Source organism: Eschscholzia californica, unplaced genomic scaffold (assembly GCF_041429995.1).
Source record: "Eschscholzia californica isolate CP2 unplaced genomic scaffold, dmEscCali1.0.p SCAF_3, whole genome shotgun sequence".
Taxonomy (NCBI): Eukaryota; Viridiplantae; Streptophyta; class Magnoliopsida; order Ranunculales; family Papaveraceae; genus Eschscholzia; species Eschscholzia californica.
The window spans coordinates 64,411,467-64,524,006 of record NW_028238420.1 but is presented as its reverse complement, the minus strand read 5'-3'; the positions used below and the strand labels follow the sequence as shown (position 1 = coordinate 64,524,006).

The following is a 112,540-nucleotide window of genomic DNA, read 5'->3' as shown; positions in this document are numbered from 1 at the left end:
CCCCCCACTAGTACAATAGTCCAATAGACTTGGAGAGGCAAAAGAAAAAGAAGAGGAGGGTAAATTATGAAAAAAAAAAACATGGAATATAATGAATTACTTAATGCCACCAAATAGTTGGCAGAGTGGTAGCTCGGCTAGTTCTAACTTAGGTTAGTTCTCTAATATGACTATTTGAATCACTTTTTGACAACTGGAGATCGATGCAACCACCTTGTGGATGCTTTTTTTTAACCAAGGTAGCTAGTAACCACTGGATGAAGGACCACCAATAAGGCAGCAACCATTAAACTAAAGAATCACAAATGGTGAGACCAAAACCTAACTTATTGTTATCTTAACTAAAATTAACAACTAAAATGTTTTAATATGGGAATTGAACTCCCACCTCTAATATCTATATAAAGCCCACAAACACAATCAAAACTTCCTCCTCCTCATTCTACCTTGTCTTATAATCCTTTCCGCATCTGAAATTCAGATTCTTCAAGTGTTAGTTTTTTTTCGAAGACCGAATGAAATTCTTTTGGCAAGAAGCCATCCATGGGTCTTGAAGAAAACTTGAGATTAGGAGTAATGGGGAGCTTCAACCTTCACTCCAAATTCATTAGTTTGCTAATTTTAGCCCAAATCTCACTCTACTAATCTTCATGAATGTTGTGAAATATAGAAGAGCAAGTTTTGGACTAACAATGTAGTAGCAAACCGGCAAGTCACAATTAGTGGCAATGGGGACTTAAGTCTATCTAGTTCTTTGGCTATTGTTTGTCTTTGCTTTTAGTTCTTGTGTTTCATTCCTCATCACTATGAATGTAATTCCTCCATGATCAATAATTGTTTGTTTTCTTGTTAATGGGGATCTTTCTAACTTTCTCTCTCTAAACTCTTTCTTTCATGCTTACTCCATTCTAGAATCTGAAAAGAATAATAATGTTTCTCATCCTAACAAAATATGGAAGACTTGAAGGGTAGAGTTGTTCTTTTTTCTGTATGTAAATCTGACTCTTGACTACAAACATTCAATAATATAGTTCGAGCCAATTCAGATCACCAGTTAGATCTCAAATCTGACTGAGAAAAAAACACACACTTGAACTAAAGAGGTCGAAACCCCGATAACAACTTTGAAGTCTTGCAGTGTTTACTTTGTTTAGCACTTTATAACAAGCTAGAACTGTATAGTGATAATTAAGAACAAACTAGTGAAACTATTAAGCAATGAACTAGTATTAAATTAACTTAATGTACCTCTAATCGCAAAATTTTCCTACAAAAATACTCTCAAGGAGAAGTTAATTGCATTCTTATCGCCCACACATCATATTCTCCCAATCTGGTTTTGTCTCCTGTTCAAACTTCTTAAAACCCAAGACACCGACAGCTTCTACTGTGACAATACTTGATGGCTACATAAATAATGCCAATGATCGGCCGTCGTGGTGAGTAGCTCAAGATTCTTCTTTGCCTGTCATTTCATGAAGGTTTTGGTAAGTATAATTAGATTAGAGAATTTCAGATGTGAATTTTTTTTTTAGAAAAGAAAATGAGAATTTAAGAAGGCCAAGATTGAGGAATACCATTGGAAGTATTAGGCGTTTTATCTTCTCGTGGCTTCTTCACCATCTGTTTAGCTTTCTCAGCTGTTTTCGAGTTCACAACAATTTGGGATGAGATCAGGAATGTTCATTAAACTCTAAAAACCCTAATATCGCTAAATAGTGTAATAAGGTTAATGGTTGCCCGAGAAAAAAAAAACCATCCAAAATAGCATTAATAGAACACAACCAGACTTGTTACCTCTGAACTTCCTTTTCTTGTTAGCTCGCCTTCGCTTCCTATCAGCTTGTGTTAGCTCTGCTTCTTCTTTAATATCTCCATCACCAGCAAATACTTCCTGAGGTGCGAGCATAGTCGCATCAGACACTACCACAGGTGCAATCTGCCAAGACAAATGAAACCATTTTTAGTAATTTACTATGATCAATACTTCGTGATTAAAAAACTGAGATTAAAATTGTAGCGAGGTCTCTTTCTTGTTCCTTTTACTTGTAGGCAGGTGGAATCAGGAGTGGGATTTTTACCTCTTCCATTGCTAAAGCAGGAACATTTGCTTGTATCGACATATCTTCAATAACCTATTAAGATTAAATAAACTAGAATAAGGATCAAGAAAATAACGGTAGAAGACATCAGGTCTTGCCGAAAAAGGAAAAACATCAAATTTTAGAGCATTACCGGCTTTGGAGTGAAGTGGAAATGTGAGAGAGCGTCCAACTTCAAACAGATTTGTTGGAAAAGACTATTTGCCTGCACATAATTCAAGTCGACAAGGTTTGACAAAAAGATTGAGTAAGAACTCAGAGCAGAAATGGTTTATTCTGTTTTTGAAGCAACTGGATTACATGAGTACAGTAGACAATCATACATATTACATCGTACATCAATTGGCTCGGATACATCATTGAATGGAATATGCTAGTAAACTGCCATGAGGCTATCCTAAAGACACTCATAAACCCCAAAGGTAATAAAAGGTAGAAACTTCCCTAAAGGCCATAATAAATACCCTAATAACACAAAATCAACAAATGAAGGATTTCCACCTCCACCTATTTTTATCTCTGACGTCTGTATTTTCGGAGTGGATGAGGGACAACCAACTGAGGAAAAAAATTGTTGACCGAAGGATATGATTGAAAAAACTCACAGAAATGTGGAACTCATTTTTTGAGTGGATTGATTCAACAAAATATTAAGTCCACTTACAATCTCTTTGACATTATTAATTCTCTGTAGTTGATGATAACACTATAGAGTTATCACCGTCAAATATGAGACTACCTATGAATGTGAATAATGTGCAGATAAACAAATAGAAACTAGTGTATCATAACAAAATGAGTCGAAATCTGCAACATGAGGAAATATATCTAGATGAGAGATAGTTGATTATACCTCTTTCTTCTGTTCATCTGAGAAACTCAGAGGAACAGAAGCCAGGCCTGCCTTTTGCTCATAATATTTCTGCAATAAAGGACACAAAATATTGAGTTATTTACTAGTTAACAACATAACTACTGTAAGCAATAAGAAACATTCAACTATAAGCGACCATAAGTAGGAACAATTAACCATGCAAGTTCCCAGCTTGGCATCTCAGAATTTAGCCGTCTGGCACCTCCTAGATGGGAAAAAAAGACTTACCTCGTAAAGCTCACCAATGCCTTTCTCGCTCTTGTTTTCATCCTGCAAAAGTTTTTATAAAATCAGCATGAGCAATTTGTTTTACAAAAAATTTGACTATCACAGAAGATAAGCCTCTTATGCAATGCTTACTATCTCTTTCAATTGTCTAGGAGCTTTGGACGGCAAGCTAGGTGCCTTTTGAACATCATCAAACCGCCCCTGAAACATCAGTGTAATTTGTTAATGAAAATCAATCTAGACACTGCAAATTAAGAAAATTAAGGACTTTGGAAAAGCTTGCACATACAAACGTCCATGGTTTTAACTTATAATCCTAAGTTCCTATAAGGGATTGCCATTACCTCAAGAATCCTTTTCTTTATTATATCTTCAAGGGATGCTGTGATCTCCTCTGTAATTACTGGAGCAGGTCCAGCGTTGTGGTCGAAATCAAGATCAACTTCTAATGCACTGTTTTTTGGCCTTTTTGAAGCAGTTACCTGTGATCAGACGGGAATTGAGATTAACTTTAAACACGAAGGTAGCAAATAAACTAAACTACGTAAGTTAAATCATGTGGACTGGGAGCAAAGTTTACCTCTCCCCCCATTGTCCAAATCTTAGGATCCATGTTTGCTTTCTCATACTTCTTGATTTCAGATTGGCGCTTCTGAGTTTCTTTTTCATGAGTTGAGAGATTTTTTCCTTTCTGTTAACAGACGTGAAGTTAGTAATCAATTGTATTAGAAACGACGCATAGCATACGAGACAGAACAAGAACTTGAGCTAGGGTACTAGGCTACTGGCATACATTATATCAACACTGCTCGTAGAATATGCACATTGTAAGAAATAGCATACCTCGTCATCAAAGACATCATCTCTTTGCACATCACCTTCTTGCTCATCATCTTCTTCCTCATCATCTTCTTCCTCCTCATCTTCTTGCTCGTCATCTTCTTGCTCATCATCTGTGTCCAATTTGTTTGGTCGACGAAGAGAAGCTGAGTTTCTTTTTGAACTCTTTTTGTTATTTCCACCAAAGAAGTCATCATATCTGCATAATAGGTTTCCAAAGCTAAGACTTGCCCCCGAATATAGAGCGGGATTTGTGAACAAGACACGATAAAAGTTAAAAAGAACCTTACAATGAAAATATTGCATAACTTCTTGAAGACTATAATGCTTTAACATATTGAAAGGATTTATCGAAACCTTTGGTTGTTTGGTTCAACAACTTCGATCCCATTTTATGTATGTGTATACACATGTACAATTAACAATCATATGTGATATATATACATAAATTATTATCAATATAATCGAGACTCAATTTCATGCAAAATTTATAATTAAAAATCTAATTTTCCTTCTACTAATACGGTCTTTTTCCTATGAAAAGATTAGTAATTTAACATACACAAACAAGCATACGAAATAGGAAGCTAACAGTTGGCAAAAACAACAGAGGGAAGAAAGACCTCGCGTTTCCCAACTCGTCGTCCTCTTCATCACTACCGATATCAAAGCCAATCTGAAAAAGAAAACCACATCGTGAACAAACAAAAATGATTCTACCAACAAAAACAAAATGATGAATTTAACATATAATCACGAAATCATAAATATGAATTCGGCTAACCCATATAATCACGAATTCTTTCTTCAACAAATGTTACAAAGGGAAAAACTAAATCTCACCTCATCATCATCATCATCATCTTCATCCTCCTCGTCGTTCTCATCCTCAGTAGCACGTCGTTTTTGTATCTGTTTTGGTTTCTTCTTTGGAATTCCATACTCTTTAGCCTCATTCTCCTCTAAATACTCTTCTAATTCATTAATCTTCAAGAATCTATCTTCGATTCCCTCGTCGCCATCACCACCCGCCTCCTCCTTCTCTTCTTCCTCCTCCTCCTCATCTTCATCGTCCTCTTCCTCCACGTCATCATCTTCATCAGAACCTCCAATATCTTCATCATCATCAAACTCCTCATCATCTTCATCTTCCTCCTCCAAAACTTCACTTTTCTTACTCCCACTATCTCCACCACCAAAAAGCTTAGAAATTTCTTGGGGATTATTCTCAAACCTCTTCAGTTCTCTTCGTAAATTAGACAAAAGAGGCTTTGATTGAAGATCAATTTGTTGCCATATCTGTTCAGCATCAAAACCTTCTAATAGTAAAGAATCGAATGGAGCTTTAGGGCAAAATGGACGAAGAGAAGAAAAGATATACTGAGAAGCAGAACGCGCAGCTTCAGAGAGTTCAGGAGATGGAGATAGATACAATGGAGGATCCACCGTCTTCAGTCGTTGTAAAGCTGCTACACCACCTCCTCTATCACTATTAGGGTTCGCCATGTTTGTTGGTTCGTTTAAAACTGAAGGAGGAAGAAGACGAACTGCTAAATAAAACCTAATGTTTTAAGAAAGAGTTAATTCCTATATGGCCCCCTACTTTGTGACCAGCTTCCTTTATGGCCCCCAAATTTCTGTAAATTCAAATATGGCCCCCTATTTTCATTGAAATGTCATAACTACCCTTCCCATTAATATATTTTCAAAATCTATTATTCTATTATATAAAACAGAAGGGAAAACGATGACTGGGACAAACATCCTTATTTAATTATGCATATTGTCTAGAAGCCCTTCTAAAAATTTAAAATATAGTCCTTCGTAGATATAAAGTTACCTATTTAAAAAACAATAATTTTTTCCTTCTTAAAAATAAAATAACTAATTTAAGAAAAAAAGAAACAAAATAAATTTCAATCATAATCTATATAATAAAATAGAAGGGAAAACGATGACTGGGACAAACATTTTTTTTTTAATAAAGGATATTGTCTAGAAGTCCTTCTCAAAATTTAAAATATAGTTATTCGTAGAAATAAAATTACCTATTTAAAAAATAATAATCGTTTCCTTCTTAGAAATAAAAATCTTTTTTTAATAAAAGATATTGTCTAGAAGCCCTTCTCAAAATTTAAAACATAGTCCTTCGTAGAAATAAAGTTACCTATTTAAAAAATAATAATTCTTTCTTTCTCAAAAATAAAAATTCTAATTTAAGAAAAAAAGAAACAAAATAAATTTCAATGGTTAAAAAGAAATTAAAATATCTCTCTCAATAATATAATAACTAATTTAATAGAAAAGAAACAAAAAAAATAATAACTAATAAAAAAATTTCTCTCTCAATAAAATATAACAATAAATTTCGTAACATTTGATTGATACAAGTGTCCGTGCCCTAGGGCACGGGATATACCCTAGTAAAATTAAAAACAAAAACCTAAATTCCACCTCACTTCCCTCTCCACCACTCATCTCTCTCCACGTCACCTCTCTCTCTCTCTCTCCAAGTCAGCACTCTCATGAAGGTCGCCGGCCGGGAAATTTCCGGCCGGCGACCTTCATACTTAAAAAAAAAAAATTTCACTCACCTCTCTCTCCAATCAGCATTCTCATGAAGGTCGCCGGCCTTCATACTTAAAAATTTTTTTATTTTTTTTTTTATCACTCATCTCTCTCTCTCTCTCTCTCTAAAAATTCCGGCGAAGGGGGTTTCCCTTCGCCGGAATCTGGTCTGTTCTTCAACAGACCAGAATAGGTCTGTTGAAATTATTAGTTCTAAACCCACTTTTCTTCAAAAATTTCTTCAAAATTTTGTTCTAAACCCACTTTTTAAAATCATGTTAGGGAAATCAACTAGGAGACCAGTGATCGGAAAGATCATAAAACCAGATAATTCCGGTCACCGGAATTTATATTCTGATGAAATTATTAGTAGTCCAAAAAGCCCATTAGATTTCAAGATGAGATCACCAAGAGGGATGAAAAATTCTGATATGGGTGGTGTTGGATTAGGTATTGTTGCTGCTTTAGAGAAATCCGGTGGTGGTAGTGGTGTTGAAATTCCGATGAAATTGATTCTGGGTAGTTTGAATTTAAACATGAATTTGAATAAATCATCAGTACCAATTCCAATTGGTTCTTCATATGCAACTAGGAATTGCGGAGAAGAAAAAGTAGTAGAAGAAGATGAAGAAGAATCAGAGAGTTATACTTATGTGACTTGCCATAATGGGCCTAATAAGAAATCAGTCACTAGGGTTTACTGTGATCATGGAGGTATTGTGGAAAATAAATTATTTGAGAATCAGTCACTCTCTCTCTTTACTCTCTCATTACTCTTTCTACGTTTTATAATATAACTTGAAGTTTTCTCTTTCTCCATTCGAAGGAGGAGAGAGAAATGGAGAGAACCATGGCATTCTTCCCCATTTTAACACTTCTGCTCTCTTTCTTCATTATCGGAACAAGATCTAATGGATCTGATCATCGTTATAAGCCTAAAGACCTAGTTCCTTTATATGCTAACAAGGTCGGTCCCTTTCACAATCCCAGGTATTTTTTGTTCAACTCACTCTCTCTCTCTCTCTATCTCTAGGGTTTATTTTTTGTTTCTTAATTTGGTTATATCTCCTTAGATCTCTAGGGTTTACTGTTCTTCAACAGACCAGATTCCGGCGAAGGAAAACCCCCTTCGCCGGAATTTTTAGAGAGAGAGAGAGAGATGAGTGATAAAAAAAAAATTTAAGTATGAAAGTCTTCGGCCGGAAAATTTCCGGGCGGCGACCTTCATGAGAGTGCTGATTGGAGAGAGAGAGAGAGGTGAGTGAAATTTTTTATTTTTTTATTTTTTTTTTTAAGTATGAAGGTCGCCGACCGGAAAATTTTCCGGCCGGCGACCTTCATGAGAGTGCTGATTGGAGAGAGAGAGAGAGAGGTGAGTGAAAAAAAATATATATATTTTTTTTTAAGTTTGAAGGTCGCCGGCCGGAAAATTTTCCGGCCGGCGACCTTCATGAGAGTGCTGACTTGGAGAGAGAGAGAGGTGAGTTGGAGAGAGGTGACGTGGAGAGAGATGAGTGGTGGAGAGGGAAGTGAGGTGGAATTTAGGTTTTTGTTTTTAATTTTATTTTGAAAATATATTAATGGGAAGGGTAGTTATGACATTTCTATGAAAATAGGGGGTCATATTTGAATTTACAGAAATTTGGGGGTCATAAAGGAAGTTGGTCACAAAGTAGGGGGCCATATAGGAATTAACTCTTTTTTTTTTAAGTTTGAAGGTCGCCGGCCGGAAAATTTTCCGGCCGGCGACCTTCATGAGAGTGCTGACTTGGAGAGAGAGAGAGAGAGAGGTGAGTTGGAGAGAGGTGACGTGGAGAGAGATGAGTGGTGGAGAAGGAAGTGAGGTGGAATTTAGGTTTTTGTTTTTTATTTTATTTTGAAAATATATTAATGGGAAGGGTAGTTATGACATTTCCATGAAAATAGGGGGCCATATTTGAATTTACAGAAATTTGGGGATCATAAAGGAAGCTGGTCACAAAGTAGGGGGCCATATAGGAATTAACTCTTTAAGAAACCTAATACGGAGTAATTGTTTACATGAACAAGGGCAATGTCGTAATTTTAGTTATAATTTTTTTTTTAAAGTTGGAAAATGGACTTTCTTACAAAAATGGAATTTCCCAGCCTATTTTCCTATGTATCAAACAGACCCTAAAGTCCGTTAGGTTGGAGAGGATTGGGAGATAGCCGATCAGAACAGTAGGGAAAGGGGGGAAACGAATCAAAGAAGAAACCCAAAGGAAACCCTAGCTGAACAAATCAACTCTTTATTCTTCAAGAATCAAAATACAAGTTAAAGGTTAGTAATTTTCTGCAAAATAAAACCCAGTTTTCATTGATTTGAACCATAGTTTGATGTGATGCAATTGCATTCGTTTTTTGTGTTTAGGGGTTTTAGTTTTTCTTTGATGGGTACATTCTTCACATTTCATTGTGTTATTTGATCTAATCGTATAGCTTGAAACGAATATCTAGGGTAGAAACCCTAGTTTTCAGTTCTTCTCAGTTTGTTTAGATCTGAATTATATCTCTCAATTTTACAATAATTCGTACTTCATTTCTTAATAATTCCCTCTAGGCCTGTAATTTTTTAATCCCTGGAATATCTTGAAACTCCTATACTTGTTGAATTTGAAGAGGAAGTGGGCAGACATTCAAACGTGAATTATATAGGGGAAGTTCGAAGTCTAGGGTTTGGTGGAACCAAATGTCTATGCCAATTTATTGATTGTCAATTGTGTGTTGGATTTGTGAGTCTTCATTTTCAAATGTTGCTAAAAGATTATTTTTTTTATTATGTATTTTGTCTATCCAATTAACTCAGCTATATATTTAACTAGTTCTTGACTTAAATTTCATGAATTTTTGAAGATAAGGAAGAATGGAAGAGATTGAACAGTCGATTAGACAGTGGGTAAACGAATTGCAACCATGGCTGCGGAAAGCCGAGCTTCGTTTGCAAGAGATTCCTATAGTACAGGTTTATGTTGCTGTTGCTGTCTTAGTTTCGACAATGGTTCTGTTTTTCCTAAGTAAGATCATTTCTTCTCTTTTCCGTGTTCTTCTATTGAGTTAATTGGCAATCCAACAGAAAATTTAGAAATTAGATGCTATTCAAGAAAGTGAAATTAGTATTTCGGAAGATAAGTAATACTAAAGCATGAAGGTAAAACTAGATTCATGGTTTTCTTACATATTTTCTGCCGACTTTCATAGAAGTCATAGTTTAGTGAAATAAATTTGCATCTACCAGTTTACGATTTTTTGGTGTAATACTTCTCTTGTTAGCTTTATTAATGTTTCTTACCAGTTTAATCCAATTTCCAACCATATGTACATTGTATGACATGACATATATCAATGAAAAGGAGGAGATGGATGTAGAAAATAGCTAGGCATTAACTTTCTACCCTATGTCTCTTTGTTGCAGTTCGCTTGTTTAAGCGTACAAAATCTGATACTATTCTTCTCGCCGGGCTAAGTGGTGGCGGGAAAACTGTTATGTTTTACCAGGTATTCTATTGCTATTTGAAGTTGCATTAATAATAGTTATGAAATTGACCTGTATACTTTGTGGATATCGTGCCAATTGATATTTCTACTCTTCGTGTGTAAGCTTCGAGATGGCTCTTCACATCAGGGTACTGTTACATCCATGGATCCAAATGAGGGCAGATTTATTTTACATTCTGAGACCGATAAGGTATCATACACTGCTTTTTAGACTTCGAATAGAGTTCTAATATATTTGTGAACAACCTTCTTATCGACAATCTCATGTCTCAAAGGAGCTCCATTACCAATTCCTTCATATTTTTGTCTTTTCTTGAGGTTCTGCTAGATGTTGATTCATTATCTCTCTAGACCGGTTTTGTTTAGACGTTGTTGCAACAAAAGAAAAGTATCTAAGACGACCAGTTTCACTTTTGTTACGACCTAAAAGTAAATAGAATCAAAATGTTTTTTCTCTTTTCAGTTTTTATTCCACAGGAGAGGCTCATTCAAAAATTAAAACGACACTCCCCTAAGAAAAGAGCCACTACGGAAGATTTCAGATAGTTTAAGGCATTCCTTAAAATTGTGCCATATAAGGGCAGCCAGTGTCCGATTTTCCATATAGTTCCGGCCTAAAATTTGTAGTGCTCTATTTTATGAAGTTAGAGATTCCTGGTTGTATTGAAACCAATCTGTGCTATTCTGTTGGTTTTCATTCAGCATATGCATGTAATCAATTGACCATGAGACACTAATATCTTTTCCGTCTTGTAACAGAAAGGAAAGATTAAGCCTGTTCATGTAGTTGATGTTCCAGGGCACTCTCGACTTCGACCAAAGCTCGATGAATACTTGCCCCAAGCTGCAGGAGTTGTTTTTGTTGTTGATGCTCTAGACTTCTTACCCAACTGTCGTTCAGCTGCCGAGTACGTCCCATCTACATACTCGTCTTGGTTTTATTTCTAAGTATGTATATACATGTTTATATGAGTCATAGTTGATGAAGTCGTGTAATTTTTATTGTTGAAGGTACCTCTATGAAATCTTGACCAAGACAAGTATCGTTAAGAAGAAGATTCCACTACTTATATTGTGCAACAAAACTGACAAAGTGACTGCACACACAAAGGAATTCATCAGGAAACAACTTGAAAAGGAAATGTAAGATTATAACTTCTCTTATCATCTTTTTATTAAATTTTACACTTAAGTTTCTACTTTCTACTCTCGATTTATTTACGCTTTCTTAAACTCGGGTTTATTAGAAAAAAAATTAAGAGAGATTGTCGTTTCTCATATCAATCAGTAAACCTAATTGGTATATGCTTTTCCCTGTTATTTTGCAGAGACAAGCTACGAACATCAAGAACTGCAATATCTGCTGCAGATATATCAAGTGAAATCGCACTTGGAGTTGAAGGAGAACCATTTGCTTTTGCTCAGTGCCGCAACAAGGTAACTGTTGGAGAATCATCCGGACTTAAAGGGGAGATATCTCAGCTCGAGCAGTTCATTCGGGAACATGTGAAGCCTTAAAATTACAAATCTCCATTATTCAGTTAAAAAATCACAACGAGGGCGATATCCCGTGTTCATATATGGGTTCATCTTCCTTTGCAACCTTACCTTACATTTAACAGATCGGAATTCAGCAAAAGGCAGAAACTTGTGAGTTCTTAATTAAACTATGATTTGAATTTTCTGGGTAGATCGACGATGTGTTCATTTGAAAGTTGTTTCTAAGATCTTTGGGGAAGATACTAAGTTACGTTTTAAATCTAAAATTAAATTGAATCTTCAAGCTTCAACCACTTGATATCGAATTTGCTATTTGCATTGACAAATAGGTACTATTTTCTGTATGTTCAATCTAGACATTCAAACAAGTCACCTACTGAAGATGTGCTCATAGCCCCCAGGTTTTGTTGTGGCGTCTCCAGCCACGGTGGATCTGTCTGGGCCATTCCCTCTGGCTGAATGGCTGTGTCCAGGCTATGTGATGAAAAACTCATGTGTAAGGCAGTTAGTCCCACATCGCTTAAGAGGACCTTTTTGACGTGGGTTATAGCATAACACCTTGTCTTACAAATCGGTAGGCTTTTGGATGGGTATGGCGCCTAAGATTGGCGAGGTGGGTAAGTCTTTACTATGGGGCAAACCCTCGATTCTAGAATAAGACAGCCCGTTTCTGAGTCGGCAATGCGTGGCCAACACGAAAGGGATGGTGTTTGGCCGACACGAAAAAGTATCAAAATATTATAAACTTATATTTACAAACTCTTTTTCCAAGGGAAAAAATGTTTTAATCCATGAGACAATGTCTGCAACTATTTGCTTTGATTTACACATTATGTTTTAAGAAAGAAAAAGAAGGAATAAAGTAGATGCCAATTGATCTATATCCATTTGCCTTTGTTACTTTCAAAATCATCTCTAAAAGCATACTCATAATTAAGTATTAAAGTTACAATTAAGAGTATAAGCACAAAGCACTGATTTGATTGACCAAATTGTCGGTCTACTTGACCGCAGTTGACTTTGGTTGTTTTTCGCTTCTCTTTTCCTTTTGTACCATAAGACCTAAATATCGGGAAAAAATAGGTTGGAAATGAATAATTTGTATCCGGAGCCTGATATAAATAGAAAATAACAACAACAAAAAAAAAGGAAAACCGAAAACACAACTTTCATTATTTGTATTTATCACTTAACAATTTAAAGTGCTATTAGGATTCAAATAAAACATAAAGAAGATAAAAAAAAAAATTGTATATTAGGTAAAATTCTTATCCAACACAATGTGTATGAATGAACAACTTGAGTAATATATTTCATCGACTAACTATTTATATTTCCTTACAAGAAAAAAAAAAGAATCATAAATCTTTGTTTCTTTTTGTATGATAGTAATGTTTATTTGTATTTGAAGAAAACTTTGATCTTCTTTCACCTTTTGAATATCTTCTGTGCATATTCACAATAGGGACCATCTTTGGGTAGTTCTTTGTTCACCATCAATGGAAAATTTAATCGCAGATGTTGCAATGTCATTAAGATCGGTAAGCGCTCTGTTCCTACCCATTTACCTTGAATACTGATAAGACTCGGAAAACCATCTCGATAACAAGAAATGCTTCATCCTTATTAACAAAACGAAAGCTCCGTAACATGGGATATGCATCAACCCAACGGCGAAATACCTGCAAATTGTTGGGAGCAACATAACCTTTTTAGCTTAAGCTTTTGGTGATCTCCATCTTCGAAATGTAATGTTGAATATGAAGACACTATGAAATCTGACTGGAGATTCAAATTCCTCGAGTCAGATTTCACAATGTTTGTCTTTCATCTACTCATGGATTCTAAATCAATTTGAGCCAAGTGTAGAATAAATTAGGCGCTCCCTATCCGGGGAAAGACCTGAAACGGCTATTGTGCCCTTGAGAGAACAACTAAGACTCAGACGACTTAGATTCAGACAAGACAGAATCAAGTGAGTCACATTCGACCAAAGAAAAAACCCAATCTTAGGTTCTTATGATTATTGATTATATAAGAAGGAAGTAGGAATATATGAAGGTGTACCACATCGGAGCATAAGAGGATGATAAGTCAAGAAACGGATACGGCCACCTAGATAAAGAAAATCGTTATTGTGAGAACCGAAAACTTAATTTGTTCTTAACTATAAGCAAACAAAAGGGTTGCACCAAATTACTTACCAAAGTGAAACACAAGCATGAACAACCCACTGGAAGATGACATAGATTGCTGTCCATAATATGAAATATGCAGATCGAAACCATGGGAATCGCTGAACAAGGAAAGAATTATCACGAATTCGATAGATTTTACGAAGTAATCCATCAGTAAAAGGCACGTTAAGAAGAACTTACCAAGCTGTTTATAGTCGCATCAGAGAGGAGGAAGATAGCATTGACAGAATGCATAGAAATCAATAACTGCAACGAAAAGGGGGAGAACTTCGGTTAAGAAGAAAAGCTAATGGTAGATTAGGATTGAAATGTACACTCGAAGAGGTTACATACAAAAGTTAGATTGTAGTCTTTGATGGTGAGAAAAGGAACAATGATGAACCAAAATACGGCGTCTGTTAGCATCACCGCTCCAGCACTCATCTGTCGATATATGTTTAACGATGTTCAACATTTATCCCGAATATCTCTTTTCAAGAAGACGACATTTTAGTATATTGTATATCTTGATTTTACCTGAAAAATAATTTGAAAAATGTACTCTGGAATTCCAGCCGGTTGTCTATGAGAAGTTTGTTCTTGGGCAAAGGAGGCTTTCGTGACATTCACTCCATCTCTGTGGGCCAAGTAGTTGCCTTGTTCAGTGTCTAACCCAACACGGTCACCACGAACTCTGTTACGATGTTTATAACATCCTTGAATGGAGAGAACAGAGCCAAGCTGAAATATAAGCACAAGAAAGGGTTAAACAGAGTACAAAAGAAACTAAAATCCTTAAACCGTTACACACGAAAGACGACATTTGGAGGGAAGATTCAAGTGGAGAAAAGCGTACCAAGAAATAAATCGCAACAAGCGTAAACGTCCACCTATAAAGAACCCGCAAATCACCAAACAGAGTTAAACCTAATGATGTTCTAACATAATCAAAATGAAAGCTCAAATAGGGAACTCTAAAGTCTCTTTTCGATGTAAGGTTGTCATAAATAAGGTTCAAAGAATAAAACGAACAAGATAACACGAAAATAATGTACTTACTGAGTATAGTAGAAAAATATACCACCTCCATCAACAACAACATTGGCAACAAGCAATGACACAAGAATAACGAAACCAATAATACGAAAAGCGAGCAACCAAGCAGGATGCACGCCTTTCAGACAAGGTCGCCAAGCTTCGTCTTTATACAACGAAACTAAATTTCCTTGTTCTTGGGTTTCTTCTATTCTATCAGATCTTGTATTTTTAGAACCTTCATATCTCCATATCAAATATGATGCTAAAACTATTGAAAATGAGATCCAAATTGAAATAAGCAAAACTCTCCAATTTAACCAGTAAGAAGATACTGTTGTATTTGCAGTCATGGCTGGTTGCCAAGTATTTTTTGATGATCCTGTTAAAAAATCCATGGGGTTTAATTCCTGTAAATTATTTTATATAGTGAAATTTGTTACCAAATCTGGGTAAACCAATAACGATCAAATCTGGGTAAAAGTTAAAAGTATGAAGATAGTGGGTAAATGTACTCAAATATTGTATGAGAAAATGATTAGGTTTTGATGATGTCCCCAAGAAAGGTGGAACAACTCGACTAATCTAATCTAGAGATGGGTTTTGGAAATTATCAGAGTTCAGAAGAAATCACAATGAGAAAAACCCATTTCTCAAATGATCATAAGAACACCAAAAAAAGTCTGAAAAATGCAAATTTTTGAGGGTTTTGGAGATCATTTATGTCTGGGTATTTGAGATAAAGAAGAAAAACCCTCCAAAGAAATGCTGGCATTGACAAATGATGATATAAACACCCAAAACCCAGCAAGGATTTGAGGTGATAAATGAAAGAAATTGAAGAGAGATTCTTAACTTTAGTTGGGTTTTGGGAGAGAAAGGTATAAGAAACTATTAGCTTAGCTAGCATGAAAACAATGTAAAAGAAGGAGTTGAATTCTATGGAAAGGAAAGTCGAGATACTTACAAGGCAAAAGCAGAAGAAGAAGAGACTGTGGAGGTGGAGGTGGTGGTGGTGTGTGTAGATTTAGATGCTTTGCTTCATTGCTTTTAAACTATAAAGGGTAGAGAGAGAAAGAGAGTGAAAGAGAATAGAGAGAGAGAGAGAGAGAGGGTTTGTAGGCTTTGAGCATAAGCTTCTGTCTTTCTTCTTTTCAGAGATGATATAAAGCATATTAACTCATGCAATTAAAGAATATAAATATAACTTTATATAATATGATGTTCACAATCAGCCACCTTTTTCCACATCCAACAATATATATATATATATATATATATATATATATATATATATATATAGAGAGAGAGAGAGAGAGAGAGAGATTAGATTGGTTTCAACAAGAAAAAGACCAGATCTCTTATATAGAAAAAAAAAAACTAGATTGTTCTCATATTGTCCAACACTAATGTAACTCTGGCACACTGTCAAACTCGTTATTCCACCCCGACAAGCCGAACATGCCAACTCAGCTCGCTAGTCGATTGGTCAAGCAGAGATGTCGATATGATATTGGCTTGTATCACTCTTTTGTATTTTTATCTTTTCACACTTCTCATCTCACGGGTGTGTGAAAAGATCAACATACACAAATTTCCATTGTCATATTGACCACGTAAACTTGTCGTGTACAAGGGAGTGATTTAGCGGGTCAACATACCAACATTTCCATTGTCTTATTGACCACGTAAACTAGTCAGAATTCCATGTCACAATATCTCAGACATTTTATCAAACACCTTCGTTGCACTACCAACAACACCACAAGAACAATAGAGATGAATCAGAGTATGACCAACATGGACACCAGATTCAAGCCCAGTTGTAAACCATGGATATGGATTTGTTTTCGTGAAGAAAAAATGAAGGGAGAGGAAGTCGTGTCCTAGCTGAGATGAGGAAAGAAAGTCGAGTGAAATTCTAAGGGGTTTTATTCTTGTTTTACAAAAAGCCCTACTTTGTAATTATAAGAATTTTGAGGGACTATACGTGAAATTTATCCAATTCCATTTCTACTGAAAACACGTCGGATGCTATGCCCGGTTGGCGGGCCATGTCAGCGTGTCGGGATTAGGGCCGGGATTCCCACCGGGCATAGCATCATTTTTGGATCTCATCATACTGTCAAACTCGTTATTCCACCCCGACAAGCCGAACGTGCCAACTCAGCTCGCTAGTCGATTGGTCAAGCAGAGATGTTGATATGATATCGGCTTGTATCACTCTTTTGTATCTTTATCTTTTCACACTTCTCACGAACATACCAAAATTTCCATTGTCTTATTGACCACGTAAACTTGTCGTGTACAAGGGAGTGATTTAGCGGGTAAACATACCAAAATTTCTATGGTCAATAAAGATCAACATACCAAAATTTCCATAACGTGTCGTGTACAAGGGAGTGATTTAGCGGGACAACATACCAACATTTCCATTGTCTTATTGACCACGTAAACTAGTGGTGTACAAGGGAGTGATTAGCGGGGTACTTCATCATTTTTCTATCATCATTGATCTAAAAGTAAGTGTTCCTTTTCTCATTATAAACTATCCAAATCAAGACCCCAAAGATTAAAGCGAAAAATATACATAGGAACTCTTGTGAACTCTGAAATCTTGATCGATTATTTTAATGTTGTCGAAATTGTAATTTTTTGTGGAGAAAGTACCACCTTTTGCAAGTGCCCACATAGGGATTTATATGTTGGGTTACTCTTTTTTTTTTGGTTATTCTTGAGGCTTAATGTTGGAAGTTTTTATAGTTGTTGTTGTGGCTCATAAAGCATGACCCAACCAAATCAACAAAAAAAAAAATCATTTGTTGATTGGGGTAGGGTTCAATTTGAAGAAGACTTATCTTGTTATACTTTCTTTCTTATTTTTTCAATTACACTCCAAAAGTACTACAATACAACAAAATTTGGAACCCTTACCTAATATATACTGTATTTCTTTCTTCTTTTTCTAATCGGTATTCTTTTAGAAAAGTGAAGGTAATCTTGTAGTGATAAAAGTTGATTTTGTTCAAGTATATGTACTTGTTGAGACAAAAAATTTGGCAAGATTTTCTGTGATTTCTTTATCATTAAAATAAAAATATCAGAAACTATCTGGTCGTATCAAAATATAATCAAAAAGTTATGTAGATAAGCGTGGGTCATCAATCAGATACCCTAAAAGTCCAACTTGTAATCTACCATTGACAAATAAAAGTTGTTTGGACAAGACAATTCTCAGAAGAAAAAAAAAATCAACTAATCTGATCATACTCTAGAATACAAATGAAGAGGGAGAAAAAGAGTGTTACCCAAAAGATGGAAGATATAGAGAGATTATTGCCTATCATTGTCACTTTCAAAATACAGTATGGGTGAAAGGGAGACTAATAAGTTTGATTGCCACATAAGGCACCATCACAAGAGTAAAAAAAGAGATAGAAAACTTGACTTATATGGCTCCAATTTGGGTTGGTAGTTCTTTCACTACCTTGAAATTGTCTGTGATTACTTGTGGTGTGTGAAGTGTGAAACTTGGGGAAACACCAAAAGATTGTTTTGTTGTGCACAACTACTTGTTAGTTTCATGTCAATTACCTCATCTACACTTAAGAGATAGAGAGAAACACATTTTGATTGGGTATATGTTGCTTTCTATTGGTGAGAGTAATTTTAATATTTGGAGGTGAAGTTTTTAGTCCTCTTCCAAAATCACCAAGTAAACATCCGCTTCTTAGGTACTTGTACAATTTATCGAGGCCTATCAGTAGTCTACTAAAACAGACGAAAAATTACATATCATGTTGATACTATTATAGTTCAACGTTATGAAGTATATGATTCGCCTCCAGCTCAACTTAGAAAGAAGATATTTTTTCCCTTTTATGTCCTACTTAGAAAACAAACACTTTCTCTCAAAAAATCTGGTCCGACCACGTACCCAGGTTGGGATCAAGCTGGAATAGTGGTCGGACATAGAGTCATTTCTGAACTGAAAAAACACTACAAAATCAAGTTCAGAGAGATGGACATGGGCTTGGAAATCTAGATATTGGTTTGGTTGTTAGATGTTAGACCATTAAAGCCAATATCATCAAGATTGGGTCGGACTCATTTATATTCTCACAAAACAGCCCATTCTCCTGGAGAGAGCGATGTGCATGGACCAGGTGACTAGGGATGCAACTTCGTGGACAGCTCGTCGGGCCTGATAGGTGGTGGTATCACACCCTTCTCAAAGGAACCGTACGTGACACTCGCGTCATACGACTCCGGGCCGGAATCAGGACCTCCCCTTTCCTTTGACCAACGGGTCCTCAAACCAACCTGTCCTTGCATGGAGGTTCCTTTTCCTTCTTTGATTTCAAGATAGCTTTAGCTTGCTTCCAAGTCCAAGCGCTAGCGGTAGAAGCTAGTCGCCAGAAGCGAACTTCCGGGCCAGGAAGTTGGGAAAACAATAACCCTAGAAGTTGAATCCTCTGATACAATCGACAATGTGAAAGCTAAGATCCAAAAAAAGGAAGGAATCCTACCAGATCAACAACGATCAACAACGATTGATCTTCGCCGGTAAACAACATGAAGATGGAAAAACCCTAGCTGATTACAATATTAAAAAAGAATCAACACTTCATTTTGTTCTTCGTCTTCGCGGAGGAGCTAAAAAGACGAAGAAGAAGAAGACATACACAAAACCTAAAAAGATCAAACATAAGCATAAGAAAGTAAACTTGCTCTTTTTCAGTTTTATAAGGTTTGATGATTCAGGAAAAGTTCAGAGGTTGAGGAAAGAATGCCCTAATGCTGAGTGTGGAGCTGGAACTTTCATGGCTAATCATTTTGATTGACATTATTGTGGGAAATGTGGATTAACTTATGTTTATCAAAATTCTGAACCAATAATTCAGAAACCTACCTAATGGGTTGGTCATTCTTGTCTGTTAGATAAATGAACTGCCACTGGCACGAATTAGAGGAAGATAAACCAAAATCTATATATCAAGTGAAATATGTAAGAAGAGAGTATGATAAAGTAAATGAAAACCAACTTATAACTACGTCATGTTTTTCTTAAGTACACCAAGTCTAAGTGCTAGTTCAAAACTTCCTAAAACACAAAAAACAGACACTGATTTGAAGAAGTATATGAGCAAATGTGGTGTCACCATCCCTTTGTATATCAAACCAGACCGGCATTACATCAAGCATACTTCTCTTAATTGGGTTCAGATTTCTCCAGAGCTGACAGATATAATAACAATGTGTTTGAAAAAAGCATAAGAAAAAACCTTAATGTGTGAAGAGAGAGAGAGAGAGAGAGAGAGAGAGAGAGAGAGAGAGAGAGAATACTGTTGTAGTTGAGGAGCTTCTCAATGAGGTCAACATGGGTCATGAGCATCCTTCTGCAGCAGTATCTGACCAACCCCAATGCATCAAGCGCGTCACTGGAAACCAATTAGCATATTTATATCAATTACTTTAGCCTTACGGTTTCATTCACTTCAATCGAGAATTACGAAATAGTCCAATCAAATTAGTATCTGCACTTCTAATATATGTATGCAGTACAAAACATTGGAGCGAACCAGAAGTGATGTGCAAAATCAAACTTTGACTAGCGTTAGAATAACTATGGTATCTAAGTACGATGGTGATTAACTAAATCCTATATGATAGATGAAAGAAAGACAAGATCATCAGTGTTTGCCTAGGTCATCTCTTCCATTATTTCATGGAAGGTCCAGTTATAGCAAAAGGGTCGATTTCCCTCCTTGGGGATTAAGGATATGGATCAATGTCATGGGAAACTTTCGAACTGTCTTCCTATCGAGCCGCCTCCTCGAATTCCAATTCAGAGGAAGTATGTGAAGATGAACCTCAGAAGGCAGCAAGTATTGGCCACAGACCCTTCCACTGGAAATGTGATCCTTTATTGTCCGGGATAATAAACTCAACACAGTAGATATAAAGTTCATATTTATACAATTGTAATAGAGCTGGAGATAGAAACCTTAAGATTACAAGTTAATTTTCACCACAACGAAAAATGAACAAAAAGAAACTACTCCTAATGTCGAACATCGATAGATCGGTTCTGCCAATTCCCTACATATACTAGTTATCATCTACAGATATGTGATTCAATTGTGACCTACCAACCAATCACAATGCATCTTCTTCAAAATTCACCATGAAATTACATATGCAATTCCGAATAAACTTGAGAAGAAACAGATCAATGAAACTCAAAGAGAAATTAGTAAAGGTTGGTCGAAAGGATGAACTGAAGAAAAACATTGGTATGAATGTTGGAATCAACCTATAAGATCTTACATATACCTATTCAACTAGTTCCAATACAGTCTTTTCTGAAATATTCAAAGTAAGCATCAAATTGCATACAAGAAACAAATATTGCTGTATCCACTTTTTTCAACCTAGAAATTAAATCCTTGTGTCATAAATCAAACCCAAAAGACTTAAGCAACCATCAATAACCATAACCAATATAGCTCAGACAGAAACATTCAGTACTAAACCCTAGAAATATGACTAAATCAAACACAAAGTAGAGGAAATGATAAGATAGTCAATGAAGTTATTTTGCTTACCCTTCAGTGTAATCAGCTTGGAGAAGATCAAGGTACGTATCCCATTTGTTTCCGATAACCTTTAACAACAATACCAGTAAGAAGAATCAAAACTAGCCCTAATTCATGTATGCTAGGAAAGAAACACTTGTCACGGAGCGTAACCCTAGAAATCGAACTCTTGGGGAATAGAGGGATAGAGAGAGATTACCTTGCCGCAGGTGAAGCAACGCACAGGGATGATCATCTTGCCCTAATTTTCCTCTTTCTCTGCTTCTTCTTCTTCTCCTGCTTTTTCTATCTTTAACAATCTTCCTATTAAGTAGTACTATTTACAGACGAAAAGTTTAGCGGCAAATCGTTCGAAATGACAAAAAGAACCTCTGTTTTATATTTAATAACACTTGGTTATAACTAGCATACGTGGAAGTTATTCATAAAAGATGGGGGTATTTTCGTAAAGACATAAAACCAGTGAAACCTTAGAAATATGAAGGTGGTGTCTTTTTCTAGGTGATGTATGAAGTGGTTGATATGGATGATTTTAGGTCCATCTGAGTTCTTTTTTTTTTTTTTTTTTTTTTTTTTGTTGAGCTCCATTTGAGTTCAATGATCTACCTTCAACAAAAAAAAAAAAAAAAAAAAAAAAGAGTTCAATGATCTAAAACTATATCTATCTTAAAAAAACAAACAAAATAGAATTTTAGATGGAAGAAAATAACATAACCAGAACCATGGCGAATATTCTTGTTAAATTATTCATTTCGGATTCAGTCACAAAACCATTTAGGACTAAGATATTAAGCTAGTTCACTTATTTTTGTGTCTCGTTATCATTATTTCCCAGTAACTTTGTATTCTCTTGAATGATTAATGCGGATTTCATTAGGATATGGATATTGGAAGGGCGTTGCCGCTTTGGTCTCTCCGATGTGGCTGGGGAAGGAAAACGGTTAGGCTTAGATGCTAACAGATAGTTTCACTTCGGGCTCAGACAGAGCGGGCCTTTATCTTAGTGATCGTTAAAATTAGCGGGCGGCCTCGAGGGGCAAATTTTGAGATTTTGTTGCCCGTGACACCACTCGAGCCCGTTAATAATCCTCGGGCTATCGGACTTCGGGCACTCGGTCACCTTCGGGTCATGGACTTCCGAACCGTTTTCCCAACTCTAGAACGTGGCTAGAGTTTATGTTTTCTCTAGTGGAGGATACGGTAGAGGCTCTCTTCACGCTTCAATTGCAAACTAGCTAATAGTGTATGATATAAAATACATTCTAATATGAAATAACATACACTATTATTTGAGGTATTATAATAATGTAGAATTGATTATTTTACTAATCTAATGCTTTGGAGTGGAATTGTGTACTATTAATTCACCAATATCCTCCTCCTACCTTCTTTTCTTAGAGCAACTCTAACGCAGGCCGAGCGTAGATCAAAATTTTGAATTTTTGGCCTGCGTCCGGCCCTCCAACGGCAGTCGGCTGGGGCGGAGCCCCAGTCGATTGCTTCAGTCGCACCTAACATTAGGGACGATCGAAATAGTCCCCAAATGACCGTTGGGGACCCAACGGTAAAATAAAAATAACTAAAAAATTAAAAATAACTTAAAAAATAAAAATAACTTAAAAATTAAAACCAACATTAATAATAAAAATATATTAATACAAACCGACTTTTGCATTAATAATCCAACGATCAAAACACATTACTAATAATCTAACGATCCAAAACACATTACTAATAATCGAATGATCAAAATCTATTCATTGTCATCGTTAGATCTCGTATTCCATAAGTGTTCAAAGAATCCATGGCAGAAAAAGACGAATATGAAGTTTGATGAGTTTGTAGAGAAAGGGAGATGTATTTATAGAGAAATATGAGATATTTAATATGGTGGTTGGATGGTTAGCAAAGAGGGAAATTCAAATTTTCGGCCCTTAGGGAGGCTGAGGCTGGAACTGAATTTTGAGGTTGAGCTGAGACTAGGGGTGTACTCGAGTCGAGCCGAGCCGAGTAGTAAGATGTTCAAGTTCGGTTCGTGTATTTGACTGTCGAGCTCGAGCTCGTTCGAGTAATTGTCCACTTGTTCAAGCTCGGTTCGTATAAGTTTGAAAGAGCTCGAGCTCGCATTGTTTTAAGCTCGTTTATCAAAATACTTCAAATTAAAACTTTCTAAATCATCAAAATACTTCAATGATCATTTGTCACACACAGTAATAATGATTAATGATTCATATTCCAATAATTTTTTAATGATTGATATTTCATGTACAAGTTTCAATACTAATACGTAATTATGTACTATACTATTATAAGAGTATGTTAAACGAGCTGTTCACGAGTAGCTCGTGATACACTAAAGAATGTTCAAGCTCGACTCCTTTATGTAAACGAGCTTGATTTTGAGCTCGTGTTAAGCTCGGGCTCGTTAATATTCGAGTCGAGCACGAGCAATAGTCGAGCCGAGCTCGAGCAACTCGTTAAGAGTTCGGCTCGTGTACACCCCTAACTGAGACCAAAAATTTTAGGTGAAAAAATGATTTTATTGACTTAAGACAGACTGCCATTGAACTTGCTCTTAATAACGTCAGGTTCTTCTCCTCTACTTATTTTTTCGGGTTAATTCCATTTTGGCCCCCTAAAGATGACCAACTGACCAAAATGACCCCCTAAAGATGACCAGCTTCCAATATAGCCCCCTTTTTCGTTTTTCCGTCTTTCGCTCCGTTAGACGTTGGTGAGCTGACAGTTTCTTACCAGATTTACCCCTGCCCGTATCTACCAATATCTTTGATGACCCACAAAAAATATTTATGGTCCCAAGATTGTCAAATCAAGTTTACTTTTTTACTCCCTTCAACTATGTAGTCCATTCTTTCTCTCTCTCTCTAGCTTTGGATGATGATGAATGTTGAACCTAAAATCAAGTCTTCTGCTATCTCTGCTCTCGGATCTCTCTTGAAGCTCACTCAAATTTCTCTCCAGTAACCTCTTTCTCACCCTTACTCAAAACTAGGGCAAAAAAGATTACAACAGAGAAATTAGAATCTTATGTTCTATAATAACTTATCATTGAAGTGATTTTTGTTTAACAGGGATGATGTTGTTAATCATGGGTTGGATATTTCTTCTTGGTTGCTCATTATGATTGTTCATCAGAGCTGATAGTAAGTTGGGCAAAAAATAGTGGAAATTTACTTTTTCAGATTTTTGTTTTCAACATAAATTCTTCTTGATTCATTGAAATTGCATAAATGTCTATACACAAAACATCTTTCATCAGTTCTAATACTTATGTATTACTTTGTTTGTTTTCAACATAAATTCTTCTTCATTCATTGAAATTTGACCTCTTATTATCTTTCATCAGTTCTAATGCTTATGTATTACTTTGTTTGCCAAAAAATCCCTTGTTTGATAGGCTTGTATTCATTCTTATGCATTATAGATAAGAACTACGACGATGAAAGGTAAAAGAAAGGGTAGCGACATTAAACCTATATCAGCTTAAGGAAGAGGAAGTGGTAGAAGCCTCTAGCGTGAGTCGCGAAGAAGTTGCTGTACCGATAAATTCTCAAGAAATACCAGATGGTTTTCCAGATTCTCCAATGCAGGACTTCGACAAACATCATTCGGAAGAGTGTTCGGAGTGCTTATCTACTATAATTTCCAGTGGGATTGATGATATCATGTCCAAAGATCATTAATGACTGTGTACCTGATGATATCATGTCCAAAGATCATATGGAAAATTGGAAATTCGTAGGTGTAGAACTAATTTAGATGCTGAAAATTATCTATGTGATTCCAACAGTAATGATCATTTAGATGAAGAACCTTCCAACTCCATAACTGAACGTGTTTTAGTAGATCAGGTATAGGAAGTGCCAAGTGTCGTGACAAATTGTTCTGATCATAACATGTTACCTGACAGTGTTGTTTCAAACGGTAATGCAGTTATTTAATGGAGATTAATTATAAATTGGTTACATATTTAATTAATCTTGTTTATATGTAGTAAGTACAAACTTTAGGGTTCTAGATAATTTTAGCTATGAGTACTATTTAATATACTAAAATTAATATGGTTATGTTTTAGTTATGTGGTGAGTAGTTGAACTTCAAGGGGATATCGATGGTGATATTTTGGGGTATCAAAATTGAAAAGTAAATTTGATTTGACAACTGTGGGACCATAGAAATTACCTGTGGGTCATCAAAGATATGGGTAGATATGGGCAGGGGTAAATCTGGCAAGAAACTGCCAGCTTATTAACGTCTAACGGAGCAAAAGACGGAAAAACGAAAAAGGGGGCTATTTTGGAAGCTGGTAATCTTTAGGGGGGTCATTTTAGTCAGTTGGTCATATTTAGGGGGCCAAAATGGAATTAACCCTCCCTAATACTTTATCTGGCGCCTTGGTGATGGTGGGCCTCCAAATACGACTAATGAATTTTCCTTTTTCTCCTGATAAGGACCTAAGGATACTTCTTTTTCTTTGTTGAACAATTGACCTAAGGATACTTGCACAAAAAAGAAATTTGTCCCCTTGCCCCCTGAGAAACCTGTCCACATTGTTTCAACAAAAAAAAAAAAAAAAAAAAGAAACCTGTCCACATTAAATAATATAAGAGAAAATAAAATTAATAACAGAAATGCTTCACGTCTCTTCCATTGACACTGTGTGGGAACCGAAGTGCTATCTGTTCATAGCTCTCGTCCATCTTCCACAATCCACGATGTGATATCATTGAGGAAACGATTGTAATTGAATTTGTCAGATGATTGTGTTGTCAGTTTGTCACAGAGATTCTGTTTCCGTCTGAGTCTCTCTCACTTCAAAACCCAACCAAGAAGGCGGCAATTCTAAAGGTTAGAAAATGAATAGTGTCTACGAGTGTTTAAATATTTAAAGGAAAAGATTGTTAGAATGATCCATGATTAGCAGTTAAAAAAGAGTGATGATCCAAGACCCCGTCCACAACCTTTGTGCCATAAGGTGACAAATATTCTTGTGATTTCATTGACATTAACAACAATAAAGTAATCTACCCATAAATCTAACCTTTACGCCACCCTAAGATATATTTACCTACTAACCTATTTGAAATTGAATTTTTAATCACGAAAAAATATATTTCTGTGATTGAAATTTATGAGTTGTATCTCTATTGTTGTAAGAATTATGTAGTATTTCGTCTAAAATACAATCCCATTCAACTTTTTTTTAGGTTTGTTGAGTTGATTCCACTTATCTAAAACCTAAAAATAATGACTCAATTGTTTGTTGCTTGCCAACTCACTGGGAACACTTTCGAGCATGGAGAACCATAGGATCAAAATGACAACATTAGTTACCATTTCAAATGAATCATTCATAAGCTCAAAAATTCTTTTTTGGGTCCATGGGTATATAGACCAAAATAATGTTCAAAAAAAGTTTATGATCCAATCTTCCCAAAATATAGATAATTAGTCATTTTACATTATGGACATAAAAACTCTCACTTTCTAAACACAGTACTGTCAATCTCCCACGTTCAAAATTCGTACGTTTTGAAAAGATAGATTTGGGCGTGATTTGGGAGATTTATTAGCAAAAAAATGGATAGAAACAAATTATAATTTCTCTCTCCTCTAAACAGAGTTGGAAATTAAATTTATTCTTTCCTATTATCCGAATCAATCAGAAACCAAAATCACCACGGAGATTTCCAAATCAATTTTCTCTCTCTTCTTTACAGGTTTGGAAACCAAATCAGTTTTCTCTATCTTACTATGTAAATTTTTTTTTCGATTCAAATCAATTTTCTCTCACTTAACTTTCAGATTTGGAAAGAGTATATTTTCTGAGATCAATTTAGCGTGATTTGGGGGTTAATATACAAAACATATATATCATTTTCTCTCACTTAACTTTCAGATTTGGAAATAGCATATTTTTCTGGGAACATTAAAGCAACATTTGTTTTCGTTTTTACTCATACATAAATACACATCGAATACAAATTATGAAACAAATACGTAAATTATGTGTTATTTATGACGAGGAAACTATCATTTTTCATGTATACAATGTAATTTAGTATATGTATGTGGGTTTTGTTCAACAAATTACAAATGATTTCTTTTACATTACACATCGTTTACATTCTGCTACAAAAAAACGTAAAAAATCTTCTCTGGTTAAAAAATGGTGCTCATCCATGTACTCTCCATTTGTAGTCTTGAGCAGGACATACAATAGTTACACTATATTGTCGAAGACCATATCCAAATGCTTTTGCACCACCAGAAAACAACTGACCAACTTCAGTAAATATTTTATCCTAGCCATCAGGTTTTAGTTTCGATGACTTACTTTGATTTGATGATTCTGTTTGAAATTCCATCTGTTATATCAAATCTACACACATAAATACACATACATTAAACAAAAAAAAAAATCATATATTGTATTATAAACTATATGTACAGTTCCGTAAATGTACTAGAAAGTATGAAAATTTACTGTAAATTACCTATATTGTATATTACGTTATGATAAACGTACGGAATAACACCTGGTTCATCAAATTGTACGAAACCAAAGATCTGAGGTGAAGAAATATCAGAAAATCAATAAGCTTAAACCTAAATTAACATACATTAATAATGAGACATTTAATATGAAAACAAAATTTGTATCATAAATGACATGTACATTTCAGTAAATTATATATAATGTATGGCAAAGTACGATTGTTTATTTGGTTAAGAGCAGCTTTATACGCTTGTTGTGACATCTTTGCAGATATGAAAAGGTAGAGTAATGTTGGATAAATTTTTAATACTGTATGCACATCTGTAACATATATTTGATATCAATAATAAAGTACGTATAATTTGTATTAAAAATACACATATATATCATTCAGTAATAATAACATCTTACCTGTAAAGTTCGCGTAATTTACTGGAAAGTATGAAAATGTATACTAAATTAACTGTATTGTATATTCTGTTACGAGAAACAGTACGGATAATCACCAGGTTCGAAAATTATACGGACAGATAGATCTGATCTGAAGAAAGATCAGAAACCACAGAAAATTAAACATAAATCTAAAGAAATATGATATGATAATCAGATGAAAACAAAACATAATCAGTTTGAACGAATCAGTAAAGAAGGATTAACCATCTATATCATAAACAGTTATGAAAATCTTAGAGAGAGAAAATAAACCTCATAAATCTGTAAACAAACAGGAAAACAAAATGAATAAATCTGTTACGATTAATGTTAGAGATAGAGAATCTGTTACTTTAACCCGAGAAGTTGATGAAGGATGAATATTTGTAAAACCTGATTAAAAGACGAATGTTTGAAAAACAATATAATGAAGATGAAACAAGATTTCAGAGTTTAATGGAGGCTTTGTTATGTGAATCGGATTTAGAGAGAGAATAAAGAGGTTTCGGTTACTGAAAATAATAAAGCTAACAAACCTTTATTTAGAAACGTGATTGGAGAGAGAATGTGGGAGATAAAAATGGAAGAAGATATTTATGGATTTTGAAGATAAATCAATCATAATATATGAGGAAGGTTAGATTTAGAATCGTGATTGGAGAGAGAATGTGAGAGATAAAAATGGAAGAAGATATTTATGGATTTTGAAGATAAATCAGTTATGATATATGAGGAAGGTTAGATTAGGAATTATGATTTAATTGGTATTCTAGGAATTTGTGTTTTCTCTCTAGATGTATACAAATGGACTAGATATCCATTTACATTATTATTTTGATTTTCAAACCCTTTAAAGGATTAGAGAGGACTAAATGTCATATTAAGACCTGTTTTTAGGGCTATAAGCTCAAAAATTCTTTTTTTGTTGAAAATATTAATATCACAAAAGTTACTACTTAATATTTTTTCAATAAAAACCCAAAAATAAATTCCTTTTATTCTATTATTGACATAATAATTTAATATAAATTTGTAGACCTCCACTCAGGAGTAAGGACCACAAGGCAAGTGTAAGAGCAAACGTCACCACCTCGGGACAAAATAAAAGTTCATTCATAGTCACCAATTTTAGGTCAAAAATAAACCACAAAGCAAAGAAGGATGACCATACTCCCAAACAGGAGTAGAATGTCACATTAAATAAAATTCCTGATTCCCCATATCAACTTTTTTTCTAGGGTTTGGACCGAATCCCGTCCAGAATCAGAATTCACGTGAGTATCTTAAAACTATCCTCCTTATCCATTTATTCTGTCGTACCGTCCTCCTTAATTCATAACCGTCGATTTTAACTCCATCTTACGGTTCATAAATTGATAACATCTTCAACTTTCAAATATTACAAATGAAGGACACATAAGTGCAAAATTACAAAAAACCGCCTCCTTTATATTTCTCACTTTCTTCGTTCTCTTTCATTTCTATTCAGAAAAATGGAGAGCAAAGCAATTTTTCTCTCTCCTTCTTCTTCGTCTTATTCGTTTCTGAAAACCCGGAAAGTTCTTCTTAATCGAAACCATAACCCTAATTTGAAATTGGGTTTGGGTTCTTCTTCTTTGTCTGTCAATGGTGGTTCTGTTGTTCAATCGTGTAGTACAAATTCGTTGAGATTAAGTTCTGTATCTCATTTTGATAGCTCAATTGTTCGACCAATTGAAAGGAAATATGATTTTAGAGTTAGGGTTTCGAAAGCTTTTGAAAGTCACGAAGAAAGGTCGGAAGCTAAGGGGGGGAGTATTGGTAAGACATTGGAGCTTGGAATTTTGATTGGTCTCTGGTATATTAGCAATATCTACTTCAACATTTATAATAAACAGGTTCATTTTTCTTTCTTTTTTATGTTTTTTTTTTATGCAAATTTCGTTTTTCTTTATATTGATATGAAGGTCTTATGATCTTTCTTCATTTATGTTGTTTAACTCATTTGCTTATTCTATGATTTCTTTTATTGTATATTGACCTAAATTTAGTCTTTTTCTTTATGTCATTCAGCCTATATCAATATTGTTAGAATAGTCCCCACATGGGACAAGGGCGATATAGTGTCCACCCACTGTCAATTGGTTTTTAGTTGGATGACCAAGAACTTAACATGGTATCAAAGTTAGGCCTACACGTGATATGCTTAAAAGGCGCACACTCCACGTCACTCGAAAAGAAAAGATAAAAGCACGTGTTAGGCTCAAAGAACCTCACAGGTGAGGGGGCGTGTGAGAATAATCCCACAAGGGAGAAGGGCGATATAGCAACCAAGAATATAAAGTCTTTTCGCGGGCAGTGGCCCGATGGGCAGAAGGTTTATTACTTCGGCATAAGCTCTCACTAGGCCACTACTAGCTCATTAGCCCACCCAAGGGCCAAGCTGCCAAGACAATGGTATGAATTTAGATTCGTACCATCATTATAGCCCGTGAGCCCAACTACTCCCCAACTGATGTTGAACTATCACATCAACTTTAATATCTCACATCGCCTTAGAAAGTGACTAATGATTGGTTTTGTCCGGTCAACGTTCACTCGTTATTTTTATTTATTTGTCTATAATTTGTATCTGTAAATGCATATAATTGTTGAATTGACAAAAATCATTTTATGTGTGATTCAAAGAAATAAGTAAACAAGTTACTAATGATGTCGATGATGCTTGTTGCAGGTGTTAAAGGTTTACCCATTCCCGTTAACCGTATCAGCTATTCAGTTTTTCATAGGCACAGTTCTTATTTTTACCATGTGGGCTCTTAACCTCTACAAGAGGCCTAAGATTAGTACTTCACAGGTATTCTGATATAGCCATGAATAATTATGATTTCTTGTACCTTAATGTACTGAGGAATCTTGTTTTAATTGCGATCAATTTGCAGATTTTAGCGATTGCACCCTTGGCCATAGTGCACACAGTGGGTAACCTTTCCCTAAATATGAGTCTTGGAAAGGTTTCTGTTTCGTTCACGCACACAATCAAAGCCTTGGAGCCGTTTTTCTCAGTTTTCCTTTCTGCTTTGTTCCTAGGACAGGTAAAACTTCATATTTGCGTCGTAGTTGACTAGTACGAGTTTTTGCCGAAACCATCACTATTCGTTTTTGTTTTGTCACCGAAGTGTGAGCTATTATGGAAATTCAAGACATTAGTCTCTTCCAACACTATTTAAATTATTGCATAGCTCTTTGTGATTTATGGTTGAAGCTGAGTTTGACCACACTTGCTTGACACAGATACCTTCAATATGGGTAGTTTCATCCCTTATACCAGTTGTTGGTGGAGTGGCATTGGCATCACTAACTGAAGTCTCATTTAATTGGTAAGGCCTTTTTCTTTTTTTACTTCTGTTCTCATGGCTAAAGATCAATGGTTATAATACATTTTGTGTTTGGGGAGTTCTTTATGCAGTAGCTTAATTTATAATCCCTCCAAGATTGTATCTACTCAAAATTTGTGAATTGGTCAGCTCGAACACTGATACGTGCATTCTTATCATCATATCATTGTGTACAGGATCGGGTTTTGGAGTGCTATGTTATCTAACTTGGCTAATCAATCCCGTAATGTCTTCAGCAAAATGATCATGCTTAAGAAAGAGGTATCCTAAATGTAGTCATGGAAGAGTAGTTTCTGAAGTATTATTCCAAAATTTCTGTCTTTCCAATCTTAAATTTGTTCTTATATTTCATCTCTTTAAGGTTGTCTCGATGATTGGTTGTTAACTAGAATTCTATTCTTAAACAGGAAACTTTGGACAATATCACTCTTTTCTCAATAATAACAATCATATCGTTTCTTCTGAATATCCCTCTGGCGGTTTCTCTCGAAGGTGTCAAGTTCACTCCATCATACCTGCAGTCATCTGTAAGTATCGATGTCAAGCCAATAAATAACTTAATTACACCCTTTAGACATCATGTGATAATGTCAGATTGCTTTTCTGTTTTCTAGGGCGTAAATGTTAGCGACCTGTGCGTGAAATGTCTTCTAGCTGGAATCTGTTTTCAGGCTTATCAACAGGTGAATCTTACTATTCTTTGACCCAGGTGCTCATAGGCCAATTTTTCCTCCCACCAGGCTTCATGAGCACTTCTTTCTAACACTAGGGCTACCGTGTTGGCTCGGGCTCAGGCGAGCTTCCAGTTCCAGTTACCTTCGTTACCCGAGCTCGTTCACTAATTCTGGGGGTTGGGTGGGCAGCGTAGGCTCTACTCGTCTTAAGGCCTCTAGCGTCCGGACTCGTCCGTACTGAACAGGAAGAGTATTGAGCCATTGGTCTTCTTTCCCACCCTTAACTCAAAGTTTCAAACTAATGCAAAAAATAGCTTCATGAGCTTTTATGAATAAACTTCAAGAGTGTGATGAATCTATAAGCTATTGTTATGTTTGGCCTGGTTTTCATGGAAAAAAATCTAACCCTATTACTTTGGTTCTGGCAGCTTGGTTATATGGTTTTACAAAGATTATCGCCAGTTTCCCATTCAGTAAGCAACTGTGTGAAAAGAGTTGTCGTCATCGTTTCATCTGTCATCTTCTTCCAGACGCCTGTCACAGCAATAAATTCTATCGGTAAGTATATATACTTCACAAGTTCACATTAGTAAGCAGCACCGTCGGTATTTGTGATACGAGACTTATGGTTGGCTTTCGTTGCAGGAACTGGTATTGCTCTTACCGGAGTTCTTTTATACTCAAGAGTGACCCAAAAGAAGCCAAAATCAGATTAAAATTATAATCGAAAGATGCACAAAGTCAACTTAATAATACTTCATAGAGGTAAAGAATTTATACTTTCTTGAGAGGATGAAATCAAACTGTAAAAGTTAGTTTTAGGTTGAAGATAATAGGCAAATTTTGGTTGAAATGAGTTCTGTTTCTTTGGCTCCTTGTGTCCTATTCTCTAACATCAAGATTCAAGAACATGAATATGAAAAAAAAAAAAATTGTATCTGCGGGTGTTTTTCGTTTGTAATTTTTCCGATACTTGTTACTGTTAACATATTACTAACCATCTTCTTGCTGCAACTTGGACCATAGATCAATGGAAGCTAGATCCATGTTCTTGCTTGGCATAACCCCCCTGCCATTTCATTAGTTCTCTCTGGTAGCTCTACTAGTTCACCCATGAAAATATCAAGACAAAAAGGCATAATATAGGTACACAAACCTTTCTCAGTATGAAACTTCACTTTGCTTTCTACCAACAGAAATGAAACCCACTAAGGAAACTAAAACGGATACCAAAAAAGAAAGAAAAGGGGACCATAAGCAAAGTCAAGCAAGAGAGATTTTGTTATAGGTGCAGTAATTATGCTAAAACTTTTCTGCATCATTCATGGAAATAAGGGTTCTTTTGGTTTTTAATGTACGACTAGTAGCTTTTATGGTTAGATTGTCCAAAGATGTATGACTATTAGTTAGTACGTGCATTCTGTTTATTTTACGCTCTTACATTATTATATCTGAAGTATCATGAGATAGACAACCAAGATTTATTGTCGTGATTTTAACTAAACTTGATGTACGGTTATAAAACTAAGCTACTTTTCCCTTAGCAAGATTGACTTTGATGGCTCCCAATTTGAATTTGGGAGCCCCAGCCCTTGGAGTCCAACCCGGGAGTCCCATGCTCCCAACCCCAAATGTGACCGTTGGGGCGTTCCCAACGGTCGCATTTGGGGTGGATTCCCTAAAAAGGGGATCCAACCCACTTTATTTTATTTTTAAATTAATTTTTTTTTATAATCTTGTATTTAAATACTTCTTTTTAAAGTATTTTTCTCTAATTTTTTACTTTTTTTGTGTTTATCTTTTTGAAATTATCTCTCTCGAATAATATCACACTTTAATTCATAGTCGAAATTTAAAATCAAAATTTCACACACATACTTCGCACACGTATATTATTTTGATTTGGGAGTCCCGATTGGATGCCCGACGTTAGAATAGAGAAAAACCCCGAGGCTCCTAAAATTCAGGCGCTCCTAAGATTGAGAGCCCAAATCCCACATTGGAGTTGCCCTTGGAGCTTAATATCCACTCTAATAAGATGCATGCTATAGAGAAAGGATTAGCTCTGTTCATCAAAAAAAAAAAAAAAAAGAGAAAGGATTAGCTCATGGGGACAAATGGCCCATCAACCAATCCTCTTATAATATACAATATGCATATGTATATGATTTGATTGTATATTATATTTATACATAGATATAACTGTATATATAAAAGATAGATGATAAATCCTTCTAGGTGGCTTGTTGATAAGATTCAGCCTTTGGATAAACATGATATAAATAATTTCAAAACCTAGTTACTATATGTTTCAACAGAAAAGAACCTAATTATATGGTTCTACAGGATTTCAATAGCCCATCGTTTTCTTCTCTGTTAAGAAGGATTATCTAATTGTTTCTGTTGAATTGTGGAATAGTGTAGGTGACAAATATCAGACTCGTGACCTAACATTTGAAGTAGGTGACCAACACCGCAAGACTACTCTCCTTTGAAGTATAAGTAAAAGTTCCAGCTCAACAATAAAGTTGATTCGAATAACCTTCAAAATTTTTACTATAAAATGCCCAAATAGTTAGAAGCTACTCTTTTTGTTGGTTGAAGGTTAGAAGCTACTCTAGCATGTTCTATTTAAGTTTAATTGTGATATATCTAAGTTGCGAAAGTACTTAGAAAAAAGAAAATGTAACTCTTGTATTACAAAAAATGATTGATGAAAATGTACAGTACATATTGCAAAAATCTATCTGAATCTAAGAATCTATTCCAACGACGTTAATGGTGTTTGTGTCATACATTAAGTTATCAAAGTGAACTCGATTTCTTATTTTCCCACAGTCCGGAAAAAGTCAACTAATGGAACAATAGTCATCCAAAATTTAGCAATCAATTTGATAATTCAATCAGAATCCTTCCCCCAAATAAATAATTGAGTTTTAATATTAATTAAGGTTTCTAAGAAACCACAAGTCAAATTGTAGATGAGAACCAAAAAGTAACATTTTTTTTTTTTTTGAAAAAGTAAATACAGTATAATTAGTTTGATAACGGTGGTGTCGTTACCTACGTTACTAGTGGGTGTACAATACTGATATGACATCGTCTCATCTTACAATAATTATCACGAAAATCAGGGGTATTTTGGTAATAAGGTTATAAATTCTTTTTGGCTGCCTATAAAAGGCAGTTTTTTCTTTTACCGGGAAGCTTAAGAGAAGAAGGTTCATCTCAATTTCCAAATACTCTATCTCTCAAGTCTAGGTTAAATTAGGGTTTTGTTTTGCTTTGATTGTTTGATTAGGGTTTTCAATCATTGAACTAGGGTTCTGATTCCTTTCATTTCTTAATATACCCACCACTGAGACAAAGCTTTCCAATTGATTCATAGAATTGGGTCATCTTCATATACTATGATGATTAGTCAATTGGGTATCTATTGATTTTTCTTTCAAAAAGTTGTTAGGGTTTACTTTCTCTTTTGTGTAGGGGAGTAGAATTTGGGGAAGAAGAGATGGGATCCGAAGGACCTATACCTATAAAAGTTCATGTAACAGGATTTAAGAAATTCTTTGGAGTTCCTGATAATCCAACTGAAACAATAGTTAGTAACTTGAAAGGGTTTCTGAAAAGAAGAGGATTACCTTTGCCTGGAGGAATCTCTCTTGGTAGTTGCACAATTCTTGATGCAGCTGGTGATGGATCTCTTCCTTTGCTTTATCAGATCATGGAGTCTAGTATTTCTCAACCCTTTTCTGATGAACAAGTCATTTGGGTTAGTTCTCTCTCTCTCTCTCTCTCTCTCTCTATATATATATATATATATATATATATGTTTATTTTGTTTCCTGCTTTGAAAGAACTCTCAATTTCATTTAGGGTAAGAGAAAAGATTTTGAATTTAGTTTGGTGACAATAATTCCTTTATCAACCATTAGAATTGGGAAATAGAAAGTTCAATTCTAATTTTTTTATAGTTTCATGTGATCATCTGACAGTACAAATCGTACCACCACCGACTACGATTGTAGCATAATCAATGGAGTAGGAGATGTCTAACCTTGTATTCAACTTTCCAGTTGGGTACCAACTTATTTGAAGTGGAATGCTTCTAGTACCTTTTTGTATCCATGTCAAATTTAGATAAAACCCTTGACTTAGTCAGTGTTGATTGACCAATTTAAATTCAATTGAAGATGTGATTTTATGCTATATTCTTCACTAAGAAGAATGACCCAAGGGTATGATCAAGTCATCCTGACGAAAGGACGCGAAAAGAGAGACATTTCAATTTTTCGCAATTGAAATGATACTTGTGTACCTTTATTCAAATTCTTCTCCAGTTGATTATTTGAATGATACTTGTTACTAAACATTCACATTTCAATTTTTTTTCCATGTGCTGTTTATTTATATTCACTTACCCTCTTTCTTTTGTTTGTCAAGCTTCACTTTGGAGCTAATGGTGGCGCAATGGAGTTTGCCATTGAGCGTCAGGCAGTAAATGAAGCTACTTTCCGTTGTCCAGATGAGCATGGATGGAAGCCGCAGGTGTGTTGTCCTTTTATCTCGTGGCTCAACTATGGTTCAAATTAGTACTTGTCTTTTCTAATTGCATTTAAAATCAGTTTATCTACATGCTCTCAGAAACTTCCGATAGTTCCGGAGGATGGTGGAATTTCCCAAGCAAGACAGGTAAATTTTAATTTAATGTAATTCCTCACTTTGTGTTGGTGGTTTTGAATCTTCATTAGGATGTGATACTATGTTCGTGATTTTATGTTTTTCGTGTAAAATTGTGTTTTATCTTGTCGAAAGTTGATGTTCTTTGAGTTACACCACGCGAAGTTCTTGAAAATCTTAAATCTTTATGTTGATCATGTTACCACAGTATACTAGACACCTAATTGTTTGTATGTCCTTAACGAGCAAGCTAATTTGCAAAAAAGAATAAAGTTATTGAGCTTACAAACAATGTACATATCACTGTTTCAGTATAAAATGAAATAAACATATCGTATATTATTGCTTCTAATTGCTGTATATGAATTTTGAACTAATTATTTTTGGTGCTTCAAGACATATTGCCCGGTAGATGTGATGGCAAGACACTTGAAGAAGAAGGGTTTCGATGTGGTGGTTTCTGACGATGCTGATCGATTTGTATGCAACTATGTTTACTACCATTCGCTCAGGTTTGCTGAAGAGAAAGGTCACAAATCTCTGTTTGTTCATGTTCCTCTCTTTTCAAGAATCGACGAAGATACCCAGATGGAATTTGCTGCATCTTTGTTAGAGTCTCTCATATTAAACCATTAATACTTATTTCTTTGAACTTTATACCTTTATCCATGTAAATCTAATGTACGAACAATAACCCTTCTGGGTATATGAGAGTTGCTTTAGTGTTTTTGCGAGGGGAAGAATAAATTTCCCCGTATGTTTGTCGTAAAGATAATGTACAGAATTCAGCTGTATCTTTTTTATGCTGTTATTATAAATATATGTATTTATGTTCCTCTCTCTCTCTCTCTCTCTCTCTCTATATATATATATATATATATATATATATATATATATAGTCTTGTTCTCTTTCATCTTCTCAATATTTTTAATTTTGAGTGTTTGCAATCGTTTTATTTTCATGGATAAGGATTTGAGATTCACTGCAAGAAGGTTTGCTTCGTTTTGATTGTAATTTGTTTTGTGGGTCAACGCTAGTTGATCTGTATTTACAAGCTAGGCATTACAGTCTCTCTTTATATGTTCGATAAAATGTGTGAGAGAAATTTGACATATAGGAATGTAGCTCAGCATGCTTCTATAAGTTGAATTTAATTACTAAACTCTGGAGGCAAATTAACTGTTTTGAATTGGAAAATTGTTTTGATAATCAAAAGATTGCATGTTCAACCTTAACTTGTTGATATGTATCGCAAGTGTTTGACGATATTCTTGAGAAAGGTTGGATTCTGAAACTTGCGGAGACTAAAGATGTTACTCCTTTGAGTCTTGTGGGTTACAAGTGTCCCTCTAAATGCATGTCTTCTGATTGCATCAATTTAAGCTGCAGCTCAACCTGCTACTGACGGGAGCTGTATAAAGTGGACTTGGCTCGTGCAGTATTTATGCCGCTGGAGCACCATCTTTTCAATTCTGAGCATATGTCTAAAAGCAACAACTTGTGAAGGTATTATACTCCTACTTCTTATAGTTATATTCGTTTGACCCTACTAGTTTTAAACAATAGGGTTACACCTTTGTACATTGGTCACATTAGATGGATCATTTACATTTTTTTTGGGTCACCTCCTTGATTAAATTAGTGTCTTTAGGTATCTCTCTGGATTTCATTACTGTTCTTAGATTAAAAGCCATTATGGTTGTTTGACAAATGCATACTTGAGTATGCTAGCTTTTCTCCGACTCCGAGGAGTCATATGTAAGGATATTTGAGGCATTACTTGATGAGTGAACCAGGACCACCACAATTATGTTTTACTCATTTTCAATATATATAATATCAATTACAGGGCGAAAGAGAGACTTTTTCTGTCTTGCTTAAACCAGATGATGATCATCTCTCTAGTTCTTTTTAGAAATGCACCGATAATAATGAAGCTTACCCATTAAGGCAAACTTATTTAAACTTATCCCTTTTCTTCAGATCTAGATTGCCAATAATGTAAATTGTCTTTCGTCATGATATTATTATCAAATAAACTTAATAACACCCCACTATATTTTCAGCCTGACTAAATTCATTATAAAACTTCTAACCTTACTATATAAAATTTGTAGCAACCAGTTTGTTTTAAAACTTCTTATCCCAAATCCGACCATATTCAACTTACATTAGTCATCGACCATATCATTCTTGCGAGGAAGTTTTCGGTTAAAATTTTTAAAAGGCGCTGTTAATAAAATGGATTAATTCGAAAGCAACCTACATATAATCTCTGTGCCGTTGTGGGTCCCACACGACTAAAGTATTTATAGGAATTACTTTGTTAGAATCCGATAATATACCATATAACATTTATATTAGTACATGGTATTAGTTTTATACTACTAGATTTCGGAATAAGTCAAAGTGTATCATTCATTGGTGATGACTGATGTTTTTTCTTTTTAAATCTGAAAACGTAATACTCTGACATTTTCAGAACCTTGTTGTGAATCTTCATTTATCTAGAACTTAAACTGAAATGTGTTTTTGAGTGTGTATATGAATAGTTTGCATAAAGTGGTAAAGTTTTAGTCCACTAGTGGAGGAGTAAAGCAAAAGCCTTTCAAAAGATTTTCCCTGATACTTCAAGTCTGAGCATGTAAATACAAAAACCGACTTTTATCTCCTTCTTCTAAGCCAAGCCATGATCCATTCAAACCTTTCATTTTCACCATTAATCTACATATATAACTTCAAACCCATTACTTGTTTTGCATTATAATAATCCATTAGACTTACAAATCATTCAACAACCATAAATCATGGAGAAAATATTCTTAGTTTCCATTTTTTTCCTGTTATTTGCAGGTCATGAAGTTGCAGGAAATGTCAGTTCTTACAGCGTGGGCGGTATCTTTGAAGAACTGCTCGAAAGTTTCGATGCAGAAGTTGAAGATGATGAGATAGAAACTGACTTTCTGGAGATGCCAGGATGGGAAAGTGAGCATGGTGCTAAAGTTCTCGTGAATGTCGATGCTTTTGGTGCCGTGGGAGATGGAATATCTGATGATACCCAGGTTTGAGATCATTTTCTCTTGTTTGTTGAAACAATGAAAGATGATCCTGTTCATAATATGTATATATTGTGAGTGTGTGTTTGTTTTCTTAGTTAAAAGCTTAAGCATATCAAGACCAACGTGCTGATCAATCTTCTATTTTCTACCTTTAATTGTCTGGGTTGCACAAATTTCGTACAAAAGAACTATGTTTCCTTTGTATTTCGCTTATTGCCTTTTTTTTTTTTGTTATTTTGCATGGTCAGGCCTTCATCAATGCATGGGATAAAGCTTGTTCTACGATGAAATCTGTGTTCCTTGTGCCTGAACAGCGAAGTTATCTCGTAAATCCCATTAAATTTATGGGACCATGTTTGGGCAAGTTAATCATCCGGGTAACTTCTTATACAACTATCAACAGTATCAGAATGCACCATAAAACTGATTCCAATATTGTCTAATACTTTAAGACACAATTCTTTATACTTCGTGCAGATAGATGGAACAATTATCGCACCAGATGAGCCAGATAACTGGGACAAGAAGAACCCAAGAACCTGGCTCGATTTCTCGAAACTTCAGGGCGTTAGTTTTCAAGGTCGTGGAATAATTGATGGTTCAGGTAGCAAATGGTGGGATTCGTCTTGCAAAAAGAACAAATCAAATGTAGATCTTCTTTTCCGTTCTTTTCTAATTTCCCTGAAGAATTTTGAAATCATATTCTTATAAGCATACTGATTTTCTTTTTCAACTCTGATGTTTCCGTTCTACTTTTGACAGCCATGCAGAGAAGCACCAACAGTAAGCGTCATTTGACTTGTTCAATATCATAATACTTGTGAATATCTTGTTATATGACGGTGAAAGAGTTATCGTTAATATTGTGTGCAGGCAATGACAATTGATTCGAGTTCGCTGGTAAAAGTGAGGGGCCTTACCATCCAAAATGCCCAACAAATGCACTTTGTCATCTCTCACTGTGATTCTGTCCGTGTTTCTGGTGTCAAAATCTCCGCTCCGGGAACTAGTCCAAACACGGATGGGATTCATATCACAAAATCAACCAATATTGGGGTGGTTAACTGCAAAATAGGAACAGGTTAGTAACTGGGTACATTTGAAACTTGGCTTTACTTTTGTCAAAGATACCGATTATAATCCCGGAGGAAGGGGAATATGGACACATTGACCTAGTCGATAGCTCAGCCCTTAACGGTTTATAGGATAAGATAACAAAATACTAATAAGTTCTACTCTTGTGGTTACCAGGAGATGATTGCATCTCTATTGTTAGTGGTAGTTCAAACATCAAAATGAAGAACATTTACTGTGGACCAGGCCATGGAATCAGGTACTTCGATACTCTTAAACAGGGATTTATTTCTCTGAATTTAAGTTATTTACATTTCAAATCATGAACCTAGTAAGGAAATCGTAATCGAGATACATATCGATATGAAAATGGATAAACAAATATATTAGAAAAAAGAAGAAAAATATGGCTTTGAAAGTTTTTTCTATGTCAATGCTAGCATCGGGAGCCTCGGACAAGGTAACAGCACGGGAATAGTTTCAGCAGTGGTTGTAGATAATGCAGTCCTTAATGGATCTACCAACGGTCTCAGAATCAAAACCTGGCAGGTAATTCCTAATTTTTATTTAAGGTTCAAAGTTTAGGTTTTGAGTAAATGAGAAGAATAGGAATAGTGAAATGTTCATGGTTTCATGGACAGGGCGGGTCTGGCTACGTTCGTGCAGTACGATATCAGAATGTGAGGATGATTGATGCTGCGAACCCCATCATCATTGACCAGTTCTATTGCGACTCACCCAAAACCTGCCAAAACCAAGTAAGATATCTAAGCAATGCTCATCCGTAAACAAGTTCAAATTCTTTTTTGTTTCCACGCCAATTAGCCCAGATCTCTATCAAGTAGGGTAGCCTCTGGACATTAACACCTACACTATTGCACCTTTCTCTTAACCACCATAAGAGATTAGGAGCTTAAACTGACACGTAGAGGACCATATTGTCCTGACTCACATCAAATGTATTCATCTTGTTCTTATCTTTTTAATGTCAGACATCAGCTGTGGAAGTTAGTCAAATCATGTACCGAAACATCTCAGGAACAACAAATAGCAAGAAGGCGATAAAATTTGCTTGTAGTGACACAGTTCCTTGTAAGAGCATTATCCTACACAATGTCAATTTAGAAGCCGAAGACGGCCAAGCAGAAACTTACTGCAACTCGGCGACAGGATTTCAGTATGGGCTTGTTCATCCGTCTGTCGACTGCTTGGATTCTAAGTTGATGCCAGAATCTTCGAACTTAAAGCGCGATAATGATGATCCTATTCATACCGAGCTCTGATTGTAGTCTTACAAACGCTTGCAGAGAAGCTTTGAGAGAGGGAGAGAGATATTATAGATTTTATATAGATGGTTATACTTCACAGAATGTAGTGAAACTAGAAGCAAAATATAAGTGATGTGTACTTTAAAGAATTTATAATTTGAATGAGATTATTGTTTTTTGGTTCTTCATTTTTACTCCACTAGAATACATATGTGAAACGATTAGGTGATTTCTCACATTTTCTTTACCTTCATCTTCCTCATCGTTACCACCACCAACACCGTCTGTCTCTTCCACTCTGATCAGGCAAGAGGGATTCTTCTCTCAGCCTCAGAAGATGGCGAGGAGAACCACATAAAGAGAGGTTGAAGGTGCAGGTTTTTTTTTTTTTGCCATCATGAGATATTACATTCATTATATGACACTGATACATCATGAATATGAGAAGTTAAAAAACAGATAGAGTCAAGGCCTGGTCCCTAATAGTTCTACCTATTCACATGTTCACCGGGCTCCTCACTGTCTTATTAATTCCAATAATGTGTTGGTTCATGGTTTTATCATAAGAAAATGTTTACTGGCGTGCTATACAACAATTTTAAGACACTCCATTACCTATTAACAAGTATCGACAAAAAGAAATTGTATCTATGATCATACTTCCAGCTAAGATAAGTAACTTGGGGGTTCCGTTATATATATATATATATATATATATATAGATATATAGATATGAAAATACACCATAAATTGAATAAACTCTCTCATAATCAAAGACATATGAGGGCTTAAAGGTCATATACAAACTCTCAAGATGAGCATCCTATAGAGTGTGAAAGTCCATTTATTCCTATCTATATCTTTTTTTCACATCCTTTAACACAAGTAGATGCACAATCAGAAATATTGTGGGCCAATATATATGGGCCGTTCAAATGGGCCGAAACGAACAAATCTGGAGTTGTTTCCTTCTTTTAAAGGAAGGAGATATTTATTGGCCGCCTCCTCGATTTACATATTTATTCTCCTTCCTCGGCTCGATGACCTTCTTTAATCTTTACCACCTCCTCGATCCTCTCTCTCTTTCTCTAGAAGATTTTGAAGATCAGTAGATCTGGTGAGAAAACTTTGGATAAAATTTCAATATATAAATGAATCAGTATTTGTTCGTTTAATAGTTTCGATCTCTTTCTGTTTATACATATTTTGATTTGTTGTAATTTTGAAGGTATTATTATTATTATTATATATTGATTTTCTGCAAATTTCGTTGTCTGATATTGATCCTTTTAGAGTAACTTGGATCTGGTTTATGAATTCATCTATCTTTTGAATTTTTTATTTTTGTTACATTTTTGTTTTGATTGTAACGCTAATATTGGTGAATTTGTAGTGTGATCATTTAGTGTTTTCTTTTACCTTTAGATCTGTTAGGAAAATGATATATCTGATGAAATTCTAGTTTGGTTGATCTCTTCGGACTGAGTTCGGATCCTTTTGAACTTAGTTTGTATTGCTTAAGGACTATTATGAGAATAATCTTGTGATCTTGTTAGAATTATTTGATTTTTGAGGGTTTTTGTTGATGGTATTGGATTTTTTTTTTTTTTTCGGTTTCTTTTGGTTGATTGATTCTTTTTTCTTTTTCTTTTTGGGGGTTTCAGATTTGGAGGATCTATTGTGAGATAGAAGAAGTATGGGGTTGTCTTTCACAAAGCTTTTCAGTCGGCTTTTTGCCAAAAGAGAGATGCGTATTCTGATGGTTGGTCTTGATGCGGCTGGTAAGACTACTATCTTGTATAAGCTCAAGCTTGGAGAAATTGTCACCACAATTCCCACCATTGGTAAGTAATTTATTAAATTTTCTCATCATTTCATGTTATATACTAGGCAAGATTAAATTTTGACATTATCATTTGCTTATGTGGTTGAATTAGTTCTATTAATCGTATTGAAAGTGCAGAGGGTATAGGTTGATACCTTTTGCCAAAAAAAAAAAATTTAGTATGGGTCAATATCTAAACCGAAAAGCGACCCGAGAAATTGTTTCCTCATTGCCTAAATTTTTGGCCTGACCTGTTTACTTATGTTTGCCCCTAGTCTTATGAAGGTTGCTAGGGTATCTCGTTATCTTTGTTTTGTTAGAAAGTTAGATGAGGCAGAGTGCTAGGATTTTACTGTGTTACGTATACTAAAAGCCTTGTTCTTCATACATTTTGAAAAACATCGGACCATTGTTCGTTGTGGAGAGTCTCACCAACCGAACCACGTAAATCTCTTCTGCAATGTTTACAAAGCGTTTTCCGCCTCGATGCGGTTTTCTTTGACAATGCTTGCGGTGCTTTGAGTCGTAGCTTCAGTTTCATATGTTTTAATGTAGTGATAATATTTTTTTCTATTAATAATACACTTTATTGAATTTGTTTGTACTTCTAAAACATATTAGTTTTATTTTTTGAAAAGACAACATATTAGTTTTTAATAACAAAGTTAAAGGATGTGATTGCTTTTGGTCACTTTTGCCCATTTGACTACCTCTACAAGTTAAAGAAAAAGTGAGGAAAGAATAAAAACACGGAGGTGTAACTCTGATGCGGTAAACCTATATTTTGCTTCGTGTTGTCACTGGTGTGTGCATCGATGCACATCTTATACGCCTTTTTAAACATTGCTCTTGTGTTTTGTGTAATTGTTTATTTTCATTATCGCTTTCTAGTTTGCTAGCTCTTCAAGATTACAAATGGTTTGCCCACATTTTCTTCTGTTCACCAAGTAGGCCAAAACAAATGACATGTATTTAAATCAAAGATCTCGTTCAATATACAGATGAAAGATTGTATGTGGATCAGGGATGATGGCCTGATATAAAACCTCAGTGTAAAATTATTTTCTCTAGCCTTCTAGAATAGTGTTCTGGCCATTAGATGCATGAAGCAGATTTTGTATTTTGTTTTGTTGGAGGGCTTTGTTTCTTAGTGTACATTTTGTATGGATTTTTGTATTTCGATTTTGTGAATTCTTAACTCGAAATCCACTTTACTAACTCCCGTGAAGTCTTTATATCTGTATCTATATCTAGCTATGTATGCATGTATTATATATTAAAATTCCACATCTGAGCTTGTAGTTCTTATGTTCAATGTGAACAGTTCAATTCATGCAAATTATTATTGTCTTGCAGGATTCAATGTGGAGACAGTAGAATACAAGAACATCAGTTTCACAGTTTGGGATGTTGGTGGTCAGGACAAGGTACTGATTCTGTTGTTTCTTTTGATAATCGTGTTCAGTTGTAGCACTGATTTGACATTTTGGGTACATATTTTTTTCCATAGATTCGTCCATTGTGGAGGCATTACTTCCAGAACACACAAGGTCTTATCTTTGTGGTGGATAGCAATGATCGAGACCGAGTTGTTGAAGCAAGGGATGAACTGCACAGGATGTTGAATGAGGTAAATTACCACTCATCTATTGATTCCACTTTGATTATTCTGGTTTTTTAAGGGCTACTCCACAATCCACGATTCTTGTATGCTTTATGTAATTTTTGGGAACCCCGTCTTTTTAATTTAACACATTTTTGGCTGACGAGAATGAACCTTACTGTTTGGTCATTCAAATAGCTTTGTATTTAGATGTAATAGTGTCATTTATCTTTTGATTTAGTTGGCTATGTTATGGTAAGTAATGTGGATGAATAACCAACTTCTGTAATATCGAATATATAAGAATATGTATCATGTATCAACATATAATTGAGGCGCGCTAACCACCCCACTCCCCCACGCATTTCTGTTTTGAAACCCTCGCCCGCTATATATGTTGCTGGATTTTTTCCTACCTGAATCTTTGATACTAATCATAACCCTGTGTACGCTGTTTCATAAGTTCCATAGCCTCTTCATTTTGGCCTAGTAGGACTAAAAGGCTGTGAAGAAAAGATTTTGTAAATGCTGGCTGAATGCCTAAATCTCAAGCAACACAGCATCCCACGCATTTCTGTTTTGAAACCCTCTCCCGCTATATATGTTGCCGGATTTTTTCCTACCTGAATCTTTGATACTAATCATAACCCTGTGTACTCTGTTTCATAAGTTCCATAGCCTCTTCATTTTGGCCGAGTAGGACTAAAAGGCTGCGAAGAAAAGATTTTGTAAATGCTGGCTGAATGCCTAAATCTCATACTTCTGGTTTCAGGATGAGCTTCGGGATGCTGTGTTGCTTGTTTTCGCTAACAAACAGGATCTTCCAAATGCAATGAATGCTGCAGAGATAACTGATAAACTTGGACTCCACTCTCTTCGCCAACGCCATTGGTAAGCTTTCTCACATCTGATTGCTGCAACTTAAACTATAAAATTATATTTCCCAGGAGCTGTATAACATTGAATATGTTTTCTCCATGGTTGTTTCAGGTACATCCAGAGCACTTGTGCAACCTCCGGAGAGGGTCTTTATGAGGGTTTGGATTGGCTATCCAACAATATTGCCAACAAGGCAAGTATTAAACTTTGTGTACATTTCAATGGTTATTAGACTAGACGTAAGACATGTTCAGCTTAGTAGTTGGCTCAGCCTATCTATCTGGCTAACTCCGGCCCCGGATGACCCGAGCCGACCCCAAATGGAACCCTTAATTTTTATGTATGAAACTTCGAATGATTGGAGTTTTAATTTGAATATTTAGAGTTGAGTATGTGTGGCTTATATGTGTTATTAGGGTTGGTGTAAACTTGGTCTAGTTACTCGGCGTGAAACTGAATAATAATTAAGGATTGATGAAACTTAGGGTTTTGTAGCTTCAACTGACATTAGTCTTTTTCTGTAAATTCTTTGGTTTCAGGCTTGAGGAAACTGAACTGCGAGGTTGGTTTCTGGATTGACGCATTGATGATAGTAGATACTAACCAAGCAGGGTGACAATGAAGCGGCTTCCATTGGAGGAGCCATTTTCTTAGGATTTACTATTTTGTCTGAAACAAATACTGCTTGTTGTAACAGGGTAATACTCGGTTGGGTTTGATGCTTTATCGTTTTATTTTAATAGGTTTGATCTTTATATTTGAAGTTCAAATTCATGACATTGGGTTTTAGCCTTATTAGATATATAGTTTGTATGAAACCTATATCTTAAGGCTGCTACGTCCTTGTATCATGTTCTTTTCTCATTCATTTTGTCTTTTAATTGCGTAGTTGTAATCAATCCCATCTCTTTTTGCTCTACTTCTAATAGTATTATCTTCTTCCTCGTCATGAAACATATTGTTATTATACCGATCAACATGAAGCTAATAACACCTGTGTGGTGTGGCCTACTAATTGAGGATGGGTTTTCTAATCAAATATACATGATAACATACAAAAAGTTTTTCTTCAGAAATTTATATCAAGTAAAAATTTGTGACTGATGACCCATGGTAAAGTGCCTTAGGGGGGGGGGGGGGGGTAGTGGTTGGGGACATTGGGGGACATGAAATGTCCCCAAATGTCCGTGTTATTAGTTGGAGACATTTGAAATGTCTCCAAATGTCCCCAAATGTCCGTGTTATTGGTTGGAGACATTTCAAATGTCCCCAAATGTCTGTGTTATTCGTTCGGGACACAAAATTAGGGACATTTCAAGACAAATTGTTTTTGGGGACATTTGGAGACATTTTAGTGTAAATTTGGAGAGCTTTTGGAGAGAAAATGTCTCTCAAAATATGGAAGACACTTGGGTACATTTGAGTAAGGAAGATAATAAAAATAATTATTATTACCAAATCATATTATAATAATATTATCTTATTATTATATTACTACATTATTGTATTATTATTATTATTATTATTATTATTATTATTATTATTATTATTATTATTATTATTATTATATTTTTATTATTATACATTTGAGTAAAGAAGGTAATAAAAATAATTATTATTATCAAAATCATATTATTATAATATTATCTTATTATTATATTACTATATTATTGTATTATTATTATATTATATTATATTATATTATATTATATTATATTATATTATATTATATTATTTTATATTATATTATATTATATTATATTATATTACATTATATTATATTATATTATATTATATTACATTATATTATATTATATTATATTATATTATATTATATTATATTATATTATATTATATTATATTATATTATATTATATTATATTATATTATATTATTATTATATTATATTATATTATATTATATTATTATTATATTATTATATTATATTATATTATATTATATTATATTATATTATATTATATTATATTATATTATATTATATTATATTATATTATATTATTATTATTATATTAATATTTAACTATATTAAATAATAAATATTTACCAATTGTCCATCAATGTCCACAGATATCTACAGATGTCTACGAAAGTCGAAAAATATATATTTGGAAATATTAATTAATTTTTTTTATTTCATATGGTAAGACAGTAATAATATTAAAAATAATAAATATCAACTAAATATCTATCAATGTCCACAGATATTCACGGATGTCTACGAAAGTCGAAAAATATATTTTCAAAGTAGTAGGGCAAATACATTAGTAATAAATGTCTACCAACTGCCATCAATGTCCTCAGATATCCACAGATGTCCACAAAAGTCGAAAAATATATTATTGAAACATGAGTACAAATATATTATTTCATATGGTTTGACAATAATGATAATATTAAAATAATAAATGTCTACCAATTATCCTTCAATGATGAGATAATAATAATAATAATAATAATAATAATAATAATAATAATAAGGGTTAATTCCGTTTTGGCCCCCGATTTGTGACCAACTGGCCGTTTTAGCCCCCATAAGTGTCCGGCAGTTCGTTTTGGCCCCAAAAAATTCCTAAATGGCCCCAAATGTTTTCCAACCTCCCAATTATACCCCCATGGCATTTCTGTAATTTATTTTTTTTCTTTTTCTTTGTCCACCTCATCTAACAATTGACACATCACTCTGTCCACCTCACCCTTCTTCTCCGGCGAAAGGTTGCCGGCCGGAATAAAAAATTCCGGCCGGCCACCTTTACCAAAATAAATTTTTTTTTTTTTTTATTTCTCTCTCTTCTTCATCTCCTTCTTTCTCTCTCTTCTTCATCTCCTTCTTTCTTTCTTCTTCTTTTTTTCTTCTTCTTTCTTTACCTCTCTCTCTCTCTAACCCTTCTATTTCTCTCTCTCTAACCCCTCTCTCTCTCTCCCTATAACTCCGGCGAAGGGGCGGAGCCCCTTCGCCGGAGAACCAGACCTTGAAGGTCTGGTTGGAAACCAGACCTTCAAGGTCTGGTTTGAAACCAGATTCGGTCTGGTTTCAAACCAGACCGAGATCTGGTTTCTACAACCAGATCCCGGTCTGGTTTGAAACCAGATCGGAATCTGGTGTTAGAAACCAGATTCCGATCTGGTTTCAAACCAGACCGGGATCTGGTTGTAGAAACCAGATCTCGGTCTGGTTTGAAACCAGACCTTGAAGGTCTGGTTTCCAACCAGACCTTCAAGGTCTGGTTCTCCGGCGAAGGGGCTCCGCCCCTTCGCCGGAGTTATAGGGAGAGAGAGAGAGGGGTTAGAGAGAGAGAAATAGAAGGGTTAGAGAGAGAGAGAGGTAAAGAAAGAAGAAGAAAGAAAGAAGAAGAAAGAAAGAAGAAGAAAGAAAGAAGAAGATGAAGAAGAGAGAGAAAGAAGGAGATGAAGAAGAGAGAGAAATTTTTTTTTTTTTTAAAAAGTGGCCGGCCGGAATTTTTTATTCCGGCCGGCAACATCCTGCCGGAGAAGAAGGGTGAGGTGGAGAGGAGGTGGTGTGGTGGAGGAGTGATAAGATGAGGTGGATGATAAAGAAAGGTGTGATGTGGTTTTTTTTTGTTTTTAACCTTTTTCACAAATAATTCTGTTTTGGCCCCCGAGGATAATTTCGTCAAAAATTTAGCCCTTGGGGCCAAAACGAACTGCCGGACACTTATGGGGGCTAAAACGGCCAGTTGGTCACAAATCGGGGGCCAAAACGGAATTAACCCTAATAATAATATCCACTACACATTTTGTCCATGGATTCAATATGTTGAAATGTCCCCAGGACATTTTGTCCATGAACCAAATGTCTTGAAATGTCTCTGAGACATTTTGTCTATGAATCAAATGTCCTGAAATGTCCATAAAGACATTTTGTCTACGGACAAATGTCCCGAAATGTCTTGAAATGTCTCTGGAACATTTTGTTTCTGAGTGTCCTTCAATGTCCTGAACCACTCCCCCCCCCCCCTTAGATTGTAGCACTTAAATGTTACTTGTAGGACTAACTAATGTAAGAAGCATGGATAACTACTTGATCAAGTCACGTTTACGTAGTGGTAGTTCCTCCCTGAGCACGGGAAATTGAAACTTCAACAACAAGAAACTTGTGGACTTGTGGTTTTTCATAAAAAAAAAGTAACTTGTGGTACTCAGCGGTCTCAAATGCTACTGCCGCAACAAGTTCTAGTTGCAACCCCGAAGGAAGTTTTTTGAAAGTTTGGTTGTGGTTGTTGCAATTGTATGCCACGAGGAATCACAAGTTTTCATCTCCATACATACTTATTGTAACAATTTTTTCATTACTTGCCAATTTTTTTATTCTAAACAATAATGTAGTAATGAACTATTTCTATATTAGCAATTCAAATTTTAGATCCTGTGGACGGTAGAAAATCACACAATTAATAGATCGTCGATTGGTGGGCCACCGACAACTTGGGCTTTAGACCTCGAGACGAACGAAGTTTCGGTTGGACCTGTAGACAGACAAAAACAAGTGAAACCGTGAAGTCTTGGGGACACCGCGATGGTGTCTTGCCAAGGGCACTCCGACGGTCAAGTCAGCAAACTATAAAAGATAAGTATTTAAACGATTGAATGCTGAGGGTGTCACCGTGTTGTATCGACGGAGGGTGGCTAGACTCGTAGAGTGGCCGGAGCTTCGACTCTACGGGATAGTTGGTCAGATTGATCTCCTGGAGCAGGTCGAGAGGTCGTCTCGAAAGGACTTCAGAAGGACTTCGAGGGTGATGGAGCTTGAAGATGTAATATCCTCGTCTAGAGTGATCCCCTAGAAGATTACCCTTCAAGTCTTCAGGAATTCGAAGGTCGATTATCGTCGTCTAGAGCACTGAAGATACTAAAGATGAGAGAGAGAAGAGTGTTCAGTAGTTTTCTAGTCGGTATTCGATGCCTTTGGAGTCTGAATCTCCTTCTATTTATAGGCGGTTGATGGACTCGTGGAGTCTATCAGGTCCGAAATACTTGGGGTTGAGGGTGACTTTGAACCCTAAGGGAGACTCATTCTAGTCGTCGATCTGTCGTCTAGAGCAATTTGACCGTACGATTACGCCGCCTCGACTTTAGACTCTTCGTAGTCTGAGATCGCCTAACGGTACTTAAGGCGACGTGGGGTTTTAGAGGGACTTCGTCAAATGAATACGTGGCGAGGTCTCCGGAGTTGAGGTTGACTCGGTAAACAACAGACTCGGTTGAGGGCGACCAAGGGGTGCTTGGAGTATTATTACTTTTAATGGGTTATTGTTCGTCTAGAACTCTAGATGGACGTTCACAAGGGCTTAGAACCGTTTGGACCTCTAGTGGGTCGAATTCCACGTTGGAGAGTGTCCAACTAGTAGGCTAGTGGGATAGACCCAAGTGATATTTATTCGAAGTAGGCTGGGTCTAGGCGACGTTTAGGCGAAGTGGGCCTAGTACGATTTTTTGCCACTACAGATCCCAATCCTTCAAAGTTCTAATATTTTTGTTTTTTTTTGTTTTTTGGTTGAAGTAAGCTAATATTTTTCAAAGCCATTGACACCCAAATGATTATGGGCAATTAGATGCCCCAGCCATTGGCACCCGAGAATGACTATAGGATAAATCATACAGTAAGTGAGATTGTTACCGTATCTAAGTGGGCGGCCCCTAGTAATTTAAATATTTACATTCCCTAGAGCTTTTGGAGAGAAAATGTCTCTCAAAATATGGAAGACACTTGGGGACATTTGAGTAAGGAAGATAATAAAATAATTATTATTACCAAATCATATTATAATAATATTATCTTATTATTATATTACTACATTATTGTATTATTATTATTATTACTATTATTATTATTATTATTATTATTATTATTATTATTATATATTTGAGTAAGGAAGGTAATAAAAATAATTATTATTATCAAATCATATTATTATAATATTATCTTATTATTATATTACTATATTATTATATTATATTATATTATATTATATTATATTATTAATATTTAACTATATTAAATAATAAATATTTACCAATTGTCCATCAATGTCCACAGATATCTACAGATGTCTACAAAAGTCGAAAAATATATATTTGGAAATATTAATTATTTTTTTTTTATTTCATATGGTAAGACAGTAATAATATTAAAAATAATAAATATCAACTAAATATCTATCAATGTCCACAGATATTCACGGATGTCTACGAAAGTCGAAAAATATATTTTCAAAGTAGTAAGGCAAATTTATTTCGTATGATTAGACAATAATGATTACATTAAAATAATAAATGTCTACCAACTGCCATCAATGTCCTCAGATATCCACAGATGTCCACAAAAGTCGAAAAATATATTATTGAAACATGAGTACAAATATATTATTTCATATGGTTTGACAATAATGATAATATTAAAATAATAAATGTCTATCAATTATCCTTCAATGATGAGATAATAATAATAATAATAATAATAATAATAATAATAATAATAATAATATCCACTACACATTTTGTCCATGGATTCAATATGTTGAAATGTCCCCAGGACATTTTGTCCATGAACCAAATGTCTTGAACCAAATGTCTTGAAATGTCTCTGAGACATTTTGTCTATGAATCAAATGTCCTGAAATGTCCATAAAGACATTTTGTCTACGGACAAATGCCCCGAAATGTCTCTGGAACATTTTGTCTCTGAGTGTCCTCCAATGTCCTGAACCACTACCCCCCCCCCCCCCCCAAATTTACACTAAAATGTCTCCAAATGTCCCCAAAAACAATTTGTCTTGAAATGTCCCTAATTTCTTGTCCCGAACGAATAACACAGACATTTGGAGACATTTGAAATGTCTCCAACCAATAACACGGACATTTTGGGACATTTGGAGACATTTGAAATGTCCCCAACCAATAACACGGACATTTGGGGACATTTCAAATGTCCCCGACCAATAACACACGGACATTTGGGGACATTTCAAATGTCCCCGACCAATAACACGGACATTTGGGGACATTTCAAATGTCCCCTAATGTCCCCAACCACTACCCCCCACCCCCCACCCCCCACCCACCCCCCCTAAAACTGTTGTTTTTCGCTTGTCCCAACTCCCAAGTAAAATCCGTCAGAGATATCCATTAAGATTCGGTTAGAAGTACTTATTCGTCTCAAATTAGGATTCCTCCCCCTTTTTAAAGTCCCACCCTTTTTCGCTTTCTTCTTTTCATTGAGGTAGGTAGATGATCTGAAATTGAAGTAGAATTCTCAATCAAACCTTCTCCTTTTGACTGAATTTCCAAGTTTCAAGTGAGAGAAAGTTTGGGTTAGCTCACTGGTTCTCCCAACATTCAGATTTTGGGAAATTTGGATTTACAAGACATAAAGTATCACGAAAGGAGGTGAATTTCTTGATCCCTTTCAATTTTATATAAGTAGGTTTCTTTGATTTTCTCAGCTAATCTCTGTTTTTTTGCTATTTGATTTCATTGGTCAATATCAATGCAGAAGATTGTAAGTTGTTTTGGGTTGCTGAGACTTTAAGATAAATCAACTTAAATAGGTCCCATGATTTTGATTTGTCACAATTTGTAAAGTTAATCTAAAAGTATGATTTGGGTTGTTGTTATTTAGGTCAATTGTTGGATTTAAGACCTCCAATTTTGATTTTTGGGGATGTTTATAGGTTATACATTGTTGGGTCTTTCTTCTGATTTGATATTATAATGTTGTTCAATGTTTATTCAATGTGATTGTTATCTTTCTAGCATGTCTGGTATTTAATGGACCATTTTTTATTTGGGTTTTTGGTGTAGGACAACTCATTACTAAGTAAACTTGAATAGATAGTTAGGGTTAGGCAGGTTGTTGATAGAGACTTGAATTGATGGCTAGTTTCATCCATAAAAGCACCAATTTCAAAGATGACAATGAGGAAGAGGAGGGGGAGAAAGAAATGGCACCAGCAGCTACTATGATTCATCGATCTAGTTCTCGGCCTCAGCTCGATCTTAGTGGAGCTGCAATTCAAGGCAATTTCGAGGACAGAGACCCTGCTATTTTGTTGCCTAACCAGTCTGATGATATATCCCATTTGGCTCTAGATATTGGAGGTAAATAACGTTCCACCCGTTACCTGCTTTGCGTTTCATAGTTGAGTCGACGAAGCTTACCTCTCGATTGACAATTATCTACTCTCTTAGTTTTCTAAATTCTTATAGAATTCGTTGTATCACTTCTCCGATATTATTGGCAAAATATGTTTATCTGTGATTTTATCATATAAAATTTATATCCTTTGATCTTAAAATATTGTCTCCCACATTGTTAGGGTCTTTGATCAAATTGGTCTATTTCTCAAGACACGTGGATCGTTTAGTGGAAGATAAGCGGACAAAGTCTTTGAAAGAACGATTGGGAGTTTCTTATGGTAGTAGAAGGAGCTATCCAATTCTTGGAGGAAGATTGCATTTCGTGAAGTTCGAAACTAGGAAGATAAATGAGTGCTTAGATTTTATTTATTCCAAGCAGCTTCACCATGGTGGTATGCATATTGACGCCAACTTCACTATTTCGATAATTGTACTACTAATCTCATTCTTACTCCAAGATTGACTCATATCTGTAGGGATTGATCCACGGAACTCTGAGGCTCCAGCCAAGAATAATGCAGTAATTAAGGTAACATATGTTTTTAGGGGCCTATTTGTACAGCGCAACAAAGTCTAGCAGAGTCCAATTCTCTTTTCTACGTGTTAATGAGCTTTTGAGTTTTGATGATTTTGAGCTTCTGTTAATTCCTTAGCTGCATTGTTAGATATTTCGAGTTTCTTTCTAATAAATGTGAATGCAAATTCACGTACTGAGTAGGCCACAGGTGGTGGGGCATACAAGTTTACTGACCTCTTCAAAGAGAAGCTTGGGGTTAGTCTTGATAAAGAAGATGAAATGGATTGTCTGGTCGCTGGAGCCAACTTTTTGCTTAAGGTGGATTTCTAATACTAATTTTACTTGCATTATTGTTAATATTAATTCCTTCAGAATTTAATGCAGAAAACTTAACTATATAGCTATAAATAATGTTTTCTGCTTCCGATAATTATTTTCAGGTCATTCTTAACTCATCATTGTTATCAATAATGTCCTAGAAATATTACATGGTGTAACTTAGATTGACTAGGTTGCTTCTGAAACTTTGATTGGAAAGAATGTTTTCGATTACTGTATTGCCAGTATTCTGATTTCTTCTTATCATTGAGTAGGCGATACGTCATGAGGCTTTCACACACATGGAGGGTCAAAAAGAATTTGTGCAGATTGACAACAATGATTTGTTTCCCTATCTCCTTGTTAACATCGGTTCTGGTGTTAGCATGATCAAGGTATATCCATTATTGTCTAATATTTTTATCTTAGATAAAAACTTGTGAACCTCTTGAAAAATCTGATTTGTTATCTAATAGTGATTCTTGAATTGGATATAGGTGGACGGCGATGGAACATTTGAGCGTGTTAGTGGCACAAATGTTGGTGGTGGTACTTATTGGGGATTGGGCAGACTTTTGACGAAGTGCAAGAGGTAGTCTTAATCATCCAAACATTTTAGTTTGGTTCTCTCTTGTGTTACGATTTAATTTTGCTTATTTTACAAATTTCTATACTGATCTGTTTTTCACTTCTGCTTTCAGTTTTGATGAGTTGTTAGAGTTGAGTCAACGGGGAGATAATAAAGTTATAGACATGCTTGTTGGAGACATCTATGGTGGCATGGACTATTCGAAGGTGCTTATTTTATCTTAATCTCGTTTGTATCGATATAAGGCTCGTTAAATAATTATGCACCTTAGAAAGGTGAACTAGATGGATCGATATTATGTTTCTTCTTAACATATATTTGAATTGTAACAGATTGGTCTCTCGGCATCAACAATTGCTTCTAGCTTTGGAAAAACAATTTCTGAAAATAAGGAGCTTGATGATTATAGACCTGAAGATATATCCTTGTCCCTCTTGCGGATGATTTCATATAATATTGGGCAGGTAAGTCGCTTTGAGCAAGTGATATCTAGAGAAATATTGCTTGGGTTATCTACATATATTTTATGTAGATAACCCTGATTTTTAGTCGAGGTCTCGAGTTTTCTAACTTGGAAATTCCTTTCTCGTAGATCGCTTACCTGAATGCCCTTCGATTTGGACTGAAACGGATATTCTTTGGAGGATTTTTCATCAGAGGCCATGCTTATACCATGGACACGATATCCTTCGCAGTGCAGTTCTGGTATATCACGATTCTTTACTATTCTCCAGCAACTTGCTTAGGACATACACGTACTGTATTTGACTTGATACGTAAAATCTTTATCGGTGAAGTGCTCAAAGTTTTTGCATATAATATGCTTTTTCTCTTATATGACGATCGTTAGATTTCATAAACCGTCTTAATCTTTTATCTATTCTTAATTTCTTGCTCATACTAGTCGTGATAAATCTTGTGCATTTTTTGTGTAGGTCCAAGGGTGCGGCCAAGGCAATGTTTTTGCGACATGAGGGGTTTCTAGGAGCGTTAGGTGCATTCATGAGCTATGAAAGACATGGGCTTGATGACTTGATGGCCCATCATTTAGTTGAAAGATTTCCAATGGGTGCACCTTATGTAGGAGGAACGATTCATGGTCCTCCTCTGGGGGACTTGAGTGAGAAGGCAAGTAAACGTTAACAAATAGACAGCCTTGTTTTTATAGTGATTGAGAAAAAATATATCACTCTTCAAGTAGTTCAGGATATACTACATAGAGATTATAGATACGCAGTTTTGATTAAGAAAATACGAACAAATTGAGAAAGTTTGATATGATCATTCTGGATTAAATAAAATGCTTTCCTAAGATATTCATGCCTTATAGGCCACTAATTTTACTCGGTTAAGATTCATAGCATCTACTAGTTCAATATTTATCTTCTCGGACACAGATTTCGTGGATGGAGAAATTTGTGCAGAAGGGCACTGAGATTATTGCTCCGGTACCAATGGCTTCACCAAGAACAACAGGCTTAGGAGGCTTTGAGAGTCCTTCTTCCAAAGGCGATACTCTCCGCTCTGACGATGCTTCTTTAAATGTTGGAGTACTTCATCTTGTACCCACACTAGAGGTGTTTCCACTATTGGCAGACTCGAGAAAGTACGTATTGTTTCATGATCATATTATTTTAAAGAAATCTAAAAAACATTAGAATATATTCAATCAATTTAATCTACATGTATTATTCAAGTATCGATCGTGTTCCTTATAATGTAATAACATTATGCCTACAGATACGAGCCTAATACTATCGACTTATCAGATCCAAGTGAGCTTGAGTAAGCCACTAACTCTTTCTCTGCAACTTACGAATTTTAGTCCATTTTATCAACAATTATTTTATCATTAATTCTTTATAATAGGTGGTGATCGGAAATGAGTAGACCTATAGTGGGCTATAATGAAAATGTTATTATCTTAATTCTTAATCGAGGCATGTCTTGCTGTAGGTATTGGTTCACTGTGCTATCAGAACATTTGCCTGACCTTGTTGATAAGGTAGACATCCTGCTCTCTGTGAAATTATCCTAAAATTGCTTTTTTTTTTTTTTCATATTTACTTTTACCTGGATCTCAGCAGTAATCTGTATGTACTTGACTTTTTAGTCAAACCTTTCCAATCCAATTTGCGATTTTGATTTTTTATTTTACCCGTTAACCCATAACTGAAGTTCAAGCATGAACTGCCTAATTATGTGATTTTAAAACTTTTCGGTACTAGGCTGTAGCTAGTGAAGGTGGAACTGATGATGCCAAAAGAAGAGGTGATGCATTTGCCCGCGCTTTTTCTGCTCATTTGGCAAGGTAAGTCATGTCCACTGAAACCCAATCTGCATTCCCTTATTTCAAAGAAGATTTCTTAAGATATTATAAGGGTATTCTCTTTTATCTTCTTCCTCGTGATTTTCTAAGATGTTAAACAGATTGATGGAGGAACCTGCTGCTTATGGAAAGTTAGGATTGGCCAATCTTTTGGAGCTACGGGAAGAATGCCTGAGGGAGTTCCAATTTGTCGATGCATATAGGTCCATAAAACAGAGGTAATAATCTGTTTTTAGATTTCCGATATAGATTTGAATGCCAATCTACTCCTAAACTAGACATTTGAACTGGATGCTTCTTTGTCTACGTGTTTTCTAATCTATATCATATCACATGTGATAGGGAAAATGAAGCATCCCTTGCTGTTCTCTCAGACCTTCTAATAGAGCTTGATAGTATGAGCGAGGTATGCAAAATATTTTCTTACATGAAATTGTTGCCTATTCGTCACTTTTTTGTCGGAAATGGAAATATAATAAAAAAATCAATCCGTCGGATTGCTTGCTGTATGATTTAACTATGTATATCCCTACATATTTTTTTGTAGGAATCAAGACTACTTGCTCTTATTGAAGGTGTTCTTGCTTCAAATATCTTTGATTGGGGATCTCGTGCTTGTGTGGACCTCTATCATAAAGGAACTATTATCGAAATATATCGTATGAGCCGTAACAAGATGCAACGGCCCTGGCAGGCAAGTGAAATAAGATGTAACATCTACGCAAATCCCATGAACAAAATTCAGGGATTCGTTGATCTTCAGTTGGTAAATTCTTAAAATTTTATATAAATTCTTTTCCGTTGCTTTCAGGTGGACGATTTTGACCTTTTTAAAGAAAGGATGCTAGGTTCTGGAGACGAGAAACCCCGTCCTCATAAAAGGGCATTACTCTTTGTTGACAACTCGGGTGCTGATGTTGTTCTTGGAATGCTTCCTCTAGCACGGGAACTCCTCCGACGTGGAACAGAGGTGGGATTTTCCTTGTATGCAAAATCAGCCACTATAAGGATATTTTATGGTCCTTCCACTGAAAAGCCATAAAATTAGGACCATTTTTCCGCATTTTAAGTTTGAGTGTCGATAACTTTGCGTTTGACGTCCGTTTATCTGTCCTCATTGTTTCACATGTATTTATGGTTCTTACATGTCGCCTTAATTTGGGACTGTTTATGTAGGTTGTCCTAGTAGCTAATTCTCTTCCTGCACTAAATGATGTTACCGCGATGGAACTTCCTGAAATAGTAGCAGAGGCTGCAAAGGTTTGTGTAAGATTTTCCTCAAAAATATTTTTCAACTTTAGGTGGTGTTTGTTTTTTAATTATCTGAATCTGAGTCTAACTTGTTTTGGTCAAGGGCACAATAGTTAATTCAGATAATAAATTCTTACATCAAACTTATTTTATGTCCGACTTCAAACGAACTCAAAATCAGCTCGAGTCAGTCATTCAGATAAGCTAGAAAACGAACATTCTGAACCTGACCCGAGTCAATTCAGATCTCGAGTCAGATTTCAAATCTGATTTTGGGAAAAGAAAGAAAACACACTTGTCTGAAAAGATTTGCTTATCAATGACATTGGACATAATCCAGATACTCCTGCCAAATTACCTGTCTGGCTTTACCCATTTCTTGTACCGTATCCTCGAGGTATCAAGAGTTCGAGACTCTAGATCCTTCTTTCCTTTAAGAGCGTCAGATAAAACTATCGCTTTTTTCCTCCACAGCATTGTGATATCCTTCGTAAAGCTGCCGAAGCAGGAGGTTTACTAGTCGATGCAATGACAAACATCCAAGAAGTTTCTAAAGAGAATTCATCTTCAACTCCTTTGATGGTTGTCGAGAACGGGTGTGGGAGTCCATGTATAGATCTCCGTCAGGTTAGCTCAGAACTTGCTGCTGCTGCAAAGGATGCTGACTTGGTGAGACAATTTTTTCTCGTCCTAATATTTTGTGCATTAGACTCGGGTTCTTTTGTCTAATTTGGTAGCTTAAGTATCTAATAACTATATGAATCATGGCGTCTACTTAATTTTTCGTCGTCCAGATAATATTGGAGGGGATGGGTCGTGCGCTTCATACCAACTTTAATGCACGATTTAAATGCGATACTCTGAAGGTAATTTTTTTGCATTTCCACAACATTTAGACGGACTACTCTTCCGATTTTTTATGTTTGAAATGATAGGATTCAATCGAAGAAAGCGCGAAATGCATATACGCCAAATTCTTTTATTCTCCTTCTATTAGTGTTGACTATCGATCTACTCTTGCCTGTTCATAACATTTCATTAACTGTGGCGTTTGTCTTTGCAGCTTGCAATGGTGAAGAATCAGAGACTAGCAGAGAAACTAATCAAAGGAAATATATACGATTGTGTCTGCCGATATGAGCCAGCTCCATGAAACCTACCCTTACCAGCTCATGATGTACGGACCTTACCGCGTTACACCGATCCCTTTGTTTATTAACTTAATCATGTTAGTTGTATATGTTAGACCTAATTTTTATTTAAATGAAAACAGATTTTTGAATCTTATCTGAGGGTTGATATTTCATTTGAAGAATGGAAATTTTGATGAGGTCAGAAAACCAATCCCTTTGAAAATTTACAGTTATCCATACTTCACACTCTCCAACCTAAACCATATCCACTGACTGCATTGTGATGATGTTATTGATTTGGAGTGGGACCATTTTAAGACATTTTGGAATTATTTGGTGTAATTGGTGGTTGGTTTTTCAGGTGTTCTTGTCCAATCCTTGGGCTAAACCCTAAACAGACATGAAAACTAAGAAACTCGAGTATAAAAAATCAAAGTGATAAAAAAAGAAGATCGAAAACTTGGGTATTTCTTTACGAGAAAATCTCTTTGTTTACAATTAAACGATAAAATTGGAAAATGTTAGAAATTTTGAAATACACAGTTTGTTTTATTAATTTCCTATTTTTCTTTTCACAGACAATTGTATCTTAGATTCACAGGTCTCGGAATTGAAAAAAGAGTTTTGAATTTAACTACCATATGCAAGCGCGAGTTTACAACAAAATTTTCGTCACAAACACCAATAAACATAATCGAATGTTTTTCAGACTCAGTTACTGTCGACATATTTTTGACTTGTAGGTGTAGTATTTCTTCTAAAAAAACAAATCAAATTAACGAATTATCAAACATAAAAAAAAAAATGACATTTTCTTTTTTATTCTTACCATGAAAGAAATGAGACTAAAATTTAAAGGGTTATTTCCCTAATGGCCCCCAACTTTGTGACCAGCTTCCCGCCTGACCCTCTACTTTACGAAAAATACTGGCGACCCATGCTGGAGAAGATGATGAGGTGGCATAAAATATGATGTGGCGTGACTTGGCAGAGAGTGAAAACATGATGGAGGAGAGAGAGTGACGGTGTTATAACGGAAGGGGGTCATATGGGTATTTTTCGTAAAGTAGGGGGCCAGGCGGGAAACTAGTCACAAAGTTGGGGGCCATTAGGGAAATAACCCAAATTTAAATTATAATAAGCAGAGTAAGCGTACTGGAAAAGGTAAGAGAAACATTTAGAGGGACATAATAGTAATTAACAAAAGATGGGCATATCTTCTTAACAACCTCAAAAAAGAAAAAAAGCAATTTTTATCGAACAAGAGAATACGAGATGGATTGAAAATCAGAATTTCGTTCCAAAATCTTCAAACCCATTTCTAGTCTGATTCCAAAATCACTGTTTTGGGTTTTGTTTTAATGTTTTAGAGAGAGAGAGAAAGTGAGTTTAGAGAGAGAAAGAGATGGGAAGAGCTTTTGTTTATGTGATTCTAGGTGGAGGAGTCGCTGCTGGTTATGCAGCTCTTGAGTTCTCAAGGAGAGGAATTTCTCATGGAGAACTTTGCATCATCTCTGAAGAATCAGTAAAACCCCCTTTTTCACTCCCCTTTTATAATTTTATGAGCTTTTACAGGTTCATATGGTTTTTGGGTATCTACTCTTTTATTGAATTTGACATTTTTTGGGAACAATTAGTTAAAATTCATTGATATAATCAAACTACTGACTACTCTAATTTCTGTTTACCCAAGTTTTCTTCTCTGGTTGTTTAATTGATTAAAAGGTTCAATCTTGTTATGAACTTAGCTGATAGATTTAGTAGTAGTTAATTTGATTGAACTTCTAATTCTGTTTCTTGTTGCAAATTTCTAGTTTGGGTATGCAAGAAAGACAGTTTTTTTTTCAGAAATGGATTTGTGATTCATTCAATTCATTCTAGCCATATTCTGGAAACAAGAGGAAAACCCAAATTCAATCCATTGATTAAGAGTAATCTGACTGATTTATAACCTGTTAAGAACAATTATGGAGCCTAATTATTGATTTAGATAGCGCCTTAGGCGAGTTTCGTGGAATGGGACATACCAGGCTATTTCTCAAGGAGAACAATAGCTAACAGTCCTGGTACTACCACTTGGATCTGGGACTTACATACTGATGCTCAAGATTTCGATACCCATGCCAGTGATTTGGAGGAGATCTCTCGAAAAGTATTTAGTGCCGATTTCGGTCGACTCTCCGTTATATTTCTTTGGCTGAGTGGCATGTACTTTGTGGTTCCCGTGTTTCCAATCATGAAGCATGGCTAACCAATCCTACTCGCATTCGCTTCCTCCTTAAATTTGAAATTACCAACAGAGACGTTAAAAAATTCCACGGAAGTAATCGTGGTATTCCACAGGAGACGTTATAATCGTGGCGTACATTAGCAATTGGGTTTCTTTCTTCAGCTTTACCGCTACAGTTTTAATGGTCTCAGCGAGAAGAACTTCTCTACATCTCTTAATCGAATATCTTAGGTTTAAAAATATTATTTATTTAGGTCGAATCTTTCAACTATATATTTGTGTACTACTGAATGATCACACGTTTCAGAAGGTTAAAATAAATGAATAGTTCAGGCTATAGAAAACCCGATTAATAAATCCTCCGACACTTTCAGAATTGTTAGTTTTCGGTGCTTCTGGACTGGACTATATGTGGTGTCTTGGCTATATTGTTAGGGAATATTTACTTCATATCATCACTGTCATGTGTACTATTTTGTATAATTGAGAATTTGTCAAGACCCTCAGAATTGACTTCTTTGAATGATAAGATACTCAGCAATAGTTCTGTGCTTCGTTCTCGTGACTTTTTTGTTTGCTTGCAGTCTATTAGCTACCTGGTCATGTAGCTTGATGGAGTTTTTGTTGTCTATGGCAGGTTGTGCCTTATGAAAGGCCAGCACTAAGCAAAGGGTTTTTACTCCCAGAAGGTATCTTCACACCTTATTCGGAAAAAACACGAGACCACACATTAAAATGAAACACACAATTTTTCCACTTGGGGAAGTTTCCTTGCATCTTATTTTCTTAACTGAAAACATAATCTTAGATTCCAGTCATATTGTCTCATAAAGATCTTTGGGTATATCATTTTGCAGTTTCCGAATTGATAACTGTTTTCGCCAAAATCTTATCATTCTATTTCGCAAATACCTCACCAAGATCTGTAGGTTTTTCTCACCGTAATTTATTGTGATATGCAGCTCCTGCACGTCTCCCGTCTTTTCATACCTGTGTAGGGGCAAACGATGAGAGGTTGACTCCGAAATGGTACAAGGAACATGGTAATTACTTCTTGGCATTTCACGTGCTCTTGGGATAGTCATTCTGTATTCTTTCTCATTGAAGATTAAGACATCTGGTTCTTTACTTTCATATTCTGAATCTCATGCAAATATTACATTTTTTAATCGTGTGTTTCTTTATTAAATCATGCCTTTTATACTTATACATGCATTAAGTTCTTTCTGGACAATATCATTCCTTGGGTATTGCATTAAACGGAAAACTTATAACAATTCATCGTAACCATCAATCCCAATCCCGTTTCCGACTTCATGAAAGAAAAATGTATAAGAATTTTTGGTGATTACTATAGATTAATTTCCTCATTCTTTTAGAGTTACCTACAAACTTATCTGCACATTTTGTTGGTTATATGATATCAAACTTATGTTATGGGGTCGTATTCATAAATTTTGATCCGTATGTCCCTACTAATGTGGATTTAGTGGTCGGGTATTGACTATCTAATAAGATACTAACATCTGATCGAAATACCCTGTCCTTTTTCTTTTCGTTCTTCCTCCAAGTTCTGTTTGTTGTAGAAATAAATTGGTTAGCCAACTATAAGAAAGTACTATTGTGGTTAATTCTTATATATATATATATATATATATATATATATATATATATATATATATATATATATATATATATATATATATATTCATTCATTATTGTGACTAACGGTCAGAATTTCAACCTTTGTAGGAATTGAACTAGTTCTTGGAACTCGTGTTAAATCTGTTGATGTGAGGCGGAAGACATTGTTAACGTTGCTCGGAGAAACTATAAGTTATAACTTCCTTATCATTGCAACTGGGGCTCGGGTATTAGATCTAACCTTTTAAAGTTTAAACATATCTTACTCCGATGCACCTGAACAAATTTAGCCAAAAAGTATTGAATTTTAGCTTACGTACAGGCTCGCCTCTTGTCTTATTTGTTTGATTCTCACTACCCTTCGTGTAAAAGTTGACGAGCCTTCGTTTTGATTGAATTTCTTACAGGCGTTAAAGCTTGAAGAATTCGGAGTTAATGGGTCAGATGCCGAAAATGTATGTTATTTGCGGAATATAGCTGATTCAACCAGGATAGTTGAAGTGGTTAAATCTTGTAATGGTGGCAATGCTGTTGTGATTGGTGGTGGCTACATAGGCATGGAGTGTGCCGCTTCTTTGGTGATAAATAAGTTGAATGTTGCCATGGTCTTCCCAGAAGCTCATTGCAGTAAGTATGATTATCTTTCTCTTGAGTTTGATGCTTATTCATTTCCATAATAAGCTCCTTATAATGCAAGTATCTTTCTACGGCTCTTGGTTTTGCCAGTGGCTCGGTTATTCACAGAAAAGATTGCGAGTTTCTATGAGGATTATTACAAAGCCAAAGGAGTCAAATTCATCAAAGGAACCGTTTTGTCATCATTCGAGAAGGACTCCAACGGAAAGGTTTGTAGTCACATTATTGTGTATAAAATGATGTTATTATCCACTTGCCCAAGTTCATGGATCAGAAAGAGCACGAGCTGATCCATGGACGAACCCCCGACTCGGGAGTTCGGTTAGTAAGTGGGGAGACTTGATTGGGAGACTCGTCTGGGACCAACCCAGCTGACTTGCGGAGTCAGTTGTGTGGCTCCGGTTTTCTTATTTGTCTTTGAAAATAAAGATAGAATAAGTTTTATTTTAAGTTGAAATCTTGAAATGACAGGTAATCATTTTAACATTAACAGGTGACAGCGGTTGTTCTGAAGGACGGAACTCATCTATCCACAGACATGGTTGTAGTCGGAATTGGAATAAGACCAAATACAAGTCTATTCGAAGGGCAACTAACTTTAGAAAAAGGTGGGATTAAAGTAAACGGACGCATGCAAACAAGTAATAGCTTAGTGTATGCTGTTGGAGATGTTGCTTCGTTTCCTGTCAAACTATTTGGCGAGACTCGAAGACTAGAACACGTTGACTCAGCCCGTAAATCAGCTAAACACGCCGTTGCTGCTATAATGGCACCCGAGAAGACAGGCGACTTTGACTACTTACCCTTTTTCTACTCGAGAGTTTTCGCATTATCTTGGCAATTTTATGGGGATAATATAGGGGAAGTAGTTCATTATGGGGATTTCTCAGGGAGCACATTTGGAGCTTATTGGGTAAGTAAAGGTCATCTTGTTGGGTCTTTCCTTGAAGGAGGTACTAAAGAAGAATATGAAGCTATAGCTATGGCAACCAGGCTCAAACCAGAGATCGAAGACTTGGCAGAGTTGGAACGACAAGGTCTTTGTTTTGCAGTTTCAATATCTCAGAAACAACCGCCGTCAATACCCAAAATCGAGGTTTCTAGTTCTGGGATTGTCTTAAAGCCGACGTTCATTTGGCACGTCACAGCCGGAGTTGTTCTGGCTGCATCGATAGCGGGATTTGGTTACTGGTATGGGAGGAGACGTCGGAGGTGGTAATAGACTAGAGAGATAAACTTTATCTTGGTTTGATTTGATTAATGGTTATTCATATCTGTTGTAATATTCATGTTGTAGAATGCTGTTTGTATTGAATACTTGTCAGATCTGAAATCCTTTTCAGATCATACATCTCTATTTATTCAAAAATGTTGTTACTTTATAAAGTTGTATTTTTATCATTTCAGTTCTTATCCAAAGTATGAACAGTAAAATTATTGCAAGTTAAATAGCATACTTTTTTGTTGTTTGTGGCTTAGCAAGAAACTTTTAGCCCTCCTTGGGTTAGCTTTGGCTTTCTAGTTTTTTTTTGTTGTTGACAGTTGCCTTACTGAATTTGAAATGGCATTATTTACACCTCTTTTACACTGTGTATTTGACAGTTAAAGAAACAAGGAAGGCGGTGTTTGTGCTTTTGAAAAGAAAGACCTATTTTGCCACACAAATAAGTAGCAGATGTTGGTTTCGGAACAAGGATTTGCTACTATTATATAGGGAACCCGATATAAACAAACTTTTATTGTTAATAAACTAAGTAGCACGATATCTAAATAAATTTGAATTTATGGTGCAGAATTGGTTTGCTAAATTTTTTTAAATTTCAACGCAAGTAACATTTAAGAAAAAGTAAGCCACAACTCTTTTTTTTGCTAACCAAGAATCATGTTCCAGTCATGTATAATATCAAGAAAAATGGAGAAGACAGTGTCATCAACCGACCCCGCCAGGTCAGCAGCTCGGGCCAACTCTAGACTTTGTGTTACGTCGAACAAATTTACCAAACTAGTAGACCAACTTAAAAATGGGCTAGCTCGGAATTCTGTGTCGAGGAGGATTATTGTTTTTGTTTCCCGATATAATGGACCAACTTAGTAGTGGGTGAAACTAAAAACTTTTATAGAGATTAATATTATCGGTTGATTACTCATTCATGATTTCTAAAGAAGTCTGCAAACTCATTTATCCCAAGCTTACGATTTTCTTTGAGAACAAGAATCGGAGTTATCTTGTAAATGTGAGTTTTGATGCATTTCACCGAACACTACAAGGTGCGATCCTATTTTCGTTCCTCAAACTTCAATCATGACCTATTTGAGATAGAAAAGAAAGAAAGACCTATTTGAGTAATTTAACTTTGAGATAGAAGAAGATATATCAATAACGTTATCCTTTTCAATTTCTTTTCACTTCTTCTCTCTTATCTCTCACTCTCTTTGCTCTCTGTTTCTCCAACTACACATAAAAATGGCTTCAACTCTCTCTACTCTCACCATTTGTTCTTCCTCATATGCAACACCCTCATCCTCTTATCCTAAACCCACTTTCTCTTCCACCTTCTCTAACCAAACCCTAAAATACCCATCATCACAAACCCCTAAATTCTCTCGTAGAGTCACTTTTCTCCCTCCCATCTCTGCTGTCGCCGCATCTGAGAAAGTTGAGAAACTCGGAAAAGAACTAGCTAGTTTAACCCTAGAAGAAGCTCGTGGTCTTGTTGATTGGTTGCAAGAAGAATTAGGTGTTTCAGCTGCTGCTTTTGCTCCGGCTGCCATCGCCGTTGCTCCTGGTGCCGGTGCTGAAACAGCAGCTCCTGTTGTTGAAGAAAAAACAGAGTTTGATGTTGTTATTGATGAAGTTCCAAGTAATGCTAGAATTGCCACCATTAAAGCTGTCAGAGCTTTAACCAGTTTAGCTTTGAAAGAGGCAAAGGAGTTAATCGAAGGATTACCTAAGAAATTCAAGGAAGGAGCTAGTAAAGAAGAAGCTGAAGAAGCTAAGAAGACACTTGAGGAAGCTGGAGCTAAAGTTTCCATTGTTTAGAAAAAAATCCCTAAGCCCTAAGGTTATTTTCCCCTCAATTAATTCTTGTTTTTCTTCTGAACAAATGTCTAAAGTTTGAATCTTTTCTAGAAATTTAATGCTATTTCATCAAATTGTTGTCTTTCATGTCAAGTATCTGCCATTACTGATTCACGATTGAAGCTTGTTTGATTGAGTTGTTTCATTGGGTAAATGAGATATCTTTACTTTGATTAATGGGTTTTTATTTACAATTTAGTGAACCAGAATGAACACAGTAGAATCATAAGAAGCCCTAAGTTTGTTTGTTTGTTGATTCCTTTCTTGTTGTATAGGTTTATTCTATCAGGATCTCTTGTTTCTGCACAAATAGATAATCACCCATTTTGAGTCACATTGTGTATTAGGGTTTGGATTTCCATCAACTATTATCACTAATAGTTTCATTCAGAGTTTTCCATGGTTGAGTAAGATAGGTAGAAACAGAATTCTATATTGCTATTTCAATCTTCACTTTTAGCTCTTGTTGTCATGATTTAGTATCACATTTGCCAAAAACTTGATGATTCTTCAATGGGTTTCTCTGGTTATGCATATTTAGATTAGGAGAAGCATTTTCGATGCTAGGTTCATAGCGACGATTTATGACAAAGACAAGAACTTGTTAGAAGATCCTGACATCAGTTTTCATAACCCTTTGCCCTTTGGGACCTCAAAACACCGACAAATTCATTTTTCTTAGTGTAATGGTTCAACTCTCAAGTCTCAACAGCTTGTCCGATATTAGACCCAGCATGTGGCTCATGGGTTTTATTCCTGGCAGTGCAAGAAGGCGTCACATGGACACCCTAAGATAATGCCGTGCACCTGCAACCTAGAGTCTATGCGCGTCCAACCAATGTGGAATCTATGACATCCTCCATCCTTATTGATGAGCCGCCCTCAGATCCATTTGAGAATTACCCAACCCTCAACGAGTTGTGCCATATTATCCCACAATTGTTTTAATCTGTTACTTTTGCTCGATTTATAACAAAGACAAGAAAAATTGTTCGATTACTTTTACTTTGAAGTCATCTCAGGCTTATGATGACAGTTGCTTACTGATTCATCTCAGGCTTAAACATACTCAGGGTTCTTGAAGATTTCAAATAGAAAAAGTTTACATTTTCCAACCAAAGATGAGTAGATTTTGTAAGCTCAATAATGTGTTTTGTTTGATTCTTCTTTGTTCTTTTGGTGATAATGAGAGACTTTTTCTTTCATGGATTTGATGAATTAGAAGGAAAATCATGTATATCCTTTCATGAATCTAACTTTTGTAAATGAGAACCTGATATTTGTTAGATGATTACTCAAACAACTCAAGAAACAAATTCAGACTACAGATCAAATGGTTAGGGTGCTACATTTTCCGCTGAACTTGTATGTCGTAATCACAAAATGAATCAGTTTATAAATATTTTGCAAATAGCTCGCAGAGTCACAAATATGTTCCAAGTTATGAGTCTGAGTAACGTTCTAAAAGTACTTAAGAGTAATGCTAGAAGATGTTACAAGTCAAAGCCTACTCTAGACTTACACGAAATCCGACTACGATCTGCGTGATTCACTTTCTCTTGATTGATTTTTTTTGTGAGAATTCGACTACGATCTGCGTGAGTCGTTACAAGGCATTGATGCATCATGAATATGTAATAATCACGATAATCGCCTAATTTAAACCACGAATGAAAGAATCCTAAAATCCGACAACAAAGGGGGCCTAAAGCGCGACAAAGTATTAGTACATTATTTACTTTATTTATAACCAAAATTGCATGTGATAAATCTTGATGGGTTCACCACCCTTTGGTGTAACGGTTGGACACCCCTCTTAAGGCCATGAGGTCGTGGGTTCGAGTCTCGGTGGAAGCAGTTGCCATCAAGATTTATCCTATGTAATTTTGGCTATAAATAATGTAATAATTTATCGAGCTTTAGGCCTCTTTGTTATCGGACTTTAGGCCTCTTTCACTCTCAGTTTAAATTAGGCGGTTATCGTGCTCATTACATCTCTATGATGCATCAATGCCTTGTAAGACTCGATGGCATACTGCTTCCAGTAAGATTCGATCTCACAGCTCTATGGGCTTAAGAGGGGTGTCCATCCATTGCAACAAAGGCGGGTGTACCTCTTGATTGATTTTTCACCAGAGAAGTTTAGAGTTGATTTCTGTTTAAGTCTCAGATAGATTAACTTTGTAGCTTCTTCTTCTATTATTATTTTTTTTACTTCTTACTTCCATCACACATGTATTTTTTTGCTACAACACCACACATGTTGTGATCTGTATGACTTGTGTATGAAATGATTTTCTAACTAGTCTAATTCTATCTCATCAAAAAAGAAAGAAACTAGACTAATTCTTTAAATGATGCTAAATCTAACTAGCACTTTCACCAAATTCAATTTCAATTTCAATTGTCCCATTGCCAAAGAAATGGATTTTTCTCACATGTATCCAAGAAATGGTAACTGTTCCACACTATCTCAGGGACTTGTCTTTTCACATAAAAAAAACTTAGGACTTCCCTATTATACGTCCTACCTCCTACCACCACGTAATAACATCTTTGTATTTTAAAGGGTGAGGAAAGGATTATTACATTTATTGTTTTTCAATCAACTCAGTTCGTTAAAGAATATAAGATCTTATATTATTGTGGAAAGCCACACGATAACCATTAAATTATTTCTTTTTCAATATAGAAATTTTCAAATACTTTTCAACTTCGAGATTTCGAAGTTAAAAGAATTAAAATTCAATCATATAAAGATCGGAACATGTATTACAATTATTTTTTCTTACATAAAATTCTTTCTATTTTTAACAATTTCTTTCATAAAAATATCTTGGTTGCTTCTAAAGGCACCGGGCCAAAAGGCTGTTAGCATCCGGAAATTTTATTGACTCGGGTCAATGGCCATTGCCCCAAATTCTCTATAAGCACCTGTTTTAAATGTGGGTGATGTTCACCTTCGTTAGCTCTTTTTCCTTCTTCTCTAGTTGTTCAAATTGAGCTTCAAGTCAGATCAATACCTTTAGATGAAGTAATCCCAGATTCAGAACGACTATTTGCAATATCACGTACTGTTTGGAGCTTCAAAAATTTTTTATCTAGAAAGCGTGGTGAAGCACCATACTTAATTTACGAGGAAGACAAACGATTACTTAAAGCCATATATAGCAGCTCCAAAGAGATCCGAGATTATCTTATTAGTATGGGTTATCATCATTGTTCTCAGCACGGAACTAATGCTCACTGCACCAAGGAGTAGTTCTAAAACCGTAAAAACCACTGCAGTTACGACTTAAGTTGCTTATCTTGATGAGATTTTTGTGAGAGTTGGATTTGATGATTCCGATATCGATGTTTCCAACTACAACACTTGAATTTGAGATAGAGTATGGTAACACATGAAATAGTAAATATTCTTGACTGTTCAGCTTCCATAAACTTGAAGGATTGATTCAGGGCTGATAAGCCTAAAAGGAAGGTGAATAAGGGACAAATTTAGGAGTTGGAACTGCTTGTTTGAATGATGTAATGTTACTGACCGCCATTAATGAAACCTCAAAAAATAAGATTACCCTCACTTTGATAGCTCTGTAGAGAAGAAGAGGATTTTTTATGGATAAGTTTAAGTTGATTTGGAGACTTGCTTTTTCAATGAAATTTCCACTTTTTCCATCCCAAAGAAAGTTTGACCAATTTGGTTTAGATTTTGTGAGAGATGGATGGAGGATTAGGATTAAGTTGGCTTTGACCGGTGCCTACATAATTGTACGGTGCTAACAGAGAAAGGAGCAGTTGGGCTTGGTGCTAATAGAGATGGATGCTAACAGCTTTTTGGTCCGGTGCCTTTAGAAGCACCCAAATATCTTAATTTCACTCCTAATTTGAAATAAGAAGAATCTATGACAGATACTAGAAAAATCTAGGCACCCTATATTCTTTCCACTTTTATCAAATAAAAATCTTCCAAATCTTTCACTTAATTTATGCCTTAATATACTTCTAAAAAAGATAAAGAAATCATTAATGGATTTAAGATAGGGTTTTAGTTCATATGTTATAATGTTAATGAGAGATAGGAAATCGAATATTTTACTAACTTTTAAATAATTAGAGAGGGAGAGAGAAAGAGAGAGTATTCAGTGACTGATTCCCCAGTGCTCTCATCATCCCATGCCGACACTGTGACAGAACTACCACCACCACTCCGCCACCTCCTTCACCACCGCAGATCAGGTAACCACTCAATACCCACTTCTCTCTTCTCTCTCTTAATTTAGGGTTTGATTCAATTTTGAGTTTTAGTTAGATTCTCTATCATATATAACAGACCTAGGTTTTCTTCTAGACAATTTTGAATTTTTAACATAATTTTTTTTTCTTCTACCATGAATTTTGTGTCAGAAAGATGCAATTGATCACTGTTCTTTTAATCTCTTCTACTACTTAATCAACTGAGAAAAGAGGGAAAAATTAGAAAAACAAAGTATGGGTTTGAAGGGTTAGTTTACTTTAACCTAGTTTTTCTCTCTAACATGATCAAACTTTATCACAGGTTATTATACAACTTAGTTAGGGTTTTTCTGGTTTTCATATAACCACAATGTTGAATAATCCCACATTAGAGGAGGAGGAGAAGAATGAGGAATCCCAAGTTGAAAATCAAACTCTTAACTCAACTGAGGATACCCCTACCCCTGGTGTTGAAACTTTGATTTCTTCATCTGAGAAGAAAAAAGATGAGATTTTTATGGAATCCCAAACTGAAATGGTAGTAGTAGAGAAGAAAGGTTTTGATGGTAATGGCAATGGTAGTGAAGAAAATGGGAAAAGATCTTTGTCAAGGGAAAGGAAGAAAAGCAAATACCTGTCTCCTCCTTATACAAATCCAGAAGATAATCTAAAGATGCTTCCGAAAAAATCTCATCTTGGGGATGTCATTATTAAAGATCAAATTTCTTGGTCACCCCCAATTCTTAATTGTAGTAGCAAGACATTTAAGAACGCATCGTCGGCAGAAATGTTTTATGAGTTCATAACTGCAGCTATGGATACTATGTATTTAAAAGGAAACCCTTCTTCTCGTTTGATTAAAGGTTTTTTTACGACATATAGAAGTTCATTGTATCTTGAAGGGTTTAACTACAAAAGATTTGAAGAGTTCATGGCTGATCAACGTGACATAAAAGGCGAGATCTTGGATGATAATAAACCTAGTTTAGTAGATGAAGATATTCCCGAAGTGACTGAAGAATCAGGGTTTAATGACAAAACGGAATCGAAGATAATCGAATTGGATGATAAGGTTGATCCAAATGGTAATAAGGATGATACAATGTTGGAGGCTCCTAAGAGTAGTGAGCCGACAAAGAAAAACAAAAGGAAGTATGAGAAGAAGGTGCAGGATCTTAATAGTGAGCCGACAAGAATCAAACGGAAGTACGAGAAAAAGTCGGTTGATCCTAATGGTAAGCCCAAACAAACCAAAAAGAAGGATGAGAAAATATTGCAGAATAGTGCAGAAGCAACTTCCGTTGCTTCTAATCATCTTCCTCAGACTACCGAACAAGATAAGAATTCTCCACAGCTCGTTCCAACTCCTACAGAGCTCAAAGAAGATGAGACTCCAGCAAATCAAACGACAACTAGGGTTCCTGTTGAGAAGGTCTCGTCGATTCTAGTTGTCAAGGAGAGACTTCAGATGATGACATCAATGCTGGAAAAGTCAGGGAATGAACTAGTGCCAGAGGTGAAAGCCAAGTTAGAGCTTGAGATTAAAAGCCTCTTGGAGAAGGTAAATACCCAAGAAGATTAGGTAAATCTAGTACTACTTAACTTAAGACTGTCATGAACTCATTTTGTTCTATATCTACTGTCTTCTTTTGCCTTTTTGTGGTTAACAATTAAACTAGTATCAAGATTGATCTTAATCACCAAACAGGTTTCTAAATTGGTGCTAATGCTTGTTTTGGCATAAATTAGTTGTTAATCGTATGTTTTTTAACATGAATACTCTATTTTTAGTATTTTTCGGAGTCTCGATACTTGTCTTTATTACTTCAATACCCTTGTTAGGTAGTAGAAGTGGCTTTTAGGGTTCCACCTGAACTTTTTAGGCTTCCACCATTGCTAGACAGCAGTTTGAAGTTAACCCATACTAGAAAAATCTGTAATGTTTAAATTTAGATTAAGTTCCTACCTAAACCCAATAATGGAAGATGAAATAAAAAAATTTATCTTCTATTATTTAAACATAAAATTTTACTAGTAAGCAAGTAGTACGTCGAGTCTTTGACAGGAGTACAGGACTTAGATACTATGTATCGATTATAATATCTGTGCTAATTGTGGATGATAGCTGCCGTTATTTTTTGAGGTTCTGACACAACTTCAGTTTATTGATGGAGGCAACCGGAACATAATATCACAAAACCGACTTATCACAATCAAACACAGAAAACTTCAAGCCAGCATGAACGACTTTAGTTTAAACCCAGAAGAACACATTGACGAAGGAAAGAGAGTTCCTGCTGGGTTTGAACTAAATTCGTACATGCTGGCTTGGAGTTTTCTGTACTTGAACTTTGCTGGTTTATCAATAGAAAATAGAGTAAGTTTGGGTTGAGATTTGATTGTGGTAAGTGAGTTTGTGATATCATGTTTTGCTAGAAGATTTCAAATTTATGTAATGATTCTATTGAAATATTTCATCGAACTAAAGAAGGAATTCGTATCTTATCATTGTTCACAATTACGGAGAGAGTAGAGGGAGGGACCGGAACTTTGTGTTGTCATTAATAGAAGGAAAAAAATAAGAATCAGAAAAGATTTTGAGGGGGCTAGTTTAGAGAGTGAACCAAGTATTATATAGGGTGAATTATAGGGATAGAGAGAGATAAACAGGGTCAATCTAGTGGGAAACAAACCTAGAGAGGGTTGAAACTAATGAAGAAGTGAGATTGGAAGTGTGTTGATCTGTTAGAGACCTAAAGAGAGTCGAAACTAATGAAGAAGTGGGATTGGAAGTGTGTTGATCTGTTAGTGACTGTTGGTGTTTTGATATTTGTTGTGATTGATAATTGAATTGAACAAGAGGGAAGAGCTCTCTCTCACTATCTCTCTCTGTCTTGGAATGAGTCTTGGTTAAACACAAGTTACACGATCGGGAGAAGAAAGAAAAGAGAATAGATTAGATGTAAAAACGAAGGCCCGCGTCATAACTTAACGTGTCTCAACCATTCTTTCCTTCAGACAATTTACAGGTGTCTCCGATTTTGCCAGAAATCATTCACAGTAGAAAAAACCCCGGTATCTTTGACCCGAAACAAAATTCATTAGAGTGCCTACAGGCTTTCCTCTTCTCTTAAATCTTGTCAAGATCTTTCTTATTTCTGTTTTTCGTCTATAGGAATGTCATTCTTCTTTTTGTCTGTCATCGATACAAACTTAAAGAGCGAGTTGATCTCCACTTCCTCAATCTAAATCTTACACATCCACTTAAGCCCGTTGGCCTAGGATCCGTCGGCAGACTATTATCTCTGATTCATGATGTCAGAAGCGCACCAAAATCAACTGTCAGAATGTCTATCTGCCAACACCACCAAAATCAACATAATTCTTCATAATTTCCCCATTCTCTCTTTTGGCAGGAATCAATTTGTTCCGCATGCCTAATGCTGTAAAACTAATCATATAACATGCCAAACCAACACTTTTATTTTGTTCCATTTCCTTTTAGTAGGTGAACACAAACCCACACTTATATGTGTATATGTTTTATATATAAAGTAGAAAGATACCCTAATTAATTGCACTTGTTTTGATTACCTGTAACATTCCTAGACTTGCCCTAGTTATGTTTTAAAAATACATAAGAAAAGACTGAAGACAAGATAACAAGGCCAATCCACAAAAGCACTTCAAATTATTGTGGAAAGAAGAGAAAAGAAAGAAATGTTTGGCGACTAGTCTCCCCTTTGAAAATATGTTTCCTTCTTATTTGTACAATTCACACATGAAACCAAATTTTAATACTATTAAAGGTGTGCCTCTCTCTAGGAGGAGCCTATAATCCGATCGCTTTAGCTTTTAGACTTTATATTTTGATGATCTCGAAATATGGTATACCAGATTCGACCAATGTAATTTTCTTTTATTGGTCCCTCTAAACCATAGAGAAGTTACCTTCTTTTTTATCTTCAAACTATTTGATATGTTATTGGGATTCAATTTTGGCATACTCGAAATGATAGGGAGATTCTTTATCATTGATGGTTGTTCTTCTACAATGTAAATTGGCCTTAAGAATCCTCGAAGCTTTTCTCTCTCATCTTTCGTCTGCGTTAGTAAAATGACGATTTTTTTGGTTCTATTTAGCCATATGGTGTCACTTCTCGGTACTTCTTCGCCTTTCAATGACAATTTCTTATTTCATCACAAAAAAAATATGACAATTTCTTAAAAGTTCAACAAAAAAAAATGACAATTTCTTAAATCAAGTTAACTTCCACTACTAGTGTCACTAGAGACTTAAAAACAAAAAGAAAATAGGCAATCAAAATCACTCTCTCTAGGCACTATCTTTTTAGTAAAGTTAGTGGAGAATGATCGTAATGATAACACCAAACTTTCGAGAGTTAAAATAAACAATTTTAGAAGTAAAATTTGCAAACAATTATGGAGAATATCACACAATAATTATGTAACAAAACTTAATTTCGTCAACCAAATTTTTCAGAAAATATTATTTGCTACTTTTACAAATTTTTAATCGTCCTACTATAAAAATATCAAATTTTACAACACAAACAACATAACGTGTAAATATTCGAATTTGTTGAGTCCCAACTGAATAAATTTTTCGTGGAGATTAATGCCTAGGGTTCAAAAGACATCATATCACATTAATCATTTCACTTCCCTCTATAAAATTTGCACTCATATCTCTTGGGTCTGTAAAAAACTTTTGCTTTTCCTTTCCATTTTAAAGCAATCAAACTCTTATTTCTTCAAATATTAAAGCCAAAGAATATGGGAATATTTGTTACCTTTATTTTTGTCTTTATTAAAGACCAACCCAACTCATTCTCTTTTGAACTCAAATTTTAAAAACCACCTTCTCTTCCTCTAATCATTCCTCATCTTGCACTCTTTCCATATGCTGGTTTCCTCCTCTTTGGTTTAACTTCATAATTTCCTTTGTGCTCACTCAAAGCACTAGACCTAGAGGGACAAAGAAGAATCAGTATATATACTAAAGCAGGAAAGCATCCCTTACCAATCTATCTATCTCATTCCAAACAAAGAATGTCATCGCAGATGTTCACGCCGCCAGCCATGGTTTACCCAAACGCCGTGACAGCAGAGACGACTTCTCATTCGAGAGGTTCATTTGGACCTGTCTTTGCAGTTCTAGCTGTTGTAGTAGTTTTATCAGCTGTTGCTTGCATAGTAGGCCAAATATGTGCTCGTCGTTGCTCCAAATCGAAACAACCCAAGGATTCCGTTCTTAAACAATCCAAAAAACACTCCCATCCAAAACCATCAAACAGAGAGCCTCATATAAAACAACTCAGGAGAGACCATACCTTCCCTGAAGAAGATGGTGATATCGAATTTGGGTTCGGGCCAAGGATGCCAACAGGGAAGAAACAAGGTGGTAAAGGAGATGGCAAAGGGCAAAAACCTGCAAATTATGGAGGAGATAAAAGAGAAACAAGATTTGCTGAAGAAGCTAAATATGGTTATTGATGAATATAAGCTCTTTTCATAGATGTAGTATCAATTAACAATTTCTGCAGCTTTTCTATCGAAAGCAATCTGTTTTTTTTTTTCCTCCGTGTCTTTAATTCGTGTTTTTAGTTGTTTGTAACGTATCATGCATTATCATTTAGTAAACAAACTGAAATGGAAAATTTGAGTATAACTGGGAAAGAATGACTCAGTGTTGGATATATTCATTCAAGAAATTGTTCATGGAAAACAAGATAAAGCAACTAGATATTAGAGTATGTTTAGTCTATATTTTGATTCACTAACTAAGACATTTTACTATATTTCAACTTCGTATTAACCAAATGAAAGCAAGTTAAATGACAGGAATAAGTGATCCCTATGCTTGGGTATAAAACAAATAAGAAATCTAAGCTATGTTGTTATTTTGTTTTTTAGATCATTAAGATTGGCAAAAAGCGGAATTCTAAGAAAGAGAGAGGGAGAGAGAAACAAAAGCAAATCACTTCCTTGGGACCATCTTTCTTAATTCATGTTTCACAAGAAACCTACAGGCATCCCGTAATATTCAATTTCGAACATCAAAAACCTAGTAACTTCCTAGAATACAAATGATGGTTCATTTGTTTATGCATATAAACGAAATTCAGGGAAACTTTGTTATACCCCAATGGTATGGCATCAGTTCACAAAGTACTCTAGCAAATGAAGTCCTCTTTTCTTGTCTCTATTCTTCATGGATTGGAAAACTCAAAGCGAAGAATAAACTCTGTGCATGTCATTAAACCCTGGCTAAAAATATGATACAAGTAGTCATTATTCCTGAATAGATATGAAAGTAATTGAAAAGCGTCGGACAAATACTAAATGCATTTGAAATACCAGCTTCTCTAACATTCCAGTTATAGTAAAAACATTGATATCTTAGAAATTGTGTTCACAAATCAGTTATCCGATGTTCTAGCAAGTTTGTGGGCATCCATCACAAAACCATTTGACTATCAGAGTATGAGTAGAAAGGCCCTAGATCTTGTACTTATTCAGTGTCACGAGACTTATATTAGTTCAAGATGGATTATTCTCAAATGTTAGGCATACCAATATCAGAATTATTTAAGTGGTACATAAAGAAAGAGAGACCAGAGAGGAGCTGACCAAGTTCATATAATTATACTTAAATATAAAGTACAAGCCTTCTTCCACATATTTCTGGCCCTAAAACTGCACTCCAATTAGCATTTTGTGACAAGTACATGGCCACATTAGGAAACTAAGAGTTAATTACGTTAGAATAATATATGTAATAGTTAGGGGTTGTTTAGTAATTTGCCCTTTAAGGGTCTTTTAGTCTTTTATCATTAGTATATATTTGTTAAGTTGTAACCCTAGTTTAATTTTGAATAAGATTCATAGCCTCCACAATGTTTCTCCTCTTCCTCCTCTATGATTATTGTTATTTATCTCAACATGGTATCAGAGCATGGTTAATAGAGTTTTTCTATGGTTTGAGTTAGAAGATGAAGGTGGTTTTGGTTTGGTCTTATTAGTGAATTTGTTGGCCTCGTTTCGGATTTGAAGAAGGTTTGTTGGTAGTTTTGACGAGTTTTTTTTGTTGGTGTTTTCGAGGAGTGATTTTGATGTCAATTTGAATAGCAGCAAGACGGTTTTTGATTTGGGCGGTTTTAGTGGCTCCTTGACCGGTTTTGTTGTGGGGGAAGTTTGGAAAGGTGATGGGTTTTGCCTGATAGTTTTAGTTGTTGATTTGATGGGTGGATTCGGCTGGGTAGATTGGATTTAAAAAAAGGTAGTGGTTTAGTTTGAAAAAAAAAACTAAAAAATTGGTTGTTTTGAATGGCTGATTTACGGGATGGAAGAGGTTTTTAGTGATTTTGGATTTGTTTGGGTTGTTTTTGAAGAAGGTTGTTTTGAATGGTGGTTTTGAGATTTATATTTGAAAGGTGGTTTTATAGAATCTGAGATGTGGTTTTGGAAAATGGCGGTTTTCTTGGGAATAAGAAGGTGGTATTTGGAAAAACCAGGAAGAAAGAGGTTGTGGTGATTAAGGTGCGTTTGGTTTTGGTTTTCTAGTTGGAAAATTATTTTCTTCAAAGGATCGTTTGGCTTCCGCAGGAAAATTATTTGTTCATTGCAGATCTGGTATTGTTACTTCCCACTTCTTCTTCTTCGTATTTGTTTAGCTAGTTTGTTTGGTGTTTTTTTGATTTTTGGGGGTAGAAGAAGGTAGTTTAGTTTTGAATGCCTGTTTTGATTTGATTGGTAGTTTTGAATGGTATTAAATAGTATTGAATGGTAATATTGAGTGGTTTCGGCGGTTTGAAATTGTTGGCGGTATTGAAATTGAATGGTTTAAGAAGTAATTGAATGGTAGTTTTGGTTGGGATTTGATTTGAGTGGTTTTAGATAAGGTGGTTTTAGAATTTGGAGGAGGTGGTGTTACTGAAAATTTGAAAGTGGTTTTGGATTTGTTATTGAATTTGTTGGCGGTTGTGATTTGTTATTTGAATATTGGGCAGCAACATTTGCATTTTCGATCTAGGTAGTATGGTATTTGAATTTTGGGCACTACTGCGTTTGAATGTTGGCAGTATTGCATTTGGATTGTCGGCAATATTGCATTTGAATGTTGGCGATATTGCATTTGCATCTTCTTCTCCTCTTTGGGCAATATTGCATTTGAATCTTCTTCCTCCTTTGGGTAATATTGCATTTGCATCTTCTTCTCTCCAACGATCGCATCTTCTTCTCCGTTTGCAGTTTGGCAGTAATTTGCAGTATTGAATTTTGGTTCGCAGTATCGGATTTTGGTTTAGCAGTTTTTGGATTTTGGTTGGTAGTATCGGATATTGGATTTTGGTTTAGCAGTTTTGCAGTATTTGATTTAGCAGTGACTTGTTCACCAAGTCACACTCGGTTCCACGTTTTCTTTCCTTAGTTAGCAAACTCTCGATACTTTTCAAAATCGCATCGTGAGTTTGAGGGAGGGTGTTAGAATAATATATGTAATAGTTAGGGGTTGTTTAGTAATTTGCCCTTTAAGGGCCTTTTAGTCTTTTATCATTAGTATATATTTGTTAAGTTGTAACCCTAGTTTAATTTTGAATAAGATTCATAGCCTCCACAATGTTTCTCCTCTTCCTCCTTCTCTATGATTATTGTTATTTATCAACAAATTATACAACTTATACTATTGTTTGGCAGGTGGACAAAGGAAGTCATTACCAGGCAGGGGCGGCCCAGGACCAAAGCAGCCAAAGCGGCTGCTTTGGGCCTCACTTTGTGGAAGGGCCCCTTAAATCCAATTAATTAAAGGCACCTCTTGCAAATAAACTAAAACGCAAACCCAGTAAAAACAAAAGCAAGTGTAAATAAACACCCACTAAAACCTCATTAAATCCCTCAAAAATCGTGCGCATTCTTCCTACTGTACTTTTTGAAAGGTAATTTATGTGGGGCCCACGTTTTTTAAAAACCCTAAATTCTTTTCTCTCCTCTATTTCTAAATTTCTGCTTCTCTTTCCTCATTATTGTTTTTAAGTTTTCTGTTCATTTGTGCCAAAATCTCTAACAATTTTCTATCTCAACTCTACAACTAGGTAATGGTCTCTCACACTTACCTTTATGATTGATTTTTCTATTTTCTTTTTTTTTGAACTTATTACATTGATTTTGATTGTTATCTCTCCTTTTAGTATTTTCTTTGCTTCTTATAAAAATTGTTTTTAACGAACTAGTTATGTTATCAATTGAACAAAATTTGAGAGAAGAAGTAGACTATAAACGCATAATTAGTAATTTTACATCTCTAAAGACAAGAAAAATATTTTTGGAACATATTTAACTCATCTCTAAATGTCAATTAGATCTTCTTTATAGTATGCAGTTCAAGTGTATGATTTCTAGTTGTGTTTTTCATATTAATTTATTTGTTAAGGAAATAACTTTTTTTTTATAGCTAGTGTAAACAGGGCCCCAAATTTTTATTCGCTTTAGGCCTCTCAACTACTTGGGCCGGCCCTGTTACCAGGAATAACAATCCTGTAACGTGATTTGGGTAATCGCAATCCCAAACTATATTGTTTGGTTTGGTCAGAACCAGGATTCGCTGAGATGAATTTTACCAGGAATCGCAAACCCACCCACCCTTTTGGGTGTGGATTCTCCCTTGAGGAGGAGTAACATTCCACCTCGAAATGTGATTCCCGGTGGTTCCAGCGTACCAAACACCATTACCAAATGTGATTCCGCTCCCGCATGCCAAACATGCTTAAACACTTACAACTTGTTAAGAGAAATATCAGATACTTGAAAGGTACACTTGGTTCTGGGATTTCAATTTCTTCAGGAGATTTGTCATCTCTTCGAGCTTATAGTGACTCAGACTGGGCTGGGTGTCGTGATTCGAGAATATCTACATCAGGAATTTGTGTATCGATTGGCTCCACTCTTATCGTTTGGTCTTCCAAAAAGCAACCCACAGTTATCTTCCTCGCTACACTTTTAATGCATCTAATTTCTCCTCCAATCTGAAGACATCTCTGTACTTCAGCTTGAGGGGGAGTGTAAGTGATAAGAATTGAGAGTATAAGGACTGTGTAAGAATAAAAGAGAGTTAGTTGTTAGGTTGTTAGGAAAGTTAGATTTAGTTTCTCTAGCTAACTTTCTCTCTCTGACCTCTTCTCTCTGATTCATGTATAAATAGAGAGATAATCTCTCATTAAAGGGTGAATGCAAACTTCTCTCTCTCTCTCTCTAAAATTCTCTAGAAACCTTGCTTCTTGAATTATGTTAAACCCCAAGTGAAATTTCTCATCTGCTTTAAGTACAGAGAGAAAGAGAGTACCTTCTTCAATGATGACTAGTTCACCGCCATTATCATCCGATTCCCCGCTGATTCTGATACATCTTCCATCTCTCTCTTTCCATATGTTGGTTTCCTCCTCTTTGGTTTAACTTCATAATTTCCTTTCTGCTCATTCAAAGCACAAGACCTACAGGGACAAAGAAGAATCAGTATATATACTAAATCAGGAAAGCATCCCTTACCAATCTATCTATCTATCTCATTCCAAACAAAGAATGTCGTCACACATGTTCATGCCGCCTGCCATGGTTTACCCAAATGCCGTGACAGCAGAGAAGACTCCTCCTTCAAGAGGTTCATTTGGACCTGTCTTTGCAGTTCTGGCTGTTGTAGTAGTTGTATCAGCTATTGCTTGCATAGTAGGCCAAATATGTGCTCGTTGTTGCTCTAAATCGAAACAACCCAAGGATTCCCTTCCCAAACAATCAAAAAAACAGCCCCTTCCAAAACCATCAAACAGAGAACCTCATATAAAACAACTCAGGAGAGACCATACTTTCCCTGAAGAAGACGGTGATATTGAATTCGGGTTTGGACCAAGGATGCCAACAGGGAAGAAACAAGGTGGTAAAGGAGATAGCAAAGAGCAAAAACCTGCAAATTATGGAGGAGATAAAAAAGAAACGAGATTTGCTAAAGAAGCTAAATATGGCTACTAATGAAAAAAAGTAAGCTCCTCTCATAGATGTACTATCAATTAACAGTTTTTGCAGCTTTCTATGGAATTTAATGGTAAGTTAATTGGGTTAATAGATAAATTAGTGGCGTTGATGGATAAGTCAGTGGGATCATGTTAGCAGTGGTCATAGTTAGTGGGTAGAATTTTGGTCTATAAATAGACCAGTCATTGTAGTTTATTTTCAATCGAATCAAGTTGTACTCAATTCAAGTTTAATTTTCTTCTTCTTTGTCTGTGCAAAGGTAATTTTCCTTTATCGTTTGGAAATTAAAGTCTTTTAATTTCCAGCATTCTCCATGTCTTTAATTCGTGTTTTTAGTTGTTCATAATGTATCATGCATTAGCATTTTGTAAACAAACTGAAATGGAAAATTTGAGCATAATTGGGGAAGACTATGACTCAGTGTTGGATAGATTCATTCAAGAAATTGTTCATGTAAAACAAGATAAAGCCACTAGATATTAGGGTATATTTAGTTCTGATATTTTGATTCACTAAGACATTTTATCAATTATCATATTTCAACTTCGTATTAAACCATATGAGCAAGTTAAACAATAGGAATACATGATCTATATGCTTGGGTATAAAACAAATAAGAATGAAAATAGTGAACGTTAACTGTAGTAGTGTGAACAAAGTCAAGCTCCATGAGAGTACCTTCTGAAAGGGGCAAGTCCACGGCACCCGAAAAGCAGGAGATCTGGCTGATTCTCCTAACCTCAAGGCAAATCACTTCCTTGGGACCACCTTTCTTGATCCATGCCTCACAAGAAACCTACAGTCTACAGCCATCCCATAATATTCAATTTCAAACACAACAAACCTAATAACTTCCTACAATACAAAAGAAGGTTCATTTGTTTATGCATATAAACGAAATTCAGGGACACTTTGCTATATACCCCAATGGTATGGCATTGGTTCACGAAGTACTCGAGCAAATGAAGCCCTCATTTCTTGTCTCTATTCTTCATGGAATCATTGAGCACAAGATTTGAGCGGTTAATGGAGAGCACCAAACTCATGGGTTGGCTTTGGGAAGAGGATCAAGGAGGCCAGATTTACCTTTATGAACCTCAGCGTGAAATGGTCCCCTGTTGCCTTTACCCAGCGGCAAGACGCTTAGTTTTGTCGATATCCAAACTTATTCGTAAATCTCCTCTACTGTGCGGGTGCTAAGACTAGGAAAAGAATTAAGACAGGATGTATTCCAACGAAATGCTATTGATTCTAGGAGGACGACAGACCCTCTTACGCCTCCTGGCCAGCCTATATTTGAATGAGAATCCCGTGTCGTCCTGCGAGCCTAGAAGATGGTGACTCGCACAGACAGCTGACTCCTTTACAATAGAAAGGAATAGCCAAACCAACCCATCTGGCTGGTCAATCTCAGAGATCTTATCGGCCAGCAAACCAGAGACGGACGACCACGGTCCCGACATTACCAGCATCGTATATCTACTAATCAATGAACCCCCGAAACCTACTTTCCTTTCTGAAAAAGTCAAACTAGCTCTTGAAAAAGAAAAGTCACAACATGTTGATATTGATTAAGTTTTGACTATCAGACTATGAGTAGAAAGGCCCTAGATCTTATACTTATTCAATCTTATGAGACTTGTCTTAGTTCATGAAGGATTATTCTCAAATGTTGGGCAGACCAATATCAGAGTTATTCAAGTGGTACATAAGGATAGGGAGACCAGAGAGGAGCTTCCCAAGTTCATATAATTATACTAAAATACAAAGAACAAGCCTTCTTCCACATATTTCTCGCCCCAATTTTGCACTTCAATTAGCATTTTGTGGCAAGTAGATGAACACATTAGGAAACTTAGAGTTAATTATACAACTTATACTATTGTGTGGCAGGTGGGAAAGGAATGTGATTGCCAGGAATAATAATCCCGTAATGTGATTTGGGTGATCGCAATACGGAACTATATTGTTTGGTTTGGTCAGAAATAGGACTCGTTGAGATTAATTTTGTCCGAAGATTACTTAATCGACAATTCTCATGGAAAGGGAATTACAAACCCACCCACCCACCCCTTTGGGTTTGAGTTCTCCCTTGAGAAGGAATAACATTCGCCCCTCAAAATGTGATTTCTGTTGCATTCTTATGTACAAAACACCATTATGGAATGCAATTCCCTTCCCCACGCGCCATACATGGCTTAAACATCATTACAAAGAAATCAATGACTTAATTAATACCTGTAAATTAGTGAATCTAATGACATAAACACTTATTTAGTTATTTAGGAGTAATAATTTGAGTTTAATGTTAAGTAAACCAAATCATTAGTTAGTAACAAAAGGCAAAAAGAAGTTTGTAAACAATAATATCCCAAAATTACAAAGAATGGTGGATCTTAACCATCTAATCAATCACTTTGAGGAGAAGTTGAAGCTTTGGATCAGATTAATCTTTCATCTATGAACTAGTAGTCATTCATGAATTCTATGAATGATTCAGTAATGATATTTGGTCCAAGTTTCAATCATATAGTTGAAGTCTGTCATAGAAACCCTATCAGTGAAATTTCAATCTGATCAAAATGTAAGGACGGAGAGAGAGAGTACCGTGTTGAACCGGAAGTTGCTCTTTTAAGATATTTTCTTATCGACCACCTTTTGGTGCAGCGGTTGGACAGCCCTCTTAAGTCCATAACGTTGTGGAATCGAGTCTCGGTGGAAACAGTTTGCCATCAAGATTTATCTTATGTACTTTAGACAATGTATAAAGTAAATAATATAATAAATTTGTCGAGGTTTTAGGCTTCTTTCATGTTGTCGGATTTTATGCCTCTTTCATTATGGTTTAAATTAGGTGGTTATCGTGTTCATCACATCTTCATGATATATATATCAATGTCTTGACTAACGTAGACCGTAGTCGGTTTCTCAAAAAAAAAAAAAAAAAAAACATTTTCTTAATCAACTTAAGTGTTATTGTAAGAGTTAAAATAGAGATTAAAATAACACACCTCTGCTAAAAGTTGACATCATAAGAGGGTAGTCTCATATATCTACCACTTCAAAATGATTACAAAAAAACCTAATTTCTAAATAGTTGTCAAATTATGATAATCATTAATGGAAAACAACATTATCTACAAATTAAAGAAAGAAAAAAATCCATCAATTAACCTTGGCAGGAATTCCTGTGAAGGAAACTCTACCAAATCCTAAATGACCCACTTGATAAAACTCCAAACAAACCCTTTCAGCTTCAACTCTTGCACAAAAATTCTCACCACCACCACCACCATTAACAATCCCATTTTGAACTTCTAAAGTTCCTTCTAATGGTGGTACTGTCAATGTCATTTCTCTGTTACAATTCTGAACTTTCTCAATAACACCCCCATTAGGAGGACTAGAATCACTTTGATCTTTTCTTTTCTTCTTCTTACTTCTCCCTTTCTTTATTAATCTTAAACCTCTTCTTCCCATTGTAAAAGGTACTTTTACTAAAGTTAGAGTGAGAAAGTTAATAACAGCACAAGGACAACAACAAATTGCAACACAATCTGCAACTACTGTTGCTGTACATGATTTACAGTTCTGACCTGAACATTCAATTTGATGTTCTGATCTTGTATCTTCTACTGTTGTTGTTGTTGGGTAGTATTTAGTGTTTTTCTTTGACCCATTTCTTGATGATGATGATGATGTACTTCTTTCTATTGTTTGAACTTGAGGTGATGGATTTTCTACCATTTGATTTCCTTCTTTCTCTGTCTAAATATTTAGTTTGACAATGATATAACCTGCAGGGAAAACATAGGGTAAAATGATGAGACACAAAATTTGTTTCCGCGCTCCAGAAGTTCCGACCAAGCGAAATTCCGAACAGGATAGGTGGACGAACATGATTTAAAGACAATATTTTTATTTCTTTTAAATCTTGTTTGTCGACATACTTTTGTCAACATCGCCAACATATGTATCAGACAAGTTAATGGTTTATAAACGCATTTTAAACCAACGTTATCTGAAATGTAGACGATTTAAATCAATGTTATCTAGAATGTAGTATTAAATGATATGGATATTGACACGAAATATGTGATATTCAAAGAGATAAATTTATCACGACAAAATTTAAGGTGATTGTAAACATCACTTTCTACTTAAAAATCATTCTAGTTTGACAAATGAAAGGAAAAGGTAATTCTTAAATGACCAGGAAGTACATGTCCACTCGTTCATTTAGATGGACCACCTTGATGGATTCTTGGGGATGTCATACGTTGGTCCCGTACCTAGATTAACGACACATAAGATTTACAATTCAATTTTCTTCGGCGGTTATACAAAGTTTGTCTTTTAGAACTTTACACGATTCGAAGTTATCTTAAAATTTTATCAGATTGGGTTGATTTTATTTGAAAACTGAAAAAATAGAGGGTTTTTGAGTCCTCTAGCGTGGGTGACCCTCTCATGTCATTGTCTCCAGTGCACCTTGAGCTTTTCTTTCACTTTTAGAATTTAAGAACCAAAGAAAATGACGAAAATGACCTCTGGGTTGATGTAGTCTAATAAAACTTGCATTGATTAGAAGAGGGGTAACATGGACATTAACAAGTTTCAGACCTTTATTCAATGGAAGGAACTAACTAGTTCATAAGGTCAGACTCAGATTTACTGAAAGGCTGAAATCTTGTTACTAACTGGAGTTGAAAGACTTAAATGCCCTCAAATCTCCCTGTTTGATAAACCTTCATATTCTGTGATTCTAACTAACTGGATAAAATTCAATCTATTGAAGATTAAAATAATAGAAATTTTCACATTAACTCACTACTTACTAGTTAAGATTTTTCAGGGAAGAAAAAGAAATTGAGATTGTGATCATGAAAATTAAACTTACCTCGCAATGATCAAAACAACAGGAAGAAAGTATCGAGATTCAACTTCTTCCCCGAAAAGATCTGATCAAATCACGAAATTAATAGAACCCCAGATTAAGAAATCTAATCTGATTAATCAATCTGGGCTTGATTAATCAGGAATGTGAGTTCGTTGACGTAATGAAAACAGAGATATTTATGATGAGTTCAATCGATCTGATTCCGATTGAAGAAGACAACTCTCTCTCAATCTAGAAATGCTTTCTCTCTCTCTCTCTCTCTAGACGACTGTAGGTGATGGGAGAGAGACGAATTGGGGTTTGTTTTGTTGTTGGGTTTTTATTTCTTTCTCTGTTACAAGCTTTGCTGTAGTGGGGGGGCTAATGTGATTTACGAGATTTATTATTGTGTAGGGTTATTTCCGGTTTGACCCCTTTGTTTATGGTTAGTTTCTTGTCTAGCTCCCTAATTTATATTAAATGCTTAAATGACCCTCTCCTTAAAGTTTCCATCCATTAGTACTATTCCTCTTCCTCAATACTTCCTACCATGGACCTCCATTTATGGAGGTCTAAATTTTCTTTCAACAAATTTCTTTTGGGAAATATATATTTGTATTCTCTTTCCTTTCTAATCTTACTTTTTTCTTTAGATTTTCTTTAGCTTCAATTAGTAAGAATAAGAAAGATTTAGCTTGGGTGAACCGACATGGTTACTGGCTTTTTAAATTTAGCTTGTGTTCTACAAATACAACGAATGAGATGAGAAATATGAGGATATCGATTGATTCAACAAGGGTGAAACATATGGCAGGATTTGTCAGAATTACAGCCAAATTATGGACACGAAACCTCAAAAACCATTTTTTCAAAATTGAAAAAGTGAAGTAGGTTTAACAAGATATTTTTTGTGGGAGGCGGTCAATGGAGGAGAGAAGACATGAGATTGGGAGAGAAAAGAAGAAGAATCAAAATACAAAAAGAACTAGAAAAGGAACTGACGATGGAGAACCTATAGGCAAAAATAGTGAGTTTGTCACATCTGAAAGACCAAAAGCAAATTAGCCTAGAATTGCATATAAAAAAACGAGATAGGCAGAGGGAGGTTAAAACTTCATCATTTCCAAATTTCTAATGACGACAAATGTAATAGGTTTGGTGAAAGAGATCCTTCACAACAGTTAATCGATGAGGGGAAGAGAAAAAAGAAAACGATAGGAGTTGGTACGAAACAAACGCAAAATAAAAAATGGCAAACTCCATAAGAAACTATAAAAATGTCAATATATTGGAACTTCAAAAAGGAGTTATTTAGTTATTTTACATAAAACCGGAGGTAAGTAGGAAATTGGTCATCAATTAGGGGCTAAAAAAAAAACTACCCCTATTAGTTAAGACTAAAAATTAAGTGAACTTATCGGCAAATTTCTTTTTGCCCCTCTAGATATGGGCAACCTTTTCATTTCTAGCCCCTTGAATTGTCCAACATGACTTTATAATTCCCAGAGGGCCGGACCATGACATGACTTTACTCTTCTTCTTATTCTTTTATTATATTGTGTTCTTCTTCTTTTTATGTTTATTTTTTGTATTGACAATCTTTATCAGTGGAGGTCCTATAAATTTAGTAAGTCCACCAACAAGATCTTTTTACAAGAGGCGGCCGATCGAGAAGTGAAGACATCAGGTCGGAGAGAAAAGAAGAATAATAAAAAATTAGATGCCAACTGGAAATTTTGGGTAGTGAGAAAAAAAAAATTAGAGAAACTATGGACAAAAATAATGAATTTGTCACATCTAAAATATCAAACACAATTATAATAGGTTTGGTGAAAGAGATCCTTCACTCGAGTTCCTCAATACTCAACAGGGAAGAGAATAGAGAAAACAGAAGACAATGGGAGTTGTACGAAAGGGAAAAAAAGACCCAAATTCCATACTAAAGTAGAAATTTTAGTTGGGGGTTTAAAATTAGTGTTGGACAATTTGGATGCTAAAATCGTGAGTTGATTAATTGGAAGGACCAAAACTATGAAAAATGAGAGAAGAGGGAGGTAGAAACGTCATCATTTCCTGATTCCCGATGACAGCGAATATCGGAAATTGTTTTCTCTCTCATCCGACTTATCTTAAATTTTTAGTTTCCGCCGTTTGATTTCACTTACACGTGCCCGACACGTGATGGACGAAATTCAATACGAAAGTAAACAACAATATCATATGTGTCAGGCACGTGATAGGTCGACTAAGTTGGATTCACAACTAGTATACCTATTGAAAAATATTTGTAGAAACTATAGAAATGTCAGACATTAAGTTAGGGTTTTCAATTTTCAATATTGCACCAACAAAAAGAAGTTAGGGTTTCCAATGAAAACTTTAATTTGTCTAATAATATATTGTGTCTACCATAAAAATAATACTATATATTTGAATCATATTTCGTGTATTTCTACCTAAACAGATATTAGAAGTAGAGGGCGGAACAGAAAAGACCACTAAGTACATTAATGTCTTCCTTGCGTTGTTGTGATTTTATTTATCGTCAAGATATTTATGATGATTTTAGTCCTCTTTACAGAAGCAAAACAACGAGATAAAATCCATGTGTACCACTAACCAAAAACTAAGAATTGCAAAAACGATAAAACGAACCAAAAATCATTTTAGTTCCAAATGAATAAATATAAATTCAATGTGGTAATTACATAATCGTCAAATCTTTTGTGCGATTCAACCCCAATGGTGTAGAAATATTCACACTACAACCTCCTAATTGGAAGATTATGGGAAAAAAATAAAATTATTGTAATTTTACTAAAGAGACATGAGTTCGAATTTCACCTTCTCAAAATAAAATGAATAAAAGAAAGTTTGGGCAATCAAAATATTTTACGGGCTATGAAGACGTTGGTAAAACAAAATTGATTTAGGGGCTTGTTGCGAGACTAAAATCAAAGGAAACAAGTATTTGATTTGGAGAGAGAGAGAGAATTGTTGTTGGCTATGGTACTAATAAGAAGCGGAGGTAGTAATGGTTGGTGGTGGGTTTGGGTGGTTGTGCAGTGATGGTGGAAGTTAGAGATGAATATTAGGTGGTAGAAATAAACCTGTTGACTTTTAGTTTCAAAATAAGATGGCTCCAAAGTCAATTATGATTGACTGGTCTCCATACCCAAAGAATATTTTGGATGCCCTAAAAAACAGCCTAAAAGAAACAACCACCTACTTCATTAGATAAAGATGATCAGACCAGTCTCATCATGTAATCCATAAATTGAAGTTTTATACTTTGCCCTTTTCTTCTTTATGCGTACTTCATTTTCCAATTTCTTCCAACCTTATATACTTAAATTAAGACGGAATCTAGATAGGGTCCCCAAGCATATTACACATATGTACTACTTTTCTTTTTGTTAAGTTTTATACATATGTACTTGAAATTATTTTAATATGCATAAGAGTGGGGGGATTGAAACTACATTATCATTATACTATATAAGTTCAACAACAAGAAAGAAAAGCTGAACTACCTAGCTTTTTTGGGTCACCTAACACCATCTTCATTGATTAGGACCTTTTTGAGAGTTGTATTTTCTTATAATTTGTTATTTTTCTAAATGATTAGTTAAGACGTTGGTTCGAGGTTGTGGAGAAGAGAGGGAAAAAACAAAATCAATATAAAACACAAAAAGAAAATAAGAAAACCTAAAGGTGAGCATATATCTTAGAAAAATAATTCTTTGTCTGACCGTAATTCTGGCTAAATTCCAACTAACGTATGTAGTCGGACAAAATTCAGAAAGAGAAAGTAATTGTATTCTTAACTAAGAGAGTATACGTGTTAGCGAGTGGTCGAGCATGTATAACCCCCAACCGAGCATGTAATTGTATTCTTTACGAAGTTGATAAGCTTCCTTGTTCGGATAAAGTGAGAGAAACTTGGTGAAGGAGAAACTCTTTGTTTATCTCTCTTCATTTTTCTAGGTTTTCTAATTTTAACTGGTCCCTAAATTAAGTTGTGTTAATATTTAAATCCTTATAGAATTGTTCCCTTATTCAATCAAACTCAATTAAGTCAAATATAGTTGATGTTAGGAAAAACGGGCACTTAGGCGCAGCGGAAACAAGAGTTTTTCCCCTTTGTGTTAGTTACGAGGATAATATAGAAGAATAGTGGGAGCAATAAGCAAAGAACTTAAAGTAAATAAGACAACGATTTTTAACGTGGAAAACCTCCTCAATGTGAGAAGTAAAAACCACGGGACTCGTAGTCCAACCAAATCAACTATAATAAGCAAAGTAGTTACAGACTACGTCCACCCGAGACTCAAACCCTTCCCAAAAGAATTAATCTCAAACACGAAGAAACACGGAGAAACCCTCACAAGAAAGAACAAAACAGTCCAGAAATCTGCAGCCCAAAACGACCCTAAATTCACTAGGATTCTGGCGACCAATCAACGATCCCTCCGTACAAATACTAGATGAATATGTCAAGAACAGTTCTGCCAAATTTCAGCTCAATCGGAGAAGAACTCACCGTCGGATTTTCCGAACAACGAAGACTGCGCGTGCTGAAAAAGTTCTGTCCTGCTCTTCTCGGCAACCTCCTTCTCTACCTTCTTCTCTTGTGCATTTCTAATTGTGTTGCATCTTTTTGGTGCTCCTCACACACATCTAAATTAGGTTAAGGTAGTATTTATAGACTCCCCCTTAATCCTAATTCCACCGTCATAAGTAACCGACCCAAAGAAACTCGACTCAGGTCCGGGTTTGGTTTCCTAATCCAAACCCAACTAGGTTTCCCCACTAGGAGGAAAACCCAACAGTTGACTCGTACGGTACCTAAAAGTAGTTGTTCATATAAAAAAAATTGGTTGTTCACGTATTGGTCAACACAAAATAGAATGTAACAAATGGTATTCAACTGGAGTTTTTTTTGTTGACAAAGATTTACTTAGGAAAAATCTTAGAAATTTGTAAATTTTTTATATGATTAGGGTTAATTCGGTAAATTTCTTACTAACTTAGGTGTTGTTTTTTTTCTTTCTTTTTTACATCTGAATTTGAATTGGCTGGATTTGAAAAGTCTGAACTGGATTGGCTGAGTTATTTTAGAGTTAGATGTTTGTTTTCGAAATCTGAATTAGTGGATCTGAGTTATAATTTTGACATATACATCCCTACTTGATATTTTACACAAACAAGTCCTAACCCTCCACCCTTCTCTAAAATAAAAAGAAAACCCTAACCCTAAACTTTTTATCCTCTCTCTCTCCAAGTCTCCAACAGCCTCCTCTCTCAACCTACCTCTTTCAAACATTTGTTCCGGCGAGAAAGTCCGGCAATAGAAGTTCGGCGAGGTTTAGACTCTTTCAATTCCCTTCTCTTTTCGTCCCTCTTTCTCTCTCCAACAGATCTGGGTTTGTGTGGTGGTGGTGGCGGTTTGTGTGGTTGTGGTGATCTAGGTTGTGTGGTTGCAGTTGTGGTCGTCTAGGTTGTGTGGTTGTGGTGGTGGTTTCGGTGGTGGTGGTGTGGTTGTGGTGATTTCGGTGATGGTGGTTGTGTGGTTGTGGTGGTGGTGGTCTAGGTTGTGTGGTTGTGGTGGTGTCGGTGGTGGTGGTGCTTGTGGTCTAGGTTGTGTGGTTGTGGTGGTGGTGGTCTAGGTTGTGTGGTGGTGGTGGTGGTCTAGGTTGTGTGGTGGTGCTGATTTCGGTTGTGGTGGTGCTGATTTCGGTTGTGGTGGTGGTGGTTTCGGTGGTGGTGGTGGTTCCAGTGGTGGTTCCGGTGGCGGTGGTGGTGTTGCTAAATAAAATAATGACTGAGAATAGTAAAATTTATGGGGCTATAATTGACATTTAGCACATTTCAGCATTGGAGATTTATTTCAGACTTGTTTTGAAGTCTGAAAAATATGAGCTCCTTTTCAGCCAATTCAGATATGTTTCCCTTGGATTAAAAAAAAAAAGACAATTGACCCAATTCAGACGATATTTCAGATTTTCTTAAATACAAAAAACAAACATCTGAAATCTGAATTGCTCCCAATTCAGATTTCAGATCTGAAAAATAAAAAAAACAAACACAACCTTAAAGTGAAGGTTTTGCATCTCGGACCTAAAATTCTAGTTCCGCCTCTCATCATATATAAATTGACCTTCAACCCCACCCACAACTAATGTGGGACTAACCCCTTGCTTCCGAAAGACATTATTTGGGTAAGCTAACTGACTTGTGATGGAATCTAACAACAAAAGTGGTCTTAAACCTGTCGTCTCACCCGAAAAGTAACTCGAAGCTTTCCCCTCACACTTATAAACTAACCACCACCCCAGCTTACAACCAATGTAGGACTAACACCGTTGGTTCCGAGGGTCATTTTTATCATATTTGAAAAAGTTAACTGGCTTGTGATGGAATCTAACTAAAATAAGGGAATAAGTTCAATTCCCAATTAAAGAAAGGGGTCTGATGTAGATTGTTGCGGAAGCGTAAAAGTAATGGAATCCACCATTGTTAATAAACTAAACTAACGAAATAAAACTGATAAAATAACGATAAACAATAAACTTGATTAATAATAAACTTGGTTGATAATATTCTCTGATCTGGTTGACAAAGACAGACTAGACTTCTCTTATTATAGAGATTGTAATTTCCTAGATAGACTCAAATAAAGAAAGAAGATAATTATTAAAGGATACTTTTCTTGATTGCTAAGACTCTAAACATGGAAACCCTAAATACTAAAATCTGGTAACTACGCTAATGTAGTAACCTAGCCGTTAGGCCCACTAATGATCTGGCCGAGAGGCCCACTAGTTGGATGGCCGCCATCATACTCCCCCTCTGAGGAACAACTTGTCCCCAAGTTGGTGTCGTCGTAAATTGCCTCTTCCGGACAAAACTGGTAGATATCGCTAGAGAAAGTTCTTCTAGAACCTTTCGAAAAAGAAAAGATCGGTGGTACCACATACAATGACTTCACCCAGGCAATCCTTAGTTCCCACTTTGAGCGAAATTTGTTGAAATTTCGAAGAAGACAAATATAGACCGAATCTCCAACTAGCATCTGAATCCCATAATGACAAGATGGTTGCAAAATAGATGGTATGAAACAAACTTCCAACAAATTTCTACATCTACCGTCATCTAGTAATTTGATGACGAAGATTATACTCAACGCCGCCGAAGAACCCAAGTCTACACCTATCGTCTTCGCAATAGCATATGTTGTTGTTAGTCTCCCCGGACGACATAAAGTACTAACAACAAAACCACCATGAATATAAGCACAAAAAATCTCTAAGCCCTTCTCGACAAAACCACCATGAATATAAGCACAAAAATCTGAAGTAAAAGTAAAATGATTTGCTTGCACTTTTTGTTTTTGCATTCTCAGAGACAATTCATCGAATATCTTACGAGCCAATTCTTTCTCTGCCTGTTTGGCAGCTTGAGATTCCTCCATTTCTTTCGTCAATGGACCAGGAACTTTGGCAGCATTCCAATCCCACTTGTCAAGTTTTAAATGCATAAAGCGTCTAAATATATTTTTAACTTCCTTATCATTAGCCAATGTATACGGTGTTCTTCCTCCTTCATCTTTAACACAAGGATCCAATCCTTGTTCCAGAAGCTCTAGTGTCTTTTGATCATCGCTAGATATTGCTGCAACGTGTAAAGGTGTTGTTATACCTATAAGATCATTTTCATTAGATTCTTCGAAACGATCAGAACTATCAATAACTTGACTAGTTTCGACAATTTCTATTTTTTTCAAAGGCTTCACTAACTGTTCTTCCCTAGATTCCGTATTGCAACTTTCCTTGCCACTTGGAAATAATGATAAATCCTCAATTACACTTGGTGGTGATCCTTTCACATATACTTGATATTGCACATTTGTCAAATTAGTGTAGATTCGTTTAGCTTCCTTTAATGTAGGCGTCCAGACAGTTACTGGTATGTGCCTTACTACATTATGTGGGTCGCTAAAGTATGCCTTTTCCCCATTATAAAGTAACTGACGACTGTTTGATGGAGCGTTGATGAAAATGCATGAGGAAATATCAAAGTAAAGCCTCCAATTAGCAAATAATTCTTGAATTTCCTTCTTTAGACCAAGTTCATGGTACCGACGAACCGATGCTCTTGCGGAATGTGCATCTCTGCCACTTGCATCTTTAGTTGATTGTTTCTTACCAGCCTTAGCTCTAATTACATACCTATGGAATGTTTTTTGATCCATCACTGAGTTCCCATGAAACACACAGCTAGCAAAGTGCCCGCCACTTGCAAGTAACACAATCCTCAATTGGGTTTTATTGTGAGGCTCGTCAGTCAACCCCTTCACTCTCTCAACTACCTTATTTTCCCTCAAGTAGGATACCATGCCATTCTCAATGTGGTCTAGTTTATCATCAAATAAGAGAGAGTCAGTGCCCTTCGGAAGAAAACACTTCCACATAGAAACAACTTCTCCTGTTTGAAGACCAATAAAAAGCTTCCTTTTAATGTGTTGCCCCTTTCCATGCATCTCATTAATTGGAAACGAAGTCTTCTCAGCTTCATGTTCTGAACCTAATATACTTGATATATCATAATCCTCGAACATAGAATCAGAAGCCAACTCATCAACATCTTCCTCCTTCATGGTATCCTTTCCAGCAATGTTTAGCTTTGTCACATGTTGCTCTACAATTGATGCCGATTTAGTAGTTGCGTCTTCGTCTTCGGATTTTTCTGCTGCTGCGTAAACTCCTTTCTTTGCATCGTTAACTTCTTCTATTTTCATCTCATCGAATGTTTCTTCTCCCGTCATTGAAAAACCAGTATCTTTTTTATCAAGAATCTTTCCTTCAACAGTAATGGTCATGGTGGGTGACAAAATTTCAAGTAAGTTGCTCGTTTCAATTCGAGATTCTGCATAAGATAAATATTCATCGAAAGGGAGGAAAGCATACCGAAAAATATTTTTCAATTGATTCCAATCATCAATGAAGGGGTTTCTTTGATCAACGAGTCTCCATTGCATCTCGTTGAATTTGTCGTAGACTCTTTCAGATAAGTGTTGTTCAACGACAAAAACCTTATCTTCATCACTAACATCTTGGTTTATGAACCAATCTTCCAACTGTTGAATCCAAAAATCTATATGATATTGACCATCAAACATAGGGATTTTGGAAACGACATTAATATTTTGATCTTTTCGATCAACATAGAGTTGTTGTGAATCTCGAAAGGAATCCCAACTTAAACGTGGAAATTTTTTCCAACATTCACGATGAGGAGTGTCTAAAAAAAATTTATCTGTTTCCAGATTCTTGAGGCTCTGAATACCAGCTGATGTAGATTGTTGCGGAAGCGTAAAAGTAATGGAATCCACCATTGTTAATAAACTAAACTAACGAAATAAAACTGATAAAATAACGATAAACAATAAACTTGATTAATAATAAACTTGGTTGATAATATTCTCTGATCTGGTTGACAAAGACAGACTAGACTTCTCTTATTATAGAGATTGTAATTTCCTAGATAGACTCAAATAAAGAAAGAAGATAATTATTAAAGGATACTTTCCTTGATTGCTAAGACTCTGAACATGGAAACCCTAAATACTAAAATCTGGTAACTACGCTAATGTAGTAACCTAGCCGTTAGGCCCACTAATGATCTGGCCGAGAGGCCCACTAGTTGGATGGCCGCCATCAGGGTCACTTCAAATAGACATTATATCTTGGGGGCTAAATTCAAATAGCCCCTTTCTTCTTCTTCTTCTTCTTCCAAGTTTTAAATTTCTAGTATCTTGTTAACAGAAACACAAGGGATTCCCATGGATAATCAGAATACTTCTTTCATAGTTCCTCACAAGAAACTCTCCTTAGAGATCAAGGTACTCTATTTCTTTCATATATTTTTTCCTTTTTTCTCATCTTCATGTGATTTATTATTGTTTCTGGTTTAAATTAGGAACTAACTGAATATTCTGATTTCAGATTCAATTAGATAATACCCATGTTCAAATTTACTAGTTTCCCATTGTTGTGAAGTTGCCCATGTTCTTAGATATAGATAAATAATATAGAGCTTCAGATTTTTTTATGATGCACATCAACTATTCGACCAAAGTTCTTATAGAGATGGAGATACCTAATTTCTTAAATTTAAAACTTGGTAGTAATACTCTAGTTTTCCATCGTTTGGGCATCTACCAAGGTCCCCTATTTCAGTGCCTGAGAGCCTAAACATGTGAGTATGGTGGTGTGGTAGTTACTAGCCTACCTTCATATTGGTAGGCACTAGAGAGAAATCCTAGCCTAGCCTAGGTGGTATTTTTTTTTTTCTATCAGTCATTCAAACGAGTCAGACAAAATCCAACATTCTGACATCTTCTTACCATCTATTGTATTTGTAGTTTGTGGTTAAATCACTTTATGCTAATTTCATCTTCGAATATTTGAAGAGTTTCTCGACTACATTGAGTTGATTTGAGTTTGGACTTGTTTTCCTTTATTTATTACAGGGAGTTAAAACAGATATCGTGATATGCAGCTACGACGATCATTTTCTTGTGAGTTTTTAAGTTTCTTCTAATTAGAGTTTGGAAACAAAGGATTTTTAAGAGATGTTATTATATGTTAAAAGTTAAAACGTTTTTAGGTAATGGCAACTCAAATTGGAACTATGGGAACAATACTCCATGCCAGGTTTGTATTTCCATTCTCACTGAATCACTTCCACCCACATTTCTTAGTTGGTTTATTTAGTTATTAGGGTTTTGTTTAATTTCATTGTGCCTGTTCTATTAAATTTTATGTAAATATTATCCCTATTTCTGCCAGGAAGGAGGAAGGGGTGGCAACCGATCCCACCTTCAGCGTGTCAGTAATATTTGGCAAACGAGACGAGGTAAGCAAGCAAGCTAGTCCTCAGTTCGTATTATTTTCCGAAACTGCAAAATTTTGATATCTTTTACTCTACTTTCAGCCCATGCTTCTGGCCTGTGCACGTCAACTTATTGAACAAATAAGGTACTTCCCAACTTCCACCGAATCATGAAATTTTTGGGGTTTTCTATTCAGACGTCAAAACTCAATGACGAGCCATCTTACCATACATATAATATTTTCTCAACCCACACAATAGCAGATGCTAGGACTTTTTTTGGTAACAATGAAACGGCACACTTATGGGCACAAATGAAGATGATCCGTAAACGGTTTTAGTGAGGATGGTCTCTTTAGACTGAAATATCATTTCAGCCTATTCTGATTATTCTTAATCCTGTAATAAGTTTATTCAGAGTTTCATTAACGGATAACACATAACTTTCTGACATAAATTCCCCATCTAGATTAGGTTAAATGAGCTAACATGTGTGAAGATGATCTCGTACGGGAGCCCATGAAGAGGCAGAGACGAGGAACTTCTATCAAGGGACTGGCCACACACCCGTATAACATTACCCGTTTGTCCCGTCACTAACCTACTAGGTGCTCTTCCCCCGAGTCAATGATGTGAGTTTTGCTTTGTTTTGCAGCAACTCTGGTTCTTCCCGGACATTGTTGTTCTCTCTCGGCCTGAAGGACCACTCAACGGTACTTTATGAAACATTCTGCGTGTATTTTCCCTTTAAATTATTAAAGAAAGGATTAATATTCACAATGCTGATGTTCTCATGCAGGAAACTTTGAAAAGCATTGTTTCTAAAGTGATAGAAAACCGACTGTGGTAGCGAAATATTTGAATGTGTTCAAGGGTATTGTTTTTACGTCATTATTTGTAGTTATCTCAATGTTTATTATTCAGTATTTCGTTGCTATTACACTTTTTAATCTTTTTGGTTGAATCATTGAATATATATATATGTTTACACTTTTGCTTTCATTTCGTCGGGAACTCATAGAAGAATCTGATGATTAAACTTTGAAAAGCATTGTTTCTAAAGTGATAGAAAACCGACTGTGGTAGCGAAATATTTGAATGTGTTCAAGGGTATTGTTTTTACGTCATTATTTGTAGTTATCTCAATGTTTATTATTCCGTATTTCGTTGCTAAGACTTACTCAAGTTGTAGACTGTTCTTTCATCAAAAAAAAAGTTGTAGACTGTTAATAAATGATTTGTAAGAGCGTCAGATATGCCCATAAAAGCGTAGCAAAAGTTGAGAAAGCATTGTCGAAAATGCTCTCATGGAACATTTAATTGAGGCCTTAGAAAAGTAGGTAAATATCGGTGATGTTTCTTCTGTTCATCCAAATCAAATTAGAGACCCAAACTATTATCGATCTAGTTTCTTTTGAATTGGAAATTCTCTTCGTTGATTTTTTTAGAGAAAGATAAAGATGTATTAGTCTAAGCTCAGCAAATGAGGATGATGGTGATGTAATGTGAGTGTAAACATTCAACTCTCTCTCTCTCTCTCTGTAACAAACTTGTACCAAATTTGATCTTCCCATATGATGATAGGCACTTAGAATGGAAACCCACCACCAATTCCGCTAAAACACTTGAAACCGTTTCATCTTTGTCCCTATATTAAGTGAATGATGAGATCCCTAATTATTATTATTATTATTATTATTATTATTATTATTATTATCTCATCATGGATGACAATTGGTAGACATTTATTATTTTAGTATTATCATTATTCTCTAACCACACAAAATAATATATTTGTACTCATATTTTAAAAATATATTTTTCGAGTTTTGTGGACATCTGTGGATATCTGAGGACATTTATGGACAATTGGTGGACATTTATTTATTTAATTTTATCATTATCGTCTAATCATATTAAATAAAAATAATTGTACCATTATTTCGAAAATATATTTTTCAACTTTGGTAGTCATCCGTAGATATCTGTGAACATTGATGGACAATTGGTAAATATGTATTATTTTATATAGTATACTAATGTATTAATATAATAATATAATAATAATATAATAATAATATAAGATAGTAATATGATAATAATATCATTATTACTATAATATAATATAATAATATAATAATACAATAATATAGTAACATTATAATAAGATAATAATAATATAACATAGTAATATAATAATAAGATAATATTATAAAATATAATAATAATAATATAATAATAATATAATATTAATATAGTAATATAAGAAAATAATGTAATAATAATAGGATAATAATAATATAATATAGTAATAATATAATCGGGGGATGTGTTTTAAGTCCAAAATCGCATGATCAATGAGTCTAGAGACCAAAGATAATCTGAAATAGAAAATAAATCCACTCAAAGTAAATTACATGTCTATCCTTTCATTCTCTTTTACTGCCTAACCTATCCTAAGTTAAAAAAAAATAACCTAAAATAATATATACCATAATATTTAGAGATGCATTAAATGATTTCCTCAAAAACAAACTTTCCTTCCGGAAAAATAGTTGCCTTTACCGTTTAGCAGAATACTTTCTTTTATATTTCTATTAGAATTGGGCAAAAGCAATCCGAAGAGAGAGAGAGAGCATCGTCACTTTCAACTATATGAACTAGGTTTTGATTTCATTCATCATCGACGCCCAAATTAAACCGAGTGAAAAAGGTGAAAGCATCGAGTGGGAGAGAGAGAGAATCGATTGATGGTTTCATTCATCATCTACAACATAAAATTTTATTAGAATCAACCTATTGTAATAAATTCATATCAGATGGTAACAGAATCAAGAAAATGCTAGTAAAATATTGAAAATGTAACAAACACAATTTCACATAATATATTTTAATTACTAAAAAGTATTTGTTAACCTATTATAACAAGTTCATAAGATGTTAGCAAAATATTCTTGCTTTTTAAACTACTGTATTCAAATTTATTCAACCGATGCTAATAGAATGTAAAAGTTGCTATTAGAATCAATAAGATGATAGCTAAATAGTATTTGCTTTTTAAACTACTTTATCAAATTCATTCATCAAATGCTAGTAGAATGTAAAATATGCTAGTAGAATCAGTAAGATGCTAGCAAAATAGTTTGCTTTTTAACCTTACAAAAGAATTTGTAGATGTTTAATTTCACAAATTCATACTTTCTTGAAGTTCAAAGAACAAAGAGTTACAAAGAGAGAAAATCGTTTTTGGGAGAGAGCATCTCGTTTTAGGTAAATATTGATTGAATTGGTAGGTTAATTTAGACAAATATCAGTTTTGGAAATAATATATTTTCTTGAATTCAAAGAACATATAGTTACAGAAAGAGAAACTCGTGTTTGGGAGAGAGAATTAGTTTTAGGTAAATATCCATTGATTTGGTAGGTTACTTTAGAAAAATATAAGTTTTGGAAATAAAGATTAACATTAAATATCCACCATAAATATTCTTTCATAAAATTACTAAAAAATATTTGTTAACCTATTGTAACAAATTCATAAGATGCTAGCAAAATATTCTTGCTTTTTAAACTACTGTATTCAAATTTATTCAACCGATGCTAATAGAATGTAAAATTGCTATTAGAATCAATAAGATGCTAGCTAAATAGTATTTGCTTTTTAAACTACTTTGTCCGATTCATTCATCAGATGCTAGTAGAATGTAAAATATGCTAGTAGAATCAGTAAGATGTTAGCAAAATAGTTTGCTTTTTAACCTCACAAAAGAATTTGTAGATGTATAATTGGATCGAGGTATAGATAAAAAACAAATCACAAATTCATACTTTCTCGAAGTTCAAAGAACATAGAGTTACAGAGAGAGAAAATCGTTTTTGGGAGAGAGCATCTCGTTTTAGGTAAATATTCATTGAATTGGTAGGTTAATTTAGACAAATATCAGTTTTGAAAATAATATATTTTCTTGAATTCAAAGAACATATAGTTACAGAAAGAGAAACTCGTGTTTGGGAGAGAGAAACTAGTTTTAGGTAAATATCCATTGATTTGGTAGGTTACTTTAGAAAAATATAAGTTTTGGAAATAAAGATTAACATTAAATATCCACCATAAATATTCTTTCATAAAATTTATAGAAAGAATAATTGTATTAACTCAACTATTATAAACCTTTGGTTTACCAATAGTTAAAAAATATTTATGAAAGGGCAAAATTGAGAGAAAATTAAAGGATTGATGCATGGGGCCCACCAAATAGTGAATTTTTGGACTTATTTTACATTTTCGGTTTATTTTGGTTTTATTTTATTTATTGATTTAGGAGTGGATATATGACTAATTACCCCCCCTATTTTTGGACCTTAAACTCAAAAATCCTAATATAATATAATAATAATACAATAATATAGTAACATATAATAAGATAATAATAATATAGTATAATAATATAATAATAAGATAATATTATAATAATATAATAATAGTATAATATAGTAATGGCAATAATATCATTATAACTATAATAAATTATTATAATAATTAATATTTTTATATATTATTTATTACAAATTATTTAATCTAATTTGATAATAATAATTATTTTTATCTTTCTTAATGAAATGTCCACAAGTGTCTTCCATATTTTGAGAGACATTTTCTCTCCAAAAACTCTCTAAATTTACACTAAAATGTCCTCACATGTCTCCAAAACCAATTTGTCTTGAAATGTCCTTAATTTCGTGTCTCTAACGAATACCACAGACATTTCAGGACATTTGAGGATTCGGTCGAGAATGGACGATTTCTTCCCCATAAGTTTACAAGTAATAAGACATTAAGTGGTCATAGAGAGACTAGTATAAGTGTAGCTGGTTTAACATTATTTAAAGGCTAGCGCTTTGGGGAAAGTTAAATAGTTACCGGGTGTGAAATTTTAAAGGGAATATGCGAAATTTTGAAAATTTTCCGGGGAAACATATTTTGTGGGGAATATGTTTCAAAATAAAAATAAAAAACTCTCCACCTCACCTCTCTCCTCCATCTCATCTTCTATCTCTGCCACCTCATCATCTTCACCGACGAAGGTCGTCGGCCGGTCAATTTTCCGGCCGGCGACCTTCAAACATTAAAAAAAAAAAAAATCTCTTTCTAAAAAAAAATTATTTTTTTTGTTTTAAGACCTAGATCTGGTCTGTTCTTCAAGAACGACCAGATCTAGGTCTGTTCCTCACGAACAGAACGGACCTAGATCTGATCTGAACAGACCAGATCTAGGTCTTAAAATAATAAAAAAAAAAAATCAGAGAGAGAGAGAGAGGAGAGAGATTTTTTTTTTTTTTTTAAAATGTTTGAAGGTCGTCGGCCGGAAAATTGACCGGCCGGCGGCCTTCGCCGGTGAAGATGATGAGGTGAGGTGGAGATTTTTTATTTTTCCCCCTAACAATTTACAAAATAAAATTGTCAAATAAAATTGACTAATTTTTGACCAAGTCTTCACACCCCGGAAACTATTTAGCTTTCCCCAAAGCGCTGGCCTATTTAAATTATGGTACAGAGAATTCGAATAGCGAATATTACTACAGGAGAAGAAACAATATGGGTTGAAATACCATTCATTCAAGAACAAGAAAAACAAGTAGAGACTAACGTTCTTTCTTTTATTAATCCGATTAGCAAACCAAATTGTTATGGATTTTGTGGGTATGGCTGAGATGATGATAACATCTCTTTTTACCTAAATTGTGGATTTGGATTTGACCCAATTAGTAAAAAGCACAAAATAGTAGTCATATGGTGTAAGAGGAAGTTGCCATAATAGGAGGTTTATGACTATAGGCGGTTTGAGGCTTGTTTGCTTAGGCGGTTTCAAGTTTGAATTCAATTGGAGGCGGCAAATTGGATGGCGGTTTTTGGTTTCCAAATTGAAGCATAGTCGGTTCCAAATTGGACATCCAATTGTCGGTTTATATTATATTTAAATAGAGGTTTGAGTGCCACCACTAAACACACCAACACAAACAACAACTCTTTTTTAGAGAGCTAGAGAGAGAGCAAGAGTGAGAGAAATTTTTCATAGTTTTTGAGCGGTGTTAAATTTCTCGGTCGTCGAAGATTTAGTATAGAAGGTTATTACTATACGGTACCATCTTGGGACGAACTTGCGGGTTGTGTTAGTCGTCTTCATCTATCCTTCAATAAAGATTTCTTGTTCGCCCGAGGACGTAGGCTTTAAAGCCGAACCTCGTTAAATTCTGTTCGCATATTTGATTTTGACTTAGCTTTTCGATTAATCTTCATAATCGGATCAATTTCTAGGATAGGTTCGATAGCTTCCGCGACTTTCAGTTATAACAATTGGTACCAGAGCCTTGTTGAGATTGAACGAAGAGAAGATGGGATCGAGAAGTGGTACGGTCAAATCAGGGAAATATGAGATAGAGAAGTTCAATGGGAAAAACGATTTTTCTTATTGGCGGATGCAGATGAAGAATCTGTTAATCTCGCAGAAATTACACAAGACGTTGACGGGAAAGAAACCAGGAGATATGTCAGATGAGGATTGGGAAGAGTTAGATCTCGAAGCACGGGCTACCATTATGTTGTGTCTTGAGAGGGACGTGGCGTTCCTAGTAGACGAAGAAACAACGGCGGCGGGTGTGTGGTTAAAACTAGAAAGCAGTTTCATGACGAAAACTTTAACGAATCGGGTCTACTTAAAATCCAAATTATTCACATGTAGAATGGAAGAGGGTTCTTCTATTCAGGAATATGTGAATAGGTTTGACAGGATTATCTCAGATTTGAAGGATATTGATGTTAAGGTTGAGGATGAGGACCAAGCCCTCATATTGTTACTTTCATTGCCAAAATCCTATGAAAACCTTGTTCAAACTTTGATGCTTGTTGGTGATAGTCTAAGCATGGAAGAGACGAGAAATTCGCTATTAGCGGATGACCTTCGTAAGGTTGCTACTAGCAGTATGGCGTCGGGTGGAGTAGACAAGGATCAAGCACAAGGGTTGTTTGTAACGAGGGGGAGGAGTAATGAAAGGGGAAAGGGAAAGGGCGGGAAATCTAGATCCAAATCTAGAGGCTCTTTCAAGAAAACGTGCTTTAGTTGTGGTGAGCTTGGCCACTTTAAAGCGGCTTGTCCAAAGAGAAAGTTGAAGCAAAAGAACGAAGGCTACAAGGAGAAACAAGAGATGCAAGAGGCGGGATATGTGTCAGAAGAGGCGGACGAATGTTTCTCGGTGACAGAGGTGTCTGAGAAGATCTTCGATAAGTGGATGCTTGATTCAGGGGCGTCACACCATATGTGTCCAAATAGGGAGTTGTTTACTACCTATAGGAGTATAGATGGTGGTACAGTTATACTGGGTGATGATAGTATATGTAAAACTGTGGGACTCGGAACAATACGGATCAAGATGCACGATGGAGTGGTGAGAACGTTGACGGACGTAAGACACATACCCGATTTGCGGAAAAATCTAATTTCCCTTGGTGTGTTGGAGCGGAACGGCTGTAAGATAATTATAGAGAATGGCTCCATAAAAGTCGTTAAGGGTTCTTTGGTGGTAATGAGAGGTACTCGTTACGGTAATTTATACAAACTTTTGGGGACAACAATTACTGGAGATGTAGCAGTAGGAATCAGTGGAAGGGATCCAACGGCTAGTACGAGGCTTTGGCATATGCGCCTTGGGCATATGTCAGAAAAGGGTCTATCTCTGATGTGCGGGAAAGGCTTGTTGAAGGACATGAAGAAGCCTTGCATGGAGTTTTGTGAGCATTGTGTGTTCGGGAAGGCACACAGGGTGACGTTCTCTACAAGCAAGCACAGGAGCAAAGAGGTGTTAGACTACGTACACACCGATGTCTGGGGACCGGCAAAGTTACCTTCCAAGGGTGGTTCCAGGTATTTTGTTACATTCGTTGATGATCATTCGAGATTTGTCTGGCTTTATTTTCTGAAGCATAAGAATGAGGTATTCAACACATTCCTGGTGTGGAAAGCAATGGTTGAGAACAAAACTGGTCGAAAGCTGAAGACGTTAAGGTCGGATAATGGGACCGAGTACACGGATGGGGCATTCAAGGAGTTTTGTAATCAGGAAGGCATTGTGAGGCACTGGACAGTAGTAAACACACCTCAACAGAATGGAGTCGCAGAGAGATTGAACCGTACACTACTTGAGAAGGCTAGATGTATGCGCTCCAATTCGGGATTAGGCGTAGAATGGTGGGCAGAATCTGTTGCTACAGCTTGTTATATTGTGAACAGGTCTCCACATTCTTCTTTAGATGGCGGCATACCTTACGAGGTGTGGTCAGGTGAACATGCAGATTACGGGAGACTTAAGGTTTTCGGTTGTACGGCCTATTACCATGTTAAAGGTAACAAACTTGACAATAGAGCAAAGAAGGCAATTTTCTTAGGATATGCTACAAGAGTCAAGGGTTATCGGCTATGGTGTACGGAAGACAAGAAGTTTGTAATCAGCAGAGATGTGGTGTTTGATGAGTCATCTATTGTAGCTATGGCGAAAGCTACGGTGCCTAGTTGTGGTGATGTTGGGTCTACTAAAGCTCAAGTAGTGGAAGTAGAAGCCGAAGACCAACGGGTTTCTAGGAATCATGATCAGGTGGAGCATCAGGATAATACTCAAGATGAGGAAATTGATGAACCCGATCATGAGGAGGTTCAAGGGGAAGGTACACAAGTTTTACAACAACAACAGCAGGATGTTTCGGTACACACTAGGCCAAAACGGTTATATAAGCCGGTACAGAGGTTAGGGTCAGACAAACCTCTTAGGCATTATGGGCAGGCAAATCTGGTTGAATATGCACTCTCGGTGGAAGACGACGAGCCGGTCACCTTCAAACAAGCTATTACCGTGGCGGAAAGAGAGAGTTGGTTGGTTGCTATGCAAGAAGAGATGGAGTCTCTTCACAAGAACCAGACATGGGAGGTTGTCCCATTGCCCGAAGGTAAGTCTGTTATTGGTTGTAAATGGGTGTACAAGAAGAAAGATGATTCTTCCGAAATCAAGGGTACAAGGTATAAGGCAAGACTAGTGGCCAAGGGTTATGCACAGAAAGAAGGGGTCGACTACAATGAGATTTTCTCACCGGTCGTGAAACATACTTCTATTCGGGTGCTATTGAGTATTGTTGCTCATAGTGATCTTGAGCTGGAACAACTCGATGTTAAAACCGCCTTCTTGCACGGTGATTTGGAAGAAGAAATTTATATGGCTCAACCTGAGGGATACAAGGTTGAGGGTAAAGAAAATCAAGTATGTCGTTTGAGGAAGTCTCTTTACGGATTGAAACAATCCCCTCGCCAATGGTACAAACGATTTGATTTTTTCATGCTAAAGCATGGTTTTCGCAGAAGTGACTATGATTGTTGTGTATACATCAAAAAGCTTCGCGAAGGTGACTTTATTTATCTCCTTTTGTATGTGGATGACATGCTTATTGCTTCTCGAAGCATGGTGGAGATAGATAAGTTGAAATCTCAACTCAGTCAAGAGTTTGAGATGAAAGACATGGGCGCTGCAAAGAAGATACTGGGAATGGAGATTAAGAGAGAGCGGTCAAGTAAGAAACTGTACTTGAATCAGAAAGGTTACATCGAACGAGTAGTTTCTCGATTTGGGATGCAGAATGCAAAGGCGGTGTCAACACCTTTGGCACCACACTTCAGGCTCTCGGGAAAACAATCTCCCACTACTACGGTGGAGAAGGATCATATGGATCGTGTACCGTATGCTAGTGCAGTTGGCAGTTTGATGTACGCTATGGTGTGTACTCGTCCAGATATTTCACAGGCGGTCAGTGTGGTTAGTAGGTTTATGGAAAACCCGGGGAAGACACATTGGGAAGCTGTGAAGTGGGTTTTGAGGTACTTGAAGGGTACCGTTGATACGGGTTTGTGCTTTGGTGGAGACACATGTCAGGTAAGCGGTTATGTTGACTCGGATTATGCTGGCGATCTAGATAGAAGACGATCTACTACTGGTTATGTATTTAGGGTACATGGTGCTCCAGTTAGTTGGCGATCGATGTTACAATCTACAGTTGCGTTATCTACTACGGAGGCCGAGTATATGGCTATGGCCGAGGGTGTGAAGGAAGCATTGTGGTTGTGGGGTCTTCTGGATGATCTAGGGATTAAGCAGGAGTGCGTGGATGTATGGTGTGATAGTCAAAGTGCGATCCACTTGGCAAAGAATCAGGTCCATCATGCTCGTACTAAGCATATCGATGTCAGGTATCACTTTGTACGAGATGTCATAGAGGAAGGTGATGTTTCTCTCATGAAGGTACACACAGATGAGAACCCCGCGGACATGTTGACTAAAGTGGTGACGTGTAGCAAGTTTCAGCATTGTCTGGAATTGCTACAAATCGGCTCGTGTTAAGTTGCCCGAAAGGGCGTAATGGCGACAAGAAAATCTTTATGTGAAGGGTTGGTAGAACTACGGTAGGCTTGATCCTGTAAAAGGGTACGTAGGCAGCCATGGTCATATGGTGCAGTCGGATGAAGTTACAAGAAGCAGATATATCTTACAAGGAGTATCCTGGTGTTCGTCCAAAATTTGAAGTATATCAAATTGTGTACGAGGTGGAGAATTGTAAGAGGAAGTTGCCATAATAGGAGGTTTATGACTATAGGCGGTTTGAGGCTTGTTTGCTTAGGCGGTTTCAAGTTTGGATTCAATTGGAGGCGGCAAATTGGATGGCGGTTTTTGGTTTCCAAATTGAAGCATAGTCGGTTCCAAATTGGACATCCAATTGTCGGTTTATATTATATTTAAATAGAGGTTTGAGTGCCACCACTAAACACACCAACACAAACAACAACTCTTTTTTAGAGAGCTAGAGAGAGAGCAAGAGTGAGAGAAATTTTTCATAGTTTTTGAGCGGTGTTAAATTTCTCGGTCGTCGAAGATTTAGTATAGAAGGTTATTACTATACGGTACCATCTTGGGACGAACTTGCGGGTTGTGTTAGTCGTCTTCATCTATCCTTCAATAAAGATTTCTTGTTCGCCCGAGGACGTAGGCTTTAAAGCCGAACCTCGTTAAATTCTGTTCGCATATTTGATTTTGACTTAGCTTTTCGATTAATCTTCATAATCGGATCAATTTCTAGGATAGGTTCGATAGCTTCCGCGACTTTTAGTTTTAACATATGGTATTTCGAGGACAGAGGGATAAGTGTAGATGAAATTTGTGTGGTGATGACATTAGGAGGAGGAGGGAAGAAGAATCAAAATCAATGGAGAAGAATTGATGAAGTTCTACTTCACAAACTAACTTTCTGGGACAGGAGGAGTCAATTCTAATGGGTGGATATACTGGAAAACATGTTATTATTACTGGGGACATTGGAAGAAGAGACTAAAGAATCCAAACCAGCAGTGAAGAGCTTTAACATAGTCTAGGAATGAGAAGTTCATAACAGACACCGATCCCTAATTTTATAGTCAACCAACCCGAGGCCGATGAAAATTTTTGGTGTCGGTCAAACAGTCTCTTAGAGGTAGACGGTCGTATAGCTATAATAGATCAATTTAACAAGTCGGAATTCAAAACAGTCTCTTAGAGGTAGACGGTCGTATAGCTATAATAGATCAATTTAACAAGTCGGAATTCAAGTTGTGGATATTTGAAGGTGATAAGAAGGATATTAGTAGTAGTAGTAATGGTAATTGGATGGAAAGAAGTATCAGAATGCCTTCGAATCCAAAGAGATGGGCGTGTCAATTTTTAGGAGTTCCAGAAATAGACACGATTATAATCGCAGACGAGATTTTTACATTATCTAATACATTATCTAATTTGGTAGGAACTCTATATTATTATGATTGGAGGAAGAAGACTTTTTGTAGAAAAGTTGAAATTAGTTGGATCACAAGAAGCAAACCTTTCTTCGTAGATTGCGTGACAATTTTTAGTGAAAGTCTTTTGCCTGTTTATTTAGGGGAGATGCTAGAGAGCCCAAATTTTTTGGGCATTTTAGTGCCCAGCTGATGTGGAATCACTAAAAGACAAGGTTTTTTCAAAGTTTGACTACGGTGGGGACCGCTTTTATTTCTAAATGAGGGAAATGATAGAGTGACTTAGAAATTGGTACTTAGAGGGTGACATATTTCCTCATTTAGAAATAAAAGCGGTCCCCACCGTAGTCAAACTTTGAAAAAACCTTGTCTTTTAGTGATTCCACATCAGCTGGGCACTAAAATGCCCAAAAAATTTGGGCTCTCTAGCATCTCCCTTATTTAGATGTTTAGTACAGTACATCTACATTTTTATAAAAATGTTCAATTTCTTTGGAAGTGGGAGTATTCCCAGATTGCAGTTCACGAATTTGGTTCTCTTTTTCCTGTAGCAACACGTGCTTATCAATCCACATGTGTGAAACATTCGGCTTGTTATGCAAATAATTTGATGTGTATAATTTTGGTTATCAATGGACATCACCTATTCAGATAAGTAAAACAAAAACGAATACTCTGAAATTTGTCTCGAATCATTTCATACAGAAAAGAAACAAACACCTCCAAAGCAACGCGGTCTTCTATAGATGCTTTAGAAGCATTTTTGACAATATTTTTTGCACATTACAATATATGTTGTTAGAGTATGTTCACTAGGCTAGGCAGCGACAGTAATCCAAAACAATTACAAACACAATCCTGGTCCCAGAAATCAATCAACCGTCCCTGTCAGGGACAAAAAT

The 112,540-nt window shown here is 35.6% G+C and overlaps 16 protein-coding genes, 3 long non-coding RNA genes and 1 pseudogene across 35 annotated transcripts; 14 read left to right on the top strand and 6 right to left on the bottom strand.

Annotated features, from left to right (window-relative positions):
- Positions 1 to 1,090: 1,090 nt before the first annotated feature.
- Positions 1,091 to 5,621, bottom strand: LOC147553300 (M phase phosphoprotein 10-like). 3 transcript variants are annotated; one of them, XM_086664738.1, is made up of 13 exons: positions 4,888 to 5,621; positions 4,668 to 4,720; positions 4,048 to 4,243; positions 3,785 to 3,895; positions 3,549 to 3,686; positions 3,337 to 3,405; positions 3,205 to 3,246; positions 2,956 to 3,024; positions 2,236 to 2,307; positions 2,082 to 2,135; positions 1,798 to 1,939; positions 1,578 to 1,640; positions 1,091 to 1,465 (listed from the first exon to the last, which is right to left on the bottom strand). In XM_086664738.1, the coding sequence occupies exons 1-13, from the start codon at positions 5,548 to 5,550 to the stop codon at positions 1,449 to 1,451; spliced, it is 1,689 nt and encodes a 562-aa protein (XP_086520864.1). In that variant the 5' UTR covers positions 5,551 to 5,621; the 3' UTR covers positions 1,091 to 1,448. The 3 variants fall into 3 exon arrangements, with proteins under 3 accessions (XP_086520864.1, XP_086520865.1, XP_086520866.1); XM_086664739.1 differs by having other exon boundaries at positions 4,668 to 4,722; positions 4,893 to 5,550; XM_086664740.1 differs by having other exon boundaries at positions 4,668 to 4,722; positions 4,902 to 5,550.
- On the top strand, positions 4,893 to 11,921 carry LOC147553298 (uncharacterized). Of its 5 annotated transcripts, XM_086664741.1 has the most exons (8): positions 4,893 to 5,623; positions 8,627 to 8,914; positions 9,487 to 9,647; positions 10,046 to 10,128; positions 10,232 to 10,318; positions 10,888 to 11,036; positions 11,140 to 11,271; positions 11,457 to 11,921. In XM_086664741.1, the coding sequence occupies exons 3-8, from the start codon at positions 9,497 to 9,499 to the stop codon at positions 11,644 to 11,646; spliced, it is 792 nt and encodes a 263-aa protein (XP_086520867.1). In that variant the 5' UTR covers positions 4,893 to 5,623; positions 8,627 to 8,914; positions 9,487 to 9,496; the 3' UTR covers positions 11,647 to 11,921. The 5 variants fall into 5 exon arrangements, with proteins under 5 accessions (XP_086520867.1, XP_086520869.1, XP_086520870.1 ...); XM_086664743.1 differs by lacking the exon at positions 4,893 to 5,623 and having other exon boundaries at positions 8,718 to 8,914; positions 9,496 to 9,647; XM_086664744.1 differs by lacking the exon at positions 4,893 to 5,623 and having other exon boundaries at positions 8,718 to 8,914; positions 9,492 to 9,647.
- Positions 6,852 to 7,409, top strand: LOC147553299 (FCS-Like Zinc finger 14-like). The gene has a single exon (XM_086668698.1). The coding sequence runs from the start codon at positions 6,888 to 6,890 to the stop codon at positions 7,407 to 7,409; it is 522 nt and encodes a 173-aa protein (XP_086524824.1). The 5' UTR covers positions 6,852 to 6,887.
- Positions 11,922 to 12,864: 943 nt separating the features above from the next.
- LOC147553297 (UDP-N-acetylglucosamine-N-acetylmuramyl-pyrophosphoryl-undecaprenol N-acetylglucosamine protein) lies at positions 12,865 to 16,179 on the bottom strand. 5 transcript variants are annotated; one of them, XM_086671224.1, is made up of 9 exons: positions 15,808 to 16,081; positions 14,865 to 15,222; positions 14,662 to 14,695; positions 14,343 to 14,546; positions 14,160 to 14,249; positions 14,007 to 14,072; positions 13,833 to 13,924; positions 13,696 to 13,743; positions 12,865 to 13,310 (listed from the first exon to the last, which is right to left on the bottom strand). In XM_086671224.1, the coding sequence occupies exons 2-9, from the start codon at positions 15,191 to 15,193 to the stop codon at positions 13,193 to 13,195; spliced, it is 981 nt and encodes a 326-aa protein (XP_086527350.1). In that variant the 5' UTR covers positions 15,194 to 15,222; positions 15,808 to 16,081; the 3' UTR covers positions 12,865 to 13,192. The 5 variants fall into 5 exon arrangements, with proteins under 5 accessions (XP_086527350.1, XP_086527351.1, XP_086527349.1 ...); XM_086671225.1 differs by having other exon boundaries at positions 14,865 to 15,250; positions 15,808 to 16,080; XM_086671223.1 differs by having other exon boundaries at positions 14,865 to 16,179.
- A 2,812-nt stretch (positions 16,180 to 18,991) lies between these two features.
- On the top strand, positions 18,992 to 19,823 carry LOC147553296 (ubiquitin-ribosomal protein eS31 fusion protein-like; annotated as a pseudogene).
- On the bottom strand, positions 19,807 to 21,955 carry LOC147553295 (DNA-directed RNA polymerase subunit 10-like protein). The gene is made up of 4 exons (XM_086670705.1): positions 21,639 to 21,955; positions 21,449 to 21,507; positions 20,187 to 20,281; positions 19,807 to 20,078 (listed from the first exon to the last, which is right to left on the bottom strand). Exons 1-4 carry the CDS (start codon positions 21,672 to 21,674, stop codon positions 20,053 to 20,055), a joined length of 216 nt encoding a protein of 71 aa, XP_086526831.1. The 5' UTR covers positions 21,675 to 21,955; the 3' UTR covers positions 19,807 to 20,052.
- Positions 21,956 to 24,315: 2,360 nt separating this feature from the next.
- Positions 24,316 to 25,106, top strand: LOC147553294 (uncharacterized). Its single transcript, XR_015236715.1, has 3 exons — positions 24,316 to 24,420; positions 24,532 to 24,603; positions 24,885 to 25,106. It is a non-coding gene; the product is annotated as an uncharacterized LOC147553294 (long non-coding RNA).
- Positions 25,107 to 29,707: 4,601 nt separating this feature from the next.
- On the top strand, positions 29,708 to 35,184 carry LOC147553293 (phosphoenolpyruvate/phosphate translocator 1, chloroplastic-like). 3 transcript variants are annotated; one of them, XM_086666776.1, is made up of 10 exons: positions 29,875 to 30,268; positions 31,105 to 31,227; positions 31,313 to 31,465; positions 31,665 to 31,750; positions 31,945 to 32,029; positions 32,176 to 32,295; positions 32,383 to 32,451; positions 32,871 to 33,000; positions 33,088 to 33,207; positions 34,867 to 35,184. In XM_086666776.1, the coding sequence occupies exons 1-9, from the start codon at positions 29,885 to 29,887 to the stop codon at positions 33,156 to 33,158; spliced, it is 1,221 nt and encodes a 406-aa protein (XP_086522902.1). In that variant the 5' UTR covers positions 29,875 to 29,884; the 3' UTR covers positions 33,159 to 33,207; positions 34,867 to 35,184. The 3 variants fall into 3 exon arrangements, with proteins under 3 accessions (XP_086522900.1, XP_086522902.1, XP_086522901.1); XM_086666775.1 differs by having other exon boundaries at positions 34,862 to 35,184; XM_086666774.1 differs by lacking the exon at positions 34,867 to 35,184 and having other exon boundaries at positions 29,708 to 30,268; positions 33,088 to 33,381.
- A 265-nt stretch (positions 35,185 to 35,449) lies between these two features.
- Positions 35,450 to 37,959, top strand: LOC147553292 (uncharacterized). Its single transcript, XM_086666777.1, has 4 exons — positions 35,450 to 36,214; positions 36,886 to 36,990; positions 37,087 to 37,134; positions 37,519 to 37,959. The coding sequence occupies exons 1-4, from the start codon at positions 35,954 to 35,956 to the stop codon at positions 37,756 to 37,758; spliced, it is 654 nt and encodes a 217-aa protein (XP_086522903.1). The 5' UTR covers positions 35,450 to 35,953; the 3' UTR covers positions 37,759 to 37,959.
- A 261-nt stretch (positions 37,960 to 38,220) lies between these two features.
- Positions 38,221 to 42,712, top strand: LOC147553291 (putative polygalacturonase At1g80170). Of its 2 annotated transcripts, XM_086666773.1 has the most exons (10): positions 38,221 to 38,629; positions 39,977 to 40,185; positions 40,431 to 40,559; positions 40,660 to 40,830; positions 40,945 to 40,965; positions 41,056 to 41,263; positions 41,434 to 41,515; positions 41,697 to 41,805; positions 41,898 to 42,014; positions 42,249 to 42,712. In XM_086666773.1, the coding sequence occupies exons 2-10, from the start codon at positions 40,093 to 40,095 to the stop codon at positions 42,537 to 42,539; spliced, it is 1,221 nt and encodes a 406-aa protein (XP_086522899.1). In that variant the 5' UTR covers positions 38,221 to 38,629; positions 39,977 to 40,092; the 3' UTR covers positions 42,540 to 42,712. The 2 variants fall into 2 exon arrangements, with proteins under 2 accessions (XP_086522899.1, XP_086522898.1); XM_086666772.1 differs by lacking the exon at positions 38,221 to 38,629 and having other exon boundaries at positions 39,762 to 40,185.
- Positions 42,713 to 43,480: 768 nt separating this feature from the next.
- LOC147553290 (ADP-ribosylation factor-like) lies at positions 43,481 to 47,695 on the top strand. 2 transcript variants are annotated; one of them, XM_086664736.1, is made up of 7 exons: positions 43,481 to 43,641; positions 44,189 to 44,368; positions 45,706 to 45,776; positions 45,860 to 45,979; positions 46,725 to 46,843; positions 46,943 to 47,024; positions 47,371 to 47,695. In XM_086664736.1, the coding sequence occupies exons 2-7, from the start codon at positions 44,221 to 44,223 to the stop codon at positions 47,374 to 47,376; spliced, it is 546 nt and encodes a 181-aa protein (XP_086520862.1). In that variant the 5' UTR covers positions 43,481 to 43,641; positions 44,189 to 44,220; the 3' UTR covers positions 47,377 to 47,695. The 2 variants fall into 2 exon arrangements, with proteins under 2 accessions (XP_086520862.1, XP_086520863.1); XM_086664737.1 differs by lacking the exons at positions 46,943 to 47,024; positions 47,371 to 47,695 and having other exon boundaries at positions 43,551 to 43,641; positions 46,725 to 46,847.
- Positions 47,696 to 53,944: 6,249 nt separating this feature from the next.
- LOC147553289 (pantothenate kinase 2-like) lies at positions 53,945 to 61,295 on the top strand. Of its 2 annotated transcripts, none has more exons than XM_086664735.1 (23): positions 53,945 to 54,256; positions 54,671 to 54,967; positions 55,186 to 55,398; positions 55,483 to 55,535; positions 55,725 to 55,841; positions 56,117 to 56,236; positions 56,339 to 56,433; positions 56,543 to 56,636; positions 56,763 to 56,894; positions 57,023 to 57,135; positions 57,366 to 57,558; positions 57,828 to 58,036; positions 58,171 to 58,215; positions 58,387 to 58,435; positions 58,659 to 58,741; positions 58,861 to 58,977; positions 59,102 to 59,165; positions 59,307 to 59,453; positions 59,571 to 59,729; positions 59,936 to 60,019; positions 60,485 to 60,679; positions 60,805 to 60,876; positions 61,074 to 61,295. In XM_086664735.1, exons 2-23 carry the CDS (start codon positions 54,742 to 54,744, stop codon positions 61,161 to 61,163), a joined length of 2,670 nt encoding a protein of 889 aa, XP_086520861.1. In that variant the 5' UTR covers positions 53,945 to 54,256; positions 54,671 to 54,741; the 3' UTR covers positions 61,164 to 61,295. The 2 variants fall into 2 exon arrangements, with proteins under 2 accessions (XP_086520861.1, XP_086520860.1); XM_086664734.1 differs by having other exon boundaries at positions 53,967 to 54,256; positions 59,936 to 60,025.
- A 1,005-nt stretch (positions 61,296 to 62,300) lies between these two features.
- Positions 62,301 to 67,039, top strand: MDAR4 (monodehydroascorbate reductase 4). Its single transcript, XM_086664733.1, has 7 exons — positions 62,301 to 62,668; positions 64,011 to 64,062; positions 64,336 to 64,416; positions 65,126 to 65,244; positions 65,425 to 65,644; positions 65,744 to 65,862; positions 66,147 to 67,039. Exons 1-7 carry the CDS (start codon positions 62,549 to 62,551, stop codon positions 66,870 to 66,872), a joined length of 1,437 nt encoding a protein of 478 aa, XP_086520859.1. The 5' UTR covers positions 62,301 to 62,548; the 3' UTR covers positions 66,873 to 67,039.
- A 929-nt stretch (positions 67,040 to 67,968) lies between these two features.
- On the top strand, positions 67,969 to 68,806 carry LOC147553287 (large ribosomal subunit protein bL12c-like). Its single transcript, XM_086670677.1, has one exon. It carries the CDS (start codon positions 68,118 to 68,120, stop codon positions 68,691 to 68,693), a length of 576 nt encoding a protein of 191 aa, XP_086526803.1. The 5' UTR covers positions 67,969 to 68,117; the 3' UTR covers positions 68,694 to 68,806.
- A 3,834-nt stretch (positions 68,807 to 72,640) lies between these two features.
- Positions 72,641 to 74,682, top strand: LOC147553286 (uncharacterized). Its single transcript, XM_086670896.1, has 2 exons — positions 72,641 to 72,968; positions 73,288 to 74,682. The coding sequence occupies exon 2, from the start codon at positions 73,336 to 73,338 to the stop codon at positions 74,545 to 74,547; it is 1,212 nt and encodes a 403-aa protein (XP_086527022.1). The 5' UTR covers positions 72,641 to 72,968; positions 73,288 to 73,335; the 3' UTR covers positions 74,548 to 74,682.
- A 2,747-nt stretch (positions 74,683 to 77,429) lies between these two features.
- On the bottom strand, positions 77,430 to 86,646 carry LOC147553284 (uncharacterized). 2 transcript variants are annotated; one of them, XR_015238063.1, is made up of 4 exons: positions 86,616 to 86,646; positions 84,687 to 84,811; positions 83,326 to 83,940; positions 77,430 to 79,256 (listed from the first exon to the last, which is right to left on the bottom strand). It is a non-coding gene; the product is annotated as an uncharacterized LOC147553284 (long non-coding RNA). The 2 variants fall into 2 exon arrangements; XR_015238062.1 differs by lacking the exon at positions 77,430 to 79,256 and having other exon boundaries at positions 83,059 to 83,940.
- LOC147553285 (uncharacterized) lies at positions 79,857 to 84,252 on the top strand. The gene is made up of 2 exons (XR_015238064.1): positions 79,857 to 81,707; positions 82,510 to 84,252. It is a non-coding gene; the product is annotated as an uncharacterized LOC147553285 (long non-coding RNA).
- Positions 86,647 to 87,031: 385 nt separating the features above from the next.
- Positions 87,032 to 89,422, bottom strand: LOC147553283 (uncharacterized). The gene is made up of 2 exons (XM_086669842.1): positions 88,909 to 89,422; positions 87,032 to 87,805 (listed from the first exon to the last, which is right to left on the bottom strand). Exon 2 carries the CDS (start codon positions 87,753 to 87,755, stop codon positions 87,174 to 87,176), a length of 582 nt encoding a protein of 193 aa, XP_086525968.1. The 5' UTR covers positions 87,756 to 87,805; positions 88,909 to 89,422; the 3' UTR covers positions 87,032 to 87,173.
- On the bottom strand, positions 88,734 to 97,927 carry LOC147553282 (uncharacterized). Its single transcript, XM_086668697.1, has 3 exons — positions 96,037 to 97,927; positions 88,909 to 88,969; positions 88,734 to 88,797 (listed from the first exon to the last, which is right to left on the bottom strand). Exons 1-3 carry the CDS (start codon positions 97,925 to 97,927, stop codon positions 88,734 to 88,736), a joined length of 2,016 nt encoding a protein of 671 aa, XP_086524823.1.
- Positions 97,928 to 98,609: 682 nt separating this feature from the next.
- Positions 98,610 to 100,785, top strand: LOC147553281 (proteasome assembly chaperone-like protein). Its single transcript, XM_086669231.1, has 7 exons — positions 98,610 to 98,791; positions 99,422 to 99,469; positions 99,559 to 99,605; positions 99,741 to 99,807; positions 99,886 to 99,929; positions 100,439 to 100,496; positions 100,583 to 100,785. Exons 1-7 carry the CDS (start codon positions 98,732 to 98,734, stop codon positions 100,631 to 100,633), a joined length of 375 nt encoding a protein of 124 aa, XP_086525357.1. The 5' UTR covers positions 98,610 to 98,731; the 3' UTR covers positions 100,634 to 100,785.
- Positions 100,786 to 112,540: the final 11,755 nt, after the last annotated feature.

Excerpts from the sequence above, each read along its gene's own strand:
- LOC147553290 (XM_086664736.1), top strand. The coding sequence starts at position 44,221 with ATGGGGTTGTCTTTCACAAAGCTTTTCAGTCGGCTTTTTGCCAAAAGA. Across the intron at positions 45,777-45,859 it reads ATGTTGGTGGTCAGGACAAG|ATTCGTCCATTGTGGAGGCA; the intron begins GTACTGATTCTG and ends TTTTTTCCATAG. Across the intron at positions 45,980-46,724 it reads TGCACAGGATGTTGAATGAG|GATGAGCTTCGGGATGCTGT; the intron begins GTAAATTACCAC and ends TTCTGGTTTCAG.
- LOC147553282 (XM_086668697.1), bottom strand. The coding sequence starts at position 97,927 with ATGCAATGGAGACTCGTTGATCAAAGAAACCCCTTCATTGATGATTGG. Across the intron at positions 88,970-96,036 it reads CATCAAATTACTAGATGACG|ATCTTTTCGGGGAAGAAGTT; the intron begins GTAGATGTAGAA and ends TGATTTGATCAG. Across the intron at positions 88,798-88,908 it reads GTTGTTTTGATCATTGCGAG|ATTGAATTTTATCCAGTTAG; the intron begins GTAAGTTTAATT and ends AATCTTCAATAG.
- LOC147553286 (XM_086670896.1), top strand. The coding sequence starts at position 73,336 with ATGTTGAATAATCCCACATTAGAGGAGGAGGAGAAGAATGAGGAATCC.
- LOC147553289 (XM_086664734.1), top strand. The coding sequence starts at position 54,742 with ATGGCTAGTTTCATCCATAAAAGCACCAATTTCAAAGATGACAATGAG. Across the intron at positions 58,216-58,386 it reads TCAGATCCAAGTGAGCTTGA|GTATTGGTTCACTGTGCTAT; the intron begins GTAAGCCACTAA and ends GTCTTGCTGTAG. Across the intron at positions 59,730-59,935 it reads TCCTCCGACGTGGAACAGAG|GTTGTCCTAGTAGCTAATTC; the intron begins GTGGGATTTTCC and ends CTGTTTATGTAG.
- MDAR4 (XM_086664733.1), top strand. The coding sequence starts at position 62,549 with ATGGGAAGAGCTTTTGTTTATGTGATTCTAGGTGGAGGAGTCGCTGCT. Across the intron at positions 65,645-65,743 it reads CTTCCCAGAAGCTCATTGCA|TGGCTCGGTTATTCACAGAA; the intron begins GTAAGTATGATT and ends TGGTTTTGCCAG. Across the intron at positions 65,863-66,146 it reads AGAAGGACTCCAACGGAAAG|GTGACAGCGGTTGTTCTGAA; the intron begins GTTTGTAGTCAC and ends TAACATTAACAG.
- LOC147553283 (XM_086669842.1), bottom strand. The coding sequence starts at position 87,755 with ATGGTAGAAAATCCATCACCTCAAGTTCAAACAATAGAAAGAAGTACA.
- LOC147553299 (XM_086668698.1), top strand. The coding sequence starts at position 6,888 with ATGTTAGGGAAATCAACTAGGAGACCAGTGATCGGAAAGATCATAAAA.
- LOC147553287 (XM_086670677.1), top strand. The coding sequence starts at position 68,118 with ATGGCTTCAACTCTCTCTACTCTCACCATTTGTTCTTCCTCATATGCA.
- LOC147553295 (XM_086670705.1), bottom strand. The coding sequence starts at position 21,674 with ATGATCATCCCTGTGCGTTGCTTCACCTGCGGCAAG. Across the intron at positions 20,282-21,448 it reads CAAGCTGATTACACTGAAGG|TGACGCGCTTGATGCATTGG; the intron begins GTAAGCAAAATA and ends ATTGGTTTCCAG. Across the intron at positions 20,079-20,186 it reads GAAGCTCCTCAACTACAACA|CTCTGGAGAAATCTGAACCC; the intron begins GTATTCTCTCTC and ends TATATCTGTCAG.
- LOC147553293 (XM_086666776.1), top strand. The coding sequence starts at position 29,885 with ATGGAGAGCAAAGCAATTTTTCTCTCTCCTTCTTCTTCGTCTTATTCG. Across the intron at positions 31,466-31,664 it reads CTGCTTTGTTCCTAGGACAG|ATACCTTCAATATGGGTAGT; the intron begins GTAAAACTTCAT and ends TGCTTGACACAG. Across the intron at positions 32,030-32,175 it reads TGATCATGCTTAAGAAAGAG|GAAACTTTGGACAATATCAC; the intron begins GTATCCTAAATG and ends ATTCTTAAACAG.
- LOC147553291 (XM_086666772.1), top strand. The coding sequence starts at position 39,931 with ATGGAGAAAATATTCTTAGTTTCCATTTTTTTCCTGTTATTTGCAGGT. Across the intron at positions 40,831-40,944 it reads GCAAAAAGAACAAATCAAAT|CCATGCAGAGAAGCACCAAC; the intron begins GTAGATCTTCTT and ends TACTTTTGACAG. Across the intron at positions 41,264-41,433 it reads TAACTGCAAAATAGGAACAG|GAGATGATTGCATCTCTATT; the intron begins GTTAGTAACTGG and ends TGTGGTTACCAG.
- LOC147553292 (XM_086666777.1), top strand. The coding sequence starts at position 35,954 with ATGGGATCCGAAGGACCTATACCTATAAAAGTTCATGTAACAGGATTT. Across the intron at positions 36,991-37,086 it reads AGCATGGATGGAAGCCGCAG|AAACTTCCGATAGTTCCGGA; the intron begins GTGTGTTGTCCT and ends ACATGCTCTCAG. Across the intron at positions 37,135-37,518 it reads GAATTTCCCAAGCAAGACAG|ACATATTGCCCGGTAGATGT; the intron begins GTAAATTTTAAT and ends TGGTGCTTCAAG.
- LOC147553297 (XM_086671223.1), bottom strand. The coding sequence starts at position 15,238 with ATGGATTTTTTAACAGGATCATCAAAAAATACTTGGCAACCAGCCATG. Across the intron at positions 13,744-13,832 it reads CATGCTTGTGTTTCACTTTG|GTGGCCGTATCCGTTTCTTG; the intron begins GTAAGTAATTTG and ends TTCTTTATCTAG. Across the intron at positions 13,311-13,695 it reads TCCTCTTATGCTCCGATGTG|GTATTTCGCCGTTGGGTTGA; the intron begins GTACACCTTCAT and ends AACAATTTGCAG.
- LOC147553281 (XM_086669231.1), top strand. The coding sequence starts at position 98,732 with ATGGATAATCAGAATACTTCTTTCATAGTTCCTCACAAGAAACTCTCC. Across the intron at positions 99,470-99,558 it reads GCTACGACGATCATTTTCTT|GTAATGGCAACTCAAATTGG; the intron begins GTGAGTTTTTAA and ends AAACGTTTTTAG. Across the intron at positions 99,808-99,885 it reads TATTTGGCAAACGAGACGAG|CCCATGCTTCTGGCCTGTGC; the intron begins GTAAGCAAGCAA and ends CTCTACTTTCAG.
- LOC147553300 (XM_086664738.1), bottom strand. The coding sequence starts at position 5,550 with ATGGCGAACCCTAATAGTGATAGAGGAGGTGGTGTAGCAGCTTTACAA. Across the intron at positions 3,406-3,548 it reads TAAAGAAAAGGATTCTTGAG|GGGCGGTTTGATGATGTTCA; the intron begins GTAATGGCAATC and ends CTGATGTTTCAG. Across the intron at positions 1,641-1,797 it reads CAAGAAAAGGAAGTTCAGAG|CTGAGAAAGCTAAACAGATG; the intron begins GTAACAAGTCTG and ends ACTCGAAAACAG.
- LOC147553298 (XM_086664741.1), top strand. The coding sequence starts at position 9,497 with ATGGAAGAGATTGAACAGTCGATTAGACAGTGGGTAAACGAATTGCAA. Across the intron at positions 9,648-10,045 it reads AATGGTTCTGTTTTTCCTAA|TTCGCTTGTTTAAGCGTACA; the intron begins GTAAGATCATTT and ends TCTTTGTTGCAG. Across the intron at positions 11,037-11,139 it reads AACTGTCGTTCAGCTGCCGA|GTACCTCTATGAAATCTTGA; the intron begins GTACGTCCCATC and ends TTATTGTTGAAG.